Source organism: Megascapheus bottae, chromosome 8, assembly GCF_031878675.1.
Source record: "Megascapheus bottae isolate mThoBot1 chromosome 8, mThoBot2.hap1, whole genome shotgun sequence".
In the NCBI taxonomy this organism is placed as follows: domain Eukaryota; kingdom Metazoa; phylum Chordata; class Mammalia; order Rodentia; family Geomyidae; genus Megascapheus; species Megascapheus bottae.
In genome coordinates this window covers 68,288,814-68,428,975 of record NC_143516.1, presented here as the reverse complement: position 1 = coordinate 68,428,975, position 140,162 = coordinate 68,288,814, and the positions used below count along the sequence as shown (strand labels likewise).

Sequence of the window (140,162 nt, the reverse complement as noted above, 5' to 3'; positions counted from 1 at the left end):
ATAAACCAGATAAGAGGGTTGGTGAGGCCCCAGGGAAGCCGGGGCCAGGGTCTTAGGTACGGACGACGAGGGGACGATTTCTGAAAGCATCCACAGCTTCCTGCTCAGTTGATGCAATGCAGTTTGTCAAATTAAGATCGAAAAATTTAGATCTGTTCGGGGACACATTGGCCATTCTTGCCAGCTGAGTGGGACATAATAACCCAGTGGATCTTTTTCTTTTAAGTTTTTATTAAAGAATTTATTAACATGGATTTTTACATCATATTTCAATGGTCATGTTTAACAAACAAGTGTTCAAGAAGGGAATCTCTATATACAATAACTAACCCAGTGGATCTTTTTAAAATAAAGGTGACGTCTCAGCGGGCCTGGTGCTGTGGTTAACTTTCTGCCTAAATATTTGGGGCTGAGGTTTACCCTTAATTCAGTAAAGCCCACCATAGTGTGGGCTTGTCTCAATTAGTTGAAGGCATAGAACAAAGCCTCTTTATCCTCCCTTTCCCACCAAACCGGGAAATCCTCCCATTTCATTTGCACTGTCATCCCCTTAGGGTCTGCACCAACAGTCTCTTGGGTATGGCATCTGCTGACTTACATCAGAATGCTGAGGCAATAATTTGTTTTTATTCTCTACTCCATCACCTCCCACCCTCTTTCTCTTTTCTCTGTCCCTACTGACATAATAAATTGAAATAAAGAGTCCAGTTGTTCTGAAAGATTTCAAGCTGGAGACAGTCGTAATTATTTTTTCTTGTGTTTGTACTGAATCTTTAATTCAGGACCTGGTCAAGGATAGCACTCTACTCCTTGAGCCATAGCTTCCACTTCTGACTTTTTGCTGGTTAATTGGAGGGAAGAGTTATGAGGATTTTCTTGCCCAGGTTGACTTTTGTAAGGGTTGAAGAAAGAAGACCTCCACGTGGTTGTTCAGGCAGAAGAGAGTATTAGGAGAAATAAAAAACCAGACAGCTGACCTGTGTAAGATGGAGGTGTGCAGAGCCTGAACCAGATGAAGGTTGAGGGGCAGGAGGGCGAGTTTATGGAGGGGAGAGAGATTATATAGGGGAGAGCCATTAGGATGTGTGGGCCAGCAGATTTGGAGGTGACCTCAGGGCCTGGGGGGACTTCACACTGTTCTCAGGTGGATCAGTCCCCTGGATTACAAGTGCTAGGCAGGAGCTTGTTGGGAGTGCCACATGCAAAGAGAGAGAACAAAGTGAGGGGTCATCTTTCCTGAGCAGACCTAACAGCTTTCAACTTTGAGCCTCAAATCTCAGCCCCCTGAGTAGTTAGGACTATAGTCATGAGCCTGGCACAGGTGCCTGGGATCAGAATTTTTCTTTCCTTTTTGCCAGTCCTGGGGCCTGGGAGCTGTCCCTGAGCCTCTCTGTGTACAAGGCACTCTAGCACTTGAGCTGCAGCGACACTTTCAGCCTTTTCTATTTATGTGGTACTGAGGAATCCAATCCAGGGCTTCATGCATGCTAGTCAAGCACTCTACCACGAAGCTACATTTCCAGCCCCTGTTGTTGTTGTTATTATTATTACTATTATTGTGGGTCATGGGGCTTGAACTCAGCCTGAGCACTCTCCCTGCACTCTTCAGCTCAAGACTACAACCCTACCCTTGAGCCAAGCCCCACTTCCCATTTTCTAGAGATTAATTGGAGATAAGAATCTCAGGTCCATTTGTGCCCGGGCTGGCTTTGAACCTTGATCCTCTGCCTCCTGAGTAGCTAGGATGACAGGTGTGAGCCACAGCACCAGGCTTTATATTATTTATTTTATTTTTGTTGTTGGTGGTGTAGGTAACTCCTTCCTTTACCAACTAAACCAGTACTGTTGAACACATATGTAATTTACAAATTTCTAGTAACCACATTGCAAAATATTAAGAAAAAACAGCTGGCGCTGGTGGTTTTCACCTGTAATCCTGAGATCTGAGGATCATGGTTCAAAGTCAGCCTGGGCACTAAAGAACATGAAGCTCTTATCTCTAACCTCTAGAAAACAAGAACTGGAGTTCCGACTCAAGGATAGGGTAGTAGCCTTGAGCTGAAGAGTTCAGGGACAATACCCAGGCCCAGAGGTAGGGCAGTAACCTTGAGATGAAGAGCTCAGGGACAGCCCCAGGCCCAGAGTTCCAGCCCCATGACCCACCAAAAAAACTAAAGAAATCCATGAGACTCTAATTAACCACCAGAAAACTGGAAGTAATGCTGTGGCTCAAAGGATATGGTGGAAGCCTTATGCTGAAGAGCTCAGAGACAGTCCCCAGGCCCAGAGTTCAAGTCCCACAACTGACAGAAAAACAAACCAATAAAAGATGTAATTTTTTTTTTTTTTTTGCCAGTCCTGGGCTTGAGCTCAGGGCCTGAACACTGTCCTTGGACTTTCTCAAGGCTAGAGCTCTACCACTTGAGCCTCAGCACCACTTCTGGCTTTTTTCTATGTATGTGGTACTGAGGAATGGAACCTGGGTCTTTGTGCATGCTAGGCCAAATTCTACTACTAGGCCAAATTCTTGACCCCAAGATGTAATTATTTTTTAAATAATATACCCTATTTAATCCAGTGGATCAAAATGTTCAGTTCCACATCTATTCACTATGAGAATATTCAGGTATAGTTTTTGTATTAAAGTACAGCTCCATTCTGGCCAGCCACTTTCCAAGATGACCACAGCCACCCTATGTCTCAGGATGCCATGCTGGACAACATAGCTATGTGTCACTTTACTCTTTGCACATTCCCCTTTGCCTTCAAATTCAAATCCTGCTTTTGATGGGGAAAGATAGATTTGTGGCACTGTCCTTTACCCATTTCTGGAATAATTGAAATCATTTGGGAAAAAGCACTTTCTCTAACCCCCTCTCTCTGTCTCTCCCTGTCTCTGCCTACCCCCCCTCCCCCCCGTGCTGGTACTGGGGCTTGAAAACTCAGAATCTCAAAGTTGATTCAGTTTTTCCTCTATTATGCCGCTAGTTCTGCCTTTTTTTCTTCTTTTCTGGCCAATTGGAGTCTCTTAGACTTTCTTAGCCCAACTGCCTGTGAATCTCGTTGCTCAGGCTCTTGAGTAGCTAGGTGTGAGATTCTGGCACCTGGCTACCCTTCAAGTAGCACCAAGCCTCTAACCCTTTGTGTGTGTGTGTGTGTGTGTGTGTGTGTGTGTGTGTGTGTGTGTGTGTGTGTGTGTGTGTGTGTGTGTGTCTTGGAGGACCTAGTTGGTATTCTACCATTTGAAACACAGCTCCACTGCCAGCTTTTTGGTAGTTAATTGGGTATGAGTCTTCTGGACTTCCATGCTCAATCTGAGTTTGAACAAGCCTCTTGAGTAACTAGGGTTTTAGATGTGACCACAGTTTTGCTTAATCTTGGGAGTCATTTTTAATGATAAATGTGTAGTATAATGAGATTGTTAATTTCTTCTTACAAATTATATGATACTTTATCAGTTTTCCTTTTATTTACTTGATATAGGGAAGCTGAAAAGTAGCCAGGCTAAAAACAACATCAAAATGATATAACTAACATGCTTCTTTGAAAAGCCTAGCAGAGATTGATGTGGAACATTTAAATACACTGGAAAATTTATGAAGACATATAGTGTATCTTTTCAGTGTCAGAGAAGTTTACATGAGCCATGTTTAGCAGCTGCAGGGAGTCAGGAAACCCAAATTATATCAGATAGGAGACTTACCCAGGTGCCTGGAAGCCTGGTGACCTTCACAAGTCAGCTGAAAGTGCACACAGAGCAACAGGGAGATTAGAAGATCAAGGCTCCAAGCTGTTCTAAGCAGCATGTGATACTAAAGTGAAGCTGAGTCAGCCCTTCCTCACAGTCCTTTTTCATCAGAATTCTTTCCACAAGATAGATGCATATTTTCTGATTCTGGAAAGGCTTAGTGACTTAGAAACTACTAATCATTTTGTAACAGAGAAACAGGAAGGATATTCACACACACACACACACACACACACACACACATACATTTTTGTGCCGCTACTGGGCTTGAACTCAAGGAATGGGTGTGGTCGCTTTTTTTTTTTTGGTCTGTTTTTGTTTTTTAAAGCCTCCCATTGTAACCATGACATGTGAAAGGGTATCAATGTGTGGGAATTAAGGCACCATTTATCTGGCAAATATCATGTAACCCTTCTATTAATTACAATAAAAAGTATATTTAAAAAAAAGCCTCCCATTGTATTTTTTTAAATTTTATTTTTTATTGTAAAGGTGATGTGTATAGTCAGGTAGTGAGTACATTTCTTTTTGAACAGTATCATCCCCTTCCTCATTTTCTCCCACTCCCATTGCATTCTGCAAGAAGAAAACGCTCGCAGGCTTTCTCTCGCCCCCTTCCCTCCCCCTGCACTGTGAACAACCGTGCCATGAGAAACACAGAGAAGGAGACTGGACTCTGGAGATAGTTTTTTGGGGCACCAGGAGGCTGAAGCCTTCCTCCAGCTTCCTGCTTTGTTTTTTTATGGTGAAAAAATTAAAGATTAGAGTCTTACACTGTGCACATCACCTTGACAATAAAATAAAATAAAAAAAAAAGTCTTACAGGCTTTCCTGCCTGCGATCCTCAGGTCTCAGCCTTCCGAATAGCTAGGTTTAGTCACAGGCACCTAGATTAGCCTTTTTTTTTTTTTTTGTATCCCTATATGTTTTAGATGTGATTTTCTTTTTCTATAGTTTTACTGGTTTTCTGTCAAGTGATGCGTTAGAAAAGTCTCTAATGTAAAGTTAAAGCAATCTTTAAGATCTGTTCAAAAATGTCTGTTTCTAGGACTATTAGGTGCATATTAAAACATTTTGAAATTTTATTTTTTATTTTTATTTTTGCTGGTGTGGGGCTTGAACTAAGGTCCAGGGCACTGTCTCAAGACTAGCATTCTACCACCATTTGAACCACAGCTGCACTTCTGGATTGTTGGGATTAATTGGAGATAAGAGTCTCACAGACTTTCCTGCCTAGAGTGACTTTGAACCATGATACTCAGATGTCAGCTTCTTGAGTAGCTAGGATTACAGGGTGGACTTGGCTGAAAATACAATTATATGACTTTTTTTTTCAGGTAGCTTCAAAGGATTTCTATCAGGAGATTCTAGTTTACAGTTGATGTCTTAGTCATATCTGTCTGTGGTTTATGCCTATAATCCTAGTTATTCAGGAGGTGGAGACCTGAGGATTGCAGGCAGGAAAGTCTGTAAGACTTTTATCTTCAATTTTCTACCATGAAAAACAAACCAGAAGTAGACTATGGCTCCAGTGATAAGTGCCAGCTGTGAGCAAAAAAACTAAGGGACAAAAATGTGCCGGTGTGTGTGTGTGTATGTATATGTGTGTGTCCTTTCTGTTATTCTGTTATAAAATGACTAATAGGTTCTAAACCACTAAGCCTTTCCTGAGTCACATATGATTCCTATCCCTCAAGTTAACAATTTTTCTTGGCAAACAGATTTAAAAAAAAAACAAAAAAGGAAAAAGCCTGCAGGCCTCAGTGCAGTTTTAACCCATTTTTTGAATACCATTCACTTTAAAGGCTGTGCCTTTACAATTTGTCTTCATATTCCATTAGAAAATAATAGATATATAGTATTCATGAATGAACAATGTTAGATGCATTTGGATTATAATATTGTAGCATTGATTAAAACAAGAACTAAAGAACAAAAACAAAGAAAAACAAAAAAGAACATGAGACGCATTTGGATTATAATATTGTAGCATTGATTAAAACAAGAACTAAAGAACAAAAACAAAGAAAAACAAAAAAGAACGTGAGGATTTACTATCCCTGACTCAGTAATTTTTGTGTAGGGGGCCTGTCCTGGGGCTTGCCTCAGAGCTTTTGTTCTCAAGACTAGCACTGTACCATTTGAACCACAGCTCTACTTTCAGTTTTTTTGGTGTTTACTTGGAGGTAAGAGTTTCATGAACTTTCCTTCCCGGGCTGACTCTGAACCTAGATTCTGAGATCTCAGCTTCCTCCTCTTGAGTAGCTAGGATTACAGGAATGAGCCACTAGCATCCAGCTTCATTTTAAACTGTGTTTTTTTTTTTTTGAACTTAGGGTTTGTATGCTGTACTGGAGCTCTTTTTGCTCTAGGCTAGCACTCTACAACTTTGAGCCATAGCTCTATTTCTGGGTCTCTGGTGGTAAATGGAGATGAGTTTTACAGAGTTTTCTGCCAGGGCTAGATTCAAACCATGATCCTCAGATCTCAGCCTGCCAAGTAGATAGGATTACAAGTGTAAAAATTAAAGCAGTTTTATTTAGATATAGGATTACAAGTGTAAAAATTAAAGCAGTTTTATTTAGATATAATTCATATACTATATGGCCATGATATATTTTTTTCAGGTTTTTTTTTTTTTTTTTTGCCAGTCTTAGGCCTTGAACTCAGGGCCTGAACACTATCCTTGAGCTTTCTCAAGGCTAGAGCTCTACCACTTGAGCCACAGCAACACTTATGGCTTTTTTCTACTTGTTTCTGAGTATGTGGTACTAAAAAATTGCACCCAGGTCTTTGTGCATGCTAGGCAAGTGCTCTACCACTAGGCCAAACTCCCAGCCCCCCCCCCATTTTTTTTTCCAATTTTTTAAATTGTTTTTATAAAGATGATATACCGAGTAATTTCTGTGGGCTGGGAATGTGGTCTAGTGGTAGAGTTCTTGCCTAGCATGTATGAACTCTGGGTTTGATTCCTTACTACCACATAAACAGAAAAAGCTAGAAAGTGGCGCTGTGGCTCAAATGGTTGAGTGTTAGCCTTGAGCAAAGGAAGCTCAAGAATAATGTCAGTCCCTGAGTTCAAACCCTAGGACTGGCAAAAAAAAAAAAAAGAAAAAAGAAAGAAAAAAGAACAAGAAAAAGGTAAAAGCAGATAATTTCAGAGTTTTAAGTGTCAATGTGAGAATAATTGCCAGTGTTACTGGCAATCTAAGAACCCATGTATGTATTAGATTGAACATTGAGTTAAGAAGCACATGATTTTTTTTTTTTTGCCAGCCTTAGGCTTGAGTTCAGGGCCTGAGCACTGTCCTAGGACTTTCTCAAGGCTAGAGCTCTATCACTTGAGCCTCAGCACCATTTCCAGCTTTTTTCTATGTATGTGGTACCAAGGAATCAAACCCGGGTCTTTGTGCATGCTAGGCAAGCACTCTACCACTAGGCCAAACTCCCAGCCAAAAAGCACATGATTTTTGTATTAAAAAAAAAATCAATTATTTAAAAAAATGTACAGGGCTAGGAATATAGCCTAGTGGTGCTGTGGTTCAAGTGGTAGAACACTAGCCTTTAAAATGCTCAAGGACAGTAGTTTGAGAGTTTAAGCCCCAGGATAGGGCTTGAAAAAAAAAATAGCCAGGCACTTGTGGCTCACACCTGTAATCCTAGCTACTTAGGAGGCTGAGATCTGAAAATCACAGTTCAAAGCTAGCTGGGCATGAAAGTCTGTGACTCTTATCTGTATATTAAGCCAGTATACATAAAAATAATTCCAAGAAAATGAATTTGGGTCTCCAGAAACTAGATTTTAGAAGTTCTAAAATGCATTTCATTTCCTTGAATCAAGCAGTTATGAAAGTTGTTCAGATGACTAAGAAATACACAAAGAAGTGTAAACTATATATTTATAAGGAAAATGCTGATTAAAATCTTATTCCAGTTAGAATGGCTATCATTAGGAAAGCTGTAAAAACAAATGCTGGCAAGGATGTGGGGTGGGGCAGGGAAGGAGCCATATCACTGTTGGTAGGAGTGTAAATTAGTGCAGCCTGTATGGAAGTCAATATGGAGGGTTTTTTAAAAATCTAAAAGTAGAACTGCCATAGTGATTCTGCCATACAGCTTCGGTGCATACATCTGAAAGGATATAAATCAATATATAGTTGTGATAGATACCTGAATATCTATTTTTATAGCAGCACTAATCACAATAGCCAAGCTAGCCACGCTATACTAAGTACAAAGTATGGAATCAGAATGGTGAAAGGAAATGTGGAATGTGTGTGTGTGTGTGTTTATACATACACAGACACACACACACACACACACACATATACACCATACACATCACACACATATCTACATCCATATATATACATATATATATATATATCACAGATTCTCTCTCATATGTGGAATCTAGCCCTAAAAAGTGAAGGACAAAAACATATAACAGGGTGCTGGGAGTTTGGCCTAGTGGTAGAGTGCTTGCCTAGTGTGCATGAGACTGGGGTTCCATTCCTCAGTACCATATACATAGAAAAAGCTTTGGCTCAAGTGGTAGAGCTCTAGCCTTGAGAAAGCCCAAGGATAGTTCCCAGGCCCTAAATTCAAAGCCCAGGACTGGCAAAAATAAAATAAACAAACAAAAAAATATATAACAGGTTCTTTTGGTAAGATGGAGGGGCAAAACAAGAGGATCTAGGGAGATAAATATGGTAGAAGTATTTTTTAATTTTTATTTGCCAGTCCTGGGGTTTGAACTCTTGACACTGTCCTTGAGCTTTCTCAGGGCTAGCACTCTGTCACTTGAGCACCAAGAAATCAAAACCAGAATTTCATGCATGCTAGGCAAGCATTTTACTAGTAGGCCACATTCCTGGCCCCCACAGTGGAAGTATTTTATGTACACATATACATCTAGGACAACACTTGGCTTAGCAGAGCTTCAGCTCTGCTTTTTGATGGTAATTTGGAGATGGAGTCTGCATCTTCCTGGGTTGGCCTTGAACTACAGATCTCAGGATTTCAGCCTTCTGCATAGCTAGGATAACAGATGTGAGCCAGTGATGCCTGCTTTGATGTTATGGTTTCCAGACATGGCTCTGACTACTCCTTTTTTTTTTTTGGCCAGTTCCGGGCTTGAGCTCAGGACCTGAGCACTGTCCTTGTACTTTCTCAAGGTTAGAGCTCTACCACTTGAGCCTCAGCACCACTTCCGGCTTTTTTCTATGTATGTGGTACCGAGAAATCAAACCCGGGTCTTCGTTCATGCTAGGCAAGCACTTTACCACTAGGCCAAACTCCCGGGCCCTATTCGTCTTTTTTAAGTGGTAATATTTTAAAATTTAATAGTAATGGGGCCGGGAGTATAGCTTAATGGTAGAGTGCTCACCTAGCATATAAATAGCCCTGGGTTTGCTTCTTTGGTACCACATACACAGAAAAAGCCAGAAGTGGCACTGTGACTCAACTGGCAAAGCTCTTGCCTTGAGCAAAAAGTATCTAAGGACAGTGCTCAGGCCCTGAGTTCAAGCCCAAAACTGGCAAAAAAAATAAAGAAAAATAAAAATTTAGTAGTAATATCTATCATCCGTAAACTAGGATCAATGTTTAGTTTTCATTTAATTTTTTTATTGTTATTATAAAGATCATGTCCAGAGGGGTTACAGTCACGTAAGTCAGATATGATTTGAGTTTAAAAACTTCCCCATGTATTTGGGGCCTTTTTTTTTTTTAACCAGTCCTGGCTTGAACTCAGGTCCTAAGCACTATCCTTGGGCTTTCTCAAGGCTAGAGCTCTACCATGTGAGTCACAGAACCACTTCCAGCTTTTTTCTGTGTATGCAGTATGGAGGAATCGAACCTGGGTCTTTGTGCATGCTGGGAAGGCACTCTACCACTTAGGCCAAACTCCCGGCCGTTTTTTTTTTTTGCCAGTCCTGGACCTTGAACTCAGGGCCTGGCCACTGTCCTTGGGCTTTCTCAAGGCTAGGGTTCTACCACTTGACACAGCACCATTTCTGGCTCTTTTTCTATGTATGTGGTACTGAGGAATCGAACTCTAGTCTTCATGCAAGCTAGGCAAACACTCTACCACTAGGCCAAACTCCCGGCCTCTTTTTGGGCCTCTTTATGCCAGGCTGGTTATTTCATTTAGTCTACATGGTTCCCTCATTCAGACAAGGACCTTGAGAGTATTCACTTAACAACATAAATGGGAAGTGGTAGGATCTTATTTAAGGGCATAAATTGGAATGTTTAAGTAATGTATGTTAGTTCACTGCCTGGAGCACTAGAGTGTTCCATGAACCATCTTCTCCTACACTCTGGGGAAGGAAGAACTTCTCCATGTGGATTCTCCCTCCCCTCCCTCTTGTCCTTGAACATGCAGGAGCAGTTTGGTCATGAACATTATCTTGCAGTAAATCTATATTAATATATGATTTCTGCTTAAATCTGAAACAAACAAAACCTCCCATATAGCGAGCTCGGTGCTGATGGCTCACATCTGTAATTCTGGCCACTCAGGAGGCTGAGATCTGATGATTGTGGTTTGGAGCCACTCCGGGCAGGAAAATCACTGAGACAATGTTCCAACAAACAACAAAAAGCCAGATAAGAAGATGTGGCTAAGTGGTAGGACAGTAGTCTAGAGTGAAAAAGCTAAGCGATAGCGCCTAGGCCCTAGGTTCAAGCCCTAGTACTGACACAAATAAAACCAAACAAAATGAATGAGAACCAGTACAATTTGAGCACAGCAGCAAATATGCAAATCGGAGATTAACATCATCATGTGGTTAGGGATTTGTGATGCCTTTTAGTGTCCTGAACAAGAGGTAAGGATATGACAGATCCCTAAATAATCCCTTCAATGGATGGCTTTTCATATACAGCTCTCCAAATGTACAGCTTGGTCCTGACATTGCTTCTTGGTATCATCATTGGAGTCTGGGGCCTGGAGGCTTCCACAGATGCTGCCTAGGAGACATCTTAAGTTAAGAGATTATTCATTTCTACCCTGAGAATTTTTCTCTTTTTTGCCAATCCTGGGGCTTGAACTCAGGGCCTTGGCACTATCATTGGACACATTTTTTTCTCAAGGCTAGTGCTCTGTTTCTTGAGCCACAGTGCCACTTCCAGCCTTTTCTGTGTATGTGGTACCAAGGAATTGAACCTGGGGCATTGTGCATGCTAGGCAAGAACTCTACCACTAGGCCATGCTCCCAGCCCCTAATGGAGACATTTAAAAAAATTTAACTAGTTTATTTTGTGCTTGCATTGGGGCTTGAAATCAGGCCGTCTGCTCTTGCTTGGCTTTTTCACTCAATGCTAGTGCTCTGCCACTTAAGCCACAACCCCATTTCCAGTTTTTCCCTGCTTAATTAGAGATCAGAATCTCACAAACTTCTTTTGCCTAGGCTGGCTTCACCTCCACCCTCCAATCTCAGCCTCCTCAGTAGCTAGGATTACAAGTTTGAGCCACTGATGCTCAATTCATCTTTATGTTTTATGTTTGATTTTTTTAAAATTATTATTATAAAGTTAATATACAGAAGGGCTACAGTTGCATTAGTCAGATAATTAGGATATTTCTTTTTGGAAAACTGTCACCCTTTTCTCATTCTCTCCCAGTTTTTCCATCCTGTCCTCACCACACACTGTATACTTTCCTTCCTTCCTTCCTTCCTTCCTTCCTTCCTTCCTTCCTTCCTTTCTTTCTCTTTCTCTCTTTCTCTCTCCTCCCTCTCTCCCTCCCTCCCTGCCTTCCATCCTTCCTTCCTTCCCTTCTTTCTTTCTTTCTTTCTTGGTTGTGGGGCTTGAACTCTGGGCCTGGGAGCTGTCCCTGAGCTCTTCAGCTCAAGGCTAGCACTCTACCACTTTGAGCCACAATGCCATTTACAGTTTTCTGGTGGTTAATTAGAGATAAAAGTCTCATTTTTGTGCCCTGGTTGGCTTTGAATTGTGATTCTCAGATCTTAGATTCCTGAGTAGCTGGGATTACAGGCGTAGGCCACCAGTGCCTGGCTGTAGAGTTCATTTTCAACATAGTGTCTAGTGAGAACCATTGCTGCATTTGTTTACCCTTTGTCTGCTCATCTTCATGGCAATAGCTACATGATAAATATAAGACTGCTTATGATCAGGTGGTAATTCTAAAATCCCTATGTGCACACACACACACACACACACACACACACACACACACACACACACTCTCTCTCTCTCTCTCTCTCTCTCTCTCTCTGTCTCTCTCCCTTTCTCTCTCTCTCTGTCTCTCTGGTGTCATCCTAGCTAGCTAGGATGAGCTAGTTGACTATGAAACTGGGTATTAGGCACCACATCCTGGGGCTTAAACTCAGTGCTGTGATTATAGATGGATCATTGATGGACTGTTTTAGTGACTGAAAAATATATAGTTATTACTTTTAGGTATTGTACAAAAGGATTACAATTCAACTTGTTAGCTTATGAATACAAAGCATCTTGATCAGTGTCATCCCTTTCATCATTCTCCCATATTCCTATGAGTGCTATATAGGCGTTTTATCACTGGGCTAATCACCCAGCCACATCACTGACATTTAAGCAAGGGAAATAACAGTGAAAGCAGATGGACTCCTAAATACATAATAAACACAGAAATTGCATTTCTTTATCATGAGGATATGTTCTGGGAAGGAGAATCTTGAAATAACTTTGATCAATACCTGAATTACCGCTGTCACATTGTGCCCTGTTCTGCAGGCCTGTGTCCCCACATGTGATGGAGTTTGGAGGTGACTGAGATTAAGTTACAAGGACAGAGCTCTCATGAACGCTGTTTGTTCACACTTGTAACTGAGGCTCCAGAGAGATGCCTAAGGAGTCTTTACCAGAAACAGCATGTGCTAAAGCCTTGATCTTGGACTTCTGATGCCCCTGAACCAACTGAGAGAAATTAATTCTGTGTTCATAAGACACCCAGGCCATGACAGTAATTTCAATGAATGGACTACATCTAAATACATTGTTGCAGAAATGTATTTCTCTTGCTAACACAGTGCATCACCACCCATGACCATTAGGTGGCAGGCTGGTACAGATGGCAGCTGTGGGAGAAAATGGGCACTATTCAGATAATAGATTTTAAGCTGCCATCATCTTATGGAACTGAAATCCCAGTTACTGTTCCTTTTCATGTCTATTTTTAGACCCTCAAACTAACCTTCTTTCAGATATTGAACTATTAAGGGTTATTCCAGTGGCCTCTAGACAGACATTAAGAACTTGGGCCACAATATAAAATTTCAAATACTTTCTGAAAGTTCATGTACTCATGTAATAAAGATTCAAAAACACACTGAAGAGTGCAGATGTAGTAACAGGAATTATAAAGAAGAATTTATCAGCCAGGTGCTGGTGGCTCACATCTGTAATCCTAGCTAGTCAGGAGGCTGAGATCTATCTGAAGATCGCAGTTTGAGGCCAGCCTGGGCAGGAAAGTCCCCAAAACTCTTATCTCCAATTAACCAGAAAAAAAGGCCGACCTGGAGCATGGCTTAAGTGGTAGAGCACCAGCTTGAGTGAAAAAGTCAAGTGAGAACTCAAGTCTCTGAGTTCAAACGCCAGTACCAGGAGAAAGCTCAGATGGAGTAAAAAAGGAAACTTTGATGAAAATATAGGAATGTATGTCTGACTCTGTAATTGGAAGAGGTTTTCTTTTTAAAACATAGCAGAATTCATTCAAATTTTGATATAACTGGGCACTGATGACTCATATTGTAATCCCAGCTATTCAGGAGGTAGAGACCTGAGGATTGTGGTTCAAAACCAGCCTGCACAAAAAAATCCATGAGGCTTTTATCTCCACTTAACTACCAAAAAAGCTTGAATAGAGCTGTGGCTCAAGTGGTAGAGCACTAGCCTTGAGCAAAAAAAGCTAGGGAAAATGCCCAGGTCCTGAGTTTAAGCCCCACAATTGGCGCGCACGGGCACACATGCACACACACACACACACACACACACACACACACACACACACAAAGTTTGCTACATTTTCTTGTCATAATTAGAAACTGTAGCACAGAGGATAGAATAAACAAAACCAAGAAACAGAGGAAGACCAACATATGTTAACATATGTTAAGATAACACTTGAGAATCTAGAATGCATACATTTCCTACAAATGCATAAGGAAAAAGAGAACTGAAAGAGGGGAAAAAGATCTCATGAATTGATTGATGGGTGATGAAAATCAAATGACAGTTAGATAGACATGACCTTACTAGTGAAAGTATTGACTGTAAGGACAGCAGTCCCAGGCACACTATTCCAAGCATCTAGTGAGAGCAAAGAGTGAGAATGAAGGAATCAAGAAAGAGGAGTTCAACTTGTTACCTAACTCCTAGTCTTTTGGTTAAAAAAATAACCGAAGGAACAAACCCAAACATAAAAGCTTCTCAGAATCTGCATATCAGTAGCTTTCACTTGTAATACTAGCTATGGAGGAGGTTGAGATCTGAGGATTGAGGTTTGAAGCCAGCCTGGGTAGGAAAGTCTGTGAAACTGTCATGTCCACTTAACCAGCAAAAAGAGCCAAAGTAGGGCTGTGGAGCAAGTGGTAGAGTGCCTTCTTTGCTCCAGACTCTTCAAGCCTCAGTCCTGGCACCCCCAAACCAAAAATCTCTCCATAAGACTTTCCTCAAAGCTGCTCGCATTGTTTTAGATGGGTCACTGGTGTCACCCCATCCCTAAGCCCAAGGGTGGAAGTGATGGAGTTCCTGGTGCCCCAGGGATGTCACCAGGGCCCCTCCTGAGAAAGGTGTGGCTCAGGGCTCTTGCCCAAGGATAGCCCCCTGGCTGGAGTTTTTCTGACCTTCACGGGGCAAGGGACCCTGTGCTGTCACTTCTGAACAGGATTTCTGTTAATTCCCTGACCTCACTCAGAGCTTCTACTACTCTTTGGCTCCTACAGGCATACCAGTTACCTGGCTCCATTCCTTCTTTCTTGACAAGATGGAACTGGAATTTGGAACCAAGGTCCTGGTAATCCCAGCATCCACGGGTTGGCAGCATACAACAGCGACAACTTCAGTAAGTGAAGGAAACATCTGAACAATGTGCTTCTGATTCCTTTCTTTCCCTTCTTCTTTCCTTCTCTTTCTCTTTGTTCCCTGAGCACTCTCTCTCCCTCCCTATCCCTCTCTCAATACTGGAGTTTGAACTCAAGGCCTGGGTGCTGTCCATTAGCTTTTTCACTCAATATTGATGCACTTGAGCCACAGCTCCACTTTGGCTTCTAGCTGTTAATTGAAGATAAGAGACTCCTGGACTTTCCTGTCTGAGCTGGCTTTGAATGGCAATCCTCAGATCTCAGCCTCCTAAGTAGCTAGGATTACAGGTGCCAGCCACCAGAGCCTGGATATGACAAGTTTTTTTTTTTTTGTTGTTGTTGTTATTGTTTTTTAAGGATTTAAAATAAAAAGATTTTCTAGGGGTTAGGAGTCTGGTGGTGGTAGAGTGCTTGCCTAGCATACATGAAGACCTGGGTTTGATTCCTCAGTACCATATACATAGAAAAAACCAGAAGTGATGCTGTGGCTCAAGTGGTAGAGCTCTAGCTTTGAGAAAACCCAAGGACAGTGCTCAGGCTCTGAGCCCAAGCTTAGGACTGGCAAAAAAAAAAAGATTTTCCTTATAACAGATCATTATATCTGCACAGCAAATGTAACTACCTTTCTAATTTGAATGTCTTTAATTTCTTTTTCTTGACTAATTGCACTGGCTAGTACTATCAGTATTATATGGAACTAAAATGGTAAAACTGAAATTTTTGTTTTTTTGGTTTCTTTCTTTTGGGGGGGTGGGTTATGGAGCTTGAACTCTGGGTCAGGGCGCTGTCCCTGAGCTCTTCAGCTCAAGGCTACCACCCTACCCCTTGAGCCACAGCCCCACTTTCAGTGTTCTAGTGGTTAATTGGAGATAAGAGTCTCAGAGTCTTTAGTGCCCAGGTTGGCTTTGAACCACCATCCTCAGATCTCACCCTCCTGCGTAACTAGATTACAGGTGTGAGCCGCCACTCTGGGTTCTTACTCTTGTTCTTGGAGGAAGAATTTTCAGTTTTTCATCACTGAACATGATGTTAGATATGGGTTATTTATATACAACCTTTATTAGAGTGTGGTATATTGCTTCTGTACTTACTTTTGTCAGAATTTTTGTTTTTGGCCAGTCCTGGGGCTTGAACTCAGGGCCTGAGCACTGTCCTTGGGCTTTTTCAAGGCTAGAACTCTACCACTTGAGCCACGGTACCGTTTCTGGCTTTTTCTATGTATGTATTACCAAGGAATTGAACCCCGGTCTTTGTGCATGCTAGGCGAGCACTTTTAAAACCTTAGGCCAAACTCCTGGCCCAAGAATTTTTTTAAATCATAAGATGTTGAAATTAAAGAAGATACTTATTGGCTGGGTGCTGGTGGCTCAGGTCTGTAATCCTAGCTCCTCAGGAGGCTGAGATCTAAGGATCCAAGGAGGTTGGAAAGCAGCTGGAGCAGAAAGTCAGCGAGATTCTTATCTCCAATTAAGTGTCAAAACAAGCTGTAAGCTTGGGTTGGGAGAGGGGCCTAGTGGCAGAATGCCTAGTATGCACGGAGCCCTGGTAACACATATGCAGAAAAAGCCAGAAGCGGTACTGAGGTAGAGCACTTTGAGCAAAAAGTGTCTAAGGACAGTGCCTAGGCCCTGTCTCTCTTTTTTTTTAGTGTGGTCCTGGGACTTAAACTCAGGGACTGGGTGCTATCCCTGAGTTTTTTGCTCAAGGCTAGTGGTCTACCACTTGAGCCATAGCTCCACTTAAAAACTTTCAGGTTGGGCTGGGAGTTTGGCCTAGTGGTAGAGAGCTTGCCTGGCATGCACGAAGACCCGGGTTCGATTCCTCGGTACCACATACATAGAAAAAAGCTGGAAATGGTGCTGAGGCTCAAGTGGTAGAGCTCTGGCCTTGAGAAAGTCCAAGGACAGTGCTCAGGCCCTGAGCTCAAGCCCAGGACTGGAAAAAAAAAAGTTTTCAGGTTAATTGGAGACAAGAGTCTCTTGGACTTTCTTGCCTAGGGTGGTTTTGTATTGTGATCCTCAGATTTCAGCCTCCTGAGTAGCTAGAATTACAGTCATGAGTCACCAGAGCCTGGCTATATTTAATTATTTGTTATTATTCATTATTTTCTGAATGAAACCTGAGTCATCTTTGGAAAGCCCTGCATTTGGGATGGCAGGTTGGACCTTGTCTTGAAGTCTTCTGGTGCCAGCCTAATCTTGAGGTGTATGGATGGGCTTGTTGGAGTGAGGCTGAACTGTAGGTGTCTGTATGGGGCAAGTGTGAAGCCTGGGGCTTGGGAACAGCCTGAAACTGGGTTTACTGGCATAGGTGTGGTGCCAAGCATGGTGGCAAAGACAAGTTCTCATTCCTTCCCCTCCCTGCATTTAGGCCTCTGTCTATCCTTGGCTGAGAAGAGTGTGTTCGGGGAGGGATAATTTGGGTAGTGTGAGACTGTGTTTCTCTTTTCTTTCAATATGTGATTTTTCCCCCACAGATGTTTAAAGTGTATGTAAGTACTAGGGCATGAGCAGAGGGTCTCAAACTGGAAACTCCTATCCTATCTTGTTAATATTCTTTTTCTCTTCCCTTCCTCCTCCTCCTCTTCTTCTTTCTTCTTTCTTCTTTCTTTTTCTTCTTCCTTCTTCTCCTTTTCCTTCTCCTTCCCCTCCCCCTTCCCCTTCCCCTTCCCCTTCTTCTTCTTCTTCTTCTTCTTCTTCTTCTTCTTCTTCTTCTTCTTCTTCTTCTTCTTCTCCTCCTCCTCCTCCTCCTCCTCCTCCTCCTCCTCCTCCTCCTCTTCCTCCTCCTCCTCCTCTTCCTCTTTCTTCTTCTTCTTCCTCTTTCTTCTTCTTCTTCTTCTTCTTCTTCTTCTTCTTCTTCTTCTTCTTCTTCTTCTTTCTTTATTGAGATTGAATAATTAGATATATTTCACAATACTGTGACATAGTTATACTTAGGTACAGTCACACACTATAACATTCACACTGATAAGGATCCTTGTTCAGATCTACAAAACTTATGAATAATGAAAACTACAATGAACTCGTTTTTAAATTGCATCTAATTTATTTACTGTTAATCAGTAGAAGTGTATGCATTTCTAAAATGCATTACAAATCTTTAAGAATAGGTGGAGTAAATATTTTTCCCCAAAGTCAATGCAATAGATATTCAGGTCATCTTTTGAAGAATTTTTTCTGTAATCTCACTTTTTTTGGGGGGGGGTCAGTCATGGGACTTGAACTCTGGACTTGGGCCCTGTCCCTAAGCTCTTTAGCTCAAGGCTATTGCCCTATACCTGGAGCTACAGTGCCACTTCCAGTTTTCTAGTGGTTAATTGGATATGAGTCTCACAGTCTTTAGTGCTCAGGCTGGCATTGAACCTCAAACCTCAGATCGCAGCCTCCTGAGTAGCTAATATTACAGGCATGAGCCATTGTGCCCTGCCACTTGATTTTATTTTTTTTATTGAGACAAATTATCCTTTGGTCTTTATTTAAAGTGATCACCTTTTTAATGAAAGGAAGTAATTTTTACCATTTATTTATTTTACAGTAGAGCAGGAAATTCATAGCCTGTGGGTAAAATCTGCTCTATTCAGTTTTCAATTGCTTATTTATTTATTTATTTATTTGTCAGTCCTGGCCTTGAACTCAGGGACTGAGCGCTGTCCTTGGACTTTCTAAGGCTAGAGCTCTAGCACTTGAGCCTCAGCACCACTTCCGGCTTTTTTCTACGTATGCGGTACTGAGGAATAGAGCCTGGGTCTTTGTGCATGCTAGGCAAGCACTCTACCACTAGGCCAAACTCCCGGCCCTAATTATATATTTATTTTTGTCGATTGTGGTTCTTGAACTCAGCCTGAGCACTGTCCCTAAGATCTTCAGCTCAAGGCTACCACTCTACCACTTGAGCCACAGTGCCACTTTCAGTTTTCTGGTGGTTATAGGAGATAAGAGTTGGAGCAGGGCGAGGTGGCTCACATCTGTAATCCTAGCTACTCAGGAAGCTGAGATCTGAGGATCATGGTTCAAAGCCAGCCTGGGCGCTAAAGACTGTGAGACTCTTATCTCCAATTAACCACTAGAAAACTGGAAATGGATCTGTGGCTCAAGGGGTAGGGCAGTAGTCTTGAGCTGAAGAGCTCAGGTACAACGTCCAGGCCCAGAGTTCAAGCTTTATGACCCACAAAAACAAGCAATAAATAAACCAAAAACAACAAAAAGAGTGTCTTGGATATGGTGCTCCAGCTGGCTTTGAGCTGGTGATGATCAGTTATCAGCCTTCTGGTTGCTATGATAACAGGAATGAGCCACGGGTGCCTGGCTGCTTATTTATTTTTATTTCATTTTAAAAAATTTCTTTATTGAGATTGAGTAATTACATGTATTTCTTTCTTTCCTCCTCCTCCTCCTCCTCCTCCTCCTCCTCCTCCTCCTCCTCCTCCTCCTCCTCCTTTTCCTCCTCTTCTCCTTCTCTTCCTCCTCCTCCTTCCCAGGCCTGGTGCCTGAACTCAGGCCCTGGGCACTGTCCTTACGCTTTTTTGAGGCTAACACTCTACCACCTGAGCCACAGCACCACTTCTGACACTTTCTGTGTATGTGGTACCAAGGAATCAAACCCAGGGCTTTGTGCATGCTGGGTAAGCATTCTACCACTAGACCAAACTCCCGGTCCCAATTACGTACATTTCACAGTACGGTGGCATAGTTATACTTAGGTAGCATCACATAATCATTTTTTCCTTCACACGGATAAGGATCAACATTCTGATACACAAAGTGCATGAATAATGAAAAATACAAAAACCTCAAGTTTTACATAAGAAAAAAAGTTTTAACTCTTCACACTTTAATGATAAAATGATTTCTTCCTGGTCAGGTGATATGTGCATTTCCTTCCTCTTGCTTTGTATCAGCTGTTCCCTCTTTCTCTCCCATTTCTGGTTATGTGTGTTTTTTGGTCCTGTAAGTGGATATTCACAGCATTCCCAATCATTGGGACATGCTCTTCTCTAATTGGTTTTCTATACCTTCAGAGTGTAGCTCAGCTCCACAGATACTTTTGGTTTTTACCTTTTATTTTTAAATTCTTATTTATTTATGTGGTACTGAGAAATCAAACCCAGGGCCTCATGCATGCTAGGTAAGCACTCTACCACTAAACCACATTTCCAGCCCCTAAGTTTGGCTTTTGAAATCGTAGTTCAGAGTTCTTGACAGTTGCTCCTTTCTTGCCTGCCTGCCTGCCTGCCTTCTTCTTCCCTCCCTCCCTTCTTCCTCCTTCCCTCCTTTCCTTCGTTCATTTTTAAAAATATATTTTTATTGTAATGAATAGAAGTCACATTATATTTGCCAGAGAGAAGGTGCATTACTTAACAAACATTGCTTCCCCTTCTCATGTTTTTGTCCCCATTTCCTTGCCCCCCCCTTCATTTTTTTTTTTTTTTGCTAGTCCTGGGGCTTGAACACTGGCCTTGGGCTTCCTCAAGGCTTGGGCTCTACCACTTGAGCCACAGCACTGCTTCTGGCTTTTTCTATGTATGTGTATAGAGGAATTGAACCCCGGTCTTTGGTGCATGCTAGGCAAGCACTTTACCATTAGGCCAAATTCCAGGGGGCCCCTTCCTTCCTTCTTCCTCCTCCTCCTCCTCCTCTTCCTCCTCCTCCTCTGCTGCTGCTGCCACCTCTTCTTCTTCTCTTCTTCTTTCCTTCCCCCTTCCTCCTCCTTTTTTTTTTTTTTTTTTTTTTTTTTTGCTTAAGGGTAACACTTTGCCACTTATGCCATAGCTCTGCTTCCAGCTGATTTATTTACTTTTTTTTTCCACAGTGCCATAGTGTTGGTTTTAAATTCTTATAGTTTGTGGAAGGCAAAGTTTTTTTTTTATTATTCATTCCATTTCTGATTTAAAAAAATCCTCTCTCTCTCTCTCTCTCTCTCTCTCCACACACACACACACACACACACACACACACACACACACACACACACACACACACACATTCACATAGAGAGAGACAGAGAAAGGGGGGGAGAGAATATCCTATCTTTACATTGCGGTGATTGAACTCAGTGCCCTGGGCTCTGTCCCTAAGCTTTTTTTTTTTTTTTTTTTTTTTTTTTATTGTTGCAGGGTTTGAAATCAGGGGCAAAGCCTAGTTGTTGTCCTTGAGCTTTTCTTCTCAAGGCTAACACTCTACCACTTTAAACCACAGTTCCACTTCTGGTTTTCTAGTGCTTAAGTAGAGAGAAGAGCCTCACAGACTTTCCTGCCTGGGCTGGCTTTGAACCACCATCCTCAGATCTCAGCCTTCTGAGTAGCTAGGATTACAGGCGTGAACCACTGGCATCCAGCTTACGCCAGTTTTTTTTTCCTCAAAGCTGGCATTGGCTATTTGAACCATATCTCCATTTCTAGCCTTTGCTGTTTACTTGGAGATAAGAGTCTCTTAGATTTATCTTCCCAGGATGGCTTCAAACCTAAAATCCTCAGATCTCAGCTTACTGACGAGCCACCAATGCCTGGCGATTAGACCATTTGACTGGCAAGGGATTGCCAGTATATGATGGAGATAGGAGTACTTCTGGAACAAGGGGGTGACACTGGGGCGTTCCTTAGCATTTGATTAAAGCCAGTAGAAAACAACAATAGAAAGAGAATTGCAAATGGCCCAGCCTCTTGGGAATGTGGATATAGACCATCAATCATGCAAAAAACCATGAGCAGCCTAGGTCCTTAATGAGGTCCTTCCAGATCACAGAGGTAGTTTATGACTAATAGCAGAAAGAAGAATTGTATGGTGATCTGCATTTTCTTATTTTAATATAAACAAATTGGTGTATGTGCTGTCTTTTTTTCCTTTTCCCTTTCTTTCCCTTTTCATCTACTATGAACTTTTAGTTGTTAACGTTAATATTTGAGAAGTCCTAGAATATGATTCAACTAGAAAAGGAACACCCACATTCCAGATGGATAAAAGGGTGTTGTGAACTCCTTTGGCAAGGATGAAGGTTATCTGTTCATAGGATAGTTGTGTCATGTTAGGTGAAAGCAACCCTGCAAATACAAATGCCTAATTTTACCTTTTTTCACCAGCCTGGACTTAGTGGCTCATGCCTGGAAATCCTGACTGTTTAGGAAGCTAAGATCTGAGGATCAAAGTGTTGAAGGCAGCCCCTGCAGACAAAATGGTGACTGTCATAAGAGATTCATAACTCCAATTAACAGCCAAAAAGCTAAAAATGGAGGTTTGGCTCAAGTGCTAGTGTTATCAATTTGAGCAAAAAAGCGAAGACAGTGCTTGAGGTCCTGAATTTTCAAGCCCTGATTCTGACACATACACCAAAAAAACCCCAAACCAAACCAAACCAACAACAACAAACCTCAAGGAAAAGGAAAGCTTAAACAGGGAGGTTTTATCAACTTAAAATCTACACAGATTTCATCTTTTTTAAGAAACAAAGTTGTCAGCCTTTTTGGAATGCAACATTATCAATTCATCTCTGTATTTTTTTTCTCTCTTTGGTAACTCAGGGCCTGGGTAGTATTCGTGTGTGTGTGTGTGTGTGTGTGTGTGTGTGTGTGTGTGTGTTGCCAGTCCTGGGGCTTGAACTCAGAGCCTGAACACTGTCCTTGGGCTTTTTCAAGGCTAGGGGCTCTACCACTTGAGCCACAACACCACTTCTGTTTTTTTCTATGTATGTGGTATTGACCAATCAAACCCAGGTCTTCCTGCATTCTAGGCAAGTACTCTATCACTAGGCCAAACTCCTAGCCTGACTTTGTGTTCAAGGTTAGCAGTCTATCACTTGAGCCACTGCTCTCCTTTAGCTTTTTTGGGTGGATAACTGGAGATAAAAGTCTTACAAACTTGCCTGCCCAATCTGGCTTCAAACTGTGATCCTCACATTTCTGCCTCTCTTATAGCTGTGAGCCACGGGCACCTGGGTATTACTTTCTTTTTAAAAATTTTTTTTATTACTTTCTTTTTAATTTGTCCATGTGAATCATCCTTTTTAATTTACCTGTTTGAAACTGTCCACTGCTATGAATGAAAAGCTGAAAATTATTTCAGGGATCATAGCTTTCTTTTCTTTTCTTTGTTGATCTATGGTCCACTGTCTGCAGAACGTCATTCTCAGCCACTTCTCCCCCCCCCCCCCCATTGCTGAGTGAGTGTGATTCTCACAATACACCACAGTGTGAGAAGCACCTGATTTGGATCTTGGCACTTTGCCCACCCTTGAACCTTATCTTCTTCTCTGAACAGCAATGGTGAGGAAGAGCAGCCCTTTAGTAACAGCTGTGCCAGGAACTGACTCCACCCAGGGCCCACTGACGCTTGTCACCAAACCCAAGTCCTGGATGCACAGGAAGATGGTCACTAAACATAGGCTGCGCCTAAGACCCAAAACTTCTCTGCAGGCTTTTCAGCTGGAGCAAGAGGGTGGGGCAGGAAAGGGAGGAAAGCAAGTTTCTGGATTCCAGAAACCACAGTTCATCTAGGTGCTACTTTTCCCCTAATTTATCCCCAAGCTGTGCCATGAAGCATCTCTTTACCGTCCTCTCCTCCCTTCTGCCTTCTATTAAAAGAAAATGCCACCATCTCAAACATCTCCAGGAATTAATCGTTTTAAGGCATTGCACGCGCTCGTTTTCCAGTCGTGTCTGGCTGTTCCCTGTTCTCTGCTGTAGTCATGATGAAACCTGCCTGACTCATCTGAAACGCTGGTGGTGCCAGAGAGGGTGGTGGGAAGGGCCCGGCTGGCCGGGCGAGCAGCCCGGAGAATAGCGGGCGATGGCTGGGCACAAACATTGCCCGCAGCGCCCGTACCCACCGAGGGACCCCAGGACTCTTCTCATTGCTTAGGGCAATGATTGGAAACTTGGCAGTCCTAAAGATCACGTTCTGCTTCAGATGTGTTTAAGGGCAGCTCCAGGTTCACAAGCATGTTTCTAAGTTCTAACCTGTGCGCCCTTGGGGAGCGTCTGCTTTCCCCCTCTTCATTGCTCCTCCCCTTTCTGGGTCTCCCGGGACAGGCAGGCAATTTATTTCGTAAGCTTTAAATTTGGGGGGGGGGGTTAGCTTTTTCTCCTAATCTCTGCTCCCATTCACATACAGTACATAGGTAACCCCCACTCGGTTCGGGGTGTGCTTATCATTTCTGTAAATTCTGACTAATCGTCTGGAGGACCATGATTGATTTTTTCCACTCCTCTTCACATATCCGCTGAGCTTCTCCCCACGCGGGGCCTGCGTCTTCCCGGGTCGGGGCGCTGGCTGTGTGAGCGGCCGGGGGGCGCAGTGGGCCCGGCGTGGAGGGACGCGGAGGGCCCGGGTCTCCTCCGCGGGGCCCAGCGGCTCGGAGCCCGGGGCCCTCTCACTGCCCCCGGATCCCCGAAGACGGTCGGAGGAGCGAAAAGCGCCATTGTGATGCGGGTGGGAGGGGGTGGAGCCAGCGAGCCCGGGCTCAATTTAGATCCCTTGGCTTCGGGGCGCGCCCATTTCACATCGCCGAACCCAGGCGGAGGCGCCGGGCCACACCCGCAGGGTCCGCGAGCGTGCCCCGCCGCGAGCCGCCGTCGGGGAGATGGCACGCGCGTGGCTCCTGCCCGCTGCCCACTTTCTCTGCGTGTGCGCGATCGCAGGGGCGGCCGCCGCCGCCAGGTAGGGGAGCGTGCGGGGCGGGGGCGCGCGGGGCGGGCGCACGCGGGGCGGCTGGGCCCCCGGACGCTGTCCCCGCCCGGGCTCGGCAGCTCGGAGACTGGGAAGCCGTGGAACTGCGGTCCCGGCCTGCAGGTTTCACCGAAAGAGGCGGCTGTTCGTAGGACGATGACTGTGTCCTCCGAAACGTTGTTTGACGTTTTTTATTTGTATTATTATTATTATTTTACTGCCTGTAACTTTCTAAAGCAAATCAATTTATTTACTTATGGCCAGTCCTGCTCTTGAGCTCAGGGTCTGAGCGCTGACCCTGGGCTTTCTCAAGGCTAGAGCTCTACTACTTGAGCCTCAGCACCACTTCTAGGTTTTGTTTTTTTTTTTTTCTGTGGATGTGGCACGGAGGAATCAAACCCGGGTCTTCATGCATGCTAGGAGAGCAACTCTACCATTAGGCCAAACTCCCGTCCCTATTTTATTTGATATTTTTAAGGTTCGCATTGCCTCTGCCTTTTCTTTCTGCACTTTTAGTTTCTTCTTCTAAATGAAGCGCCTTCTTCTCTGCCTTCTCCCCTCCAAGGCACGCTACAAACTTTCTGCTAAACAGGATGTGTCAACTTGGCATCACCCGAGGGTCATTTGAAGTATGGGTTCCAGCGCGGATGCTGCAGAGAGATAACCTAACAAGCACGCCCCGGTCTTAGAAAGTGCTCCGTTTGGCAAAGTTTTTGCTTGATGAGTTCTAACCTCCAGTTTCTGCAGGGAAAGTGGGCCCAGATCCTGCCCTTGGCAGCTTTTCTCACTCAAGGCTGGCACTCTACCACTTGAACCATACTTTCACTTCTGGCTTTTTGCTCCTTAGTTGGAGACAAAAGTCCCATGGGCTTTTCTACCTGTGCTGGCTTTGAACTTAACATCTCAGCCTCTTGAATAGCTGGGATTCCAGACATTAGCTACCAGCACCTGGTCAATGTGCTTTAAAAAAAAATTAACTTTTTTTGTGGTCTGTTATATCTGAAAATTTGTTTTAAGACTATATAGTGATATATTTCAATTGATAGAATCAGGTAATGTCCCCTCCTCAAATCCTAGTCTCTCTCTGTCTCTCTTTCTCTCTCTGTGTCTGTCTCTCTCTTTCCCTGGGTGCTGTCCTTGAGCTTCTCCCCACCCCCTCCTTTTTGAGCCATAGCTCCACTTTTGGTTTTCTAGTGGTTAACTGGAGGTAAGAGTCTGGTGGACTTTCCTGTCCAGGATGGCTTTGAATCATAATCCTCAGATCTCAGCCTCCTTAGAAGTTAGGATTTTAGGTGTGAGCCACTAACATACCGCTGAAACTACTTTTTTAAAAATGGTTTTTTTTTAAAATTTTTTTTTTTTTGCCAGTCCTGGGCTTGAGCTCAGGGCCTGAGCCCTGTCCTTGGACTTTCTCAAAGCTAGAGCTCTACCACTTGAGCCTCAGCACCACTTCCGGCTTTTTTCTATGTATGTGGTACCGAGGAATCGAACCTGGGTCTTCATGCATGCTAGGCAAGCACGTTAACCACTAGGCCAAACTCCTGGCCCCTAAAAATGGCTTTTTTAAAAAAAATTATTCCTTATACTGGAACATGGACTCAAACTCAGTGTCTTGCTCTTGTTTTTGTTTTTGTTTTTTCCCTATCAAGGCTGGTGCTCTACCTCTTGAACCACATCTTCACTTCTGGCTTTTTTTTTTTTTTGCCAGTTCTGGGCCTTGAACTCGGGGACTGAGCACTATGCTTGGGATTTTCCTCAAGGCTAGCATTCTACCACTTGAGCCACAGCACCACTTCTAGCATTTTTCTATGTATGTGGTACTGAGGAATCAAACCCGGGTCTTCATGCATGCTAGGCAAGCACTCTACCACTAGGCCAAACTCCCAGCCCACTTCTGGCTTTTTGCTGGTTAATTGTAGAACAGAGTCTCCTGGTTCTTCTGCCTGAGCTTACTTTGAACTGTAGTCTTCAGATCTCAATCCTCCGAGTACCTATGATTACAGAAGTGAGTCACTGGATCCCAAATAGCAAGTCTCTTTTCTCCTTATTGTGGACTGCTAGGCCCCGCTTTCTGCTGACCGCCCCAGGGGTCATCAGGCCCGGAGGACCTGTGACGGTTGGGGTGGAGCTCCTGGAACACAGCCCTGCACTGGTCACTGTGAAGGCGGAGGTGTTGAAGACATCATCGAATCTGACAGTCTCTGTCCTGGAAGCAGAAGGAGTCTTTGAAAAACGTAAGACACTCTGCCTAGCTTTACCCTTTCCTAGTATGACTGGAACCCGTGGGAGTCATGCATTAGGTGTGTAACAGAGGACCCCTTACCAGTACACATGTAATTTACACTGTATGAATCGGGCACAGGATTTCCAGTGTGTCTTTCAAATGGAGAGTCTGGCTTCATCACCATCCACCACACACATGATGGACCTAAGGGCAAGAGCATGGAGGTTTCATAGTCAAGGCTAGAAATGGTTCCAGCACTACAGCTCACATGCAAGAAGCTAGGAAAGCTGCTAACCAGGGCTCAGGGGAGGAACTGAGTGGACCTAAAACCCTCTGATACAAAACCATGTTTATTAGATGAAAGTAAGTTACTTGACTAAACTAGACTGTAAGAAGAGCTGCACAGTAGTTAAAAGTCAGTTTTACAATATCTAGAATATTTGTGAAAGTTTAAAGCAATAGAGAAAACTCCCATGAAAGCCATTTGTAAAAAGAGCCACCATTTCTTTTCTTTTTTTTGGGGCGGGGGGAGTCATGGAACTTGAACTCTGGGCCTCGGCACTGCCCCTGAACTCTTCAGCTCAAGGCTACTGCCCTACCCCTGGATCCTCATCCCGGTTTCCTGTTTTCTAGTGGTTAATTGGAGATAAGAGTATGGCGTTCTTTAGTGCTCTGGCTGGGGCTTTGAAACTTGACCAGGTTGCAAAAATGAATTTCTGAAAATACTGCTTTTCTCATTGGGTGGTTTTCAATTCTGGACACATGGGGCCCCTGGGAATGGGCCATTGTCTCCAGTACCCTGCCTCTTTAAAGGAGAATGTTACTGTCTTATCAGAGGCTATATTGTTTCTAGAGCAGATGCTTCCTGTGCTTTAGTACTCTCCTCTTGGTGTCTTGTATCCTTTATCTGACTTCTCCAGTTGTGACAGATGAATGAAAGACTTCTGAATTGGGGAGGGTATAGAGCTCCATAGAATTCCCTGTTTTGGTTTGTGTTTCTTTCCCATCATGCAAAATACATTTTAGATCTGATTGCTTCATTAATTGCTCATGAGGAACCCCCCCAAAAGTCCAGATTTCAATAAAGATTGATCTTGTAGCAGAACTGGAAGGGACTTGCTTAAATTTTTTTAAACCTATTTCAACATAATTTATTCAAAAATATATTTTTTCATCTTGTCAAATATCACTTATGTACATATACTGAATGTACATATCTGTTTCAAAATGTATTGTTTCTATGAATGTCACTGCTTTTTCAAATGTAGCCTTAATAGAGCATCATTATTTGGTATGAATTTAAATTATATATTTTAAACATTGTTTTTTTTCTTTTCAAGAAAATGTGATATATATGCATATATATGTGTATATATGCATATGTACACACACACATACAACATATACATCAGAACGAATGATATTACCCCATTCATAAGGAAATAGACTTGAAAAAAATCTTATTAAGTGATATAAGCCAGACCCAAAGAAACATAGGCTCAATGATTTCCCTCATTTGTAATAGTTAGTATATATGTCTAGGATAGTCCTAGCAGGGGATCACAATAACTCACTACTGTATACATATAACCATATAAAATGATGTTAATTGAAATGAAATCCAAGAAATGGAATTTAGTTTTTTTTTTTTTTAAATGTACTGTGTAAACCTCCCTTTGGTTTATCCCCTATTGTCACTGTGTTTGATTTTGGTACCCTGTATATATGTTTATCTGATGTGGGGAAGGGAAGTGGGATAACAAAATGATAAGACAAGGGACAAGGATGAATCAATGCAGCAGGCATACTCACAAGATACCATGTTGGAAATTTACAACTTGAAGGGGAGGGGTGTTGAGGGTGGAGAGGGAAAGTGGGAGAAAGTGAGGGGGGTAACAATATTCGACAAGAAATACACTCATTTCCAGGGCCGGGACTGTGGCCTAGTGCTAGAGTGCTTGTAAGCAGCACAAAGCCCTGGGTTTGATTCCTCAGTACCACATACACAGAAAAAGCTAGAAGTGGTATTGTGGCTCAAGTAGAGCACTAATCTTGAGCCCAGGCTCAGGGACAGTGCTCAGGCCCTGAGTTCAAGCCCCAAGACTGGGAAAAAAAAAGAAAAGAAAAAAAAGAAAAGAAATATACTCATTTCCTGGCTAGGAATATGGCCTACTGGTAGAGTGCTTTCCTAGCATGCAGGAAGCCCTGGGTTTGATTCCCTGGTACTACATACACAGAAAAAGCTGGAAGTGGTGCTGTAGCTCAAGTGGTAGAGCCTTAACCTCGAGAAAGCCCAAGGATAGTGCCCAGGCCCTGAGTTCAAGCCCCAGGACTGGCAAAACATCAACAACCCCCCCCCCCATTTCCTTACTTATGTAACTGTAAGCCATCTGTAATCAGCTTTAAAATAAAATAAGACAAAATATTACATATATATTTTTTGCCAGTCCTGGGGCTTGAACTCAGGGCCTGGGCAGTGTCTGAACTTCTTTTGCTCAAGGCTAGCACTCTGCCACTTAAGCCACAGTGCCACTTCTGGCTTTTTCTGTTTATGTGGCACTAAGGAATCAAACCCAGTGCTTCACACATGGTAGGCAAGCACTCTACCACTAAGTCCCATTCCCAGCTGGAAAGTAATGTGGAGGTCATGATGTCAACTCTATTTGGAGCTTAATGAAGAGCTAAAGAGTGTAGATTGCAGAATGCACTATAATAAAGGTAGAAAAGTCTGGCTTTCTGCTAGGAAGTAGTTCATTTATTTGTTTGTCAGATAGGGAGAAATTTTATTAATAGTTCCATGCTGGAGGCCTGGGCATTAGTTGCATGATGATTATTACAGTGCATGAATTTGGCCAGGTGTAGTGTTGTGCTCAGGAAGGGGAGACAAGGATCACAGGTTCGAGGCCAGCCTGAGGAACACAGAGTTTAAAGCTGGCTTGGGCTACATACTGAGAGGCTATCTCAAACATCAACCCATCAGCCCAGCGTGGTAGCTCACACCTGTGATCCTAGGTGCTACAGAGGCTGAAATGTAAGGATTGCTATTAGAAACCAGTCATGGCAGAGTTCATGAGACTCTTATCTCCAGTTAATCAACAGAAAGTTGGAATTGGAGGTGTGTAGTGCTTGCCTGGAGTGAAAGTGCCAAGCAAGAGAACAGGGTTTTGAGTTCAGGCTCCAGTCAAGGCATAACGCAAAACTATAACAACAAACCCCAAACTAACCAACCGATCAACCAAGCAACTGCCAACCAACTGCCACCACTACCACCAAAAAACAAAGACCCCAAACAAGAAAACCAGCAAGCAAACAAACAAACAAACCCAAACCAGAAAACATTAATCTTGTGTTTGTTTGTTTTTGTTGGTCATGGGACTTGAACTCTGGGTTTGGGCACTGTCTCTGAGTCAAGGCCACCCTACCCCTGGAGCCTCATCCCCATTTCCCATTTTCTAGAGGTTAATTGAAGTCTCAGGACTTAGAACTTTAGGATTTTATTGCTGGGGCTGGCTTTCAACAGTGATTCTCAGATCTCAGACTCCTGAGTAGCTAGGATTATAGGTATAAGCCACACACTTGGCTTAATCCTCTTTATTGAGGATTGGTTTTGTGTGTGTGTGTGTGTGTGTATGTGTGTGTGTGTGTGTGTGTGTGTGTGTGTATAAGAGAGAGGGACAGAAGGGACACAGCCAGAGACAAAGAGACAGAGAGACAGCCCCTTAGAGAAAGCATTTCTACTAAAATGAGTCCTGTATAGTCCTTTTTGTTTGTTTGTTTGTTTGTTTGTTCTTTTGACAGTCCTGGGGCTTGAACTCATGGCCTGAGCACTGTTTTTGAGCTTTCTCAAGGATAGCGCTCTACCACTTGAGCCACAACGCCACTTCCTGCGTTTTCTATGTATGTGGTACCAAGGAATCAAACCTGGGTCTTTCTGCATGCTAGGCAAGCACTCTTCCACTAGGCCAAACTCCTAGCTGGAGTCCTGTGCAGTTCTATCAGTAGTTTAAAAAAAATTCTTCCCCCCAATTGTGGGGCTTGAATCAGGGCCTGGGCACTGTCCTTGGATCCTTTTTGCTCAAGTCTAACACTCTGTCACTTGAGCCACAGTGCCACTTCTGCCTTTTTCTCTGTATGTGGTGCTGAGGAATTGAACCCAGGGCCTAGGCCATGCTCCTAGCCCCTAAACAATAATTTATTAGCATCAATTAGCTGTATAAAGGGTTTCTGTGCAATACCTTGACATACCCCTCCCTCCCCCATCTCACAAATCAATCTCAGCAAGCTTCATTGTTCTGCTTTCACTTATACTGGGATTCTGACCATGTGGCCTATTGTTCTCCCCCACCCCCTCAGCCTAGACAGGACATGTTTTGTCTTCCTGTCATTCTTTTTTTTTTTTGAAAGTGTATATTAATTGTCCAAAAGGACTTTAGCTGGTGTCAAGTGGCTCACACGTACATATACTACACCTTAATCAATCCTTCTTGCTTTCCCCAGTCCCCACCCCTGGACACTTCTTCACTGGGGAGTTTCCTGTTCTCAGGTGTATTTGTTATCACCTGGTTAGCATATCATCTCTTCTCTATGGCCAATCCAGTAGTTCATAGCTTAATCTTCCTATATAGGAGTATACAAGTGTAACAGACATCATTGAGTTGGTAACTGGTAGCTTATGCCTGTAATCCCAGCTACTCAGGAGGCTGGGAACTGAGGATTATAGTTCAAAGCTAGTCTGGGCAGGCATGTCTGTGAGACTCTTACCTTTAGTTAACCACTAAAAAACTAGAAGTGGAGCTGTGGCTCACGTCGTAGAAGCACTAGGTTTGAGAGAAAAATCCAAGTGAGGAGAGATCTTCAGCCCCAGAACAGGCATTATGTGAGCGTGCACGTGTGCATGCGAGCACATGCACACACATGTGTACACACATATGCATACATGCAATATAACTGGAAAAATACTGTGGAAGTTGGACTGGTAATAAATACAGAGGAAGAAAGGTGGGGTAGCCTTTTGCTTGTAATCCAACTACAGAGGGATGTTGTCCCTTCTCTCCTCCCACCTTAGTAGCCACCTCTTTTCTGTTTTGTCTCAGAGTCCTAAGCCAAGTCAAGAAAGGAAGTGAAAGAATGGAACCCCTAGGTTTAAGTGAGAGCAGTCTTTTCCTCTATGAAGACATGGGAAAGATTTGAAATATTTTGTGTCTTTGCAGTCAGGATCTCTGTTTTGTTTTTCTGTTTGTCTCTTGTTTTTTTTTTTTTTTTTTTTTTGCCAGTCCTGGGCTTGAGCTCAGGGTCTGAGCACTGTCCTTGGACTTTCTCAAGGCTAGAGCTCTACCACTTGAGCCTCAGCACCACTTCTGGCTTTTTTTCTATATATGGGTACCTGGAAATTGAACCCCGGTCTTCGTGCATGCTAGGCAAGCACTCTACCACTAGGCCAAACTCCGGGCCCCTGTTTGTCTCTTGTTATGTAGAACTTTCACTATTGTTTCTGACCAAGATTAATGCTGAGCTGGGTTGGTGGCTCAGAGCTGTAATCCTAGCTACTCAGGAGGCTGAGATCTGAGGATCACAATTTGAAGTCAGTGCAAGCAGGAAAGTCTGTGAAACTTTTATCTCAGTAAACTCTGGAAAAGCTGGAAGTGGCACTGTGGCTCAAATGGTAGAGCACTAGCCTTGATCACAAAGAGGCTCAGGGACAGTGCCCAGGCCCTGAGTTGAAGCCCCAGGACCAGAAAAAGGAAAAAAAAAAAAAAAAAAAGGAAGACAGAAAGAAAGAAAAAAGAAAGAAAGAACCAGGCTAACTTTTTCCTCCTCCTCCTCCTCCTCCTCCTTCTCCTCCTCCTCCACCTCCTCCTCCTCCTCCTCTTCCTTTTCTTCTCCTTTTTTGTTTGTAGTGAGACTTGAACTCTGGGCCTGAGCATTGTCCCTGTGCTCTTCAAGGCTACCTACCACCCTATATCTCTTGAGCAACAGCAGCACTTCCAATTTTCCCCCTTTCCCTTCCCCTTTCTCTTTCCCTCCTTCTTCCTCTTTCTCTCCCTCTCCTTTCCTCTTCTCCTTCTCCTTGTTCTTCTTTTTCTTTGGTCCTCAAGTCCCAGAGAGTTAATAGAGCCAGCCCTTTCAGCTTTTTGCAAGAAACAGTGCTCCTTAACATGCCTTCTATGCTGCCTAGATTAAAATCAGTGCTATGGTTTTTATAAAGGTAGATAAATTAGTGTAGTGTGGGCAGGTCTGCTGGGGCAGGTTCCACAGGCAGCTTTGCTCATGGAACTCTGTCTGAACTTGTAGTTAGGTAAGAATTATTTTTAGAGGGTATGGACTCTTCATTCACAGGGCTATGCTACTGTGTGGGATATATGTTAATAAGTAGGTGGAGACTAAGGATAAAGAACCCAGTGTAGTAGATGTGATTAGCTTAAGAGTCAGGTTACTCAGGTACAGGAGCTAAGGAAAGTTATGATCTCACCAAGTTCCAGCGTATCTTTTCTTCTTGTTTGTGCTGGGCCTGAAGCTTGAACTCAGGACCTAGGCACTGATGCTTAGGTTTTTGTTCTAACACTTGAGCCAAAGCCCTACTTCTGGCTTTTTGGTGGTTAATTGAAGATAAGAGTCTCATGAACTTTTCTACATGTGGTTGGCTTCAGACTATGACCCTCAGATCTCAGCTAGGAGGACAGACATGCGTCCACCAGCTCCTGGCTCACTATTTTTTTTTTTTTGTGGGTCATGGGGCTTGAACTCTGGGCTTGGGCACTGAACCTGAGCTCTTCAGCTCAAGGCTACCACCTTACCTTTGAGCCTTAGCCCCACTTCCCATTTTCTAGTGGTTAATTGGAGATAAGAATCTCATGGTCTTTAGTGCCCAGGCTGGCCTTGAACCAGCCTCCTGAGTAGCTAGGATTATAGGAGTGAGCCATTGTACCCGTCTATCACTGACTATTTTTTAAGATTTGATTGCACTTTTTGCCTGAGCTTTGATTTGCCTCCTTTGGGCTTCTTGTTTGTATGGATGGGAGCACAGGCATAGGCCAGCACATCTAACTTCCATTCTCAGCAGATGAAGTATCCTGGACTGGTCTAACACCATGATCCTCTGGAACTCAGTTTCCCATGTGACCTGGAATGACATGTGCACTGCTGTCCCCATTTATGAATGGAGAAGTGAATACTTTGAGCTTTTATGCCCGGTCTGGTCCCAAACTGTGATCTTCCGATCTTAGCCTTCCAAGTAGCTAGGATTTAAAGCAAAGTATAGGACTTGTTTGAGAAAATGGTAACTGTGTTTATTGGAATAAGATAGCAATAATTTATGCCAAAGGACAGGTACTAGTGGGTCACACCTCCTAGCTACTCAGGAGGCTGAGATATGAGGATCATAGTTCAAAGCGAACCCAGGCAGGAAAGTCTGTGAGACTCTTTTTAAAAAAAATTGTATTTCATTGTCGGGGTAACATATAGAGGGGTTACAGATAGTGGGTACATTACTTCTTGAACATTTTATACCCCTTCTCACGTTTTTGTCCCACTTTCCCTCCCCCCCACCCTGTGAGACTCTTATCACCAAGTAACCACCAGAAAATCTAAAGTGGCACAGTAGCTCAAGTGGTTGAGTGCTAGCTTAGAGCAAAAGAGCTCAGGGATAGCATCCAGACCCTGAGTTTGAGCCCCACAACTCCCCCTTCTCCCCCATCCCCCCAAAAAGCCAGCTTGGGCAGAAAAGTAGGTGGGACTTTTAGCTTCAATTATTGTGTGTGGCTCAAATGGTAGGATGCCAACCTTAAGCAGAAAAAGCCAAACATGAGCACAAGGCACTGAGTTCATGTTTTAATACTAGTGCACGCGTGCGCGCGCGCGCACACACACACACACACACACACACACACACACACACAGCAATTATAAATCATTTATTGGAATGATTTTGAACTGGGAATGCTACAAAGGTCTATCATTAAGAGGGAATGGGAAGGGATTTACTACATTACATACTTAATTTCCTTGTAGCACTGGGAACATTAGTGTGCAATGTTTAATTTCTAGGACCCTAGGAAGTTAGCACAATTATCTCCATTTTGGGAATGAGGAAACTGAAGCTAAGAGAGAACAATTAATGTTCCCTAGCTAAACAAGTTAGTAAAGGTTGAAGCCTGAACTTGAAGTTAGTTGCCTGAGATCCAGAGACTTTGAAAGACATGCCTTGAAGAGAGTGAACTATTTTTGTATGCTTTATTTTGGGATATTGGTGCAATGCTATTTAGGCATCTTTCTCTGAAAGCATTTTCACATTTATTTGCAGTAGCTTAGATTTGAATCTGATGAAATCCAATTTGGATCTAAAAAAACTGCAAAGGTTTCTGGGTGGGGTACTGCATGTAGAGCCTGACTGAAAAGAGCAGCTACCTGCTAGGGCCTCACAAGTTGAATGTTGACGCAGTATTGGAAAGCCTGGGAGTGAATTTTGGGCCCTAGCCAGTGTGTGGTGACTGTTGGGAGATGTTAGAAAGGCCCTTCCCCAGCCTCCGTGCTTGCCTTCCCAGCACTCATTAATTGTCAGCGGTGGAAAACTTTGTCTTGGGGTTTGCTTGTGAATCAGTGATTGAGCACAGTTGTAAGTAAACATGCTAATTCTTCAAACTCCAAGTTAAATGTGCACTGTGCTTCTTCTAAGGCTGGCTGAGTCACTGGCCTCATGACTCATGGAAGAGCTGTGGTGGAAACAAATCAGATGCCATCCTGGAAGAATTTGGGCTGGGTTACTGGTGATCTTTCAGGTCTTGTGAAGATGACTTTCTAATGCTGAAATAAGTTGCTTCACCTTCTTTAATTGATGACCCCTTGATTGATTTCGTTCTTTCTTTCTTTTTTTGTATGTGAAAACATGAGTAAATAGGTGTTGGGAATAAGAGGAAGCATATATTGGAGCTTCTGATCTATATATTAACATGTATAATATAACGTATTTATGTTAATTATCATATTTATAATTACATATTTTATGTTAAGTATTATATGTGTTAATTATATACTAATACTATATATATTAATGTTAATAACAGGCGGTTGCGATCTGAGGGTTATAGTTCAAAGCCAGCCTAGGTAGAAAAGCCAGTGAGAATCTTATCTTCAATTAACCACCAAAAGACAGAAGTGGTAGTGTGGCATAAGTGATAGAACACGAGCCATGAGGGCCGGGAGTTTGGCCTAGTGGTTAAAGTGCTTGCCTAGCATGCATGAAGACCCAGGTTCTCTTCCTTGGTACCACATATAGAAAAAAGCTGGAAGTGGTGCTGATGCTCAAGTGGTAGAGCTCTAGCCTTAGAAAGTCCAAGGACAGTGCTCAGGCCCTGAGCTCAAGCCCAGGACTGGCAAAAAAGAAAAAAGAAAAAAAAGAAGAACACCAGCCATGAATGGAAAAAGCTAAGCCAGATTGGAAGGCCTTGAGTTCAAACCCTTCTATCAGCACACAAACATGCACACGTACACAAATGTGTATCTGTTATTTGTTGCTTAATGTGCTATGACTCAGATAACATAATGATATATTAGATAACTCTTTAGGCAATGTATTAAATAATGTAATACATAAAAAATCTTGAAAGGACATTGAAAGATTGTGTGTGTGTGTGTGTGCATACGTGTGTGTGTGTGTGCATGCATGTGCGTGTGCGTGAGACAGTACTGAAGCTTGAACTCAGAACCTGGGTACTGTTTCTTAGCTTTTTCTTTTTTTTTCTTTTTTTTTTGTGTGTGTGTGTTGAACATGGGGCTTGAACTCTGGGCCTGGGCGTTGTCCCTGAGCTCCTCAGCTCAAGGCTCCTGCCCTACCCCAGCACCATTTACTGTTTTCTAGTGGTTAATTGGAGATAAGAGTCTCATGGACCTTTAGTGCCTGGGCTGGCTCTGAACAGTGATCCTCAGACCTCAACCTACTGAGTAGCCAGGATTACAAGCAGGAGCCAACACAACTGGCTTATCTCTTAGCTTTTTCATTGAAGGGTGGCACTCTACCACTTGAGTCATACCTCTACTCTGGCTTTTTACTGGTTAAGTGCCGATAAGACTTTCACAGATTTCTAGCTCCAGGCTTGCTTTGCATGTGGAGCCTCAGATTTCATCCTCCTGAGTAGCTAGGATTGTGGGTGTGAGTCACCAGCACTGCTCAATTATGTTTAGCCAATGTGCACATTTTTTTTTTTTGCCAGTCCTGGGCTTAAGCTCAGGGCCTGAGGACTGTGCTTGGATTTTTCTCAAGGCTAGAGCTCTACTACTTGAGCCTCAGCACCACTTCTGGCTTTTTCTAAGTATGTGGTACCAAGGAATTGAACCCGGGTCTTCGTGCATGTAAGAAAGCACTCTACCAGTAGGCCAAACCCCTGGCCCAATGTGCACAATTTTTTTACATGAAGATTGTTATGAACTATTGGATTCACCATGGAGATGAAGTGATATGCTGCTAGAATTATGGCATGAACCACCATTGGCCAACTAGATTTTGAAAGTTTTATCATGAAGAAATGATATTGTTTGAATAGACAGATATGTCAAGCCATATTTCAGAATGATCATAGTGTATCCCAGATATATATTATTTTATGTTTTAGGTTAAAGTATAAAAGATAATAAAATAAAAAAATGATTTCAGGCTTGAAAGATTGGGTGAACACACACAAACACACACAGTGGAAGGGTGGAAGAGTTTTTTTTTTCTTCTTCGTGTTTGTAGGTGTATAAAAACTTCAATGTGGTTTGCAAAGAGTATGTCCTGTGTCTGATTTTGTGTCTGCTACTGTTACCTTTTTCTTCCAGAGAGACATAGGTATCCATTCAAACAGTTCCCTCTGTGGACATAGTTGGCAGTTGTTGGGACTCCGGTATTTCACACTCTGGAGAAGGGGAGGCTTGTGCCGGAGGTGAGGGTTGGTGTCAGGGCCATGGCAGTCATAAGAAAACATTGCTTTTTTTCTTTTTCTGGTACTGGGGCTTGAACTCAGGACCTGGACTCTATCACTGAATATTTGTGCTCAAGGCTAGCACTCTATCAATTGAGCCACAGTTCCACTTTCAGCTTTTTTGGTAGTTAAATGGAGATAAGAGTCTCATGGGCTTTTCTGCCTGGGCTGGCTTTGAACTGTGATCCTCTCTCAGATCTCAGCCTCCTGAGTAGTTAGGATAACAGGTGTGAGCCACTAGTACCTGGCAAACATTATGTTTATTACTGTGCGTTACTGAGTAGCACCGGGATACTGTACTTGTTAGGTGCACACACACAAATGTGGGCTTGCACATACACACTTGCATCAGAAAAATCCATTTTTTCCCTGAGTGTTTCTGGATCTAGTTGCATTTTCAGTTATACACCGCTTTTCCTCTTCAACCAGTCTCTGGAGCCATTGGTGGGAACAGATGTCAGAAGAGGCAGCATATGGTTTTTTACAGAGTGTATTGAAAAGTTAAGAAAAGGTTAGTTTTTTTAATATATTTTTTATTGTAATTAATAGAAGGGTTACATGATATTTGCCAGATAAATGGTGCATTAATTCCCATACATTGATACCCTTTCACATGTCTTGGTCCCCATTTCCCTTCCCCCCTCAAGAAAAGGTTAGTTTTTATGTGTGCTTATTACAGAACTTAAAAATAGCACGGACTGTATTTGTAAATCAAATGACTAGTTGTCAGGCTGTGCCAAGTGTGAAGCCTTAAAACAAGGTTCTTTTGAGTTCCTTGGGTAGCCTGCGTTAGGGCACAGCCTTGGAAGGCTGGTGTGGCAGGCTTGTTCTGGTGTCCCGTGAAAATGTGATCGCAGTTTAGCAACGTTATCTGGAATAGCATGGGGAAGAGCTTTTGATAACAAGGTACATCCTTGGTTAGTGATTTAAAAGAATGTCACAGAGATTTGCAAGAAATGATGCTCCTCTGCCATATCTGACAGGGAGGGCTTGTTGATAGAGAGAAATATGGTCTCAAGGCTTTGCAAATACTAAAATACTCTCCATTTAATGCTCTGCCTAGCAACAGTAGAGAAAGAGCTTATTATGCCTGTTCTCCCCTGACCCCTCCATCTCTAGTTTTATGTTTCAGTGGCGTAGACTATTGCTCAAGTAGTAGAACTGTCAACTAAGTCCTATACTAGGAGTTAATAAGTGCTGGGGAAATTCCAAACTGTATTCATAAATTTAGAGAGGAGATATGAGGACTGTGATTCAAAGTGAGTCTAAGCAGGAAAAGCCATGGGATCTAATGTCCAATTAACCACCAGAAAACCCGAAGTAGAGGTGTGGCTCCAATGCTAGAATATTAGCCCTGAGCAAAGAGGTCAGGAACAGTGCCTAGCCCTATGACTTACAAAAAAGTTAAATATTTGAAGATGACTTATTGGGATAGGAATGTGGCTCAGTGGTAGAGTGCATTCATGAAGCCCTGGGTTCGATTTCTCAGTACCACACACACAGAAAAAGCTGGAAATGGTGGTAGAGTACTAGTCTTGAGGAAAAGAATCTCAGAGACAGTGCCCAGGCCCTGAGTTCCAGCCCTAGGACTGGCAAAAAAAAAAAAAAAAAGATGACTTTTTTTTTTGTGAATTCAGGACTTCATGCTTATGTAGGCTGGCTTCACTATTATCATTATTATTACTATTAATTTTGTTTTGTGCTGGCATTGGGCTTAAACTCAAGGACTCTCATTCTCTGTCAGGTTTTCCATTCTACCACCTGAACTGCATTTCCACTTCTGCTTTTTTGGCTTGGCTTGTCTTGGCTAGCTTTGAATCATGATCCTCACATCTCAGCTTCCTGGTTAGCTTGGATTACAGGTGTGAGCCACTGGCATCCAGCAAAAGCTAGCTTTTGATTCATGAGTAGAGCTCACACTGGATCTCTCTACACATCTGCAAAGAACTGGGATTGCATGAGACGTCTGTCTCTGCCCTTACACTCTCTTCTGGGTGGAGTGCTTAATTTTGGCTTGGTATTGTTCCTGGCTCAGTGACCCATTGTTATGTGTCTGCAATTGGACCCAGACATGCAATCATGAAACCCTTCCAACTTCTCTCTAGTGACAAAACTTATTGAAGGTCTCATCTGACTAACAGTTACATTTAAAGCAAGTTCTCCTATGAAATGAGATTTCCTGCACTTCAGATCTTGTGAGCTTGTTTGAATTGCCAAGACATTTGTCCTTCAATTAATCAACCTAGGAGATTTATTTGGATTGTAAACTCCCATCTGTTTGCTCCTTTCGCCTTGCTTGAGGTTACTTGGATAAAAATAAATCTCCAGTCCCTGAACATTCCTCAGTCTTTATAAATTTGCTGGTCACAGGAGGTGGATTGTGTTGGATCAGGCTGGAAAGGAAGTACATTGTTTCCTCCATTAACTGAGCTGATGAATTAGTCAACCTCATGATTTATCTTTGTGGTGTGTGTGCGTGTGTGTGCGTGTGTGTGCGTGCGTGCGAGCGTGTGTGTGTGTGTGTGTGTGTGTGTGTGTGTGTGTGTGTGTTTGTGTGCACGTGCACCAGCCCTGGGGTTTGAATTCAGGACCTGGATGCTGTTCCTTAGCTTTTGTACTCAAGGTTATCACTTGAGCCACAGCTCCACTTCTGGCTTTTTGGTAGTTAATTGGAGAAAAGTGTCTCATAGATTTTCTTTCCTGGATTGGCTTTGAACTATAATCCCACATCTCAGCCTCTTAAGTCACTAGGATTACAGGAGTCAGACTGGCTACTTCTGGCTTTCTTGTTAACTGGAAATAAGAATCTTTTGCGTTTCTCTGCCTAGGATTCTTATTACTATGGTCTATTTTCATGTCTGTCTTGGTTTTCACTTTGTAGACACTTTTCGGTCATGTTCATTGCAAGCCCAGCAATAAATACTAAACATTAAAATAAGCCAGGGCTTATATTTGTAATCCTAGGGCCTCAGGAGGCTGAGATTTGAGAGTTATGGTTGGAAGCCCATCTGGGTAGAAAAAGTATGTGAGATTCTTTTTTTTTTTTTTTTTTTTTTGCCAGTCCTGGGCTTAAGCTCAGGGCCTGAGCACTGCCCTTGGATTTTTCTCAAGGCTAGAACTCTACCACTTGAGCCTCAGCACCACTGCTGGCTTTTTCTAAATATGTGGTACCAAGGAATCGAACCCTGGTCTTCATGCATGCTAGGCAAGCACTCTACCACTAGGCCAAACTCGCGGCCCCGGGTGTGAGATTCTTATCTTTCAATTAACCACCAAAAAGCCAGATGTGGAGATATGACTCAAGTGGTAGAGTACCAACTTTGGGCAGGGAAAAAAAACCTCTAAAGATGGGGATGCCCTGAATTCAAGCCCCAGTACTGGCCTCCAAACAGAAGCAAAACAAAATGAAAACTCCCAATAAGGGCTGGGAGTGTTGCCTAGTTGTAGAGTGCTTGTCTAGCATGCATGAAGCCCTGGGTTCCATTCCTTGGTACCATATACACAGAAAATGCTGGAAGTGGTGCTGTGGCTCAAGTGGTAGAGTACTAGCCTTGAACAAAAAAAGCTCAAAGTAGGCGTGAGCCAGTGAGCCTGGCTTTCTGAGTATTTTATTGGCAATTAGAATCTCACAGATTTTCTTGCCTGGGCAGACTTCACACATCAGTCCTCTGATCTCAGCCTCCTGAGTAGTTAGGGTCACAGGCATGGGCCACTGGTATCTGGCCTATTATTATTATTTTGGTGGTACTAAGGTTTGAAATCAGACTCTTAGGTTTGTCAGGTCAGTGTTCTACCACTTGACCCATGCCCCTGACCCTTTTTGCTCTAATTACTTTTTGAGTAGGGGCTTGCATTTATGCTGGCCTGAACCATGTGATTGATCTTCTTATTTATGTTTCCTGCATGGCTAGGATCACAGGGGATACCAACACACTTAGCTTTGTTTTTTGAGAGGGGCAGGGGAGGGTGTCTTTGAAGTTTTTGCCAAGACTAGTCGTAAACCATAACCATCCTGATCTCAGGCTCCTGAGTAGTTGAGGTGATGGACCTGAGCCACTAGACTCTGTTTAGTATTTTTTTTCCTAAAAAATTGCATATATGAGCAGGGCATTGGTGGCTCACACCTGTAGCCCTAGGTACTCAGGAGGCTGAGATTTGAGGATCACAGTTCTAAGCTAGCCCCAACACCAAAGTACAAGAGACTCTTGTCTCCAATGAACCACCAGAAAACCAGAAGTGGGCCGGGAGTTTGGCCTAGTGGTTGAGTGCTTGTCTAGCATGCACAAAGACCTGGTTCAATTCCTCGGTACCACATACATAGAAAAAAAAAGCCAGAAATGGTGCTGTGGCACAAGTGGTAGAGCTCTAGCCTTGAGAAAGCCCAAGGTCAGTGTTCAGGCCCTGAGCCCAAGCCCAGGACTGGCAAAAAACAAAACAAAACAAAACAGAAGTGGTGTTGTCCCTCAAGTGGTAGAGCCTTGAGCTGAAGAGTTCAGGCACAATGTCCAGACCCAGAGTTCAAGTCACATAACTGACAAAAAATTGCATATATGTAAATTATACAATATATTGTTATGAATTGTATATAAATAGAAAATTCTTAGAGTAAGTGAAACAGTTTTTATATACATCATAGGACATATGACATAGCTATCCATTCTTTGTGTGTGTGTGTGTGTGTGTGTGTGTGTGTGTGTGTGTGTCCGCGCGTGCCGGTACTAGTACTTTTACTCAGGGCCTACAGCTCTTGGCTTTTTAGCACAAGGCTGATGCTGATGGTTAACTGAAGATATGAGTCTTGAGGACTTTTCTGCTTGGCTGGGTTTGAACTGTGATTCTAATATCTCAGCTAGGAGTACAGGAATGAGCTACTGGCGTTTGCCTACTTCTAAGTTGGGAAGTTCCAACTTCCTGAAAAGTATTTCTCTGACTGGATGTGGTGTTTTATGTCCACAATTTAAGCACCAGAAGGGAGAGCTAGGGGGATCACCATTAGAGGTCAGCTCAGGAAAAAAATAACAGCAAACAACCTGAGAATGAGGTTCAGCTGTAGAATTCAGCTCTTCCTTCTTTGGTGCAAGAATATGTAAACATTTCTAGAGTATTCTGGGCATTCACCAATTTGTTTGTGTTTGACCAAGTAAGTTTATGATTCTATCTTCATCTTAAAGAGTATTTTGTGAGTTTTGTTTTGTGGTAGTCAGTCTATTCAAATTATAAAAAATGTTTTCCTCTGTTTGTCTTTTAGGTTCCTTTAAGACATTGACTCTTCCTTCAGTAAGTATTCATTTGAAGAATTTGGGTTCATTGTAGGTCAACAGCTGGAGTGAACTAAGCCAGATGTTGTCTGTGTTTGCTCCTACGTAGAATCTAGACTTCATAAATAATATGACATGATAGCAAAGTGGGGAAATTTTGGGGTAAGAAGTGAACAAGTGAGAGGGAGAGGAGAAAAAGGGAATGATGGAGGTGAATCTCACTGAAGTAATATAATAAATTATATATTATGTATACTATATTAATTATATATGAGTTATATTCAATTATATGAACATTACCTTTATAATAACAATAAAAATTTAAATATTTTAAAATGGCATAATGATATATAACATTTATTGAGGAGAGGGGAGGGTTAAGAAATGGATCTAACTACATTTTATGCATATTTGTAAATACTACATAGACACCTTTGTACAGTTAATTTATGATAATAAAAACATAAAAAAATCCACAAACCCATTATGCCAGGCTCTGGTAGCTCACACCTGTAATACTAGCTACTTCAAGAGACAGAGCTGAGGATTATAGTTTGAAGTCATCCCAGGCAGAAAAGTCTATGAGATTTTTATTTCTAATTAACCACCAAAAAGCTGGAAGTAGAGGTGTGGCTCAAGTGGTAAGGCCATATAGCCTTGAGCAGAAGAGGCCAAGAAATAGTGCCAGACTCTGAGTTCAAGCTCCAGTACTGTCACAAAAAAGAAAAAAAAGAAGAAAGAAAAAAGAAAAGAGAGAAAAGAAAAGGAAATTGGTATCAGAAATTAATCAGTGAATGAAATAGGTTAATTGGTATTTGACTCTTATGTCTGTGTATTTATTAGTTTGGTTGAGTTCAATCAAACTTCAGATTATTTAACACTTATTTGAGAACATTAAGAATTATTTAAGAATGTCGCTTCTAGGAGAATGGCTGATAGTTTCTTGAAACTTGAAGCTGGGATTTTTCCTCTTGTAAAGTAGAGCCTGTCATTGCATTTGGTCTCATTTCAGACTTAATGAGGTTGGAAGTGTTGAATGGGTAATAAACTCTGTTCATAGTTTCCTTGGCTTTGAAAAGGACAGTGTTGTGCTCAGCCTGCTGCAACTTGAGGCAGAAGGACCAAAAACTTCTGTGTTTAGTGAAAGTTTTGACTTTTGAGGGCTATATAATGTTTAGCCTTAATTTTAGTATTAAAAATATACTGTGCTAAGCGGTTAGAGGAATGGCTCAGATGGTAAAGCCAATGAGCAAAACCATCAGATACTGAGTTCTGGTCTCAGACAAAAAAATATTACTGTGTTAAAATATAACTTTTTCATCATTGCATTTGCAATCTCTAGAATTTTACTCTTGATCCAAGAGCCTCACTCATTCTATTCTACCCTAGGTACTTGTCCTTCCCTCCCTCCCTCCCTCCTTCCCTCCATCCCTCCCTCCCTCCCTCCCTCTCCCCTCTCTTCTCTCCTTCCTTCTTTCCTTCCTTCCCTTCCCCCATCCCCTCTCCTCTCCTCTCTTCTCCTCTCCTTCCTTCCTTCCTTTCCTTTCTTTCTGTGTGTTTGTGTTTTTCTGTCTCTGTTGATCTGTCTCCAGCCTTTCTCTCTGTCTCTGCCCATCTTTGTCTGTCTTTGTCTCTTGTCTTTCTTTCTATGCCTCTTTCTATCTCTCTGTGTCACTATTTATCTGTTTCTCCCTGTCACTGTCTGTTTATCTCTGCTTTTCTGCCTGTCTGTCTCTCTTAATGTATCTCTTTCTTGAGTGTCCTGGAGTAAAATAAGATGTTAGAGGATTATATGATTTATTAGAGAAATGGGAAGGGGTTATTATTTTACTGAGAGTTATTAAACCCAATTACCAAAAGTTGCTTGTGCACTAATGTTATTTTCCATGGCTTTGACTTGGAAATTTGTACTTTTATTACTGTGCTTTGTTTCAGAGTTTCTTTCACCCAATGTATAACAGAGTAGCGCCCATTAAGAGATACTTTTGGAATGATTTTTAAAAACCAGGTGGCACAGGACCTTGGCCCTATCATATTACAGACTTCAGTAGGATCACATTATTATCTCATGAATCAGGTTCATGTATCACTTCTTGAAGATTCCATGTTAAGCACATTCAGAATCTGCATTCATCTTTGGGACAGGGGACCACACAATATACTACTGCTAAAAATGGAAAAAGGGAGAGAGGGGACAAGGAGGGAGAGAGAGAGAGAGAGAGAGAGAGAGAGAGAGAGAGAGAGAGAGAGAGAGAGAGAGAGAGAGAGAGAGAGAGAGGAAAAAGTCAAAGTCATAGAAGGGTAGATGTGGAGAAAAAATCTTTACAACCTCTGTGACTATAAAAATTTTTATTGTGCCAGTCACTGTGGCTCATACCTAGCTGCTAAAGAGGCTGAGATTTGAGGATCATGGTTTGAAACCAGCCTGGGAAGAAAAGGCTGTGGTACTCTTGTCTCCAATTAAGCAGAAAAGGGCCCGAGTAGAGTTGTGACTTAAGTGGTGAAATGCCAGACTAGTGAAAAAGCTAAAGGACACTGTCCAGGCCCTGAGTTCAAGCTCCAGTACTGGTACTATTTGGGAGGCTAAGATCTGAGAATCAGGGTTTGAAGCCCCAGTAGAGAAATTGGTGAGATCCTTAACTCTAAATAACCAGCAAAAATCAAGGAGTGGTGGTGTGGATCAAATGGTAGCAAGCTCTGAACAAAAAAAAAGCTGAGGGACAATACCCAGTTCAAGTCTCAGTACTGGAATAAGCACACACACATTAAAGACATTTTTGAGGTCAGAGAGACTTTGCTTATGTCTGACTTTATTTTCCTTTTGCTCTTTTTCTTCCAGCTCCCTCTGAACAGTGCAGATGAGATGTATGAGCTACGTGTAACTGGACATTCCCAGGATGAGGTTTTATTCTCTAATAGCACACGCTTAGCATTTGAGACCAAGAGAATGTCTGTCTTCATTCAGACAGATAAGGCTTTCTACAAGCCCAAGGAAGAAGTGAAGTTCCGGGTTGTTACCCTCTTATCAGACTTCAAGCCTTATAAAACATCACTGAATATTTTAATTAAGGTAAGTAGGCCTGTGTTCACTGGTCAGATGTGTACATATAACCTCAAGCCAAGACATATTTACATTTGTAGCAAATATCCCATTGATTGGTTTGATGCTCCAATGAGTCTTCCTTGCCTCCTGTTCCCTTCTGTCCCTTCCCCTCTTCTTCTTTTGCCCCAGGACTTGGCCTAGAACTCAGGGCCTCGGCACTGTCCTTTGTTCTTTATTTGCACTTTGCCTCTTGAACCACACCTCTACTTCTTGGGTCAAATTTCTAAAAACAAAAGGCGAGTTGGCAAAACATTCCCTGTGCTTAAACTCTGAGTCCAGCACCATCTGCAGGCTAATGTGGGCAAGTGCATCTGGGAGCCAGCAGGCCAACCTTTTTGGAACTCAATTTGCACAGCCCATAAGGACTGTGGACTCTAGCTAAGAAACTGACCATCACAGAATGCTCAAGGAGAGTCAGTGTTTGTAGTGGGGATTACTGCCTTCCCCAGTCATTGGTCTTTTCAGGAAGGAAAGAGGTGTCAGTAGTGGAAAAGCAGGTCCAATATCCACCCTGACCCTGATTTCCTGCAGGAAGTTTGGCCCACTGTTATGGAAGGAAGTGTCCCTGTTTCTGAGATAGCAGCTGCCTCTGGCTTCTTCTCTGGCTTTTCTTCTTTAAGAAGTTTTGCCTTCAAGAGGGAGATTCTGGTTAAAGAAAAAGAATGAGAACTACTTTGGGACAAATGATAAGGCTTTTGTATCCTTTGTTGAAGCAGAAACGAATGACATTGAATGTTATGTGAGGTGGATTTTTGGATACATTTATGGCAAATAAAGCATAAGACATCAATGTATATATGTACATTTTGTCAATAGCTACCTCTGGTGAGGAATCAAGAAAAAAGGTGATTATCACCATCAATTCTGTATATTCCTTTTTTCCATGTATTTTTTTATTGTAATTAATAGAAGGGTTACATTATATTCACCAGATAGAAGGTGCATTACTTCACATACATTGATACCATTTCTCATGTCTTGGTCCCCATTTCCTTCTCCCACCCTGCCTCTCATCTTGTTTTCCCCCCTTCCCTATCCTATTTCAAATAACCAAATAAGCATATATCCAATATATCAGATAATGAGGTAAAATACTGTAACAATATGAGATAACCAAGGGACAGCAAAAGAGATGAGAGATAACATAGTACATTAAGGACAACAATTGCTCATTATATGGCTTTTGTTTCTATATCTTGGCGGTCCTTTCATTTAGTGTCATACTATATGACTTTATGTATCTAGATTTTGTTCTATTGTAAATCTCTGCTAGGAGAGTCCAAGGTTTCCACTGATCATGACAAATGAGGGAGACTATTGGGCCTATGTATAATAACAATGAAGCAAATTAATTTATAAAATCTATGAGACTTCTATTACCTCCAGTTAATCGGCAATAGGCTGGAAATGGACATGGGGCTCAAGTGATAGAGTTTTGAGGTAAAAAGCTACAGAGCAGCACTCAGGCCTCGGGTTCACACCTCAATATGGCGTGTGTGCTTGCACACACACTCACACTCACACAAAACCAAATAAAGCCAGAAATAGAATTGGAGGTATATTTTCTAGCTAAAATTTACTGGCATGGAGAGCAGGTCTTGCGAGGTGCTTTTGACAGGTACAGAGCTATCAGGGGGTTCTCAGGGGCACCCCAGGGATGCATGGGGCCCCTACTCCCGTGGCTCTGGTGCCAGCTATTCTGGCTGTGGTGGCTTCTTGTGTGCCTCTCAGCAGATGACCTTGTGCCAATTCTGAGCTTTGGTGTAGCCATATGTGGTAAACACTTCTGTTGTTTCTCCATCCTCTGTGTGCTTAGATGGGCTTTCGGGGCCAGGGTGACCCTCCCACCACTCTCTTCTACCTCTCCCAGTGCAGCAGCATCCTACACTGCCCTTCAGATTTGCTGCATGAGCCTGGCACTGTTGGGGAGAAAAAGTGTTCTCATCACCAGAGCCCATCAGCAGAAACTGCCCCTCCCCCCATGCAACTTAGGCAACACTGAGAACCCCCTCCTCCCCTTCCTTTCTTTCCCCTCTCCCCCTCCTCCCTGTCCCCCTGCTCCTCCTCTTTCTCTTCTTCCCCCTCTTCCTTCTTTCATTTCTCCACCTCCTCCCCCTTCCTCCTTCCCTCATTTTCTTGCTTCTCCTGGTCCTTCTCCTCCATCTCTGTGGTCTTTGGGTTTGAATTCAGGGACTTGCTCTCTCCTTGTGGAGGTGCTCTACCACTTGAGCCACTATCCCAGCCCTATTTTAAACATCTTTGTCAGTCCAACAGGAGGAAAAAAACAAAACAGGACTGTATTGTTTTCGTTTTCGTTTTAGTTACCAGACAGCAGGTATTCTAGCTGTTTAGATGTCTCTTTCTGCTTTTTGGCTCCATAGCCTCCCCTCTATCACGTGGTGGCAGGCCTGGCACAGTCAATGGCCAGTCTCAATGCCTGACTGGGGAACTGGCTCGGGGACAGTGACCTGCTTGTTCTGGACTCACTTTTGATCTCTGGTTTGACAATTTGTTTCTGGCTTTTGCTGTCCGTGCTTCCTTCTCAGTTCTCAGCGTTGTGCTCACCTGGAGCTTTCACATTTTTGATATGGGAGGCCTGTCTGTTGGCTTGTGAGTCCATTCACCCCTCCAAACAAAGGAGAAAGGATAAGAGAAGTATTTAATTTGGGTTCTCACGAGTTTACAGTGCAGATAAAAAACCAGATTCCTGGAGCTGGGAGTTTGGCCTAGTGGTAGAGAGCTTGCCTAGCATGCATAAATACCCAGGTTTGATTCCTCGGTACCCCATATATAGAAAAAAAAAAAAGCCAGAAGTGGTGCTGAGGCTCAAGTGGTAGAGCTCTAGCCTCGAGAAAGTCCAAGGACAGTGCTCAGGCCCTGAGCTCAAGCCCACAACTGGCAACGCCCCCCCCAAACAAAAACCAAAACAGGTTCCTGTTTCTGTATCATCCACATGTGTATGTATATCAACTATATCTATAGTCATAAAATAAAATACTCCAAACATAATTGACCTTTATTTTACTGTGTGTGCCAGTCCAGGGATTTGAAGTTAGGGCCCGTGTACTGTCCCTGAGCTTTTGTGCTCAAGGCTAGTACTCTGCTGCTTGACCTTCAGCTCCATTTCTGGCTTTTTTGAGTGGTTAGAGATAAAGTGGCTCATGGGCTTTCTGGCCTGGGCTGGGTTCGAAGCACAGTCCTCAGACCTCAGCCTCCTGAGGAGCTAGGATGGCAGCTGTGAGCCACCAACTCCCTTTTCTAAGCAACACAGTTTATCTTCGCACTCCACAGCTGATGGGAAATCCCATCTGAAAGGCAGCCCTAATGATGTCCTCACTTATGGCCTGCAACCAGTGAGCACTGGTGAAGCATCCTTAGAACGAGGTGAGCATCCTATACCTGGGGTGCCTATTGTGCACCCCCTTGGGTTGAGTTAAAAGGCAGACCTGAGTTTGCCTCTTGAATTCCATCACATGGTGGTGACGTCATTTGGCGTCATATCAGTCACTCGAGTGTTTCCCTAACCTCTTCAACACCAGTTTTCTCAATGAGCCAAGGATAATCAAGCAGGATTCTAGAAGGACACTTGTGATGTGTAGAGGCATATGTTGACACACAGTGGGGCTGTTGTCTTCCCAGTGGGAGTTGTTTTTTTCCCTTCTTCTTCCCCCCCACCCCCAACACCAGCATCACCACTGACAGGGGTTTCTGGTAGAAGGAAGTATGGTGGCAAGAACTAAAACTTGGAGCAGAGCCAGGTAAGGGTGGTTCATGCCTGTCATCCTAGCTAATCAAGAGGCTGAGATCTGAAGATTGCAATTCAAATCCAGCTTGGACTAGAAAGTCTGTGAGACTCTTATCTCCAGTTAACCATCAGAAAGCTGGAAAGTGGAGCTGTGGCTCAAGTCGTGGCATGCTAGTCTTTAGCAACAACAACCAAAAAACCCCCCAGAGACAGTGCCCTGAGTTCAAGCCCCAGCTTGCACACGCATGCACACACACACGCACACACACACACACACTCACACAAAGATAGAGCAGAATCAAGATGACTTTAGTGGAAATATGAGGAAAGAAGAAATGCCATTGTGTCTTCTTAGTCATGTAGACCTCATGTATTCCTAATGCTCTCTTAGGGTTCATATGTTGGGGAACGTTGTGGCAGCTCCAGGGCACCATGCCTCAGAGCTGGGGCACCACGCAGCTCTGCTGCTTTGACATAGCTGACCTATGTGGTTTGTATTTTAGGACCCCAAGTCCAACTTGATCCAGCAGTGGCTGTCACAGCAAAACGAGCTCGGAGTCATTTCCAAAACTCTTCAGCTATCTTCCCACCCTGTCCTGGGCGACTGGTCCATCCATGTTCAAGTGAACGTGAGTACAAATAGATTTGGGAGAGGATTATAAGATAATGGAAGCAATGAATGTGGGGAAATATTCTACAATTTATACAATGAACAGAAAAAATGAACAAAAACATCTGGATAGTGGGAATAGGTTTTGTAAGAGGGATAATAATGACTTTAAAAAAATTTAGTTGTAGAGAGGGGTTTCAATTCCACAATGCATATGAGTACCAAACATCTTGATTAACAACAACCCTTCCATCATTCTCCCCAGTCTCTCTCTCTCCTCCCTCTCAACCTGCCCTCAAGTTATATAGCTTCAAGGCGTTTGGATTCTGATGGATAAAATAACTAAAGCTATGTGGCTGACTGATGAATAAGTGTTCCATTCTCCTCCTTATTCTTCTCTCTCTCTCTCTCTCTCTTTTTTGGCCAGTCCTGGGGCTTAAACTCAGGGCCTGGGAACTGTCCTTGAGCTTTCTCAAGGCTAGCAGTGTACCACTTGAACCACGGCACTACTTGCAGCTTTTTATGTGTATGTGGTACCAAGGAATCAAACCCAGGGCTTCATGCATGCTAGGCCACACTGCCAGCCCTTCCCCTCCTCCTCCTCCTCCTCCTCCTCCTCCTCCTCCTCCTCCTCCTCCTCCTCTTCCTCTTCCTCCTCCACTTCCTCCTCCTCCTCCTCTTCCTTCTCCTCCTCCTCCTCTTCCTCCTTCTCTTTTCTCCTCCTTCCTCCTTCTCCTCCTCTTCCTCCTTCTTCTCTTTGTTCTCCATCTTTCCCCTAGTCCTCCTCCTCATCCTCCTCCTTGTCCTCCTTCTCCTCCTGCTCCCCTTCCTCCTCTTCCTCCCCCTCCCCTCCCCCTTCTCCTCCCCCTTCCCTTCCTCCTGTTCCTCCCCCTCCCCCTTCTCCTCCCACTCCCCTTCCTTCTCCTCCCCCTCCCTCTCCCCTTCCCCTCCTCCTCCTGCCCCTCCCCCTCCTCTTCCTTTTCTTCCTCTCCCTCCTCCCCCTCCCCCCTCTTCCCCCTCCATCTTTTTCTTTTTGATATCTCCTTCCTGGACTAGCTTCCAAATGCAATCATCAGATCTCAGCTTCTTGAGTAGCTAGAATGACAGGCCTGTACCATCAACACTCGCAGGATGTTATTATTTTTTTTAATCCACTTACATTTTCCTTGTTTATCCTTCCTTCCTTCCTTTTTTCTTCCCTCCCTCCCTTCTTCCCTTCTTTCTTTCTCTCTTCCTCCCTCTGCCCCAATAGTTTCTTACTTTTAGTTACTCTAGCCTCAAATTCATGATCTTCCTTCCTCAACCTCTGAAGGGCTGGCATTACAGGTATCCACCACTCACTCCTGGCTTCTTTCCTTTTCTGAAACTCATTCAGAGCTTTTCTCCACGCTGTTCTCTGCCTGGAATGTTGGTTCACTGGAGATAAGAGTCAATGGATTTTCCTGCCCTGGATAGCTTTGAATGGTGAGCCTTAGACCTCAGCCTCCTTAGTTGTGAAGATTACAGGTGTGAGCCACTGATGCCTTGTACAATTAGGTAATTATTGTTTAGGTAGTGGTCAAGTTGAGGCCCACACTAAGAAAAAAATAAGCCCTTCCATAAAGAATGCTGCACTTAGCTGAAACTGGACTCAGCCTCAATCTTATTTTTTTCTTCTGGCTCCTCCCCAGCAGTGAAGTACTATGCATGCACTGCTTCTTAAGATCTTTTGTTTTAGCAGTGAATAAAGACTAGGAAGAAAATATATTTATTATAAATATATTTGAACAGTCCACCATTTAAATACATACATGCATTTTATGTGTTGGCTTTGGGACTTGAACTTGATTTATGTTTCACTCAAGACTAGAACACTACCATTTGAGCCACAACTCCGTTTCTAGCTTTTTGTTGGTTAATTGGATACAAGAATCTCTCAGATATATCTGTCTGGCTTGTCTTTGAATTACATGCCTTGTATCTCTGCCTTTTGCATAGACCAGGATCACAGGAATGAACAAGTGAACCTGACTATAATGTATATTTTAATTTTTCTGAGGCAGTGACCATTCTTGGAATAAAACTGAGGGAGGGAAAAACTATATTCAGGAAAGTATTCTGAAGTTTCATTTGTCTGTTTCTATATGTATGGAGTGATACTTGTACCCTACAGAAAGACAAAGTATTAGAAATGCAGGACTTGTCAGAGCTGTGACTTCTAGTATTTGTAGAGAATCAGAAAGACATGAGGTAAGAGAAGGACATTTTAGTCAAATTTAGGTTTCTTGATGGGCCTCCTTTATGACTTCCCTATTTGAAACAGGTTTGTAGGGTCAGGGATTTTTTTTTTAAACCATTAACCCTTATGGACTAAGGAAAATAGCTATCCCTCCTTCATACCAGGGCTTGAACTCAGGGCCTGGAGATTGGAACTGAAATCATCCCTCTGGGAAATTCTGTTTGCTTTTTTTTTTTTTTTGCCAGTTCAGGGGCTTAAACTCAGGGACTGAGCACTGCCCTTGGGCTTTCCCCAAGGACACTTCTGGCTTTTCTATGTATGTGGTACCAAGGAATCGAACCTGGGTCTTCATGCATGCTAGGCAAGCACTCTACCACTAGGCCAAACTCCCAGCCTATTTGTTGTTTTTGCACCATGCTTTGAAGACTATGGATACAGGTTCATAGCTAGGTGCTTGTGGTATTTATCTCTTCCACGGAGGGGCGCTGTTGGATAGGGGAACAGGCTATCTACTTTTTTTTTTTTTTTTTTTTTCTTCTTGAATTCCTTAGTGATGTTCCTGTCAGCTGTTGGACCTCTGTGCCATCTAGGGTTTAGACATTTGGAATCTTATGGACAATTTTTGTTGCGTCAGCTTGGAACACTGATCTCAACAGGCTTACAGTGTTTCCTAGCTGGCCTTGACTGCCATCCCTCAGCCTTTATTTTGTGCTGGTTCTGGGGCTTGAACTCGGGGCCTGGGGTGCTATCTCTTACTTTTTCCTAACACTTGAGGCAAAGCTAGTTGCAGCCTTTGGGTAGTTAGTTGGAGATAAGAGTACCATAGACTTTTCTGCATGGGCACTAAAATCCATGAGGCTCCTATTTCCAATTAACCACTAGAAAACCAAAAGTGGTGCTGTGGCTCAGGGGGTAGGGTGGTAGCCTTGAGCTGAAGAGCTCAGGGACAGTGCCCAGGCCCAGAGTTCAACCCATTGGTGACAAAAAAAAAATTAGGGCTGGGAGTGTGGCCTAGTGATAGAGTGCTTGACTAGTGTGCATTAAGCACTGGGTTCGAATCTTCATTACCACATTTTCAGTAAAATCTGGAAGTGGTGAGGTGGTTCAAGTGGTAGAGTACCAGCTTTGAGCAAAGAAGCTCGGGGGACAGTGCCTAGGCCCTGAGTTCAAGCCCCAGGATTGGCAAAAAAAAAAGAAAAAGAAAAAGAAAGAAAGAGAGAATGCTTTGTATTTATATTTGTGTTTGCTTCGATAAAGAGAAGATCAGATTTAGAATACAAATTTTACTAGTGAAATGAACTATTTTGTAAGTGTGTGTGACTTTTTATTTAGAATGAATAGTTAGAAATATGAATTAGAGGGGAAGATTATGGTTTGGCATCAGCCTGAACAAATTTTTTTTTTGCCAGTCCTGGGGCTTGAACTCAGGGCCTGGGCACTGTCTTTGGGCTTTTTCCAGGCTATCACTCTACCACTTGAGCCGCACCACCTCTTCGGGTTCTCCTGTGTATGTGGTAACAAGGAATTGAACTCAGGACTCTGTACATGCTAGGCAAGAACTTTACAATTAGGCCAAACTCCAGGCCTCTGAGCAAAAATTGAACTAGCCCTATCTCATCCAATAAGCTAGATACTGCATTATATGCTTATTGTCTGTGTGGGAGACGGTAGGAAGGAGGTCTGAGACCAGCCCTGGGTAAAAAAGATGAGACCTTATTTGGACAATAACTAAAGCCAACAGGGCCAGGAGTCTGGGTCAAGTGGCAGTGTTCCTGTGTAGTAAGATTGAGGCTCTGAGCTCATATCCAGTGTCACCAATGTCCTGCTCTTCTTATTTATTTTTGATGCTGGTACTGGGTATCATTTGCATTCTTGTTCACTGCTGGTGCTCTACCACTTGATCCATACTTCTACCTGTTGGATAATTAGAGATAGGAGTCTTGGGGATTTGCCTATTTGGGCCAAATTTGAACATTTATTCTAAGATGTCAGCTTCCTGAGTAGCTAGGATTACAGGCATGAGCCACCAGTGCCCAGTTTAGGTTATCTTTTTATGTAAGAAAATTCTGAAGTCTTGGGGTTGGAGGTGTAGCTCAGGGGAACAGAACCCACCTAGGAGGCTCAAGGCTGTGAGTCAAAGCTATATACCACCAAAAATAAATTTAAAAACCTGAAGCTTTAAAAGCTTAGTATTATACTTAACAAAAAGTAAATTTCCAGCAAAGCATTGGTGGCTCACATCTGTAATTCTAGCTACTTAGGAGGCTGGGATCTGAGGATCCTAGCTCAAAGCCAGCTTGGGAAGGAAAGTCCATGAAACTCTTCTCTCCAATTAACTTTCAAGAAGTGGGGGCTGGGGAAGTAGTGCTTGCCTAGAATGCATGAAGACCCTGGTTGGATTCCTTGGTAGCACATGGTACTGTTGCCATATTGGTAGAGTTCAGGCCTTGAGAAAGCTCAAAGGCAGCACTCAGGCCCTGAGGCTTGCCCCAAGACTGGCACAAAAAATCTGGAAGTGGAACTGTGGCTTAAATGGTACAGCACCAGCCTTGCCTTGAGCCAAGAAAATAAAAAAAAAAGAAAGAAAAAAAGCTTAGAGACAGAGGAGTTCAAGTCCCAGGGCTGGCATAAGAAAAAAAATCCATAAATTAGAGTAGATTGTTTTATTCATTAAATCATTATAAATAGAATTCAAAACTAAGTTTTGAAATCTTTTTATGCAGGTGAGAAGGCAAAATAATTAAGAACTCACACATTTTATTATCCTTTTTTTTGTTTCTTTCTCTCCACAGGACCAGACATATTATCAGTCATTTCAGGTCTCAGAATATGGTAAGAGTTCCTCAATTTGTTTTGAAGAAAGAAAGTAACAATGATTACTCTTGACAGAGATAAGGGTTATAACATTTAAAGAATCTCTTGGAAAATAGTGGTTCATGCCTGTAATCTTAGCTACTCAAGAGGCTGAGATTTGAGGATTCTGATTGAAAGCCAGCTTGTCCAGGAAAATCTAGAGACTCTTATCTCCAATTAATCACAGAAAACTGAAGTGGAGCTGTGGCTTAAAGTGGTAGAGCACTAGTTTTGAGCATAAAAAGTTCAGGGACAATGCCCATGCCCCTTTTCAAGCACCAACACACATACACACAATCCCTCAGTGGAGATGATGTCACTGATAACCTTAAATGCATGTTTTCTTTCAGGAAAATTCTAAAATCTCATCATTAAGACAAAAGTAGGAAAATATTTCTCTTTTGCTTTTTTGTCTAAGATCAGGACTGGAATCAGTACCTGACATTTTATGCTTATCGAGAAACACCTTACCACCTGTGCCACACATCCAACCCCCTAGGAAAATCTGTCATTATGCCAAATTTTTTCTCCTGCACAGTTTTTCTTTTCTCTATTTTGTTGTGGTTATAAAATATTTTAAAAATTTATTTTTGAGCCAGGAGTATAGCTTAGTGGTAGAGTGCTTGCCTAGCATGCACAAAGTCCTGGGTTTGATTCCTTGGGACCACATACACAGAAAAAGCCAGAGTTGGTGCTGTGGCTCAAGTGGTAGAGCACTAGTCTTGAGAAAGCTCAAGAACAGTGCCCAAGCCCAGAGTTCAAGCTCCAGGGACTGGCAAAAGAGAAATTGACTTTTAAAATGCGTTTTCGGCCTGGAGATACATACAAAGCCTTGGGTTTCAATTCTAGTACCACACAAAAAAGGAAACAGCAAAAAAAAAATAAGGTAATATAAAAATTTTCTATGTGTTTATTTGAGTAACATTGATAACGACAGTCTGGGCAACTCAGATTAAGTCCTCTTCTTGAAGATGCTATGCTTAAAATGTGTTACAAACCAAGACGGAGGGGTGGGTGGTGGGTACCAAGACATGTGAAAGGGTATCAATGTATGTGAATTAATGCACCTTATATCTGGCAAATATCATGTAACCCTTTTATTAATTACAATAAAAAATTATAAATTAAAAAAAATGTGTTCCAAACCAGCTCCGAGGCTGGATGAGGTGGCTCAGAACTATAATCCTAGTTACTCAGGAGGCTGAAGTCAGAAGCACTGGAGTTGGAGACCAGCCTGTACAGAAGTTCCCAAGAATCCACTTCAGCCAATGAAAAGCTGCATGTGGTATTTGCCTGTTATCTCATTTATATAGGAAACCTAAACAGGATTGTGGTATAGATGGCCTGGGCAAAAGTGTGAAAACCCATTTGAAAAATAAGCAAAGCGGGCCGGGAGTTTGGCCGAGTGGTAAAGTGCTTGCCTAGCATGCACGAAGACCTGGTACCACATACATACATAGAAAAAAGCCAGAAGTGGTGCTGAGGCTCAAGTGGTAGAGCTCTAGCCTTGAGAAAGTCCAAGGACAGTGCTCAGGCCCTGAGCTCAAGCCCAGGACTGGCAAAAAAAAAAAAAAAGAAAATAAGTAAAGCAAAAAAGGACTGGAGGGTATCATGTTAAGTGGGTAGCTAGGATTACAGGCACGAGAGGATAATTGAAGATAAGAGTCTTAGGTTCTTTTCTACCTGGGCTGGATTTGAACCTTGATCCTCAGATCTCAGCCTCCTGAGTAGCTAGGATTACAGACGTAAGCCACTGAGCCAAGCAGGAACAATATATATATTTTTTTGGCCAGTTGTGGGGCTTGAACTCAGGGCCTGATCACCGTCCTTGGACTTTTCTCAAGGCTAGAGCGCTACCACTTGAGCCACAGCACCACTTCCAGCTTTTTTCTATGTATTTGGTGCTGAGGAATCAAACTTGGGTCTTCGTGCATGCTAGGCGAGCACTCTACCACTAGGCCAAACTCCTGGCCCAGGAACATTTTTTTTTTAAAATATTTTTTATTGTAATTGATAAAAGGGTTACATGATATTTGCCAGATAGAAGGTGCATTAATTCACATATACTGATACCCTTTCACATGTCTTGGTACCCATTACCCTTCCCCCCACCCCCCCATCTTGGTTTTCCCCTTCCCTATCCAATTTCAAATAACCAAATATGCATATATCCAATATATCAGATAACAAAGTGAAATACTGTAACAAGTGAGATAACCAAGGAACAGCAAAAGAGATGAGAGATAACATAGTACATTAAGGACAACAATCATTCATTATATGACTTTTGTTTCAATATCCTGGAGGTCCTTTCAATTAGCTTCATACTATATGGCCTTATGTATCAAGGTTTTGCTCTATTGCAAATCTCTGCTAGTAGAGCCCAAGGTTTCTACTGATTATGACAAATGAGGGAAACCATTGAGCCTAAGTTCCTTTGAGTCTGGCTTACTTCACTTAATATGATTTTTTCTAAGTCTTTCCATTTCCTAACAAATGGGGTGATGTCGTTTTTTCTGACAGCAGCATAGAATTCCATTGTGTACAAATACCATATTTTGTTGATCCACTCATCAACTGAGGGACATCTAGGCTGGTTCCATATCTTTGCTATGGTGAATAATGCTACAATGAACATTGATGTGCTAGTGGATTTAGTATGCCCTAGTTTCTGGATGGTTGGATAAATGCCAAGTAGTGGAATTGCTGGGTCATAGGGGAGCTCTATGTTTAGCCTTTTGAGGCACTGCCACACTGCTTTCCATAGTGGTTGAACGAGTTTGCACTCCCACCAACAGTGTAGTAGTGATCCCTCCTGGCCACATCCCCTCCAGCATCTGTTGTTATTAGTTTTCCTGATCCTGGCCATTCTAATTGGAGTGAGGTGGAATCTTAGAGTTGTTTTGATTTGCATTTCTTTTATGACCAGAGATGTGGAGCATTTCTTCATGTGTCTATAGGCCATTTTTGTTTCTTCTTCAGAGAAGACTCTCTTTAAGTCTTTGGCCCATTTTTTAATGGGATAGTTGTTACTTTGGAGATTAGTTTTGGAGTGATTCAATTTTTTGAGTTCTTGATATATTTTAGATATGAGGCCTTTGTCTGTTGTATGGTTGGTGAAGATCTTCTCCCACTCTGTAGGCTTCCTAATTAATTTACTAGCTATGTCCTTTGCCATACAAAAGCTCTGCAGTTTAATGCAGTCCCACTTATCCAGCCTTTCTCTGATTTATTGTGATTCTTGGTCCTTATTAAGAAAGTTTCGACCTGTGCCAAGGAGGCCTAGTGTATCTCCTATTCCTTCTTGTAAAGTTTTCAGTGTGTCAGCTTTTACCTGCAGGTCTTTGATCCATTTGGAGTTAATTCTAGTGCAGGGTGACAAAGAAGGAATCCAACTTTAGTTTTCTGCAGGTGCTTAACCAGTTCTGCCAGCACCACTGTTGAAGAGGCTGTCTTTCTTCCATTCTATTTTTTTGGCTCCCTTGTCAAAGATTAGGTGGCCATAGGTCTGTGGTTTAATATCTGGGTCCTCAGTTCTATTCCATTGGTCTTCAGGCCTGTTCTTGTGCCAGTACCAAGCTGTTTTGATCATTATAGCTCTGTAATAGAGTCTAAAGTTTGGTATTGAAATTCCTCCTGCACTGTTCTTTCTGCTAAGAAGTGTTTTTGCTATACGGGGTCTTTTATTATTCCATATGAAATTTTGGATTGCCTCTTCTATTTCTTTAAAGAATGACATTGGGATATTGATGGGTATTGCATTGAATTTGTAGATAGCCCTTGGCAAGATTGTCATTTTCATGATGTTGTTTCTTCCAATCCAGGAGCATGGGAGGTTTTTCCATTTCCTTAGTTCTGCTTTAATTTCCTTTTTTTAGGGTTTTAAAGTTTTCATCAAAAAGGTCCTTTACATTCTTAGTTAAGCTGATTCCTAGGTACTTTATTTTCTTTGAGGCTTGTGCGAAAGCTGTTGCTTTCCTGATTGTTGCCTCGTTCCTCTCACTGCTGGCGTAGAGGAAGGCAGTTGATTTTTGTGGGTTAATTTTATGCTCTGCTACCCTTCCAAAGTTTTGAATCAGCTCAAGGAGCTTGGGAGTAGAGTCTATAGGTTTCTTTAAATACAGAATCATGTCATCTGCCTAGAGGGATAGTTTTACTTCCTCTTTCCCTACTTGGGTCCCATTTATGCTTGCTTCTTGCCTTATTGCACTGGCTAGGAATTCTAATACTATGTTAAAGAGGAGTGGAGAGAGTAGGCATCCTTGTCTGGTTCCTGATTTTAGAGGGAATGGCTTTAGATTTTCACCATTAAGTGTAATACTAGCAGTAGGTTTCTCATACACAGCCTTTATTACATTGAGGAATGTTCCATGGATTCCTAGTTTCTCCAGAGCTTTTAACATAAAGGGGTGTTGGATCTTGTCAAATGCCTTTTCCGCATCTATTGAGACAATCATGTGATTTTTGTCCTTGCTCCTGTTGATGTGTTGAATTATATTAATTGATTTGCATATGTTGAACCAGCTTTGCCTCCCTGTGATGAATCCTGTTTGATCATAGTGTATAATTTTTTTGATAACTTGTTGTAGACGGTTGGCCAGTATTTTGTTGAGAAGTTTTGCATCGATGTTCATCAAAGAAATAGGTCTATAACGTTCTCTTTTTTTGATGAATCTCTGTCTGGTTTGGGGATGAGGGTTATACTGGCTTCGTAGAATGAGTTTGGTAAAGAATCTTCATTTTCAATTTCGTTGAAGAGCTTGAGGAGTATTGGTGTGATCTCTGCTTTGAAGACCTTATAGAATTCAGCTGTGAATCCATCTGGCCCTGGGCTTTTCTTAGGTGGAAGGTCTCTTATTGCCATTTCTATTTCAGTGCTTGAAATAGGCCTGTTTAGTTGGATTAGTTCTTCTTGGTTCAGTGTGGGTGTGTTAATATTGGCTAGGAATTCATCTATTTCATCTAGATTCTCAAATTTGTTGGCGTAAAGGTTTGAGAAGTATTCTGTCATGATATTCTGAATCTTGGTAATTTCTGTCGTGACATTACCATTTTCGTCTGCGATTTTGTTTATTTCGATATGCTCTTTTCTTTTTTTGGTAATATTTGCTAAGGGTTTGTCAATTTTGTTAATTCTTTCAAAGAATCAACTCCTTGTTTTGTTGATTCTTTCTATAGTTTTTTTGGATTCCAAATCATTTAATTCTGCTTTGATTTTAATAATTTGCTTCCTTCTAGTGGGATTAGGGTTGGTTTGTTGCTCTTTTTCCAGGAGCTTAAGGTGTGACATTACATTTTTGGCACTCAGAGCTATAAATTTTCCTCTGAGTACTGCCTTTGCCATGTCCCAAAGGAGCTGGTATTTTGTGTGCTCCTTATTAAATTTCATAAAGTGTTGGATTTCTATTCTGATCTCTTTGATGACCCATCGAAGAGATAGTGATTCAACAATGTGTTTTTTAATCTCCATGAGTTACAGGGTTTTTGTTAGTGGAGATGTGTGTTCAGTTCCAATTTGATGCCTTTGTGGTCTGAGAGCGAGGAACAACATTTTTATAGGCAATTTTCACCTCATACTATGGTGGTGCTAGATGGACATGTGTTTAGTGGGTTCTGTGTTAGGAGGAGATTGGTGCTAACCCATAATATCTGAGGAGCGGATATTTGGATTTTCGTGTGTGTGTGTGTGTGTGTGTGTGTGTGTGTGTGTGTGCATGTATGATTGAGAGGGGTTAGAGCTGACACATGTGCCTTTTCTTGCCCTTCTGTTTTAGACTCCTTTAGGGTCTAAGAGTGTGTTGACACACTAAGTAGACCTTTATCTTTATTCAAAGCTGAATGTCTGTCCTATATTGTCTATCCCTGGTCTTTTTGCTTTCTTTCTTTCTTTCTTTCTTTCTTTCTTTCTTTCTTTCTTTCTTTCTTTCTTTCTTTTCTTGGTGGCAATGGGAGATTTGAACTCAGAGCTTTTCATTTACTGGGCTGGTGTGCTACTGTAGAGCTGCTTTTAGGATGGGGTCTCTCTTCTCCTTTGTTGCACAGCTGAGCTGGGATTACAGGCAAACCTTCCTACCATGTCCAGCTTCCATCTCATGGAGAATGTATTGCTGCGACTTTTCTTCTCAGTCTGGCCTTGCACAGCAACCCAGCTTCTTGCATAGCTTGGGGTACAGTCAGGAATGGGTTGAGAAGGAGTCTCACTCATGTTTCTGTTGTAGATTAGCTTCTCAAGTAGCTGGATTATAGGTGTGAGCTGCTGGTGCATCTTTTTGATATTTGTAGGTTACCTGAGACTTATAATGAGACTAATCTACTTCTTTGGCCAGTGAAGTTACAGAAAAAACCATTTTGTACGCTGGCTGAAAGAAAAATTATTCTGGAGTGCTTTCTTTCAAATGAGATTAATTCCTGAAGTGTTCTTTTTTTTGAGGCGTGAGGCTGGAACTTTGGACCTGGGCACTGTCCCTGAGCTCTTCATTTCATTTTTTTGCCTGGGCTGGCTTTGAACCATGATCCTCAGATCTCAGCCTCCTGAGTAGCTAGGATTACAGGTGTGAGCCACCATGCCCGGTTGAAGTTGTTTGTTTTTAGCTTCCTAAAACTGACCTAAGGAAAGACTTCTTTTTATCAATGTTAATGTGTTTTGGATTCCAATAAATCTCAAAGTCAAGCAGCGGCATTGAAAAATTCTTCTAGAACAATTTTTTTTTCTCAGTTGGGGGCTTGAACTCAGGGCCTGGGCATTTCCCTGATCTCTTTTTGTTCAAGGCTAGTGCTCTACCACTTTGAACCACAGTGCCACTTCTGTTTTTTGAGTCGTTAATTGGAGTAAGAGTCTCATGTGGCTTTTTCTGCCAGGGCTGTCTTTGATCAGTGATCTTCATATCTCAGCCTGCTGAGTGGCCAAGATTACAGGTGAGAGCTGGGAGCTACTAGCACCTGAGTATAGTAGATTCTCTTCCTCTCTCGCTTTTTTTTTTTTTTTTTTTTTGCCAGTCCTGGGCTTGAGCTCAGGGCTTGAACACTGTCCTTGGACTTTCTCAAGGCTAGAGCTCTACCACTTGAGCCTCAGCACCACTTCTGGTTTTTGTCTATGTATGTGGTACCGAGGAATCGAACCCGGGTCTTCATGCATGCTAGGCAAGCACTTTAACCACTAGGCCAAACTCCTGGCCCCCCTCTCTCGCTTTTTCTTTGTTTGTTTTTGTTGTTGCTTTTTAATTGGCTGTGGGGCTTGAGCTCTGGGTCTGGGCCCTGTCTGGGCCTCAGCTCTTCAGTTCAAGGCTAGTGCTCTACCACTTCGAACACAGCACCACTTCCAGTTTTCTGGTGGTTAATTGGAGATAAGAGTCTCATGGACTTTCCTGCCCTGGCTGGCTTTGGACTATGATCCCCAGATCTCAGCCTCCTGTGTAGCTAGGATTATATAATAGATTCTTTAAGAAGTTGTTTTTCTTTTCCAGTATTACCAAAATTTGAAGTTACTCTGCAGACACCATTGTATTGTTCTTTGAATTCTAAGAATTTAAGTGGTACCATCACAGCAAAGTAAGTATTGGCCTCCCCCACTTCTCTCTCTCCTCTTCTGCTATGACCTCAAAGCATTACAAAACTGGACTACTAAAGTCTTCTTGTCGGGGGGGTGCGGGACAATGGATCAGTCGCTTCCTGGTGTCATTCATTCCAGCAGGCTCTCTGGTGCTGTGTGCTCTAGGCCCGTGCAGATCTTTCCTGTGACTTCAGAAGCATGAGCACCGGTGTGGCCTGGAAGTCTGTGAATGAATGACAGGCCCCTCCCTCTCCACCCAGCTCTTGCATAGTTCAGGAGAACCTGCTTTTGTTGTTAGAGAAAGACTGAAGGTATAACTCACACCTGAAATTCTAGCTACTCAGAACACTGAGATCTGGGGATTGTGGTTGGAAGTTAGCCTGGACAGGAAAGTTCTTGAAACTCTTATCTTCAATAAATTACCTAAAAGTCTGTATTTCAAGTGGTGGAGTGCTAGCCTTGAGCCAAAAAGCTCAAGGAGAGTGCCCAGATCCTGAGTTTAAGCCTAGGCCTGGCTGACACTTATACATCAAAAATTGATATAGAATTATTCTATAAATACTATGCTTCCTTTTTCTCTTCACATCCCCCTGCTATAGCACTCAACTGTATTTCTCCTCCCATCAAAGACTGATCCCCCTCACTTAGCCTCCACATACTACCAGAGACCTCCTATCAGCAGTTAGACTGGGGTTTTCCATTGGGCCCCTTTAACCCTTTGCTCTCCAGTGGCAACCTCACTGCTTCTCATTCTCTGGTTAATAAAAGCCCCCTTCCTTGACCCAAGCTGTTCTCCAGCCTCGGATGACCTTGCCACCCTCAGTCATCATTGTATTTGTCACTTCACATTTGTCTCTTCTTCAGCTACCTGCACTTTGTCTGTCACTCTTCCCATGCAGTTTTTGTGCATATAGGGGGAGGGTACTAGTTTTTGGCTTGAACTCAGGACCTATAGAGCTGACCCTTAGCTTTTTCAGCAGGAGCTTTATTGTTGGAGCCACAGATCCAAAGTCTTAGGACTTTGAAACTTGATCCTCAGATCTCAGCCTCCTAGAAAGCTAGGATTATGGGTGTGAGTTACCTATAAGATATTTTCTGGACTTGTATCTCTGGCATGCAATGGGTTTGCTTACTTGTTTAACTTCTGCTATGTTCTGGGCAATAGGGAAGTGGTTGTAAAGCTAATAGACATATAAACAAATTTTTAAGAGGCCCATGAGACTCTGTCTCCAGTTAACCAGCAAAAAACTAGAACTGGAATTGTGGATCAGTGCTAATGTTAAGGATAAAAGCTAAGGAAGGGTGCCAGGCCCTGAGTTCAAGACCTAGTACTTGGACAAAAAAAGCCCACAAATAAAAAACATACAACGACAATAACAAATAAAGCAAATTTTGGAAATTGTATTGGAAAATCAGCAGAGCTTTGTGTGCTAAAGTATGGATAAATGGCCCTCTGAAACATGGTTCTCAATAAGTCAGTGATTCTCATGAATTTAATAACAACATTCTACATTCTAAATAACAAGACTAGAAAAAAGTATGTTTTATGATATTAATGTATAAATCATGTGATGCTTATTATGCTAATGTGTTTTATATTATGTATTATTATATTATATTAATATATATGATATCAATTGTTTATATTAATATAGTATATTATATTATTTTTATAATCACAATAGACAATCATATATATTATTAAATTCTTCTAATCAAATTCTTATTAATTTAATGTATTTATTTTTGTATTATATGCTATGATGTTTTTCTCTGACATGAATACATGTATAAATTCTTTTTTTATATATATTTTTATTGTAATTAATAAAAAGGTTACATGATATTTGCCATATAGAAGGTGCATTAATTCACATACATTGATACCCTTTCACATGTCTTGGTACCCTTTACCCCCCCCCTCCCCGTACATGTATAAATTCTTATCTGTGAGGCTGGCAATGTGGCTTAATGGTAGAATGCTTCCCTAGCATGCATGACGCGCTGGGCTTAATTCCTCTGTACTGCATAAACAGAAAAAGCCAGAAGTGGCACTGTGGCTCAAATGGTAGAGTGCTAGCCTTGAGCAAAAGAAGCTCAGGGACAGTGCCAAGGCCCTGAGTTAAAGTCCCATGACTGGCAAAAAAAAATTCTGTCCACCTTCAACCAACTCTGTTCATTGTTTTTTAGGTATACATATGGAAAGCCAGTGAAAGGAGACGTATTGCTTACATTTTTACCACTATCTTTTTGGGGAGAGAAGAAAAATATTACAAAACAATTTAAGGTAACTTGCAGGTGTGTGTGTGTGTGTGTGTGTGTGTGTGTGTGTATGTGTGTGTGTGTGTGTGTGTGTGTTAGTACTAGGGCTTGAACTTTGCTTGGGTGCTGTTCCTTAGCTTTTTTTCTCAAGGCTGGCATTTTACCACTAGAACCACAGTTCAACTTCCAGTCTTCCAGCATTTTTTTTTTTTTTGCCAGTCCTGGGCCATGAACTCAGGGCCTGAGCACTGTCCTTGGACTTTCTCAAGGCAAGAGCTCTACCACTTGAGCCTCAGCACCACTTCTGGCTTTTTTTCTATGTATGTGGTACCAAGGAATTGAACCCGGGTCTTCGTGCATGCTAGGCAAGCACTCTACCACTAGGCCAAACTCCAAGCCCTCTCCCAGCATTTTTTGCCTGGGCTGGCTTTGAACTGAGATCCTCAGATCTCAGTTTCCTGAGTAGCTAGGATTATAGGTGTGAGCAATTGGTACATGACAACTTTTTTGCAGATATTTTATAACTGATCACAGGGAAATTTTTTTTCATATATTTTTATTGTAATTAATAGAAGGGTTACATGATATTTGCCAGATAGATGGTGCATTAATTCCAATACATTGATACCCTTTCACATGTCACAGGAAAAATTTAAACATAGTTTCTTTTTTTCTTCCTGAAAAAAAACAAACCAAAACAGATCATGTTCCAAATTAACCAATGTGGACTATAAAAAAAAAGCAAAAAATAAGATATTTTCAGCATTGTAAAATTGGGACTTTATCTCTTTATACTGATTCAACTGGAGCCAAACTGCTATCTTGTTGTAACTTAGCTTATTTCCTGAGCTTAAATGAATCCATAACGTGAAAAACTAAAATCAAACTTTTGCACAAAACAGATACACGGAGCTGCCAACTTCTCTTTTAATGATGAAGAGATGGGAAAGGTCATGGATTTTTCCAACAAGCATCTGGGGCACATGGATTCATTGGCCCCTGGACCAGTAGAAATTCTTGCCACAGTGACAGAGTCACTGACAGGTTTGTAGACTTGGAAATGAATGTAACACTGTTTTCTGCGCTGTTTCTCTAATTAGCACTTTCTTTCTTTCTTTCTTTTTTTTTTTTTTTTTTTTTTTGCCAATCCTGGGCTTGAGCTCAGGGCCTGAGCACTGTCCTTGGACTTTCTCAAGGCTAGAGCTCTGCCACTTGAGCCTCAGCACCACTTCATGCATGTTAGGCAAGCGCTCTACCAGTAGAGCTTTTTTTTTTAAAAAAAATTGTATTTTATTGTTGGGATAATGTATAGAGGGGTTTCATTTATATTCATCAGGTAGTGGGTACATTACTTCTCGAACATTGATACCCCTTTTCATGTTTTTGTCTCCCTTTCCTTCTCCCCCCCAATCATCTTATTTATTTATTTATTTTGTTTTCAATAAATACATCATTTTATTATTGGGGCAGTTTACTTTTAAGAGTGAATTGAGGGAAACTTTGATAATACTGTATTTTTATATTATTTATGGATACAATATAGTCTTTTTTATTTTTTATTATAATTAATAGAAGGGTTACATGATATTTGCCAGATAAATGGTGCCTTAATTCCCACACATTTATACCGTTTCACATGTCATGGTCCCCATTTCCCTTCCCCCCCTATTTATTTATTTATTTATTTAATTATTTATTTTTGTGGATCATGGGGCTTGAACTCAGCCTGGGTGCTGTCCTTGAGCTCTTCAGCTTAAGGCTACCCCCCTACCTGGGCCTCACCCAGCTCCAGTCATCTTATTTTCCCCCTTCTTTTCCCTATTTCAAATAAACAAATAAGTGTATATACAGTATACCAGGCAACAAAGTCAGATGCAGTGACTACATGAGATTTAGCGTAAGTGGAAAGAAAAAGAGAAAAGAAATAACTTCACCTGGTACATTAAGAACAACAAAAATCACTTAGTCTGAGTGCTGCTGGCTCAACTCTGGAGACTGAGATCTGAGGATTGTAATTCAAAGCTAACCCAGACAGACATACCCAAGAGATTCTGAACCAATTAACCAGAACAAAACCAGAAGTGGCCCGTGTGGTGGCTCATGCCTGTAATCCTAGCTACTCAGGAGGCTGGATCTGAGGATCAAGGTTCAAAGCCAGCCTGGGCACAAAAGGACTGAGACTCTTATCTCCAGTTAAACTCTAGAAACTGGGAAGTGGGGCTTGGCTCCAATGTAGGGTGATAGCTTTGAGCTGAAGAGCTCGGGGACAATACCCAGACCCAGGGGTAGGGTGGTAGCCTTGAGCTGAAGAGCCTAGGGACATTGCCCAGGTCCAGAGTTCAAGAAAACCAGAAGTGAAGGTGTGGCTCAAATGGTAGCGCTCCAGTCTTGAATGAAAAATAGCCAAGCAACAGTGAAAGGCCCTGAGTTCAAGCCTTAGTACAATCATGAGCATACATGCAGACACACACACACACACACACACACACACACATTCCCAAAGAAATAGTCTAAAACTGTATTTCTTTCTATATGGTTCCTTTTTAAAGTAAGAACAAAGGGCTGGGTGCTGGTAGTTCATACCTCTAATCCTAGCTGAGATCTGTAGAGCAGGAAAGTTGTGAGACTTTTTCTCCACTCACTACTTAAAAAGCTGTAAGTGGCTTTGTGGCTCAATAGAAGAGTGCTAGCCTTGAGCAAAAGAAGCTCAGAGACGATGCCCAGGCCCTGAGTTCAAGCCCCAGGACCAGCAAAATACCAAAACCCAAAAAGTGAACAACAATAATCAAAAACACAACAACAACAGCAAAGGCCTTGGGGTGTGGCTGAAGTGATTATCTGTCTAGGAAGTTCAAGTTCCTGAGTTCAAAACCTACCACTATTGAAAAAAGACTTTCTTGAACCTGTTACTATTTCAGTGTAGAGAGCACTGGCTCTCACGGCATTGGCTGTGTTCTGCTGAGTCTCTGGTACTAAGAGGGTGTGTGAAGGGCGTGGTATTGAGGCCTAGGAGTGGGTAGAGAGCGTGATGGGTTATGTGGTGTCATTGTATCAAAGCCAATGTGGATACCCAGCTTTGGTGCCCTGGCAGCGTGGTCTCTTTGCCCACTTCTGGGAGTAACTTGGGATCAGGTGGGAGGAAGGCACTGGTGAGGAAATCCTCCCTTGAATTCTACACTGTGTGATTTCCCCAAGGTGTATCAAGAAATGCCAGCGCCAATGTGTTCTTCAAGCAGCATGATCACATCCTGGAATTTTTTGACTATGCCACTGTCTTGAAGCCATCTCTCAATTTCACGGCCACTGTAAGTTGGTGGATTTATTACTGGTCCATAGCATTAACTTTGACAGAATGGAAAAGACACTGTATATTCAGTATTTCTTCCAAAATTTGTGCCCAGTTATCTGTCATTAGATAAAGCAATCATACGGGTCAATGTAAATTGAATTACAGAATTGAATTATTAAAAGGATGATGTCCTGAACTCGGCAATTGCTTTTTTTCTTTACATATGTGATATAGATAAAATTGTTTCCAAATGAATTTTGTTTAATTTTTCTCTAAAAAGTATTAGTAACAACTTTATGTATATGTGTATCTGTTTATCTGTATCTCTGTGTGTGTGTGTGTGTGTATACCATTGCTGAGGCTTGAACTTAGGGTCTGGACTCTGACCCTGAACTTTTCTGTGCTCAAGTACTACCTGAGCCACAGCTCCATGTCTAGTAGTTTTCTGAGTTCTTTATTTGAGCTGAGTCTTACCAACTTTCCTGCCCAGGCTGGCTTTGAACTGCGATCCTCAACCTCCTGTGTAGCTAGGATTACAGGTGTAAGCTACCACGCCCAGCTTGCTTTCCTTTTCTTAATACACATTTTGAAAAATCTCTTGTTTTCACAACTAGGTGAAGGTCACTCGCTCTGACGGCCATCAGCTGACCCTCGAGGAAAGGAGAAATCCAGTGCTGATAGCAGTGACGCAGAGAAACAGCAGCAGTCTTTGGAGCAGGTGGAGCAGTGGGGAGGAGGAGCTGGCCACGGTGCAGCTCAGGAATTACACTCTCCCCCCAGATGGAATCCTTAAGCTCGAATTCCCCATCCTGGAAGACTCCAGCGAGCTCCAATTAAAGGTGCCACGTGTGTCCGTCAAAGAGTGGGAGGAAAGTGCTCGGAGGAATTCAGTGAATGGACATGTTTTTCTGTAATCGGAGTTTGAGGAGCAGAGAAAAATTCAGAAATACAACAAAAGATACAATGGAGGAGGTCCTAAAAAACTCATCTGGGATGATTTTTTTCAGTAATTTGAAATTATATTTTGGCAGGCTATGAAATAAAAGAGGAAAATGACCAGGCGCCGGTGGCTCATGCCTGTAACCCCAGCTACTCTCTTCAGGAGACTGAGATCTGAGGATTGAGGTTCCAAGGCAGCAGGGGCATGAAAGTCCTTGAAACTCTTATCTCCAATTAACCACCAGAAAACCAGAGGTGCCACTGAGGCTTTATGTGGTAGAGTGCTAGCCTTGAGCTGAAGAGCTTAGGAACAGTGCCCCGGCCCAGAATTCAAGCTCCATGGCCACCCCCCCCCAAAAAAAAGGGAAAATAAATAAATCAGACCTTTATATGGTATATATAGTGTATATACAACTATATATATTGTATATGCACTATACAGATATATATATATATATATATTCTACAGTATATATACATTTTTTTTGCCAGTCCTGGGCCTTGAACTCAGGGCCTGAGCATTGTCCTTGGGCTTTCTCAAGGTTAGAGCTCTACCACCTGAGCCACAATGCCACTTCCAGCTTTTTTCTATGTATGTGGTACTGAGGAATCAAACCCAGGTCTTCGTGCATGCTAGGCAAGCACTCTACCACTAGGGCAAACTCCTGGCCCCTGCTCTTGTTATTTTTGAGATAGCTTTCCTTGTTTTGTTCGGATGGGGCTGGACTGTGATACTCGTATTTGTGTTTCCCCCTGCAGCTAGGCTAACAGGTACATGTCCCCCATGTCTACATATTACTTGAGATGGAGTCTTGTGCAGGTTTTGCTTGAGCTAGCATGCAACTGCCATCCTCTGAATCTCAGCCTCCCGAGTAGCTAGGATTACATACATGAGCCAGCAGCACCCAACTGTTGCTTTCATTTTTTTTTTTTTCTGGTCATGGAGGAGCTTGAACTCAGGGCCTGGGTGCTGTCCCTAAGTTGTTTTACTCAAGGCTAGCACTCCACTTTGAGCCACAGTGCCACATCTGGTTTTCTGGTGGTTAATTGAAGAGTCTTACCGCCTTTCCTCCCTGGACAGGTTTTGAACTGGGATCCTCAGATCTCAACCTCCTAAGTTGCTAGGATTACAGGCATGAGCTACCAGCACCTGGTTGTGGTTTTTTAACACTGGTGAATTGAGTGAGATGGCAAGGTTTCTTGCTTGAATATGTGTTGTAGAGAGAAAGAATTGTATTTTATTCTAGTCTCTCCTGATAAAATATTTTTGTTTGTGAATTGTTAGGACTATGCTTTTTTCCTCCAGAGTATTGAAAAACTACCCCCCCCCCATATTTAAAACCTATCAGATTCACTGGATGCTATGGCTTATGCCTGTAATCTTAGCTACTCTGGGGGCTGAGATTTGAGGATCGCAGTTCAAAAGCCAGCTCGGGCACTAAAGTCCATGAGATTCTTATCTCCATTTAACCACTAGAAAATCAGAAGTGTCGCTGTGGCTTAAGGGGTAGGGCAATAGCCTTGAGCTGAAGAGCTCAGGGACAGCGCCCAGTCCCAGAGTTCATTAGTTCACATACATTGATGCTCTTTTTCATGTCTTGGTCCCCACGACTGACACACACACACACACACACACACACACACACACACACACACACACACACACACAACCCCCCCCCAAAACAACTATCAGATTCTTTTTTTCTGTAGGATTGAGAGTTGGACTCAAAGCATCTGTCTTGTTGGGCAAATACTCCACCATTTAAACCATGCCCCAACCCTCTTTAGCTTTAATTATTTTGTGTTTTTGCTTGGGGTCTAGCTTGGTTGACAAGCATACACTGCCATGCCTGCCTTATTGGTTGAAATGAGGTCTCATGAACTTTTTACCGAGACTGGCATCAATCCCTATTTCTGCTTCAGGAAGAGCTGGGGTTATAGAGGCGTGCTACTATATTTGGCCTAAAATAATCAGATTCTTTATAGCATACAGGAAAATGACGAAGAGCCAATGTCTGGTGAATTAAAAGAAAAAGTTAAGTTGACCTGGGTTTCAGTAATTATTTAGCAGGTAACATCTTTTCTTGAGATAAAAGTTTAAAGCTTTCTTTGTTTGCAGGCTTATTTTCTAGATAGTGTTGGTCACATGGCCGTTCAGAGTGTGTTTACTTCTCCTAGTAAGACATACATTCAGCTGAAAACGAGAGATGAAAACATAAAGGTAATGTTTATGAATCACTTGCAAACTATAATAGAATTATACTCATTTCCACTGATGTGTACATATTAATTAAATTTTATTTTCCTAGGTGGGATCACCTTTTGAGTTGGTGGTGAGCGGCAACAAACCAGTGAAGGAATTTAGCTATATGGTAATCACTCCCAGAGCTGAAACCCAGAGCTGTCAAAGAATCCCTAACCTCAAGCCATTTTATATCTGCACTAAACTCTCTGTTTTTTAATACTAACTCTGCCATGCTCCCTCCCTCCCTCCTCCCCTCCTCCCACCCCCTTTCCTCTTCCTCTCTTTTGGTCTTTCTTTTTTTCCTCTTTTCTTTCCTTTCTTTCTCTCTTTCTCTCTTTCTTTCTTTCTTTCTTTTTCTTTCTTTCTTTCTTTCTTTCTTGTCCTGGGTCTTGGACTCAAGGCCTGAGTGTTATCCCTGAGAGTTTTGGCTCAAGTTAGTCTGTTATTGTTATACCATAAGAATATATATATATAATTTTTTGGGGGGAGAGTCAGTCGTGGGGCTTGAACTCTGGGCCTGGGTGCTGTCTTCAGCTGAAGGCTACCATCCTACTCCTGGAGCCACAGCCCCACTTCTCATTTTCTAGTGATTAATTGGAGATAAGAGTCTCATGTTCTTTAATGCCTGGGCTGGATCGAACCTGAATCCTCAGAATTTCAATTTAAAATAAACACTACATTATGTGGAAAATTTAAATTGCTGTGAAATAAGCAACATGCATGTATTGTAGAAAGTTCTAACATACAGAAACAGAGAAGCTAAAATGGCCCTCTCTGCCTTCTCATTTTGCTTATTCCTCCTCATCAAAACCTGATTTTTAGACCCAGTCACTGGTTCTCTGACTATAATCTTAGCTACTCAGGGGGTTAAGACCTAAGGATCATTGTTCGTAGCCATCCTTGGCAGAAAAAGATGTGAGATTCTTTTTTTTTTTTTTTTTTTTAGATGTGAGATTCTTATCTCCAATTAAGTACTCAAAGCCTGGAAGTAGAACTATGGATAGGCTATGGAAGAAGCATACCAGCTATGAATGAAAAAACTAAGAAGTGTGCAAGGTTCTGAGTATTGTCCCGCAAACCAAACCAAACCAAACTAAAACACCATATTCTTTCCCAATACAAAGACATTGTGAGGATTGTAGGGAATGGATATGTCAGTTGCCCTAATCTGATCACTACACTTGAAATGTCTCATTGTATTCCATAAATGCATGCAAACATCATCTATCAGTTGAGAATTACAAACATAAAACAGAAGATAAAATTGAGGATTAAAAATATTGATTTGTTTGGGGGGGGGAGGGGGCCAGTTCTGGGGCTTGAACTCAGGGCCTGGGTGGTGTCCTTGAGTGTTTTTGCTCAAGGCTAGTACTCTAGCACAGCTCCACTTCGGCTTGCTTATTTATTTATTTATTTTTCCGGTTAATTGGAAACAAGAGTCATGGACTTTCCTGCCAGAACTGGCTTTGAACTGTAATTCTCAGACCATGGCCTCCTGAGTAGCTAGGATTATAGGTGTGATCCACTGTCTCCTAGCAAAAACAATTTTTTTTTTGTGGGTCATGGGGCTTGAATTCAGCCTGGGCATTGCCCCTGAGCTCTTCAGCTCAAGGCTACCCTTGAGCCAAGCCTCACTTCCCGTTTTCTAGAGGTTAATTGGAGATAAGAGTCTCAGGTCCTTTTGTGCCTGGGCTGGCTTTGAACCTAGATCCTCAGATATCAGCCTCCTGAGTAGATAGGATTACAGGCATGAGCCACCGTGCCTGACTTTTTTTTTTTCCAGTCCTGGGGCTTGAACTCAGCACTGTCCTTGGGCTTTCTCAAGGCTAGTGCTCTACCACTTGAGCCACAGCACCACTTCTGGCTTTCTCTATGTATGTGGTACCAAGGAATGGTATCACTAGGCCAAACTTTCAGCCAGGATACTGATTTTTTTCCCTTAAAAGTATTTGTTTATTTAATAGCAAGAGATTCTCGTGTTTCTAATCAAAATTTTAGTGTGAATTTTGCAAACTGATTCAAAAGATAGAGCATTATTGATTTTGGTGATTGGAAGATGCAGGTATAAACAAAACTCCAAATCATTCATTAGCCTTATACCTAAAGAGTATTATGTCTAAAGTTGAACATTGTGAAACAAGGAAGTAGTATAATATGTGATACTGGGAGAAAATCTTTACATAAGAACACCCTCATTTGTAATAATTAGAATGAGCCTACAAATCTACAAATAAACCCAGCGGATAGTAAAAGACAAAAAAATTACATTTGAACATGATAAATTAAACAGAACTCTAAGCATTCACACAGTGAGACCAAAGTGGGATATCCTTAGGAGAGAATCACCAAGGGCTCAATAGCTATATGTATATGAAGATACTGATTTTTTAAAACTATGAAGCTACTGTTATTTCAGTCAGAATTTTATTGATTTTATAATGAAATCTTTATACACTCCATCTGGTATGATCTCTGGTATTGGAAAAAGCTTTGAAGCAAGTTTAAGAATTTATGTTTATTCTGAAATTACATGCAAAACAAATGTCACTTCAATTGAGACCCTACTAACTTTACTGCAAAGGTCACCTAATCTACTGTTTTTCAGATTGTATCCAGGGGACAGTTGGTGGCTGTAGGCAAACAAAACTCAACAACCTTCTCTCTAACACCAGAACATTCTTGGGCTCCAAAGGCCTGTATCATAGTATATTATGTTGAAGATGGTGGGGAAATTATAAATGATGTTTTGAAAATTCCTGTCCAGCTTGTTTTTAAAAATAAGGTAAGATTTAAGGACAATGTGTCTGAAAAGAAAACTATATTAGTGAGGTCTGAGAGGATATATTTCTTCACAAAACTATCATAAATCATCCTGTAGAACTGTGGTTAAACCATTTCATATTTAGTTATTATTTGTGCATTTTCATGTGTTAGAGGAGACTTTCATTCCATTTTTTTTTATAAGACGGAGACTTGAAGTCAGTACCTGATACATTGCTCATTGGCTGGTGCTTTACCAATTGAGCCATATCTCCAATCCCATTAAATCACATTTTTTTTTGTTGTTGTTGTCTTAGGGCTCCAACTCAGGGCCAGAATACTGTCCCTGAGCTCTTTCACTTAAGGCTAGTGCTGTACTACTTTGAGCCACAGCTCACTTCTAGTTTTCTGGGGGTTAATTGGAGACAAGAGTCTCACAGATTTTCCTGCCCAGGCTGGGTTTGAACTGTGATTGTCAGATCTCAGCCTCCTGAGTAGCTAGGATTACAGACATGAGCCACCAGTGCTCAGCTTACATTATTATTATTATTATTATTATTATTATTTTTGTTAGCTTTAAAATGCTTGTACAGGGCTGGGACTGTGGCCTAGTGGTAGAGTGTTTGTCTATCATGCACAAAGCCCTGGGTTTGATTCTGTGGCTCAACTGGTAGAGTGCTAGCCTTGAGAAAGCTCAAGAGAGTGCCTAGGCCCTGAGTTCAGTCCCTAGGACTTGCAAAAAAAAAATGCTGTACAAAAGTTTGTTTTTGTTTTTCCAGTCCTTGAGCTTAAACTCAGGGCCCAGGCACTGTCCTTGAGCTTCTTTTGCTCAAAGCTAGCGCTCTATTACTTCCAGCTTTTTCTGAATATGTGGTACAGAGGAATTGAACTCAGGGCTTCATGCATGCTAGGTAAGCACTCTCCCAGCCCACAAATAATTTTAAATTTAACATATCAATTTATGAGTACAATTTATATTGGTTGATTCTATGAATCATTTTTGGTTTTTTATCTTAATTATAAATTTTGCATTGGTATTGGGGCTTGAACTCAGGGCTATCATGGTTTTTTTTTTTTTTGGTGGTTAGTTGGAGATAAGAATCTCATGGACTTTTCTGCCTAGATTGCCTTTGAACCGCAATCCTTAGATGTCAGCCTCCTGAGTGGCTAGGATTACAGGTGTGAGCTGCTGACACCTGGTTGGTTTTAAGATTTTAACGTAAATCTATTTCAGGGTTTTCACATAGTCGAGTTATTTTCTCTCTGGCCTAGAATTTGCTGCAGCCACACTGATAATGGCATGAAAGTGAAATGGAGTGGACAGGTGGTATATTGGTGAGAGAGCCTTCCATTGGTGTGCCTATTTCATCAGCTAGAAAATACCAGAAACTAGGGCCACGAGTGTGGCCTAGTGGTAGGGTGCTTGCCTAGCATTCATGAAGTTCAATTCCTCAGTAACATATACACAGAAAAGGCTCAAGTGATACAACACTAGCTTTGAATTCGGGCCCAGGTCCTGAATTCAAGCCCCAGGACTTGCATACAAACAAACTATCAGAGATGAATTTTCACTAAATTGAATGTTTTCTGAATAACAGAGTGGAATTCATTATAAAGCTGGAACGATGTGTACAAATGTTGACACAGAAGAAGCAGAGAATACTAGCATATTTTTCAAGTAATCTTTAATTATTTTATTTTTTGTGGGTGAGAGCTAGGCTGGGTCCCTATTGTTTTGGTGCCATCTTGCTTCACCACCTAGTTATTTTATTTTTTATTGTTATTACAAAGGTGGTGTACAAAGGGGTTATAATAGCTTTAAAGTGCTTGATAAAAAGTATATTTCAGATAAAGTGTATATTTCTTTTTGGGTAACACTGTTACCCCTTTCCTTGCTCTTTCAAATTTTTTTTCTAGTCCTGGGGCTTGAACTCAGCACTGTCCTTGGGTTTTCTTAAGGATATAGCTCTACTACTTGAGCCATAGCACCACTTCTGGCCTTTTCTATGTATGTGGTATCAAGGAATCGAACCTGGGTTTTTGTGCATTCTAGGCAAGCACTCTACCACCAAGGAATTTTTTGAATAAGTGGGATAGAAATTAATTTTGGTAGGTGCTGGTGTCTTAAATCTGTAATCCTAGCTACTTAGGAAGCTGAGAGCTGAGGATTGGGGTTCAAAACCAGCAGAGGCAGAAAAGTTCTCGAGTCTTATCTCTGATTAATCACCAAAAAGCTGGAAGTGGCTCAGAGAGAGTCAGCCTTGAGTAAAAAAGTGAAGGGAGAGCAATGGGTTCAAGTCTAGCACCAAAAAATAAATTTTTTTTTGAAATAAGCCCTACTTTTTTCTCTTCTTAGATAAAATTATTTTGGAGTAAGGCAAATGCTGAGCCATCTGAGAAAGTCTCTCTTAGAATCTCCGTGACACAGCCTGACTCTCTAGTTGGGATTGTAGCTGTTGACAAAAGTGTGAATCTGATGAATTCCTCAAATGATATTACAATGGAAAATGTGAGTTGACATTTTTTAATGCTATGAATATATGTTAAAGGAGAAAAAACAATACCCTAGTACTCTCTCTCTCTTCCTTTCTCTCTCTCTGTCTCTGTCTCTGTCTCTCTGTCTCTCTCTCTGTCTCTCTCTCTGTCTCTCTCTCTCTCTCTCTCTCTCTTTCTTTCACCAGCCCAGCTGTGTTTGTGATACCAAGGAAGGGAATAGAACCAGGGTCTTCGTGCATGGTAGGCAAGCATTCTACCACTACCTGGCCTTGGTACTTTCACTTTCAACATTGTATTTATAATCATGAATCCTTTGCATGTATACATGAATACACAAGAAAGCTTCCATTGGTTCAATTAGGGAGAAGTTTGTTAGGTTTCTCTGTCTTACATAGAAGTGCTACTTAATATTAGGAAGAAAGAATATGTTCTGGATGTATATAATTTAACATGGAGAGTGCAGTCAGTTGTAATGAATTATATATTCAAAAAATTGCTAAAAGACAACCTACCCAGTGACTCCTAGCCACTCAGGAGGTTGAGATCTGAGGATTGTGGTTCAAAGTCCATGCGTCTCTTATCTCCAATTAGCTCGGAAAAGCTGGAAGTGGAGTTCCTGATTCCAGTGATAGAGAACTAGCCTTGAGCAAAAAAACTCAGGGACATATATTTTTTTATTGTAATTAATAGAAGGGTTACATTATATTCACTACATAGAAGGTGCATTACTTCATAAACATTGATGTCCTTTCTCATGTCTTGGTCCCCATTTCCCTCCCCCCACCCCCACCCCTCATCTTGTTTTCCTCCCTTCCCTATCTGATTTCAAATAACCAAATAAGCATATATACAATATATCAGATAACAAGGCAAAATACTATAGCAATATGAGATAACCAAGGACAACAAAAGAGATGAGAGATAACATAGTACATTTAAAAAAAAAAGAAGTTACCATGGTTTGGATATGACCCCTAGAGAGCAGGTACTGGAACCTAACCCCCCAGTGCAATACAGGGAGAGATCATGAGACCTCCACCCCCACCAATGGACTAAGGTCGGTATTAAAGGGCTTGGAGCTAGAGCCCCATTTCCCTATTTCCCGTGGTATGCTACAGCAATAAGGCCTTCAGAAGACATGGCCTTCACCATGGGCTTTCCAACTCCAGAACCATAACCAAATAAATTTTATTTTCTTAATAATTTCCAAAGTCTAAAAAAAAAAAAAGTCCAGGGACAGTGCATAGGTTCTGAGTTCAAGATCCAGGACTGGTATACACACTAAAAATTGGGTAAAAGAATATATTTAAATGGTCTTAACAAAATGGTTAAAATGTAAGATGATGGATATGTTAAACTTATCATTCCATAATGTATTTAGGTTTCAAAACATTATATTCTACTCTCCAAATATATACATAATAAAAAAGATATGCTAGCCGGGATACATCTATAATCCTAGCTACTCAGAAGGCTGAGATATAGGGTTTGTGGTTTAAAGTCAGATTGAGCAGAAGGTCCATGAGACTCTTATCTCCAGTTAAGCGATACAAAAAGCCAGAAGTGGAGCTATGGCTAAGGACACAGTACCTAGGCCCTGAGTTCAAACCCCAGGACCAGGCGCACCCACCAAAAGGAAATACTGACCAGAGTTCATACCCATTTTTACACTGTATTTTAATCTTTGCTACTCAAGGGTGTACTAAGAAATTATACTCCATAAGACTTCAAACAGTTGAAGATAGCTACTGTTGGCAAAGATTTGGAGAAAAGGAAACCCTTTTGGCGTGAATGTAAATTAATGCTACTGTTATGGAAATAGTATGGAGACTGTTCAGAACTTAAGACAGGAATTACTGTGTGCTCCAGCTTCCTGTCTGTATCAAAAGTAAACGAAACTAGTATGTTGGTTACCTATAAACACGGTAGGGTGACTATAGATAATACACTGCCTAGGTCAAAATGTTTAAGGAGATAAATGTTTAACCCCATTTAGGCTTTGCATAATACATTTATGGAAACACTACATTGATACCTGAAACTAGGTAATTTTTTTTGTCCAAGGCTAGGACTTCATGTGGCTTCTGATGCTTTCACTCACCAACTGGCACTATACTACCTGAGCCATGGCTCCAACCCCAACAAATTTTTTGCCAGCCCTGGAGCTTAACACTTGACCACTGTCCTTGGGCTTTCTCAAGGCTAGCACTCTACCACTTGAGCTACAGCACCATGTCTTGCTTTTTCTGTGTATGTGATGCTGAGGAATCAAACCTGGGTCTTCATGCATCCTAGGCAAGCACTCTACCACTAGGCCAAACTCCTCTGTGCCCCCCCCAACAATTTTTTTTTTTGTTGGTAGGTAGGCTTGAACTCTGGGACTGGGCACTGTCGCTGAGCTCTTCAGCTCAAGGCTACCACCCTACCCCTTGATCTACAGCACCACTTCTGGTTTTTCTAGTGCTTAATTGGAGATAAGAGTCTCATGGTCTTTGGTGCCTGGGCTGACTTTGAACCGCAATCCTCAGATCTCAGCCTCCTGAGTAGCAACAGGCTATTGGGCCCAGCTAGCCAACAATTTTTTTTTTTGCCAGTCCTGGGCTTGGGCTCAGGGCCTGAGCACTGTCCCTGGATTTTCTCAAGGCTAGGTCTCTACCACTTGAGCCACAGCACCACTTCTGGCTTTTTTTGGCTACGTATGTGGTACCGAGGAATCGAACCCATGTCTCCATGCATGCTAGGGAAGCGCTCTACCACTAGAACAAACTCCCAGCCCCAAACAATTTTTTTAAATGTGTTAATTACAAATAACATTTAGCCAGGTGCTGGTGTCTTATGTCTGTAATTCTAGCTACTAAGAGGATAGATCTGAGGACTGTGGTTTGAAGCCTGTCAGGGCAGGAAAGTGCTTGAGACTTGAGACTCCTATCTCTAATTAACTACCAGAAAACTGGAAGTGAGGCTATGGCTCAAAGTGGTACAATGCTAGCCTTGAGCAGAAAAAGCTCACTGACAAATACACTCCCCTCAAACTTCTTAAAATACTGGGGCTGATCTTGCTCTACCACGTCCCTCTGCCTGTGCCCGAGTGAGAGTGGAAGCTGACCTTCATGCATCCGGAGCTGGTGTTGAGGCATGGAAGCTGGAAACTTTTTCCCTTACATTGGGTTCTGGCATTGTTTGTTATGGGCATACTTACTTTGCTAGCTTATAAGCATTACAAGAATTTTCTGTCTGGTCCTTCTAGTCTTTCTCTCTCTCTCTCTCTCTCTCTCTCTCTCTCTCTCTCTCTCTCTCTCTCTCTCTCTCTCTCTCTCTGATGGTCCTTGGGCTTTAACTTTGTGCCTGGACACTGTTTCTGAGCTTTTGTGCTCAAAGCTAGTGCTCTACGACTTGAGCCACAGCTCTACTTCTGGCTTTTTGTAGATAATTGGAGATTAGAGCCTCAAGGACGTTGCTGCAAAGGCTAGCTTTGAACTGTGATCATCAGATCTCAGCTTCCTGAGTAGCTAGGATTATAGGTATGAGTCACCAGCACTTAGCCCTTTCTATTATTTTCTTTTAGTGTCTCTTCTAGCATCATGTTTATATACTTTGGATATTTTTGGCATAGCCGAAACAATGGTTGGAGGTATATATATTTATGCTAGAAAGGCCCATTTTTTAAAAGTATTTTTTATTGTGATTAATAGAAAGGTTACATTATATTCACCAGATAGAAGGTGCATAACTTCACAAACATTGATACCCTTTCTCATGACATGGTTCCCATTTCCCTCCCACCCTCCCCCCACTTACCTTGATTTCCCCCCTTCCCTATCCAATTTCAAATAATCAATTAAGCACATATAAAATATATCAGATACCAAGGTGAAATATTGTAACAATATGAGATAACCAAGGGATGGCAAAAGAGATGAGAGATAACATAGTACATTAAGGACAACAATCACTCATTATATGGCTTTTGTTTCCTTATCCTGGAGGTCCTTACATTTAGTGTCATACTATTTGGCCTAATGTCTCTAGATTTTGTTCTATTGTAAATCTCTGCTAGGAGAGCCCAAGGTTTCTACTGATTATAACAAATGAGGGAAACCATTGAGCCTATGTTCCTTTGAGTCTGACTTACTTCACTTAATGTGATTTTTTTCTCACTCTTTCCATTTCCTTACAAATGGGGTGATGTCGTTCTTTCTGACAGCAGCATAGAATTCCATTGTGTACAAATACCACATCTTGTTGATCCACTCATCAACTGAGGGACATCTGGGTTGGTTCCATATCTTTGCTATGGTAAATAGTGCTGCAATGAACATCATTGTGCTAGTGGATTTAGTATGCTAGAAAGGCCCATTTCAACTTCTACATAGCTACTTTCATGATTTTATTTTATTTTTTGCTTTTCTTTTTGTGCCAGTATCAGAGCTTGAACTCAGAGCCTTACACTTACTGAATTAGATCTGGAGCTCTACCACATCTACCAAAGATGCCTCTGGTCTGGCTTTTTAGCTGGAGTGAGAGTTTCAAGGATTTGCTTGTCTGGGCTGGCTTCCATCCTGGATTTTCAGCTCTCAGCCTCCAGAGTAGCAAGGATTGTAGGTGTGAGCCCTCAACACCTGGCTTCTTCCAAGGTTTTAAATCCTGCCTTTGTCTCATTATCTGGCTAATGATAAAGTAAAAAGGAAGATGTATCAGTGTCTGCCTATGGCATTGTGATAGCTTAGTTTATTCCAGAAATACATATAAACCATAAAATTTACTACCTCATCATTTTTAATCTGTCATTCAGTTACATTAATTACCTCACGAGATGCTATATGACCAAGATCACTATTTCCAAAACACTTTCATTACCCAAAATAGAGACAATTCCCTGACTCAACTGTAGTAAGCTCTTAACTATTTCTTATATTTTGTCTATTCTAGATATGTGATATAAGTGGCATTTTGTATCTGGTTGATTTCACTTAACACAGTATGTTTTCAAGGCTTGTCCAGGTTGTATTGGGATATCATTTCTTTTTTTAATGGCTGAACAGTATTCTATTGTGTATATATGTGTGTGTGTACACACGCACACACACACACACACACACACACACACACACACCCCATATTTTGCTTGTCTCATCATCTGGTGATGGTCAGGCATTTAACATCACACAGAGCTATCTGTGAGTCTTTTCTCCTGTTTCAGGAAATATGAGGAAAGACAAAAATATGTGTCATCTCATTCTGTGTGTTTCGCCTTCTTTGTAGATCATCCATGAGTTGGAGCTTTATAACACCGGATATTATTTAGGCATGTTCATGAATTCTTTTGCTGTCTTTCAGGTATGCTTACTTTGCTAGGTAATTGGAAAGGTATGCCTTTTACTATTACAAATGCTTTTGTGAGTTTAGTCATTGGGGAACTGAAATAAGAGCAAAGTAGTTTTAAAAGCAAGTGGAACAATGCAACATTGTAGAGGTGAAAGAATTGCCACTAAATGCTTCATTTTCTTCATATTGCTTTCTCTGATCTTGGAATGACTGTTTATATGGGCATGCAAAAGGGAAAGAGAACAGAGAAAAGGAAGAAGGGAAGAGAGACAGAATGAGCAAGAGCCAGTCTAGACTGAGAGATTTGTATGATTACAGAATGTTTAAACTTTGATTCTTGCTTTTAAACAATGTTTTATTGTTTTTAAACTTTGACTTTAAAAATACATTTCCCCCCCCCCCAGGAATGTGGTCTCTGGGTATTGACAGATGCGAATCTTGTGAAAGATAATATTGATGGTGTTTGTAAGTAAAATTGTCAAATATTCTTGTAAAATATTTACATTGTATGATTAATACTGTATATAAGTATGGATACATTTCCCTCCCATACTTCCCTTCCTGAATCTGTTTCCCTTTTCCTTTCTTTTTTGTCTGTCATGAGACTTGAACTGTGGGCCTGGATGTTGTCCCTGAGCTCTTCAGCTCAAGACTATGGCCCTACCCCTTGAGCCACAGTGCCACTTCCAGTTTTCTGGTGATTAATTGGAGATAAGAGCCTCACAGACTTTTTAGTGCCTGGGCTGGCTTTGAAGTGTGATCTTTAGATCTCAGCCTCCTGAGTAGCTAGGATTATAGGTGTGAGCCACTGTGCCTGGCTCCTTCTTTTGTAAGTTGTGGGGCTTGAACTTGGGGCCTGCATGCTGTCCCTGTACTCTTTTGCTCAAGGCTAGGACTCTATCACTTTGAGCCACAGTTCTACTTCCAGTTTTCTGGTGGTTAATTGGAGATAAGGGTCACAAGGGACTTTTCTGATTAGGCTCGTTTTGAGCTGTGGTCCTCAGATCTCTGCCTTCTGAGTAGCTAGCAATGCAGGTGTGAGTCACCAAAGCCTGACTCTTTCTTTCCTTTTTCTTTTTTTTTCTTTTTGCTAGTCCCATGGTTTGAGCTCAGGGCCTAAGCACTGTCTTTGGGCTTTTCCTCAAGGCCAGTGCTCTGCCACTTCAGCCACAGCACCACTTTGTACTTTTCTATGTAGTACTGAGAAATAGAACCCAGGACTTTGTGCATGCTAGGCAAGCAATCTACTACTAGGCCAAACTCCTGGTCTTCTTTCTTTTCTTTTCTTTTTCTTTGGGGGGGGGTATGGTTTCATTATGTATCCCAGGCTGGCCTTGAACTCACTATGTAGCAGGCTATGTTGTGATCCTTCCATAGCACACATCTGTTACAGATCTGTGCCTCCTAGCTCTATTTTATTTGTATTTGTAGTGCTGCGGATTGACTTAGGATCTAATTCATGCTAGGCAAACACTGTATCATTGAGCTATGGATACTTTCTTGTAGAACATGAATACTATGTCCTAAATGTTTGGAATTGAATGCATGTGGAAAGCACACCTGGGCACCTATCTACATCTTTGAAATCAATGCTTTTCATTTGTTTCCTGTGATTCCAAGTTGGTTATATCTTTTGGGACGTATGGGAAGATCTTGTGGTTCCAATTTGGAATTAGTTGAAAGTAGCAACATATCTTTTGAAATATTTATGTTCATTAGCGTTTTGATGTTCACTTAGAAAACAGCCCCCATTGAACAAAGTAGGCTCCCCCACCTCTCTCTCTCTCTCTCTCTCTCTCTCTCTCTCTCTCTCTCTCTCTCTCTCTCTCTCTCTCTTTCTCTCTCTCTCTCTCTCTGTCTCACACACACACACACACACACACACACACACACACACACACACAGACCTCATCAATTTTAGTGTTTCCTGGAGAGTCCTCTTGGTATTTACTTCCTTAGTTCCATGTATTGCAAAGTATAGTTATCTACACTTTTATTCCTAGGTAAGATTATAGTAATATTACCACAACATTTCAGAATTCTCATCATTTAGCTCCCTAGATTTTCTGTTTCTGTGAGGCATCCTCAGTTTCTGCACACACAACCCCAGGACATGTGCATGGTGCTATTTCATGTCACCACAGCACCCCTTGGGACTCTGTCCTGAAGTTTAGAAGACAATTTCAGAGTTATGGAGATTTGTGAAGTTATTATGATTGATTGCATTAAAATGTGGAACAGGACCCAGGAGTATGGCCTAATGGTAGACTTCTTGCCTAGCACATACGAAGCCCAGAGTTTGAGTCCTTGGTACCACATACACAGAAAAAGCTGAAAGTGGTGCCATGGCTCAAGTGGTAGAACACTAGCCTTGAGAAAGCTCAGGGATAATGCCCAGGCTCTGAGTTCAAGCCCCAGAACTGGCAATAAATAAATAAATAAATAAAATGTGGTACATGTGTCTTTCCTCATGTAATTCCCTAGTTATCACAGTCTTTTATGCCTCCACCTTAATTAATCATTCTGTCTCAGTTTTTTTTTTTTGTTGTTGTTGTTTTTTTTTTTTTTTTGGTCAGTCACAGGGCTTGAACTCTGGGTCTGGGTGCTGTCCCTGAACTCTTCAGGTCAAGGCTAGCACTCTACCACATTGAGCCACAGAGCCACTTCTGGTTTTCTGGTGGTTGACTGGAGATATGAGTCTCACAGACTTTTGTGCCCTGGATGGCTTTGAACTGTAATAGCCGGGATTACAGGTGTTAGCCACTGGTGCTTACTTCTGTCTCATTTTTTCTCCATCTTTGTTTACCTCTACCTGTCAAGTTCTATCAGCACTTACTACAATTTGTTGTTTATTATTTGTGTTGGTACTGGGGCTTGAACTCAGGGTCTTGGAGCTGTCCCTTAACTCTTTCATTCAAGGCTTTCACTCAAGACTTGAACCACGGATATCCACATACAGCTTTTTGGTAGTTGACTGGAGATAAAAGACTCATGGACCTTGCTGCTTGGGCTGGCTTGCAACCTCAATTCTCTTACCTTAGTCTCCTAACTAGTTAGGATTATAGGCATGAGCCATTGGTGCCTGACTGTAATCCCTATTTTAATAGATCCCTGGGCTCCAAATTGAAGGAGTCAACCAACTTTAGGTCAAAAATATTTAAAAAGTCATTTCTCTCTCTCTCTCTCTCTCTCTCTCTCTCTCTCTCTCTCTCTCTCTCTCTCTCTCTGTGTGTGTGTGTGTGTGTGTGTGTGTGTGTGTGTGTGTGTGTGTGTGTGTGTGTGCTGGTACTAGGGCTTAAACTCAGGGCCTGGGTATTGTCCTTAGTTTTTTCACTCAGGGCTGACGCTCTACACTTGAGCCACAGCTTTTCCAGCTTTTTGGGGCATAATTGCAGGTAAGAGACTTTCTTCCTTGGCTGATTTCAATCTGTGATTCTCAGATCTCAGGTTGCTGAGTAGTTAGAATTATAGGGGTGTGCCATCAGCACCCATTATATTGACCCCTTTATTTATTGAGGTGGTACTAGAATTTGAATTCTTGGCCTTGTGCTTGGTAGTCAGGCTTTATCACCTTAGTCCTGCCCCAAACCCCTAGTATACAATTTTGTAGCGATTTCCGTGGTATCTCCATTAGATGAATTATTATAAGTAATCTAGAGATGATTTGAGGGATGTGGAGGGTTTGTACCATTTTTAGAAGGGGCTTAAGTATCAAGAGGGTTTGATATGCACCAGGATCCTAGGACAAATCCCCATGGATGCTAAGGGTTAATTTACTGATTGTGCCGTGTGTGTGTGTGTGTGTGTGTGTGTGTGCATGTGCATGCTTGTGTTCTCTCTTGGCTTTTTTTTTTATTTGCTCCAGGCTGGTCTTCTACCACTTGAGCCACAGCTCCATTCTCCAATGGGAGGTTACACTTCAGATCTTGTTCAACAGCCTTCCATTGAATTCCTCTATTACTTAAAATGCCAAACTCTCAATTGGAGCTTCTTCCACCTTCATGTCACCTGCTTCCTTTCTGTCAGTCAGTACATGGATGGCTCTCAGGAGAGATGGGAAATGGGAATTGCACTGGTGTTGTTATTCTGGGATCTTGAAGGCTCATGGGACTGGTCCTTCTCCACCTGCCATCGTCTGACAAGGCTAGTGTTTGTTCCTACACCTTGATGCCTCATAAACAACACCTCACCCAGCTAGCTTGCAAATCAAGTCAATAACTTTCTCCTCCTCCCTCCTTTCATCCCTCCCTCCCTTCCTGCTTTCCTTGCCTCTCCTGAGTTCCTTGAATCCATATGATTTATCTGTGGTAGTGAAATCTACCCAGATTTCCCTCTAGATCTTGACCTTACTTCTTTCGTCTTTTTCTCTTGATAGGTGACATAATGTAGTGGCTAAGAAAGGAATTTGCTATCATATTTGATTATTTGTTTTCTCTATGAGATGCTCTTTTTGGGGGTGTGTCTCTCTGTGTGTGTACAGGGGCTCAAACTGAGGATCTGAATGCTCTTGCCTCTGGAGTTTTTCAGACACAGGTGGTGCTCTACCACTTGAGCCATCATATATTAGTTTTTTTATACATTATGACATACTACTTGTCCTCTCCATAGACTGTAAATAGAACTCTTTATGTTCATGTTTGTATCTTTGGCTCTTATTACAGTGCAATTTTCATTACAGTTTATTTTGAAATAATTTTAGGCCTATAGAAATGTTGGAAAAATGACAATAGATGATCTGAAGTCTGTATGGCCATATGGTTTCCTTTTCTTAAAATTAAATAAACTGGGGGCCAGGAGTTTGGCCTAGTGGTAGAGTGCTTGCCTAGCATGCATGAAAGCCTGGGTTCAATTCCTCAGTGTCACATACATAGAAAAAAGCTGGGAGTGGTGCTGTGGCTCAAGTGGTAGAGCTCTAGCCTTGAGAAAGCCTAAGGATAGTCCTCAGGCCTGAGTTCAAGCCCCAGGCCTGGCAAAAAAAGAAAGAAAAAATGAAAGAAAGAAAGAATCTGTGTCTGGTATAGCCAATGGCAACCAGTATGAACAAGCTAAAAAGAAGAGAGTTGAAAAATTATAGGTAGCGTGTAATACCAGTTACTTGGGATGTAGAGACTGGGGGATTGTGGTTCGAGACTAGCCCAGGCATAGAAGTCTTTGAGATTGTATGTTGAGTAACAGCAAGGGCAGTGGATATACCTGTCTTCCAGTGGTGGGAGATCCTGAGGAGGACTGTGATATAGTGAGAGCAGTCAGCTCAGGCATAAAGCAAGCTTTTACCTCAAAAATAACCAATGCACAAAGGGGATGGAGATGTGGATTAAATGGTGGAGCACTCAGCAAGCATAGAGTCCTGAGTTCAATCCCCATGGGAGAGAAAAAAAATTATAGGAGGATTATATAATGTGATTTTGTCATCATCATCATCATCATCATCATCATCATCATCATCATCATCATTATTGTGCCAGTATTAGGGCTTGAATTCAGAACCTCATGCTCTCAATTGGCTTTTTGCTCTAACACTCAGTCACAGGACTAGTATTGCCTTTTTGCTGGCTCATAGGAGATAAGGTAATCTCATAGGTTTTCCTGCGCTGGTTGGCTTTGAACTGTGATCCTCAGGTCTCAGCCTCTTGATTTAGCTAGGCTGATGGACTAGAGCCACCAGCACCTGACTATGATTATCTTTCAAAGTTCTAGTTAAAGCTACTGGACTACAAGCAGGCGTTCAGTTTTTGGTCATAGGGACAGGAAACATTAAGCCTTATATATGACTTGAAGGTCACTGTCCATAGGGTTTTGGAAAATCACTGAGTACTCTGCCTCTCAGGCCTCTCCTATGTAAACTGAGAGGGTAGGACAAGACAAACGCTCCAATCCCTTTGGCCCAAGATATGCTAGGACTCATTGGCTTCGAGTATTGTTTTCATAACCATTGTCGTCGTTGTTGTTTAGATGACACGGTAGAGTATGCGGAGAGGTTTTTGGAGGAGACTGACTCTTACCCGGATATGCATGATTTCTCTTCTGTGAGCAATCCTCGTGTCAGAAAGCATTTCCCAGAGACTTGGATTTGGCTAGACACCAAAATGGGGTAAAAGTTTTTTTGTTTGGCTCTGTGTATTTTTTCCGTGTGTGTCTGTGTGTCTGTGTGTGTGTGTGTGTGTGTACTTATGCCAGTCCTAGAGCCTCAACTCAGCTTGGGCACTGTCCCTGACTATTTTTTTGCTCAAGGTTGGTGCTGTACCACTTGAGCTATAGCTCACTTCTGGCTGTTCGGGATTTAATTTAATTGGAAATACGAGTCTCATGGACTTTTCTGCATGGGATAGCTTTGAACCAGATGTCAACTGCCTCTTGAGTAGCTAGGATTACAGGCATGAGGTGCTGGCATTGGCACATTGTGAAGACAGAAGTTTTTGGTTTTTCTTTTTTAAGAAAAGAAGGTGGTATTAACTTTCTTGAAGTCTGTTTTTTTCCCCTAGTCCTGGGGCTTGAACTCAGGCCTGTGCACTGTTCCTTAGCCACACCTCCACTTCCTGCTTTTTGCTAGTTCATAAGACTATTTTGGATTTTTTTTTTCTGCCCAGGCTAGATTTGAACAGTGATCCTTAGATCTCAGCCTCTGGAGTAGCTAGGATTCTGAAAGTGAGCTACTTGCTCCCGGCTCATGGCTTTTGCTAGAAGAAAATTGCTGCTGTGGAGTGGGGACCACCTGTGGAATACCTGTAGTCTCCTAGAGTAGATTGCCAGGAACACCCTACCTCTCATGCACTGGAGAGGGGCTACACTGGCACAGGGTACAAAGATGCTCCTTTGTCACTGGATAATTGAGCAGATAAATCGTGAAATCTATACTGTATCTCATAGTCAGCTCCTTAGCAATAAATGAACAAGATACATCAAATTTTATATTTTATAATTGTTGCTGTTGTTATTATTTTTTCCATCTATTTTTATTGTAATTAATAGAAGGGTTACATTATATTCACCAGATAGAAGGTGCATTACTTCATGAACATTGATACCCTTTTTCATGTCATGGTCCCCATTTCCCTCCCCCTTTCCCCCGCTCATCTTGATTTCCCCCCTTCCCTATCCAATTTCAAATAACCAATTAAGCATATATAAACTATATTGTTATGATTATTTATAATTAGTTAATTTATTTTGTGTGTGTATCCCAGTCCTGAGGCTTGCATTCTGAGTCTGGGTGATATCTCTGACTTTTTTTTTTTTTTTCCCTCAAGGCTAGGACTCTACCAATTGAGCCACAGCTCCATTTCTGGCTTAAAAGTTATCATTATTTTTGTAGCTATTTAGAGATAGGACTCTTATGATTGCCTGAGCTGGTTTCAAACTGCAATCCTCAGATCTCAGCCTTGAGAGTAGCTAAGTTTACAGATGTGAGATTCTGGTGCCAATTAGCAAGTACTGAACTCAGCGCCTTGGTGCCTTGTCTTTTTACTTAGATTGCTTGCTTGGCTGTGCTCTTCCGTTTGAGCTATAACTCTAGCTCTTTTATTTTTCCTGGTTATTCTGGAGATAGAGTCTCTCAGACTTTTCAGCCTGGGCTGGCTTTGAACCTCTATTCTTCAGATCTCAGCTTCCTGAATCACTACGCTTATAGACATAAGCCATTAGGATCCTGCTGCTAAATGGTTTTAAATTTTGATATGTGGTATATAAAAATTAAACATTTTTCCCTAGTAAGTTTTGATTCTGTTGATTTACTTTGGAATACAAGTGCTTGGCTTTGTAATTGTGATGTTTATCTTGACTTCAGGTCCAAGATTTTCCGGGATTTTGAAGTTACCGTACCAGATTCTATCACTTCGTGGGTAGCCACGGCCTTCGTGATCTCTGAAGACTTAGGTCTTGGACTCACAACAACTCCAGTGGAGGTATCAGAGTGTCAGGAAACTACTAATGCTTTTAGCCACTCAACAGGCTTTTTTTTTTTTTTTCAGTCAAGCCCGGGGCTTGAACTCAGGGTCTGGGCATTGTCTCTGAACTTTTATGCAAGGCTAGTGCTTTAGCACTTAGGGCCACAACTCCACTTCCAGTTTTCAGGTGGTTAGTTGGAGATAAGAGTTTGAAGAGTTTCATGGACTTTCCTGCTGAGCTGGTTTTGAACTATAATCCTCAGACCTCAGCCTCCTACGTAGCTAGGATTAGAGGTCTGGGCACCCAGCACCCAGCACTGAACAGATTTAAAAAAAAATGATTACGTAGGCTGTTTATCATAGTTCAGAGAATATTTGCCTATGATTATTTTTTGCCAGTCCTGGGGCTTGAACTCAGGGCCTGGGCAGTGTCCTTAGACAATTTTTGTTCAAGGCTAGTATTCTACCACTTGAGACACAGAACCACTTCCAGCTTTTTCTGTGTATGACGTACCAAGGAATTGAACCTGGGTCTTTGTGCATGCTACATGAGCCCTCTACCACTAGGTCATACTGCTGGTCCCTGCCTATGATAATTAACCTTTTAAATTTTAGAATGAAATTTGCATTAAATTGCTAAATGGATTAGGTCCATATTAATATTTGGGTAGGAAGAAAAGTTCTGGTGGCTCACTAGCTATGGGGAGGCTGAGGTCATGGTTTGAAGTCAGCCCAGGCAAGAAACTCTGTGAGATTCTTAGCTCTAATGAACCACCAAAAAGCCAGCAATGGAGCTGTGGCTCAAATGGTAAGAGTGCTAGTCTTGAGCACGAAAATGTTCAGGAACAGTGCTCAGGACCTGAGTTCAAGCCCCAGGTGTACATGAGCGCACACACACACACTCACACACTCACACATGCACACATACAGACACCCAGACACAGATTCCCCCCTCCCCCAATAGAGATTTGGATTGAATTTTTTTTTTTAATTTTTATTTTGGGGCTGGGAGTTTGGCCTAGTGGTAGAGTGCTTGCCTAGTATGCGTGAAGACCCGGGTTCAATTCCTCAGTACCACATACATAGCAAAGATCCGGAACTGGTGCTGAGGCTCAAGTGGTAGAGCTCTAGCCTGGAGAAAGTCCAAGGACAGTGCTCAGGCCCTGAGCTCAAGCTCAGGACTGGCAAAAAAATTTTATTGTAAAGGTGATGTTTAGAGGGGTTAAATTTACATAAGTAAGGTTATGAGTACATTTCTTTTTGAATAGTTACCCTCCTCCTCATTTTCCCCCAACTGGCTCCCCTCCCTTCCAAGTTGTAAAACGTTCATTTACAACATCGTGTCTAGTGAGTATTGTGGTTTAATTGGTTCACCCTTTGTCCCACTATTTCTGTGATTCCTCATTCCCTCCCCAAATCAGATGAACGTATATACAAGACAAAAGGTACAGGAATAGAAACAATGACAACAGGGAATAAACTAAAGGAACAAGACAAAGAAAGAACTGTAAACAGTACACACACACACACACACACACACACACACACACACACAACATAAGGAAAAAAAACCTTCTTGTTTCCATCTCTTGGAGTTCATATCAATGAACATCATTTTATATAGTCATATGCACATAGTTATTGAGCTATTGTGATGCTCTATTGAGAATATCTTAAACATATTGTAGTTATTATAAATTAGGGAAACCATGCAGCCTATGTTTCTTTGGGTCTGGATTGCTTTGATTATATATGTATATATATATTTATTTATGTAATTTTTTCCAAGTCTTTCCATTAAAATGGGGCAATGTCATTCTTTCTGATGGAAGCATAGAATTCCTTAGTGTATATATACGTCATTTTCCTGATCCATTTGCCTACTGAGGGGCAGCTGGATTAATTCCATATCGTAACTATGGTAAATAATGCTGCAATGAACGTGGTTGTACAGGTAGCTTTAGTGTGGTCTGTTTGTGGACTTTTGGGTAAATGTTGGAGTGGGATTTCTGGGTCATAGGAGAGCTCTATGTTTAGTCTTTTGAGGAGCCTCCATACTGCTTTCCAGAGTGATTGAACAAGTTTACACTCCTACCAGCAGTGTAACAGCATTCCCTTTTGGCCACATCCCCATCAGTTATTAGATCTATTTTATTAGATTTCTTGATAATTGACACTAACTGGGGTGAATTGGAATCTCAAAGTTATTTTGATTTCCATTTCTTTTATGGCCAGAGATATTGGCATTTCTTCATATGTTTATTCTTATGTCCTCTTCAGAGAAGTCTCTCTTTAAGTATTTTTTTTTTGCCAGTCCTGGGCTTGGGCTTAGGGCCTAAGCACGATCCTTGGGCTTTCTCAAGGTTAAGCTCTACCACTTGAGCCTCAGCACCACTTCCGTGTTTTTGCTATGTATGTGGTACCGGGGAATCAAACCCGGGTCTTTGTGCATGCTAGGCAAGCACTCTACCACTAGGCCAAACTCCTAGCCCTCTCTTTAAGACTTTAGCCTACTTATTAATGGGATTGTTGGATATTTTTTGAGGATTTGTTTTGGGGGGTTTAATTTTTTATTAAAAGATTTTATTAAACTGATTTTTTTTACATCATATTTCAAATGTCATGTTTAGCAAACAAGTATTCTAGAAGGGAATTTGTTTGCAATAACTGGCACATAAATTTTAGAACATAATTAAAATTAAGCTGAGAGTTTGTATGTCAGATATATATCGATCTATATGTCATAGAGTATATATCCCATCATAGCTTTTTATGTCTAGGTAGTTATATTTATATCTCCAAGATCATGTCAATGAGGGGGTTTAGTTTTTTGAACTCTAAGTATATTTTAGATATGAGACCCTTGTCTGTTGTGTAGTTGGTGAAGATCTTCTTCCAACCTGTGGGCTTTCTATTTATCTTGCTGGCTAGTCCTTTGCCATGCAGAAACTCTGCAGGAGGATTTCTTACTAAGCTGATGACAACACTTCCAAAGGTCAAAGATAGAAAGAAGTACTCCTATGTGCCCTAGCAGATTTAGCTTCACATCTGTTCCAAATGCATCAAATCTTGTTTCCAGTTACTAAAAGAAGTAGGATATCATGAGAACACTTAGACTTCTGTCATACCTGGAGTTCCTTGGTCATAATAGATACTTTGTGCTCCTTTTTCACCACCCTAAAATGAATATAACATATCCACATATCCAATCTTCAAAAGTTAATATAATCCCCAGGCGTGGTGACTCAGGCCTGTAATCCTAGCTAGTCAGGAGGCTGAGATATGAGGATTAAGGTTCAAAGCCATTCAAAGCCAGCCTGGGCACAAAAGAACCTGAGACTCTTATCTCCAATTAACCTCTAGAAAAGTGGGAAGTGGGGCTTGGTTCAAGGGTAAGGTGGTAGCCTTGGGCTGAAGAGCTCAGGGACAGTGCCCAGGCCCTATGACTCACACCCCAAAAGTTAATATAATCATCTAAGTGAAATTCTAGATGGAGCATAAAGAAAGTAATATATAGTAGCATTATATGTATTTTAGTAAAAGCCATCAGGCATTGTTGCTCTAGAAAGGTGTAGGTGACATATTTAAATGTAGATAAAGTATATAGAATCATCTGTGTGCAGCAGCTGCAATTTCAGTTTAATATATATTAATTGCTTCAGCAACTTAGGTGATGCCGCCTGCCGGGATGGCAATTTCTTAAGTGGTGAATACCTTTTAGTACAGTTATAATCCAGACACGGTGCCATCTTCTCTTGATTCACAACTGATTGTGTTTGGGAAAAACTCAGGATGCATCAAAAAAAAATTCTTTCACTTTCAGTCATAGCTCCATTTCTGTTCGTGTGTGTGTGTATGTGTGTGTGTGTGTGTGGTTAATTGAAGATAAAAAGTCTCACAGACTTTCCTGCAGGGCTTATGTCAAACCGTGGTCCTCACGGCCCAGCCTCCTGAGTAGCTAGGTTACAGGCGTGGGCTACCAGTGCCTAGCTCAGATAATGATTATTTGTGACAATCCCGAATGCTGCAGACCTTTCCTCACTAATGCCATTGGTAATTAGTAGCCTCCAGTCAGTCCTGGTGATCAGTAAGATGTCCAATTTGCAAATCTTCATGTCATCCTCTAGAGGGCAGTACTGCTACCATGGACCTCAACAAATGCAGGTTCAGCTTCAGAGATGGAGGAAGGATTCTGCCTCTCCTACAGGTCCTGCCCAAGAATTTCAGAGTTGGAGCACCCATGAGGAGGCACATGTGTATGCATGGATGTGTGTGTGTGTGTGTGTACATATAAAAGGCAAGATTAGTTTCTGAGCCTGGTTCCTGGTTGACATTTCCTGTGGTGCTTTGATCATTACGTAAACAAAACAATTTGCATTATTCATTATAAGTCCCTAAATGGAATTATAAGCTTCATAGACTTTTAACTGTATTTAATGTGAAACATTATTATTTGAATAAACATGTACTTACTGTGTTCCTTCCAGCTACAAGCCTTCCAACCATTTTTTATTTCCTTGAATCTTCCCTACTCTGTCATCAGAGGTGAAGATTTTGCTTTGGAAGTAACCATATTCAATTATTTGAAAGAGGCCACTCAGGTAATGTATTCAATGTTTTGTTATTTTGTTGTTTCTTTTCTTTTCGCAGGCCTTCCTGCCCATTGTCCTCTCTCTTTTTTCTTGTAATGTAGGGGGGATTGCTTTCAGTACCTTATTCTTTTTTTAAAATATTTTTTATTGTAATTAATAAAAGGGTTACATGATATTTGCCAGATAGAAGGTGCATTAATTCACATACATTGATACCCTTTCACATGTCTTGGTACCCATTACCCTCCCCCCACCCCCACAGTACCTTATTCTTTCCAGGCAAGTATTCCGGGACTTGAACCACAATCTAGTCCTTTTGCTGTCAGTTTGTTTTTCAGACAGAGTTTTATGCTTTTGCCCAGTCAAATGACTCTGGTGAACTCCATCTTTTGACCTGCTATTTTAGTTTTTAAAATTTTTTTGATGAGAGATAATACTGGGGTAAGAGCCTAACTTTTTTGGGGGGGGTCTTGGGGCTTGTACTTGGCCTGGGCGCTGTCCCTGAGCTCTTCAGCTCAAGGCTACCACCCTACCCTTGAGTCAAGCCCCACTTCCCATTTGTTTTCTAGAGATTAATTGGAGATAAGAGTCTCATATTCTTTTGTGTCCAGGCTGGCTTTGAACCTTAATCCTCAGATCTCAGCCTCCTGAGTAGCTAGGATTATAGGCATGAGCCACCGCACCTGGCTCTAACTTTTTTTTTGCCAGTCCTGGGCCTTGAACTCAGGGTCTGGGCACTGTCCTTAGGCTTTCTCAAAGGTAGATCTCTACCAGTTGAGCCACAGCACCATTTCCGGCTTTTTCTATATATGTGGTACCAAGGAATTGAACCCAGGTCTTCATGCATGCTAGGCAAGCACTCTACCAGGCTAAATTCCCGGCCCCAACTTTTTTTTTAGTTTTAATTGCAGCTACCACTCTACTAATTGAGCTGTAGGTACACTTCTGGCTTTTTAGTGGTTAATTGGAGACAGATGTCTAATGGGCTTTCCTGTCTGGACTGGCTTCAAATTGTGACCCTCATATCTCAGCCTCCTGAATAGCTAGTATTGTATGCATGAGTTCCCAACCCCCAGCTTTAATTTTATTTTTAAAATGTAGTTAACATGGCTGGACATGGTTGGGTGGGGGTTTCATGCCTGTAATCCTACCTACTTAGGAAGCTGAGCTCTGAAGATCATAGTTTGAAGCTCTCCCAGTCAGGAAAGTCTGTGAGACTATTATGTCCAGTTAATCAGAAAACAACAAGAAGTGGAGCTGCGGCTCAAGTAGTCAGCCTTGAATGGAAAAAACTAAAAAACGAAAGGCACTCAATTCCTGAGTTTAAGCCTTGGTACACACACACACACACACACACACACACACACACACACACACACTTTGAGAGTCATAAAATAATTGGAAATACTATACTTGATGAGACTAGCAATTTTGGCATGTTATAATAGTTTAAAAACATGATAGGCTTTAGGATTAATGTTTGAGTTCCATTTTTCTTAGAATACTTTTTTTTTTTTTTTTGCCAGTCCCGGGGCTTGAACTCAGGGCCTGGACAATGTCCTTATACTTTCTCAACGCTAAAACTCCACCAATTCTACCACTTGTGCGACAGCACCACTTCTGGTTTTTTCTATGTATATGGTATTGAGAAATCAAATCCAAATCAAATCCAGGGCTTGTGCATTCGAGACAGGCACCCTATCACTAGGCCACAGTCCTGGCCCTTGGAATACATTCCTTAGAATATATCCACTGAGAGTGGATATATTTCGTACTTTTTCCTAATGTGACCAGTAGATTGACACAGTTAAGAGATTTGGAGTGAATTTGTGTGTGCACAGTCTTACCATTCAGTGAGTACATAATGAGAGGATTTGATGTTAGTGAACAGAGTAGAAATGAAGCCAAAAAGTGATTTCTGAAATGGTACATGGTGGCACACTCTTGTAATACAAGCACTTGGGAGGTCAAGGCAGGTGGACAACCAGTTTCAGTCCAGCCTGGGATATGGAGAAAATCCTTGGTCATATACACTTTCTCTAAGTATCCTGAGGTAGGAGAGAGTATTTAAAGGAAATGTTTTTTCTCAATACCTCTTTCTCCCTCCCCCCTCCTCCTACCCCCCTCCTCCCCCTCTCCTCCCTTGCCCACTCCTCCTCCTCCTCCTCCTCCACCACTTCTTCTTCTTCTTCTTCTTCTTCTTCTTCTTCTTCTTCTTCTTCTTCTTCTTCTTCTTCTTCTTCTTCTTCTTCTTCTCCTCCTCCTCCTCCTCCTCCTCCTCCTCCTCCTCCTCCTCCTCCTCCTCCTCCTCCTCCTTCTTCCTCTTCTTCCTCTTCTGTTCCTCTTTGCCTGTCTTGAATCTTACAGACTCAACAGACAATACTTGACTGAAGAACATTTATTATATAAAAATCTTTTGATTTTTCTTTCAGGTTCTGGTAATCATTGAGAAAAGCGATCAATTTGACATTCTGATGACTTCTGATAAAGTCAATGGCACAGCCTATCAGCAGGCGGCTGTGGTTCCCAGTGAGGACGGGGTGTCTCTGCTTTTTCCTGTCAGGCCCATGGAGCTGGGGGAAATTCCCATCACAGTGAAAGCCATGTCACCCACTGCTTCTGATGCTATCACCCAGAGGATATTAGTAAAGGTACACATTTGGAATTTCAAATAAATAACATGGAAATACATGCAAAGCACACAGAAGAGTGTGTGTGAACTCAGGGCCAGGGTGCTGTGCTGAGTGTTTCTCCTCAAAACTGGTGATCTACTACTTGAGCTAGGCCTCTGATGCCCCCCCTCCCCGCCCCGAAGGGTTTTTCTTATCACATGTTCATCTTCTTTGTTATGTCTATTACCCGTCCATAGTTTTCTCTAAGTAGAAAGCAGACATTAAACAGAAATGGTAGGTACTTACTACGTTGTACACAAACTACTACAGTCACAACAGGCTGGATAGTTCTTGTACCTGCATACAATTCTTATAAATAGACAAGCGGAGATCTTGTTAATTGTGCTCTCATTTACACACAGGCTGAAGGAATTGAAAAATCATATTCACAAGCCATCTTGTTAGACATGACTGACAGCAAACTACAAACTAACCAGAAAACTTTGAGCTTCTCATTTCCTCCGGACACAGTCCATGGCAGTGAGAGAGTTCAGATCACCGCAGTGGGTAAGGACAGTGTGTGGCAAATGTATTTGTATATGATGATGTGTATCCTTCATCGATTATAGGTGTAGTTTCTGATTCAGACCAATGAGATCATCATATAATTCAAGTACTCCTGCCTCTCCTCCTCCTCCTCCTCCTCCTCCTCTTCCTCCTCCTTCTCCTGTTCCTTCTTCTTTTTGGTGGTACTTTGGTCAGAACGGAGGGATTTGTAGTTGCTTGGATTGTTTCATTGGTTGTCACTCTACCACTTAAGCCATGCCTTCAGCCCTGCTTTTTGCTGGTTATTTTGGAGATAAGAGTCTATGGGCTTTTTAGCTTGGGCTGGCCTCATACCACCATTCTCCAAATTTCAGCCTCTCAAGTAGCCAGGATTATAGGTGTGATTCACAGATGTACATTTTGTACATGTACCTTGATCAAAGTTTCTGTCCTTTTCCAGCTGCTTCACAGACAGTATGCCTCTTGATTAGAGGAAGATTCTCCACCAGCAGAAAATAACCATCTGTTACGTATGCATATTTACTCAATCAGTGGAATATTTTGTGTTTTCAGGAGATATTCTTGGTCCTTCCATCAATGGCCTAGCGTCCTTGATTCGGATGCCATATGGTTGTGGTGAACAGAACATGATAAATTTTGCTCCAAATATTTATATTTTGGATTATCTGACTAAAAAGAGACTCCTGACTGATAGCCTAAAAGAGAAAGCTCTTTCATTTATGAGGCAAGGTAAGCATTTTTAAAGTATTTATTTTAAAGTTTATTTTTGTTTTCAGCAGCATTTTTTAAAATACTTTTTTGTTGTTCTTATTGGTTGTGGGTCTTGAACTCAGGGCCTGAGCACTGTCTCTGAGCCTTTTTGTTCAATGCTAGCACTCTAGCACTTGAACCACAGCTCAACTTCTGGTTTTCTGGGGGTTAACTGAAGATGAATCTCATACTTTTCTGCCCTGGCTGGCTTTGAAACATGATTCTCAGATCTCAGCGTCCCACAGCTAGGATTATAAGGGTGAACCTCCAGAGCCTGGCTCTTGAGGTCGTATTCCCCAATGGATGGATTTTGTTCGTGTATGGGGTAGTGGTACTGGGTGTTGGAGAGGAGGTTTTACAACACACTTGTTAGTGTCTGAAGATGTCTGCAGCCCTGTAAAGGAATGAGTGCTGGTGTGATCGATGCACATTGACTTCATATCTTCTGGGCCAGGTAGTCTTGGTGCTGAGTAAAAGTTTTTCTTTTCAGTGGGTTCGCTGTCCATGAAGACAGTGGTGGGCAGTGCTTCTCCATGTTCACACGGCCAGCAGGCTGGGATATGACAGAAAAGTTTGCCTGGAGAGGATCTGTGTGCCAGATGGGCCAGGTTCCAGTGGCTCATTCTTGTCATTTTAGCTACTCCAGCAGCAGAGAGCTGAAGATCTTGGTTCAAAGTCAGCCTGGATAAGTCAGTCTGTAAGGCTCTTATCTCCAATTAACTACCAAAAAGCCAGAAGTGGGGCTGTGGCTCAAGTGGTATAGCGCTAGCTTTGAGCAGTGTTCAGGCCCGGAGTTTAATACCTAGTACTGGCATGATGAAGAAGAAGAAAGAGAAAAGGAAGGGGAAAGGAAAAAAGAAGAGGAAGTGGAGAAAGAGGAGGAGGAAGAAGAGGAGGAAAGCCGCAGAGCTTAAGATTATTCCGACTCTGATTAGAAACCATGCCTTAGCTTCTCTCTGAGAGCTGACATAAATTGAACACTCAATCTGAGACAGGCAGTGTTCTACGCTTTTTGAGAGAGCTTGTTTGGAGATTCTAGCAGGGGAGCGCAGCTACTCGTATACCCTTGACCGAAGACCGGACCTCCTCTATCGGGGACGGTCGTCCTCGTCAACCTAGCGCACATGGAGCGGTGAGGGAGGAAGGGGACACCCGCCTAGCCAGCCAGATCAGCTGAATCAACCCTGGCAATCAATGGGGTGACAGATGTCGCAGCCAGATGGCCCTCACATCCTGTTCTTTTTTTTTTGTTTGTTTGTTTTTGTTTTGTTTTTGCCAGTCCTGGGCTTGGGCTCAGGGCCTGAGCACCGTCCTTGGACTTTCTCAAGGCTAGAGCTCTACCACTTGAGCCTCAGCACCACTTCTGGCTTTTTTCTATGTATGTGGTACCGAGGAATCGAACCTGGGTCTTTGTGCATGCTAGGCAAGCACTCTACCACTAGACCAAACTCCCAGCCCCTGTTCTAAGTTTTTTTTAATATCTGGAATCGATTTAAGTGCTCACAACAAGTACTTACATCATGCAGTTTTTACAAGTGACGAAGCTGAGGCATACAACAAGTAACTGACTTGCCCAGGGTCAAAGCTGGGACCGAGTGTGCACCTCTTAAATCCACACAGGAGGCCTTGTGGAGCTGTGAGTCACTGTCAGTAGTCATAAAGGCAGGTGGGGTTTTCTGGACTATTCCAGAGTCAAGGCAGAATGATAGTCTAACAGGGGACCTCCAGCAAGATTCTCTGTGCAACTAAGATTTTTCTGTATTTGTGATATATATTTTTATTTTTGTGCTGGTACTAGCATTCTTCAGAGCCTAGCTATGCGTCCTTAGTGTTTTCATTAAAAGTTGGGGCTCTACCATTTGAGCCACAGCTCCACTCCTGGCTTTGTAATTGGAGATAGGAGTCTCACAGACTTTCTTACCTGGACTTTGCAATGGGGTCCTCGGGTCTTAGCCTCTGAGGTAGCTAGGATTAATGTCCAGCTACAATTTATACTCCTAAATATATTAAGTACATATACTCATATGTATACCAAACTCATAAAAATTTGAATGCTTTATATAAAATAGTTGTATACTGTAATTTTTAAGTATATGCTAAGAAAAGTATAGTTTAGTGCTTTCCAGTTCCCAAGGATTTTTTTTTGTAGTAAGATTTGCATTTACTAGGCAGGTGCCATTTTCATTCGATTTTTAATATAATGGACCATTGCACCTATAATTCTAACTACTCAGAAGGCTGAGATCTGAGGATAGACTGTGAAGCCAAGCCAAGAAGACAAACCCAAGAGACTCTTACCTCTAATTAATCAGCAAAAAGTTGGATGTGGGGGTGAGGCTCAAGTGGTAGAGCACAAGCCACTAGCAAAAAGTGAGGCTTGAGAGCTAAAGACCCTGAGTTCAAGCCTCAGTATTCGCACACACCACACACACACACACACACACACACACACGAAACTCAAGCAAACAAAAGAAAACAAAATGTCCTGCTATAATTAGATGTAAGATGGGATGTCAAGTACTGACATGGTACTGACATACTGGTATAGTAGGTGGCATGCAATTTTCACACATTGGTATAAAAGTATTTAGGAGCCAGGATTTTGGCCTAGTGGTAGAGTGCTTGCCTAACATACATGAAGACTGGGTTTGATTCCTCAGTATCACCTGCATAGAAAAAGCTGGAAATGGTGCTGTGGCTCAAGTGGTAGAGCTCTAGCCTTGAGAAAGCTCAAGTACAGCACTCAGGCTCTGAGTTCAAGCCCCAGGACTAGGAAAAAAGTATTTGACATTGTCAGTGTTTACGTGTGTGTGTGTGTGTGTGTGTGTGTGTGTGTGTGCGCGCGCGAGCATTGAACTTGAACTCAAGACATTCAACTCTCAAGATTTTTGCTTACAGCTGGTACTCTACCACTTGAGCCGTGGCCTTTGTCAACTAATTACAGATAAGATTCTCCTGGATTTGTTGGTCATAGCTGTCTCCAAACCCTGATCCTCAAATGTCAGCCTTTTGAGCAGCTAGGATTATAGATGTAAGCCACCAGCAACTGCCTGGCTTATCTTTGAAGATAAGACTTCAGTATACATTCAAGATTTAGTTTCTCTGGCTACAAGTAGAAAGTGCATAGGAATTACAGAAATAGAGATGCTTTACAATTTGATGTGCATCCATTGTGGTATAAGAAAATAAAATATTCTAGAAGATAACACAAAATTACCTATTTATGGAAATAAGTCAGGGAGCAAATTGTTTTATTCAGTGAAATCCAGTGCTAATTGTTTCATTCATGGCATCAGTGCTCACCTGGACTATTCTAGGAGCTTTCTATGTATGTTCAGGTCTCTACAATCATTATACGTTGTAATAGACATCTATGTGTGTATGTGTTTGTATGTGCACATGCACCAGTACAAGTGCTTTTGTACTCAAAATTAGTGCTCTATGCTTTGAGTCATAGCTCCCCTTCCAGCTTTTTTTTTCTTTCAGTCCTGGGGCTTGAACTCAGGGCCTGAGCAATTTCCTATGGTTTTCTCAAGGCTAGTGATCTACCACTTGAGCCACAGCACCATCTCTGGCTTTTTCTTTTTTTTTGATATATTTTTATTGTAATTAATAAAAGGGTTACATGATATTTGCCAGATAGAAGATGCATTAATTCACATACATTGATACCCTTTCACATGTCTAGGTCCCCATTATTCTCCCCCCACCCCCCCATCTTGTTTTCCCCCCTTCCCTATCCAATTTCAAATAACCAAATACAAATATATCCAACTCTGGCTTTTTCTGTATATGTGGTACCGAGGAATTGAACCTGGGTCTTTGTGCATGCTAGGTGAGCACTCTACCACTAGGCCAAACTCCCAGTCCCCCTTCCAGATTTTTGCTGGTTAATTGAAGATAAGAATCTCATGAACCATGATGTTCAGGACTCAGTGTCCTAAGTACCTAGGATTATAAGTTTGGGCCACTTGTGCTGGCTGAAAGAGATCTTCAGAAAACATCAAAACACCATGTGGGCGGGAGTATGGCCTAGTGGTAATGTGCTTGCCTAGCATGCATGAAGCCCTAGGTTCGATTCCTCAGAATCACATACACAGAAAAAGCTGGAAGTGGTGCTGTGGCTCAAGTGGCAGAGTGCTAGCCTTGAGCAAAAAGTGTGCAAGAACAGTACTCAGCCCCTGAGTTTAAGTCCCAGGACTGGCAAAATAACCAACAAAACAAACAACCCCCCTAACCCCCCAAAACACCATGTCATTTGTCTTCAGTAGATTTCCGGTGCTACCAGGTTCTGAATGGTCTGACTTAGTCTCCTTCTTTAGCATCTTCTGGAGCCACTCCAGGTTCTGTTTCTGGCTGCATCTGGAACCCTTCCAGCAGCATGGCACTTCAAGCTGTGAGCCTTCTCTTCCCTCACCTGGGATACTGCTCCCCTAGGTTGCTCAGGGCTGGCTTCTCCCGTGGATTCTCCTGAACACCTAGTGGATCTTGCTTATAGCTCTCCACTTTATTTTTGTCACTTATTATTTATAGATATTATGCATTATAATTACCTATATCCTCTGCCTACTGTACTTTGAGGGTGATCATTCCTTCATTATTTCACTATACAGACAGCAAAATAAGTGCCAAATGGATGAATACATGTTCAATATTAAAGTCCTAGAATTTAAGGTTCATTGAGTCAGTATGAAGGTTGGGCCTAGAGGAGTTGTGAAGGGCTTTCCTGTAGTGCTTTTCTGTAGACACTGAACGTTCTGTTTGGCCTTGTCAGGAATGTGACCAGTAGTTTCAAAGTGTCACCCTTCCAGCTTGTGAAAGAAAGCAAATCAAACTCCTGAACATGTATTATCTCTGCTGGGAGCTGGTTGTGCATGGCTGTAATCATAGCTATGCAGTTGGCTGAGATCTGAGGATTGCAGTTCAAAGTACATTCGGATGGGAATGTCTGTGAAACTCTTCTTTCTAGTTAACTAGCAAAAACCCAGAAGTGGAGATGTGGCTCCAGTGGTAGAGGGCTAGCTTTTAGCATAAAAGCTCAGGAACAATGTCCAGGCCTTGAGTTCAAGCCCTAGGACCAGCACACACAAAATAATGACATCATCTCATATGCTGAATCATATCATATTTCCAAATAGTGAGTAGCATTTTCCTGGTCCAGTCTTCTTTTCATTATGAAATCCATGTCTCCTTTCATCTTTTGCCAATACAGTTGCCAAAGTCCTTTAAATATAGTGTAGTTGTTTTTTTGTTTTCAGCAATTAAAGTAGCTTTGGTATGAGTCATGATGATATTATTTAAATGCCATTTGCAAACAGCACATTGTTTTACTTAAATCATACTTGGCCATGGAGTCCTGTAACCTAATCTTGTTTCCTTTTTGTCAAAACAATGGCTATGTCATTGACTAAAACTATGTTTTGCTATCAGGAAAGGAAGTAAAATTATAAATGAAATAATTTCTGAGAAGGACTAGAAAGCCCCAAACCATTGGTAGAAGAATGAAAGCATTTACTTTCCTTAGGTTTTGAAATCATGGTGCATGCAGTTCAAGTTTTTGGAAGAGAGATTCAGATAATATCTAGATGAGCACTTGATAGGTTTTCTCTACTGAAATAAAAACAGCAGGCTTTAGAACCCCTCATGCAGTTACAGTTCAGTTCAACTGGAGGCAATAGCAGAGAAGCCAAAGACAAGAAAATCTGTGAGGTCCTCACTTCCCATAGCTTGTCTTAAGTGTGTGGGAAGTTTATCATGTAGTTTATCGTGTGTGTGTGTGTGTGTGTGTGTGTGTGTGTGTGTGTGTGTTGGTACTGGGTCTTGAACTCAGGACCTCATACTCTCACTTGGCTTTTCCCCTTCAAGGATGGTACTCTACCACCTGAGCCACACCTGCTTCCAGCTTTTTATTGGCTATTTGGAGACAAGGATCTCATGGACTTTGCTTCCTGGGATGGCTTGAAACAGTGATCCTTAGATCTCAGCCTCCTGAGCAGCTGAGATTACAAGTGAGAGCCTGGTCAATGACTACTTTTCTTTTGGTATAGATAAGAATGCCTTAAAAAAAATCAGATTTGCTTTATATAGTCTCAGAGAGCTGATTTTACTACTCTTGTTTACATGTGATCTTGATACAAGTCAATTTGTCCAGACTTTGTTGTTATTGCAGTTCTGGAACTGAACCGAAGGCCTCACACAAGCTAAGCAAATGCTCAATCACTGAGTGTTTTATGTATTTCTCATCCCAGAGTGTTTTATGTATTTCTGTAGACAGTACTGTTCATCTTCAATATGATCGATTCTGAGACCTTTATATTCCTAGTTGGGCCTAAGAAAATTCACTAACCCAGAGAAGTATGTCCAAACCTTTACAAACAGGGGTCATTATTCTCACCTCTTTTTTTTTTTATTGTAATTAGTAAAAGGGTTACATGATATTTGCCAGATAGAAGGTGCATTAATTCACATACATTGATACCCTTTCACATGTCTTGGTACCCGTTTCCCTCCCCCCCACACACCTAACTTCCTCTTAATTTCATCTGATAATTACAATTATACTATTACTTCCTAAACTCAATAGCTAGTGATAACACTTAAATTTCCTATTTTTATTACTCTGTGAACTTTTGGAGAAAATCATGTTTTTGACTTGCTTGCCTATTTGGAGAAAAAGTCTCTAACTTAGGTAGCCAAACTGGATTGTTGACTTGTTTGATTTTCTTTATAAAATTAAAAATGAAATTGTTATTCAGCCGGGAGTGCAGCCTAGTGGTAGAATGCTTGCCTAGCATGCACAAAGCCCTGGGTTCTATTCCTCGGTACCACATACACAGAAAAAGCCAGAAGTGATGTTGTGGCTCAATTGGTAAAGAGCTAGCCTTGAGAAAGCTCAAGGACAGTGCCCAGGTCCTGAGTTTGTTGTACCCGAATTCCTAGAACCCCGAAAAGACCACCAGAGGCCACAGTCAAAGCTAAAAAGCAAGGGTTGTTTATTTATGAGTCTAGACTCAGGCCTCCACGTACCCGTAGCTGGCAATGCTGAAAGGCCCTGAGCAAGGATTTTACACAGCTTTTATAGGGGAATTACAATTACCTGATTGGCTATTTGATAACTCAAACCACTGGTCGAATCAGAGCTCAGGTATCTAACCACTGAGCACCAAGCTGTTGCTACCTGGGGTTCAAGTACATGGGCCCTGAGCAAGGGGGGAGGGGGTCATTCCCAGAACATGGGACAATCTTGGCACAACAAGTTCAAAATCTCAGACTGGCAAAAAAATTGTTATTAAAAAAGGTTGCCAGGTGTGGTGGCTCATGCCTGTAATCCTATCTACTCGGAGGCCGAGATCTGAGAATCAAGGTTCAAAGCCAGCCTGGGCATTAACGTCTGTGACATTCTTATGTCCAATTAACCACTAGAAAACTGGAAGTGGTGCTGTGGCTCAAGGGGTAGGGTGGTAGCCTTGAGCTGAAGAGCTCAGGGACAGCACCCAGGCCTAGAGTTCAAGCCTCATGACTGTCTCCCCCCCAAAAAAAATGATGTACAAAGTGGTTACAGTTACATAAATGAAATAATAAGTTCCTTTTTGGACAGTATCACTCCTTTTGTCATTTTCTCCCAGTTTTCCTCTGCTGTCCCTATCCACAAGCTGTACAGTTCATTTTCAACTTTATGTCTAGTGAATACCACTGCTACATTTGTTCACTCTGAGTTGTTTTCTTCTTTCTTTTTTATTTTCTTATTCCCAGTCCTGGGGCTTGAACTCAGAGCCTGGGCACTGTTCCTGAGATTCTTTTTTGCTCAAGTTTAGCACTCTACCACTTGAGCTGCAGTGCCACTCTTGGCTATTTCTGTTTTTATGTGGTATTGAGGAATTGAACCCAGGGCTTCATGCTCGGTAAGCACTCTGCCACTAAGCCACATTCCTGGCCCTGAGTTGTTTAATGACAAGCTCTGTGGCTTTGTCAACAGTGTCCTTTCCTGTTTCTGGGGTGTAAATTAGGCCTGATTGCTGGTATGGTTTGGAAAATTCCCTTCCTTGCATGGCTGCTGTGGCACGAGGAGGGCTACCACACAGGAGGCTCCACAAAGAGATCGTACAAGTTCTCTTCCCTCAATTTTGCTTCCCCTACCATGCACGCATGTATATATATATATATATATATATATATATATATATATATATATATATATATACATATCCATCTGTCCATCTGTCTGTCCATCCTTTTGCCAGTGCTGGAGCTTCACCTCAGGTCATATTCTTGCTTAGCTTTTTTCCCTCAGAGCTAGCACTCTACCACTTGAGCCACAGCTTCATTTCCAGCTTTTTGGTGGAGTGTCTCTCAGACTTTGCACAGGCTGGTTTTTGAACCATGATCCTCAGATCTCAGCTTCCCATGGAGCTAAGATTAAAAACATGAGCCGCTGGCACTCAGCTTCTTTTCCCTTACTTTCTATGGGAGTAGAGCTGGAAGTATGGGTTTTGAGTTGTGTCTAGACTGGGTCAAGAAATGCACTCCATAGCTAGAGATTCTTAGTGGCCTTCTGTTCTTCTGGCTGGCTGCCCCTTGTGGAAGAATGGAGCCAGTTATGGATACTAATGGGAGATGTTGAAGGTCATTTCCATGAGCTCTGATCTCATTTCCATGATCTCAGCTTTCTGTCTGGTTTTACAATGTCTCATACTTGGAATGACAGCTGTAGCAGGGTTGTGGGGGGCCTGGAGGCCATGGTTTTCTCATGGTTGGTCTCTTACTGAAGCGCCCCCCCTCACACCCCCAAGGTAACAGAGGATCCCAAGATGTCCTTTGCTGCTTCTTTCCTTACTTTTCCTTCAACAGTGCCGGGGCCTACCGGCAGCAAATTGGGGTTCCTGAAATAGGGGGCAGGGACTGGAAAAAATAGAAGAGAGACAAACACATCGGGTCAGGGAGGTCTGCAGCCCAGACAAAAACTGCAGCCCCGTTTATTTTCAACTCAAAGCTTATATCCCTTCTTGAGACCAGGGTTCTGCCAGGTGTTACATCCAAATGGTTAATCAGGGAACTGTTGGGGGTTACATTCATATGGTAAATCTCAGATCAATTGAACAGGAGAAGGCCAAAAAACAATAAGACAATCAAGCAATTATCTGATGCAAATCAAAGTACAGTTTGATTCCACTCCGGCTCCCAACACAACAGTCTCTCCACTTTCCTGTTTTGACTTCCCAATTAAACCTCTGGCTATCTGATGGATTTCATCCTCCAGGGAAAGTTCAGGGAGAATATCTTAGATGCTTCTGCCAGTTTTGTTTGTGGCTCTTATTTTTTCTGCTTTACTGCAATCCCTTGATTGTGTCTGAGAAATGACAAATTTGAGCTATTTTCTGTAAGTCTGTCTTTGTATCTGTGTTTTCATTTGAGCTATTTTCCTGTATGTGTATGTTTTGCATTCTTTAATTTCTCTTATTTCTTTTGAGATACATATTGTCTTAGTCTGTGATGAATCAGATTCTTACATGTTGGGCTTCTAGGAGAATAGTTTGGGACTTAAAGGCAAAAACAGATTGTATTTAGCCTATGGTTTCTGACATTGAGAATGGTATGCATTACTTTCCAGATATGAAACAAATGCCTTTTATTTGAAATCATTCTGTTTTTACTAAAGAAGATACATGAGCTTTAACCCTTTCCTTGATCTACCTTTCTAGTAATAATTTCCAACACTGAATACTTTTTAATTTGGAAAAGTGAAATGGGAATGGTAGGTACATAGGTTAGAGTCTTGATTTGCCTATGTTGATTATGACTAAAAAATGTAAGAGACACTATCTCAGATTATTTAGCATTTCCCTCTTCTTCACTGATGGCCTAAGAATAAAAGTACTTTCTTCTCTCCTTTTCCCTCCCTCTCTCCTCCCCTACCAGTACTGGGGTTTAAATTCAGGGCTTCATCCTTTTCTTCTCAACATTGTCACTCTACCACTTAAACCACAACTTTACTTCTGTCATTTTGCTAGTCAATTGGAGAAAAGCTTTTGTTGATATTTATCTACCAAGGCTGACTTTAAACCAGACTCTGTGTGTGTGTGTGTGTGTGTGTGTGTGTGTGTGTGTGTGTGTGTGTGCCTCTTCTGGGTTTGAACTCAGGGCCTTGGCACTCTTCTTTATCTGTTACTCTCTTACTTGAGTCACACCTCCACTTCTAGCCTTTTGCTGGTTCATTCGAGTTAAGAATCTATGGACTTTTCTTCCTGGGTTGGTTTTGATCTGGGATCCTTTAGCTCTCAGGATCTTGAGTAGCTAGGATTACAATATCATGTGTATCTTTCTTAAGAAGCAGACAACTTTAGATGCAAAGTACTGTGACGGCTGTGAATAGCAGTGAGCTAAATTAAATACCATCTATACTGTGCTTGTCTTTTGGGTTTTTGGTGCCCGTCCTAGAGCTTGGAGTCAGACTTTTGTGCTCAACACTAGTGCTCTACCACCTGAGACACAGTTTCACTTCCATCTTTTTGGTAATTAACTGGAGATAAGAGTCGCTAGGATTTTCCTGCCAGGGCTGGCTTTAAACTGTAATTCCTGAGAAGCTAGGATTAAAGGCTCAAGCCTTTAATCCCATAACTGGGTTTTGCTTGTTTCCCTACATTCTGCTTGAAATTCTTTGGCATTTAAAATTTCCTACAGTACTTAACATAGAAAGTACTTAATTTAAACATACACTTAAAACAAGAAATGAACCAGGAGCTAGGAGCTTAAGCTTGTAATCTTAGCTATCAGGAGGTTGAGATCTGAGGATCATGATTTGAATCCACCCCAGGCAGTAAAGTGTGAGAATCTTCCCACCAGTTAGCCATACAACTAACAAATAAAACTAACACCAAACTATGTTTTCTCTCATCTCTTTTGCTGTCCCTTGCTTATCTCATATGGTTACAGTATTTTACCTTGTTATTTGATATATTATATATATGCTTATTTGGTTATTTGAAATAGGATAGGGAACGGGGGAAAAACAAGATGCGAGGCAGGGGTGGGGGGAGGGAAATGGGGACCAAGACATGAGAAAGGGTATCAATGTTTATGAAATAATGCACCTTCTATCTGGTGCATATACTGTAACCTTTCTATTAATTATAATAAAAATATATAAAAAAACTAAAACCAAAAACAGATAAAGGAACCAGCTGGGCACTGGTGGCTCACAGTTGTAATCCTAGCTCTTCAGGAGGCTGAGGTCTGAGGATTGAAGCCAGTCCTGGCAGCAAAGTCCATGAAACTTTAATCACCAAAAAACTGGAAGTGGACCCATGGCTCAAAGCGGTAGACAACCATCCTTGAGCAATAAAGCTCAGGTCAGTACCCAGGCACTGAGTTCAAGCCCCATGACTGATAAAACAACAACAACAAATACTTTGGAGCCATGACTCAAATGAGAGAAAATGATCCTTGAGTGTAAAGCTCTGGGACAGTGGTGCCCAGGGCTCAAGTTGAAGGCTTAGTGCTCGTACAAAAAAAATAAAAGAAAGCAAAAAAAGAAAGAAAGAAATGAAACAACATAAGATAGGAATATCAAACAGGTCCTGTTCTGGTACTAGAGAAAGGAGGGGGCCAACAGAAAGGATGAAGTAGGGCAGATATGGTTCAGATACTTCATATACATTTGCGAAAATGGAACAATGAAGGCTACATATAAGATTGGTTTGGGACGGGAAAGTGAGAGTATGTAGTGCACACACATGGACATAGCAGAATAAAATCTTTTTTTGCCAGTCCTGGGCTTGGGCTCAGGGCCTGAGCACTGTCCTTGGACTTTCTCAAGGCTAGAGCTCTACCACTTGAGCCTCAGCACCACTTCCAGCTTTTTTCTATGTGGTACTGAAGAATCGAACCCGGGTCTTTGTGCATACTAGGCAAGCACTCGACCACTAGGCCAAACTCCTGGCCCCAGAACAAAATCTTGTACAAGTAATTGTAAAGCAAATTCAGTATTTGATGTGGACATGGTGTTTTCTTCTTTCTCTTTCTTTGCCCAAATCTTTTTTTTTTTTTTTTTTTTTTTTTTGCGAATCCTTAGTTTTATGTCATTATTAGCTACTCTTCATGGCAAGTTAACTTTGTTGACAACTGTATCTTCAGGTTACCAAAGAGAACTTCTCTACCAGAGGGATGATGGCTCTTTCAGCGCTTTTGGGAACCAGGACCCTTCTGGGAGCACTTGGTAACTGTTTCTACCATTTGAACAAATCTGGGTCATGGAATGGGCTTTCACTAAGTCACAGTGACTGTGAACTTGACAGACATATCTCTCTGTGTAGACCTGGCAGCTGCTTTTCCCAGTCTGCTATTGAAAGACATTATCTTTTCAAAATACGATTTGTTAAACAAATCAAATGCCTTCTATTTTGAAAGGATAAATCAATCTTCCTCTTTCTTATGGGAAAAGCAGCAATAAATAATACTTTATTTTGATGATATAGTCAATAAGGTAAATTTGTTATTATACTATTATTCTTTCCACAATCTGACATTTGACTGCAAGTATTTTATTAGGCACTGTCCCTGAGCTTTTTTTTTTTTCTAGCACTTGAGCCAGAACTCCATTTCCAGCTTTTTTTTGTAGTTAATGGGAGGTAAGAGCCTCATGGCCTTTCCTGCTCAGGCTGGCTTCTAACCACAATCTGTAAATATCAGCCTCCTGTCTAGTGAAGATTCCAGGTGTGAACCACCTTTGGTTGTTTTTGATGTAAAGTTGCACCTCGAGCCTGAGTGCTGATCCACTGGAGGTGGCAGTCCAGCCATCCTGCTGCTCCTGAGCTGGGATGCCAAGCAGGTACCACTGCAGCCAGCCATTGAGTGACATGGAATCTCACCCACCTCTTTTTCCCAGGCTGGCCTTAAGCTGTGATCCCATTTCTGCGATCCACTGGCTTTCCAAGAAACAAGATTATAGGCTAAAGCCCTTGCACCACCTTAAGATACTTTCAAAATCTGAACAATTGTGAAATTAAATAGAGTTTCCTCATGGAATCTCCACCTGGTTGATTTGTTGATTTTTGAACACTGAATTTCTCCCCTTGCATAATGTGCAGTTTAATATTTCAGAATCACTTTGAGATTTGGAGATGTGGCTCAGTAGAGTGCTAGCCAGTGAGTTAAAGTGCCGGATATGGAGTTTAAATGCCATTCTTGGGGGGAAAAAAATCAATTCGAACAACTATGTTAGTCAGCTTCCAGTCAGTAACCTTGAATAGTTAGGGTAATAAATTTATAGAGAAAAAAATACTTTGGCTCATAGTTTGGGAAGTTTCATCTATAGTTGGTAGGCTCTGTAGCTTTGGGCTTATGGTAAGTCCACATATTATGGTGGGAGCCAAGTTAGAGTGAGATCATGCACTTTATGGCTGGGAAGTGGAGAAAGAAGGCTGAGGTCCTGTAATCCTTTTGTGGGTGGAGTACAGTGTCAATGACTTCCTCCAAAACTCCACTTCTCAGTTGTTCCAAGATAGAGCAATTGTTCCATCCTGGCAACTGAACCATTAGTGCACAAGATTTGGAGAACATTCAAGAGCCAGTGAATGGTAACACTTAAGATATCAGTCAGTTTAGATGAGACATGTTCTGGTAACAAGCAATGTCTACAACCCCAATAATGTTGCTTAATGCTTCATTGGGTCAGTAGAAATTCTGAAGTCTATGTGCCTCTGGACCCCCTTGTACAATCTTATCCTAGCTACGACTTGAAAAAGAAGGCCAGAGTATGCAGTGGTGACTCTTAGATGCGTTAGCCTGAGAATTACATTACTTGGAGATGCTGTAAGGAAGTGAATTCCTCTAAATACTCAGTTTTCAGTATTGGGTCTGAGTAAGGTTTACTTCTTAACCTCCTAGAAGATGAGACAGATATACTTCTGATTTTCTCCTCAGGAGTCAGAATAGCGACCCATGAATTGAAAGCTTTATTTTGTGGCTTGACGTTCCTTTCATGTTCATATAGTGTTCTAGAGCTAGGCATGATAGGGTATGCTTCTAATCATGCAGAAAGCTGAGGCAGGAAAGACTGCATTTGAGGCCAGCCTGGGCTACGAAGTGAGACACTACCTCAACAATTCCTCTCCTCTCTGCCAAAAATATAGTGTTTCATATTAATTGGAAAATACTTTCTGCAAAGGGTCCAGCAGTCATCTTTTACATGTTTTAGACCACAGAAGGTCTCTGTTGGATAATACTTCCTTCCCCCTTCCCCCTTCCTTTTTCCCTCTCTTCCTTCCTTTTTCCCTCCCTCCCTCCCTCCCTCCCTCCCTCCCTCCCTCCCTCCCTCCCTCCCTCCCTCCCTCCCTCCCTTCCTTCCTTCCTTCCTTCCTTCCTTCCTTCCTTCCTTCCTTCCTTCCTTCCTTCCTTCCTTCCTCTTTCCCTTTTGTCTTCCCCCTCTCTCCCCTTCTCCTTTCTTTCGCTGCTCTGCATTCCTGTTTGCTTTCTGCCTTTAGGGAGTCAAGCACAGAGGTGGTGGTGGTGGCCTGGCGGGAGGTGGTGCGCATGCGCACGTGTCACCTGCGGGGCCTCCCTCTCCTGAAGACCACCCGAGCCTTGTGAGCCGGGTGTGGCCGGCCAGGCCCAGGAGAGACTGGGTGGGGGTGACTGGGACAGTGCGCTTGCCTTTCAGAAGGCAGCTCTGAGCGCGTGCAGGGCGAGGCGCCACGCTGGGCGCACGCTGGCCCCGGCCTGCTGGGGCGGAGAGCCCGGGGGGCGTGGGCGCCGTCCGCCCCTCCCCGCCTCCCTGGCCGGGCACCGACCCGCGGGCAGCCCGGGGCGGGGGCACCGCCGGGGCTCAGGCCCGCTCTCCTCTCCGTGGCCCCTGCCCCAGGCTGTCCGCTTTCGTCCTGCGATGCTTCCTGGAAGCCGACGCCTACATCGACGTGGACGAGAACGTGCTGCACAGGACCTTCGTCTGGCTGCGGGGACACCGCAGGTCCGAGGGCGCCTTCTGGGAGCCCGGGCGGGTGATCCACCGCGAGCTGCAGGGGGGCGGCGCCAGCCCCGCCACGCTCACGGCCTACATCGTCACCTCCCTCCTGGCCTACCGGAAGTACCAGGTACTGAGGCCCTCCCCCTGCCCTCCCCCCTGCCCTCCCCTCCCCCCTTCCCCTCCCCCTGCCCTGCCCTCCCCCCTCTCCTCCCCCCTCCCCTCCCCCTCCCCTCCCTCCTCCCCTCCCTCCTCCCCTCCTCCTCTTCTCCCCTCCTCCCCTCCTTCCTCTTTTCTTCTTCCCTTCTTTCCCCCCCCTTGTCATCTTCCTCTCCTGTGGTCCTCCCTTCCTCTCTCTGCCCCAGCTCTTCCCGGTTCTCTTAACTCCTCCCTGCCCTTGGATTCCTTCTCCTTTCCCTTCCCTCTCCTGTCCTCCCTCTTTTCTCTCCTGCACTCTTTCCTTTGCACTGAAGTTGGTTCTACCACTCCAGCCACACCCCTGGCTGGGGTCTCCATGAGTCAGCTGTGCGTCTTGCCGCTGGGCTGGCTGGAAAGGTCGCCTTTGCTTCCCACCTGTGGCCACATTCCAAGTCTGAGGATAGGATGGTTACTCTTCAGAGTAACTTTCAGAGTGCTCGCTCTTAGCTGTTTTCCTCAAGATTGGCGCTCTACTACTTGAGGCACATCTCCACTCCTTTTTTTTTTGCCAGTCCTGGGGCTAGCCCACTTGGGCCACAGCATCACTTCTGGCTTTTCTACTCCATGTGGTACTGAGGAATCAAACCCGGGTCTTCATGCATGCACTCTCCCCCTAGGCCAAGCCCCAGCCTCACTTCCGGCGTTTTTGATGCTTTCTTGAAGGGAAGAGTCTCAAGGACTTTTTTGCCCAGGCTTAGAACTACTGTGATCCTCATATCTCAGCCTCTTAAGTAGCTGAGGTTACAGGTGTGAGCCACTGGTGCTGGCTCCATGTACTTTTTGTCTGTCGTATATGTGATCACAGGGAATTGTGAGTAGTAGGTGAGTCTTTTTTTTTGTTTCTTTTTCTTCTTTCCAGCCCAATATTGATATACAAGACTCCATCAAGTTTTTGGAGTCTGAGTTCAATAGGGGAATCTCCGACAACTACACCCTGGCTCTAGTAACTCACGCTCTGTCATCGGTGGGGAGCGCTGTGGCCAAGGACGCTTTGGGCGAGCTCACTCGTCGTGCAGATCAAGAAGGTAATGCGTGTGTGGCCTGGCACAGGTTGTTTGGTTGCCTGGCATTGTCACAGGTGAGGAAAGTTTGTAGGCCTGGTATGGATGAGATGGCAAATGAAATGAGGAAGGAAGCCGGGGTGGGCCTGGCATGGTTACAGTGCCTGTGGTCTCCCTAGGAGCCTTCAATAGAATTTTGGAGCTCAGGTGTCCCGTTTTATGTGTCCTAGTCTGCACGGGTGGCACTTAGAACTTGTGATACCATTTCTGATTTGATGGCCTGGAGTATTCCTTAAGACGTTGGGTTCGGAACTTGATGGGATGGGAGGTGAGAAAGATGGGGTGACAAGGCATTGCACTCACAAACAGATATGTTGAGTTGAAACTCCTTGGTGCAACTACTTAAAATTAAGTAAATAAAAGGAAATCCTGCATTTTATAGAATCACCTGTTGATTCTACAACCTATCTTTATTAGTTTTAGTCTTTCTCATTGAAAAGTGGGAAGAATTCCAGTTAGAAGAATTAGATGAGATAGGGTGCAGAACTCACCTCAAAAATGGGATTGGGATGCAAATATCAAAATGTTCTGCTAGTAAGTGGGGTGCATGTGTTGATGTCTTCCTCCTCCTCTTCCTCCCCCTCCCCTCCCCCTCCCCCTCCTCCTCTTCTTCCTTTTCCTCCTTCTTCTCCTTCTCCTTCCTTCTCCTCTGTTTTCTACCCTCTTCTTCCTCTTCTTTTTCTTCCTTCTCTAGTACCAGAGGGCCTGGGCATTATTCCTTAGATTTTTCACTCCAGTCTAGTGCTCTGCCACTTGAGCCGTAGTTCCACTTCTGGAGTTGGTGGTTAATGGGAGATAAGAGTCCTATGGACTTTTTTTCTTCCCTGGGCTGGTTTCAAACCATAATCCTCAGATCTCAACCTCATCAGTAGCTAGGATTCCAGGTATGAGCCACTAGCACCAGCTAACTTTTTTTTTTTGTCAGTCATGGGGTTTGAACTCTGGACCTGAGTGCTGTCCCTGAGCTGTTCACGTCAAGGCTACCACCTTACCCCTTGAGTATTTTGGAGATGACCTGGTCAAGATTAGTTATATACATTATTTTGGGGGGGGGAGTATATTGTGTCCTTTCTCGGATTTATACCTGTTTAGTTTTGAGCCAAACATATGGATTTTTCTCTTGGAAAGTCTATTTCAAGGAAAACATTCTCAAATATAGGCAGTAGGAAGAGAGTGAAAATTTATTAAGTTATGATAGTTTAAAAGTAATGACTGTACCTTGTGTGTGTGCCGATATACATAAATCGTAGTGTAGTATAGATGTATACTTGTACTGTGCTGGTATCGGAATTTTATTGGTAGCACATGTCATTTAACCATGACTGCCTTTCACTTTCAGGAGATTTGCAGTTTTGGATGTCATCTGCATCCACACTCTCTGAGTCCTGGCAGCCCCGCTCCCTGGATATTGAAGTTTCAGCCTATGCACTCCTTTCATATTTCCTGCAGTCTCAGGTTTCTGATGGAATCCCAGTCATGAAGTGGCTGAGCAGGCAAAGAAATAGCCTGGGGGGTTTTGTGTCTACCCAGGTGAGGCTGGGTAGCTTTTCCCTGTAGAATAGAGAATTCATAATACTAATGTGTAGATTAAATATATAGATGAATATATAACATTCTACATTATATTTTATATAAGATATTTTATCTCTATTGTATGAATGTTTATATTATTGATAAATATAAATTATCTAAAATACAAGGTATAAAAGTATATAATACATATTTATATATTTGTGGGTACTATATACTTGTCTGCATATTTTTGTGACTTCATGAAAATATTTCATCTAAAAGTTCAGTACTAGTGTGTGTGTGCATTTGTGGTAACCGATTTGAGATCTTCACGTGGCAAATGTGCCCTGAGCCTCATCTGTACTCTGCAATGAGTTGGGAAGCCTTGTCTCAAAGAGGGACAGGGGGATGGGTGGATGCACAGGAGGTCTCTTACACATAACTAACTGTATTTTTCAGAGACTTTGAGATGTACTTTTATGCACCATTGTTGTTTTTTTTTTCTCCCCTCTCAACAGGATACCATTGTGGCCTTAAAAGCTCTGTCTGAATTCGCAGCCCTAACGAATATCGAAACGACCAATATCCAAGTGTCTGTGACTGGGCCTGGCTTGCCCAACCCAGTGACATTCCCCATCAGCCCTCACAGCCGCTTCCTCCTGCAGACAGCAGAGGTGGGAACCAGAGTGCTTATGCCCCATTTGGTCTCGATGCTTCTTTATATCTGAATTCTGCTTGGTTTCTGCTCTTTGAAAGCCAGGAAAGACTTGTCCCTGGATTCCTGAGGACAGACAGGAGAGACTGGTGGCAAAGGAAAAAACGGGGGTGCTTTCACGTGGAGAAAGCTCTTCCTGGGGTCCCTTTTAGGGAGTTTTTTTATATGTGCTTGCATTTACCTCTCAGCCAGCTCTAGATAAGCACCTTTATCACCATTGTTCATGCAAGAAAACAGGCCATTACTATTCATGTTAACGATACACTGTTACTAACAATATGGAGTCATGTTCTCTTGGATAAACTTAGAGGATCTTCATCCTTCCCCCCCTCTTTCCCTTCCCTTCCCTCCTCCCTTTCTTCTTCCTCTCTCTTTCCCTATCTCCCTCCTCTCTTACCCCCTTTCTTCCTTGTTTTCTCTGTTCCCCCTTTCCTCTCTCCCTCCTTTTTTTTTTTTTTGTTTGTTTTCCGGCCAGTCCTGAGGTTTGAACTCAGGGCCTGAGCACTGTCCTTAGAGCTCTACCACTTGAGCCACAGCATCACTTCTGGCTTATTCTATATATGTGGTACCAAGGAATTGAACCCACTTTGTTCATGCTAGGCAAGTGTAGTCTACCACTAGGCAAAACTGCCAACCCCCTTCCTTTCCTTTCTCACTCCCTCTCCTTTTTCTCTCTCCCTCCCTTCCTCTTTCCTTTCTTCTGTCAAGTGCCACAGGTGGCTTCCCTTTTTCTTCTACCTTGGGCTACCTAGAAAGCTCTAGATATGGGCTATGAGCCTCATCTATTTCCTTTTTCTCCCACCTGTTTGCAGCTTGATGTGGTACAGCCAACTACAGTCAATATTTCTGCAAATGGTTTTGGATTTGCTGTTTGTCAGGTATGTAATGACTTTTTTTCAGTTAAATATTATTTAATATTTCTTTGTTTTGGGGCATTGCTGAATCTTCAACTTAGATAATATATATGCAATTTTGATGATTTATGCCTGGAAATCAGATAAGTTATACTTCCATTCTTTTTTATAAAAGTTTGGGAAAAGTATAGAAAATGTTATCAGCTTGTGAGTAGGCAGGAATTATGTATGTTCAAAGAGGATTGATTAATTGTGATATTTCTTTTTTTGATTATTCTTTTGTATTGTATTTTATTATTGGGATAATATATAGAGGGGTTACAGTTACATTCATCAGGTGGTGGGTACATTATTTCTCCAATCTTGATATCCCTGTTATTTTCATTTTATTTTATTGTCAGGATAATGTATAGAGGGATTACAGGTACATTCATCAGATAGTAGGTGCATTGCTTCTCACACGTTGATACCCCTTCTCATGTTTTTGTCCCTGTTTCCCTCCCCCACCCCCTAATTGTGATATTTCTATACAATCACATAATGCACTTTGATCATATTTATCTCCTTTATAACTCTTTTCTTCCATCCTCTTTCCTTTTTCTCCTTTTTCTTTTCTTTCTTTCTTTCTTTCTTTCTTTCTTTCTTCTTCTTCTTCTTCTTCTTCTTCTTCTTCTTCTTCTTCTTCTTCTTCTTTTTTTTTTTTTTTTTGGTGTTCCGGTACTATGGCTTGAACTGAAGACCTTGTGCTCTTAGTGTTTTTTGCTCAAGACTGATGTTCTTCCTCTTGAGCCACACCTCAACTTCTGCCTTTCTGTTGGCTAAGTGGAGATAAAATCCCTTGGATTTGTCTGCTTGGCTGGCTTTGACCCCCGATCCTCAGATCTCAGTCTCCTGAGTAGCTAGAATTATAGGTATGATTCACTAGCACTCAATTCCATTATTCTTTGCTCAACAACTCTAATAAGTTGTATTATTTTGTTTTAATACATCTGTATGAACTAGCAGTTAAAATATTCCAGTATGATTAAGTGAATAGTTAAGAATTACCATCCTTTTGTGTGTGATGTAATTCTGTAATGTTGATAGAGTTTATACTATCACCTGGTTTAAAAAGATCCTACATCCTTTATTATAAATTCTTCATATGCACTTAAAAAGGTAAGAGTCAGCATGGTGCCATAAGTTATTGTCTTAAAGAGAGGAAATATGTTCTTTTAATGTAAAAAAGTTCATAATAGTATATAATAACAGTTAAAAAGTACATAATAGTAAACAGATCGACTGGAATATGATTATTTCAATGATCTGGTACAGGAAGAAATACAAAAAACTTACCTTTTAAAGCACAGTAGGAACTACAGCAAAATGTAAAAAGAAAAATGCTAACTGGAATAATTACTATACAGAATGCCATAAATATAGTGGATACTTTAAAATCATTACTGTAAATAATGCATGATAAGGCCAACAATGATTATGTGCTTGGGTGGGAAACCCTGAAAATTTACTGAGAAAGTATTAAAATGGCTAGAAGAGACAAAAGGCACTTAAAAAAGATTGTGTGTGTGTGTGTGTGTGTGTGTGTGTGTGTGTGTGTGGTACAATATTATAGAGCAATATAGATACAATATTATAGAACAGTATTAAGCTTTATGAGCCTTGTTTCCAAATTTGTGGATGAGGTGAGGCAAGATTCAATTCCATGTTGGGATGAAGCCAGCCTAAGACATTTGAATCCATTCCTAAGCTTCTGATTTAGGATCCCTTTAAGAAACCTCCTGGCTCTCATGCTACCCCAGATTCCCACAGCACCTGGTATGCTGCAAAATAATGCTCTGTAGGTAGACAGGTAAAGCTTTATAGTCCTTACCTCTGCTTCTAGGAATGAGTGAAAGTCTGATCGTGAGTAGCCGCTGTACCAGGATGAAGAACTTAGAAATGAGGGATTAGTGTGTGTTCCCTGGAGCTGGCATTCATCTTGCACAATTTCTTCAAGAGTTTATTTCCTGTCCGTTGAGGGTAGAGTATTCTATGGGTGTCCTTCACAGCCTTTTGTCATATTCTAGAACATTACCTAGTATTTTCTTCCAGTTAACATTATTTCTAAATTAATCTTTAGAAGAGCATCAGTTAATAAAGACTCTTTGGTAGTCTTCCTAGTTTGAAGAATTTATTATTATTATTATTATTACTATTATTATTATTATGTACTGGGCTGTGAGCTACTCATGGCCTCAGTACTGTCCCAAAGCTTTTTTTGCTTGAGGCTACTGCTTTACCACTTTGAGCCACAGTGCTAATTCTAGCTTTTGATAGTTAATTGGAGATAAGAGACTTTTCTACCTGTGCCGATTTTGAATCCTGATCCTCAGATCTCAGCCTCCGGAGTAGCTAGGATTACAGATGTGAACCACTGACATCTGGCTTGAGGAATACAAATCTAATTGAGTTTGCCATGAGAACAATCTTTACCTAACCTGCAGCTTTTATTTGTTTGTTTATTTCTTAATTTTGGGGTCATGGGGCTGTCTCTGAGCTCTTCAGCTCAAGGCTACTGCCTGATTAATTTGAGATAAGAGTCTCATGGTCCTTAGTGCTCAGGCTGGCTTTGAACTGTGATCCTCAGGTCTCAGCCTCCTGAGTAGCTAGGATTACAGGTGTGAGCCATCGTGCCTGGCTGCAGCTTTTATTTTTATTTTTTTTTACTTTATTTATTTTTTTTGCCAGTCCTGGGCTTGAGCCCTGTCCTTGGACTTTCTCAAGGCTAGAGCTCTACCACTTGAGCCTCAGCACCATTTCTGGCTTTTTTCTATGTATGTGGTACAGAGGAATTGAACCGGGTCTTTGTGCATGCTAGGCAAGCACTTTAACCACTAGGCCAAACTCCCGGCCTATTTTTTAAAATTTTTATTTTTAAAAATATTTTGTTACTAGGGTATTGTACAGATGGATTATCATTTCATTTTTTTATTTCTAAATTAATTTTAAGCTGAAACTGAGTCTTGAACTCAAGGCCTGGGCACTCTCCCTTAACTATTTTCCTTGAGGCTGGTGCTCTACAACTTGAGCCTAACTTCCACTTTCAGTTTTTTATTGTTTATTGGAGATAAGAGACTCAGACTTTTCTTCCTAGGCTGGTTTCCAGTGGTAATATTGAGATTTCAGCTTCCTGAGTAACTGGGGTTACAGGTGTGGGCTACCAGCACCCAATTTTACTTAGCTTTTAGAATGCACAATGATGACAAGTTCTTGCTAATGTTGTACCCAAAGTTCCCAATCCCCCCGAAAGACCACCAGAGTCCACAACCAATGCAAGCAGCAAAGAGCCGTTTATTAGCAAGCTGGAGCTTGGTCCTCTGCACCTTAGAAACCAGTGACGCTTGGAGGCCCCGAGTACAGAATTAACACAGCTTTTATAGTAAAGAATAAACAAGTTTTAGTTTTCATTCTCACAGCCTCATGTTTTAGTTAACTTTTACACAGAGACATTTCACAATTTCTTACATTATGGTTTCCCACAGAAGTTTAATCTTAGGTGTCCTTGCAGCTGGGACACAGCTGCAGTCCTGGAGATGACTTTTGAACGTCCTTGCTAGCTGTCTGAGTAAACCACTGATGGAGCATCTTACAGTTCTGCCGAGAAGAGGCAGTTAGGGGATTTCTCAGAACTTTACAAAATGGAGACTGCTTAGAAATAACTTTTTACTGAAGTTCATCAAACTTCAAAATTAATTTAGGCCTCACACTAATAACTTATAACTTAAGCTACTTTTGTATTTTCTGCAGCTCAATGTTATGTACAATGTGAAAGATTCTGAATCTTTTAGAAGTCGGAGATCTGTTCAAAATCAAGAAGCCTTTTATTTAGATGTGGCTGTAAAAGATAATCAAGATATCAATCATGTAGATTTGAAAGTGTGCACAAGGTAAGTATTTGCTTACATCTCTCCTCTTCCTTCCTTTTATCTTTTTTTCCCCTAACGTTTATAAATTAACTTTAAATAGTTGTAGTAAGGTGTTTCAATTCAACAGCTTGTGTGTGTGTGTGTGTGTGTGTGTGTGTGTGTGTGTGTGTGTGTGTGTGATAAATTTAGGGCCTGGGTGCTGTTTCTGACAGATTATTTTGCTCAAGGCAAGTGCTCTACCATTGGAGCCAGAGTTCCACTTCCAGTTTTTTGGTGGTTGATTGGAGATAAGAGCCTCAAGGACTTTCATGCTGGGTTGGGTTTGAATCTTGATCCTCACATCTCAGGCTTCTGAGTGCTAGCATTATGGGCAGGAGTCCCTAGCATGTGGCTCTTTTTATCTTAAAAAAATAAATTTAAAGTTTTAATAGTGTGTAGTTATCAAATTATATTAATAAATTGATATTCTTTAAATAATTATATCTAACAAAGGATTCAATTATCATTCCACTGTAAATTACAAGCTAGAAATATTATATTATAGTACTTTTTAGACATGCTGAAAAATTAAGTTTCCTTAGTGCTTGTATTTGGATAGAGAAATAAATAAATAAGATTCAAGTTGAATTTGTGAAAACTTTATCCACTAATGTTTAATATTCAAAAATACTTTTTTTTTTTGGTGGGTCATGGGGCTTGAACTCTGGGCCTGAGTGCCATGTCTGAGCTCTTCAGCTCAAGGGTACCGCCCTACCCTTTGAGCCACAGCACCACTTCTGGTTTTCTGGTGGTTAATTGGAGATAAGAGCCTCACAGATTTTCATGCCCTGGCTGACTTTGAACTGAGATCTTCAGATCTCAGCCTCCTGAGTAGCCAGGATTACAGGCATGAACTACTGCTGCCTGGCTTAACCTTCACTTCATTCTTTTTCTTTCTTCTTTTCTTTTCTTTTTTTTTTGTCATGGGAGTTGAACTCTTGGCCTGCACACTGTCCCTGAGCTTTTCAGCTCAAGGTTAGTGTTCTACCACTTTGAGCCAGGCCAGCACCACTACAAATTTTATACTTTTGAACCCCAAAATTTGTAAGAGTGCACAAATCCAATAAAGAGAATAGCTGCTGTGGATACACTGGAAAGATTCCAATTTAGAAGATTCCCTTCTTAGGTAAATATGCCTTAGTAATAGAAACTTCTGGAAGTAATTGGTCTGTATCCAAAGCCTTGGATCGTTTTGCTAAGTCAGGAGAAAAAAAAAAGTGCTACTGTAGATCTGCTGATTTCAGAGTACAGTAACGTTTTAACGTTTTCCCTTTCACTCCTTGGTCATCTGGTATGCATTCCAGTCTGAAAGCAACTCTTTGCAGTTTCTTCCCCTATTAATCTACTGTCTTGCACTTGCATCATGGGATGTTGAGCTGGGAGTTACTATAGGAGGCACTGCTGTCTTCTCTTTTCAAAAGTTCTATAGCCTTGGGGTTGAACTTAGCTTGTGGGCTGGAAGTCCTTGACTGACATGGACCAGGGTTACCAGATGTTTCTCAAGGTCACTCAGATGGTCAACTTTCTTAACTATGGATGGATCCCAGTCTTTTGTCCATTATTGCTATGATTTCTAGTAGCTTTGGATGGCTTTTGCTTTTTCGGCCCCTGGTTTTGAGATAAATTATCATTACACTCTTCACTTCCTTGAGTATTTTGGACTAGAAGCTGAGCTTTATCAACATGCTTGCAGTGGTGTTCTCTGTAGCTGAGATAAGGAAATAGGACATCCATTACTCTTTACTAAGTGGGGATTGGTCTCTGTTCTAGAATAAGAGGACCAGTAATGGTTATTACTATCAACAGAAACTTACTGTATCCATCATAAACTTACATTTCCTAACATGGCTCAAAGTATATTTCCATGTATGTCATTTGGACTTTAAAATAGCTCTGTTTCGTCAGTGCTTTCTTTTTTTATTTATCCTTTCATCCATTCAGTGTACACTGGTTGACTGTACTCTGTCTGCTGTGGTCAGTGTGATAGTGAGGCGAAATAAAACCCTATCATCATGGGGGGGACACAGAAATCAATACTAAGAACTCCTGTAAGCAAGCTGGGCACTGATGGCTCATGTCTGTAATCGTAGCTACTTAAGAGGCTGACATCTGAGGATCCTGGTTAGAAGCCAGTCTAGAGGAGGAAAGTTTATAAGATTCTTCTCAGCAATGAACCACCAAATAGCCAAAGTGGAGCTATGTCACAATGAAGAACTACCACCTTTGAGCAAAAAAGCTCTAAGGGAGGTTGCAAGGCCCCAAGTTCAAGCCTCAGGACTGGTACCCCACCCCCCACCCCTGCACACACACTTTAAGCTAGCTTAAAATTTGATTTTGGAAATATTAAAGAAGCTGGGAGCCAGTGTTTCACTTCTATATGCCTAGATACTCAGGGGACTGAGCTCTAAGGATCCTGATTTGAAGCCAATCCAGGCAAGTTTTTCTGAGACTCATTTTCAGTTAACCACTAACCTTCTCCCTTATCTACCAGTGGTGGAACTGTGGCTCAAGTGGAAGTAACTTAACAATCCCATGACCCTTTGTGTGTGTGCTGGTATTGCATTTCAAACTCAAAATGCTGAGCTGTATTCCTTAGATTTATTGTTCAAGGCTGGTACTCTGTCACTTGAGCTACACTCTGTGTGTGTGTGTGTGTGTGTGTGTGTGTGTGTGTGTGTGTGTGTGTAATTGGAGATCTTACCCACAGGGGCTGGCTTCAAACTGCAGTCCTCAGCACTCAGCCTACTGGGTAGTTGGGATTACAGGTGTGAGCCAGTGATACCTGGCCCTGTGGTCTTTGTCCATAACCACACTGGGCTCTTTCTGCTTCCAAATGAAAAGCTTCTGTCACCTATTCCTTTCAGAAAAACATTTATTCTCAAGGAGATAAGATGGTAGCCTCCAGATCCTTTGCTTCTCTTGTGTGTACAAGATGAAGGAAGGAGATACTACTGTGTGATTCTTCCCAACATGGTCAAAGAAAATGTGGTCTGCCTTCATGAGAACAAAATTGGTCATCTTTTTCTAAAATTAGATGAAAAAGAGATTATTTGCACAGGGTACAAGGGCAGAAATGGATAACTTGTCTTACAGTATTTTACAATGAATGTTATTGAACCAAAAGCAATGTTTGGAATACTATTTGGTAGTTATTTTATTTTATTTTTGTTGCTGCTCAAGGCCTGCGTTGTCCCTGAGCTTCTTTTGCTCAAGGCTAGCACTCTACCACCTGAGCCACAGCTCCACTTTCGGCCGTTTCTGTGTATGTGGTCCTGAGGAATTGAAACACCAATCCATATTTCAAGTCTCAATTCTGGGTTTTCTAAGGGGATTTCTTCCTTCCTCTTGGATTTGATGTAGGTTTCTGGGTCCAGGGAGCAGTGGCATGGCGCTCATGGCAGTCGACCTGCTCAGTGGCTTTGCTGTGCCTTTAGAAGCCATTCCTCTGAGCGACACGGTGAAGAAAGTGGAGCATGATCACGGGAGGCTCAACCTTTACTTGGACTCGGTAAGTAGTGGAGCCAATGTTTCCTAAAGGGTATTACTGGTAAAGCTGCCCCATTGTGGTTTTTTTTTTTTGGTCAGTTGTGGGGCTTGAACTCTAGGCCTGGGCACTGTCCCTGAGCTCTTCAGCTCAATATTACCACCCTACCCCTGGAGCCACAGCACCACTTCTGGTTTTCTAGTGTTTAATGGGAGATAAGAGTCTCTGGGCTGGCTTTGAACCCTGGTCCTCAGATCTCAGCCTCCTGAGTAGCTAGGATTACAGGCATGAGCCACTGTGCCTGGTTAGCCCAGTTTTGTTTAAAAGTCTACATTTGCTTGAAGTCTTTTTCATTTCAGACTTCTTTGCTCCTAAAGTTACTATTAATAATGAGTCTTAGGAAGGCCCTAGTAACTAAATTTATTTCTCCCTCCCTCACCTCCTCCCTTCCCTTTCTTCCTCTCACCCTCTTTTTTACCCTCTCCCTTCTTTCTTTTCCGTCCCTCTCTCCCTCCCTTCTTCCCGCCCTCCCTTGTCTTCCTTCTTTCTTTTTCTCCTTTTTTTTTTTCTACTCAAGGCCTGGGTGCTGTCCCTTTGCCCTTCCTTTTCCTCTCCCCAATCTTTCCTCCCTAACTTTCTCCCTCCTCCCTTCCTCACTCCCTCTCTTGCCCCTCCCTCTTTTTTTCTTCTATACTAAACATAGGACCCAAAGCTTCATGAATGCTTGGCCTCTAGCTAACCCCTTTACTCTAGTCCTTTTTGTTTTGGAGGTAGGACCTTGCTTACTTACTTTACTTGAGGTGGCCTTGAACTTGTGATCTTCATGTTTGTGCCTCATGAGTCACTGGAATGATGGGCATATACCCCTGTCACCTCATTTTAAAGATGAAAGCTTTAATTAGTTGTTTCAGAATGCTCCATAAAGCTATTTAGCAAATCTCCAAATAGTTAATATACTTGATTTGGAAAGTAGGGTGCCTAATTTACAGAATATTCTCAGAATATACCCATGCACCCTTCCTGTTGCTATATGAATACTATAAATACAAGAAAAAAATATACAAAATATGTCAGGGAATGGGTAATTCTAGGCTCTACTTGTTCTGTCTGAAAACTGCTGGTCTGTACGTTTATTCTCTTCTAGCATCTACAATTCATAGGTTGAATTGTAATGAAATTTTCTTATATTAATTACTGCTTAAATGGGGCTCTGGTAGTTCACTCCTATAATCCTAGCTATTCAGGAGGCTGGGATCTAAGGATTCTGGTTCAAAGCCAGCCTGGGCAGGAAAATCTGTGAGACTCTTCTCTCCAATTAACCACTAGAAAACTGGAAGTGATGCTGTGACTCAAGTGGCAGAGTGCTAGCCTTGGATGAAATTGGTCAGGGACAGTACCCAGGCTCTGAGTTCAAGCCCCACGGCTAACAAAAAAAAATAATACTGCTTTAAAGCCATGAGCCTGCTAGAAACTTGAAAAACAGATTTAAGCTTTTATTTAATGGTCTGATTGATTTTGGAGTTTGTCTTGTATTTGAAGTTAATTGTTCTCTGAATGTGAGTGTCCAATGATTTCTGATTACCTTTTCATAAACTGTTATTGATAATAAATTATTTCTTCATTGGAAGTGCTTGTTAAATTGGTGCCTGAAGGCGTGGAGGCTGGCCTTGTATACTCTCTATCTGTCGGTCACTGGTTGTGATGCCTGGCTCTGTCACCCATGGCTACAATCAGTAGCCTCCCGCCCCCCAGTAAAATGGAGTTGGAAACAACACCTATCCTGCCAAGGTTGTTTCATTAGTGAAACCAGATCATTCAGATGAATTTTTTTTTTTTTTTTTTTTTTACTGCAGTACCAGGCACACAGAATCCTACTAGTTTGTGTTTCCTGTTTTCCCCAGGGGAAACCAAAAGAAAAGCAATGTCTCCTATTTTATCATGCCAACCCCTGAAGTCTTCTGTATTTTTCTCAAGGTGAATGAAAGCCAATTTTGTGTTGATATTCCTTCTGTGAGAGACTTTAAAGTTTCAAATACCCAAGATGCTTCTGTATCCATCATGGATTACTATGAACCGAGTAAGTGGGGCCTGGAGTTCTTGGCATTTTAGAAATTAAGCTGGGGATGTCTTCATTTAACATGCAATTAAAATAGCCACTGATTCGATTAGGTTTGTAGGAGACTTGGGGGGGAATATAGGAGGTAGGATGCAGGCAGTGAGCTTTTCATGTAAATGAAGTCTTGATCATTTATCAGGGCCACATAATAATATTTGGCACCTGAATGCTAACAAATGTTATTTTTGCCTTTGTAGGTCAACCCTCCTCCTCCCCTCCCCGCCAGTCCTGGAGCTTGAATTCAGGGCCTGGGCACTGTTCTTGAGCTTTCTGAAGGCTAGAGCTCTACTGTTTTAGCCACATACTACCACTTCTGACTTTTTCTGTATATGTAATACCAAGGACTTGAACCCAGGTCTTTGTGCATGCTAGGCAAGCACTACCACTAGCCATACTCCCAGGCATATTGTAGGTTTTAAAACTCATATTTATAAGGTCTACAGAAAAAATGGGCAGAGAGAATACAGTTGTGTTTACTAAGAATTTGGTTCTTTCCAAATGCCCATCTGGCTTGTGATGTAAAGGAGTTCTTCAAGTATTATAAAAGCTTTGTTCTGGGGCCCAGAGCATGGCCTAGTGGCATTGCCCAGCATGCATGAAACCCTGGGTTTGATTCTTCCATATCACATACACAGAAAAAGCCAGAAGTGGTGCTGTGGCTCAAGTGGTAGAGCTCTAGCCTTGAAAAAGCCCAAGGACAGTGCCCAGGCTCTGAGTTCAAGCCCAAGGACTGGCAAAAAGAAGAAGCTTTGTTTAGCGTGATGAGGTCTCTCACCTGTAATCCTAGCTACCCGGGATTCTGAGAGCAGAGGAACACAAGTTCAAAGCCAGCATGGGCAGAGAAATTGTGAGACTCTTATTTTCAATTAACCACCTAAAAGTCAGTAATGAAGCTGGGGCTGAAGTTGTAGACTGCTAGCCTGGTGCATAGAGCTCAGAGACAGAACCCAGACCCTGAGTTCAAGCCCTGCACTGATACATACACACACATGCAGACATACAGACATGCAGACACACACAGAGTCCATGATATATCTCTTTTGACTAATTGCAATGATGAGACTTTTATTTGAATGCACAGAAAATGTCATCCTAAAATAAACTTTTGAGGAGGTAAACAATCCTCAATTTAAAAATGATCCTGTTCTAGTAAGAGATTAGAGTTCATGGGCAGAGAGCAACTGTAGTGTAGTTGCTCACTTTTAATGCTGGCCAACCATGGGTGGGAGATACATTGGGCTGACTGCACTGTTTTTCCTTGGAATTGATTTGACATGCTCAGAAGCATGTCAGTTGTTTCTTATAAAGCAAGAATAAGTAAGTAAATAAATAAATAAAATTATGCAAAGGAAAACTCAAGAATGTATGGAATTGCACTTGTGTTTTGGCAAAACTATTGTTCCTGAATGTAGGATGCAAACTGATGTCTTCCCTTTTGAACAGAGAGGCAGGCGGTGAGAAGTTATAACTCCAACATGAAGCTGGCTTACTGTGACATTTGTGGAGATTCTGAGGGCTGTGCTGGCTGTGTGAAGACTTCAGGTTGCCCTGGTCACCCTCGGGTCCTCTTCCTTTTCTCCTCCATACTTCTCTGCTCTTTACATCATTGGCTGTGACTTACTGTCTAAGAACTCTGTGTAAAACTTAACCTTTCCAGACATCATATGGGATTGTTTGGGCTTGCATAATTGAATCCTGCTTCAGATTGTTTTGAAAAACACTTGCTTTTTCCATAGGATGGGGTGGCCTTACGAGAAATCCTCATTTGTAGTATTTCATAGATTTTTTTTGTCATCTAATCATTGTATAGAAGGAAATCAGAATGATTGGCGTTGCATATTTTTATTTCTCCCTCTTCAAATCTTTTAGGATTATTTTTTCGAGGGAAGGGCTGGGAAATGTTTTCTTCAGAATAAAATTATTTTAGATTCTTTTCTTCATTTTGTAAAAGACATGACATAGATGCTTTGCCTTAGTATGAAAGCTGGATTTCCCCCAGGGACCTATGGGAGGAACTTGTTCTGTCCCTGTCCCCTTCAACCTCCCCTGCTACCTCTCTCTCCCCATAGTCTCAGTGATTCTTCTTAAATGGACACTGCTTCTTTCTTTTTAGAGAATGTAGATAGTCAATTGGTTTAAAGTTACATGGTCTTTTTCCCCCACTCCACATCTGACCACATTCCTAGCTTTTACCCTCCTCTTTTCTGCTCTGGAGAGAACTGTCCTAGCTCAGAAAGTGAGGACACACTGAAAACTGTCCTCATGGAAACTGGGCATTCTCTCCCTCTCAGGTCCTCAGCTTTCCAGCACCAGCTGTGTTTCAGGGCTGAGGTTGGAGATCAGTGAAAGATGTGCCTTATGTGACTGGGACCAGGAGCCCTCAAGCCAGGATTCACAGGAGATCCTTGCAAACTCAGCAGCTTCACCTCCCTGTGGTCTGGCAAGGAAGTGGAGGCTGTCTGGGCACCAAGGGCCTTGTCCATGTCTGTGGACTGAAGTATTGTGCTGTAGGCTCCAGGATCTGGCACCAAACAGTTGTCTAGTGATACTTAGTGCCTGCTGTGAATCTTTAACAAGATTCCTGAAATCTAAGCACCTGGATCATTGGTTGCTCCTATTCTGAAGAGTCACTGTCACTTATTTGGGTGAGAATTTTAAAGAAAAATCATTTCCTATTCTTTCCATTCTTTTTTCTCCTTTTTTTTTTGTGGGTTGTGGGGCTTGAACTCGGCCTGGGCATTATCTCTGACAAGGCTACTGCCCTACCCTTGAGCCAAGCCCCACTGCCTGTTTTCTAGCGATTAATTGGAGATAAGAGTCTCAGGTCCTTTTGTGCTGGGCTGGCTTTGAACCTTGATCCTCAGATCTCAGCATCCTGAGTAGCTAGGATTCCAGGTGTGAGCCACTGCACCCAGCATTCCTTTGTTTATGCCTTTATCCCTTTCTTTGTACTCTTCAGAATATACATACATACATATATATATATATATATATATATATATGGAGAGAGAGAGAGAGAGAGAGAGAGAGAGAGAGAGAGAGAGAGAGAGAGAGAGAGAGAGAGAGAGGTGTGTGTGTGTGTGTGTGTGTGTGTGTGTGTGTGTGTGTTAGGGGCTTGAGCTCAGGGCCAGGGAGCTCTCCCTGAGCTTTTCTACTCCAGGCTGTCACTTGCTTGAGCCACCCCTCCACTTCTGATATTTTGCTGATTCATTGGTGATGAGAGTCTCACAGCTTTGGCTGCCTGGGCTGGCTTTGAATTTTGATCCTCAGATCTCAGCCTCCTAAGTAGCTAGGATTTTAAGTGTGAGCCACAGCACCAGGCTGATATATTTTTGATGTATAGAAATATTAAGGATCTTGGACTTGGAGTGTGGCCTAGTGGTTAAGTGCTTGCCTAGCATGCATGAAGCCCTGGGCTTCATTCCTTGGTATCATAGATCCAGAGAAGGCCAGCACTGGTGCAGTGGCTCAAGTGGTAGAGTGCTAGCCTTGAGAAAGCCCAATGACATTGCCCAGGCCCTGAGTTCAAGGCCCAAGAATGGCAAAAAAAATATTAAAGATTTTTAAAAGCTAAGAAATGGCTTACTTTTGCCCCTAACTCTGTTTTTTTCTTCTAAATGGACATGGAAAAATAATTGCCATGGGCTTTTAAAGAGATGGCTTTATGTTATTTTTCAGCAATATAAAAATAACTATTAAAGTAATATATAAAATTAATTTAAAAAAGAATGCTGTTATTTTAAGAGTTAGAAAACGTTATAGTGGAGGGGATGGGAGTTTGGCCTGGTGGTAAGAGTGCTTGCCTAGCATGCACAAAGACCCCGGTTCAATTCTTTGGTACCACCTACATAGAAAAAACTGAAAGTGGTGGCTCAAGTATCTATATATCTATATCTGGTGTGTATATATATATATATATATATACATATATGTAAGTGGTATACACACACACACACACACACACACACACACACTGGAATGGATATTTATGTACCACTTATGGATATTTTGGTTGCCCAGGGCGGAGAGAATAAATCATTATTTTTTGTGCTGATTTTGGGGCTTGGATTTAGGGCCTATGTGCTTTTTTTTTTTTTTTTTGCTCAAGGATACTGCTGTCCCATTGAACCAGAGCTCCATTTCTCATTTTTTGGTGATAATTGGAGCTAAGAATCTCATAACTTTCCTACCCAGGGCTGTCTTCGAACTGTGATTCTCAGATTTCAACCTCTTGCGTAGCTAGGATTGCAGGCAGAAGTCAGTAGCACCCAGCTTCAAGTCGTTATTTTACTGCTTGTATCCTGTCAAGCAGAAAACAGACTCTCAGAGGTGATCTATGAAGAGTGGTTAGATAGCAAAGAATGATTTCAAATTTCTATTTTCAAGTGAAGAAACATTCTCGATTCTTATACATTGGGGATATTTGGGCCTCCCAGTAATGTCTTAGCCTTTGTTTTTGTTTTCATTTTGTTTTGGTCTGTCTTGGGGCTTGAACTCAGGGCCTGGGTAGGGTCCCTGAGCTCTTTTTTGCTCAAGGCTAGTAGTACTCCACCACTTTGAGCCACAGCGTCACTTCCAGTTTTCTGGTAGCTGATTGGGGATGAGTCTCATGAACTTTCCTTCCCAGGCTGGGTTTGAACTGGGACATTCAGATCTCAGTCTTCTGATTAGCTAGGATTAGAGGTTTAAGCCACCAGCCACCCACTCTTTGCTTTTTTTTCTTCCCTTCTCAACCTATCCCTCTTTTCTTTCTCTGCCTCCCTCTCCTTCCCTCCGATTCTTCCTTTCTCCCTCTCCTTCCCAACTTTTCTCCTTCCCTCCCATCTTCCCTCCCTCCCACCTTCCCTCCCTCCCACCTTCCCTCCCTTCCTTCCTTTCTTTCTTTCTTTTTTCCTTCCTTCCTTCCTTCCTTCCTTCCTTCCTTCCTTCCTTCCTTCCTTCTTTCTTTCTTTCTTCCTCTCTGTCTCTTTCTCTCTTTCTGTCTCTTGTAGTAATATCATCATTGACTTAGAAACTTGTTAAACTGTACTAAAAGAAAAAAGGAACGGTAAAAACAGCATGCAAAATGCCATTCTCCAAAGGAATATATAATTAACACTACATATCGATTGTTGCTACATCTGTGGATTTTCTTTTCTTTTTTATTTTTTTATTAAAGAAACCTCTAAGATTTCTTTCAGAAGTGAACTTATAATGAAATTAGGGAAGCATCTTGACATCATAGCCTAGAGAGACTTGGACTGACTCCAAACATCTTACATTCTGCATGAAATAAACTGGTTTGGAAGGAAAGGCCACTAGAAGATAGTCTCTATGTTAGATCATAACTCCTTAAAAATTAAATTTTATGGTCAAGCATGGGAGGGGGTAACAATGTTTGACAAGAAATGTATTCACTACTTTCTGTAACTTAACCCCTCTGTACATCACCATAACTCATTTAATAAGCTGGGTGCTGGTGGCTCACACCTGCAATCCTAGAGACATAGGAGGTTGAGATGTGGGCATCACAAGCCAGCCTGGGCATGAAAGTCCCTGAGACTCTTAATCACCAATGAACCAGAAAAAAATGCCCAAAATAGAGCTATGACTCAGGTGGTACAGAGGTAGACTTGAGCAAAACAGGTCTGGGACAGTTCAAGTCCCAGGACTGGGGCTAAAAAGTAAAAGTAGAAGTTTAAAGGTGGAAATTTGCCAGGCATGTTCAGGGAGGCCCTGGATTTGTTCTCTGATCCTCAAAACCACACACACAACAAACAGATTTTTACATACACGTTTACTTCTTTGTCAAGTTCTTTAGATTTTCAGGTTAAATATTAGGTAGTGACTCAGTTCTGTTGACTATAAATCTGTTAGCAGTTGGGCGGCAGCAGTGGAAGAGAAAGGCTTTGTGACATTGTTGAAGTGCACAGGAAGTTGTGTTAGTCTCTTCCTGCCTCATGACTCAGAGGCTTTATTCTGCCCTAAGCAGGGGTTTGTATTAGAAGTGATTAAACGACTATGGAAAGAAGAACATGTAGTAATGCTGAACTAGGTCCATAGTTGTACATATTGCCATGAACTAATTTAATGACCTTTCTTCTTCAATGCCTGGGAATTGTTAAGAAACCAGTACCTTCTAGTTCTGTTTTTTTGACTGTCTGATGATTCCATAGACTGACTATTGGAAATAATTAGTTCTTTTGTGTGGTGTGCTGGTAGTTCATACCTGTAATCCTATCTACTCAGGAAGCTGAGCTCTGAGGATTGTGGTTGGTAGCCAGCCCAGACAGAAAACTCTATGAGACTTTGTCAATAGAAAATCAGAAAAAGCTGGAAGTAGCTCTGTGGTTCAAGTGGTAGAGCGCTAGCCTTGAGCGACAGAAGCTTAGGAATAATGCCAAGTCCCTGAGTTCAAGGCCCAGGACACACACACACACACCCCAGATTACCCCGCAACTTTATTACAAATGATACTTTTATATTTGGACTCACCATTTTATTACCATAGTTATGATTCTGATAAAAAAATAAAGCTTATTAATGTATTTCCTTCTATTATTTGTCCCATAGCACTGTGCTTTTCATGTATTTGGTTTAGAATTTTAATTATGCTGTAATAGGACCATTGTATTGAACAAAGTATAGATGTATGATTATTACATAGGAAATTGTTACTTATATATGCATTCTGTAACTTTCCATACTCCTAAACTTTTGAGTAATTTTTGTTTCTTTTTGTCAGTTCTGAGGCTTAAAATTTTGAATGATTTCTGTTTGTGGGCTCTGTACCTAATCTTTTTCCACTCAGGCTGATGTTTTACCACTTGAGAAACAGCTCTACTTCCAGCTTTTTGGTAGTTATTAGAAATAAGAGTCTCATGGACTTTTTTGTCCAGGCTGGCTTTGAACCCTGATCCTCAGATTTCAGCCTTTTGGATAGCTAGGATTACAGCCTTTTGGATAGCTAGGATTACATTTGTGAGCCACCAGTACCTGGCATAAGTATTTTCGTTTTTTTTTTGTTGTTGTTGTTTTGTTTTTTTTGGTGTGTGTCATGGGGGCTTGAACTCAGCCTGAGCACTGTCCCTGAGCTCTTCAACTCAAGGCCACTGCCCTACATTTGAGCCACAGCCCCACTTCCCGTTTTTTAGTTAAGAGTCTCAGGTCCTTTTGTGCCCGGGCTGGCTTTGAATCTTGCTCCTCAGATCTCAGCCCCCCGAGTAGCTAGGATTATAGGCGTGAGCCACCGTGCCTGGCTGAGTATTTTCTTAAAAGCCTAACCTACTTTATGTTTACACTTATGCTAAATATAGTTATAAACAGCCTGCCAATATAATGCTAATTATCTTTTTTTGAAATAGTTCATTTATTTCATTTGACATTTCTGACTGATTCATAACATTTAAAAGAGCCATTTTCTTTTTTTTTTCCTTTTTAAACAAGAGCCCTTTGATTAACTGTTGACATACAATTTGGAGTTCTTTGTAACATCCCTTTTTCTAATTTGTTTTGTTGAGCTATTGAATACTCATTTCCATAAATATGTTATAAATACTTCCTTGGCAAGACTTCTCACCTTAAGGAAGGTAATTATGTTAAGTATGCCAAGTGAACACCATGAGTCAAAGTGCCATTATATATTCCTGGACCTTCTAGTTCTTACATATTGTGTTTTTTGTGCTGGTACTGTGACTTGAACTCAGAGCCTGGGTGTAGTCCCTTAGCTTGTTTTTGCTCGAGACTGGTGCTCTGACACTTGAACCACAGGTCTACTTCTGGCTTTTTGGTGGTTGGCACATTTTCCTGCCTAAGCTGGATATGAATCTCGATCCTCAGATCTCTGCCTCTTGAGTAGTTTCAACTATAGGCTTGAGTCACCAGTGCTCAGGCATACATTGTAAATTTAAGACGCAGCAAGTCGACACACCGTTGGGTAGAGTTTAGGGCCTTTTACATTTTTATTAGAAATTGTTAATGGACAGATGGTGTGCTTCTCATTTTCCTTTGTTTTCAAAGTCCAGTAAGGTAAGGCACTTTGAAGAACACATACTTTTCTTATCATCTCCAAATGACATTTATGTTAATATTAAGTAGCTTATACTACATATGGGAGCATTTTGAAGTATACAGTGAAGACAGTGCCATAATGTATCATTATACAAAATGCATGGCCATTTTCACTTCCATTGTAATACAGCAGAACAAATACTGGCTTGATGATTTTGTAGGTTTCCTACTTCGGAGGATATTTACACATGGGAATGCCTGGCTCTGAAGTGGAGTGATACTTTATATGCATTTATGAATCTTCCATCTTCTGTTGTGAGGCTAAGGTTTTCTGCCCAGTATATTGAATTATTGGTAGAGGATAGTTCAGGTATCATTTTTAATTTTTAAGCGTTTTCATTGTTAGTTTCAATAAATATGACTTGATTTTGATCTTTCAAACCTCTGTTTGACTTTCAGTGGGTATGATGAGGCAGATCTCTTATATACAGGAAGTTTTACAAAATTATCTATATATCCTCTATTTCTAAGAAGTTTTTATATTGTACAGCAGGAGAATTCCATCAAAATCAAATATTCTTTCAGGAACCAAAGCTTTAATATATTAATCAAGCTAATTCTGGATGCTTTTATTTTAAATGTTGGAATTTTATATTATTGTTAATCCATTATGTAACTCAATAGGAAACTATGATTTACCAATAAAAATTAAAGTTCTACTTATTATCTGTGTACTTTTCATTTTGGGCTGTAAAATATCTGTGTATATATGATCTGTGTACCTTCTATAAAAGGTTCATTTGTACCTGTCCTTTACGTAAGAGAAATGGGATGTCTGAGGCTAGGCCAGAACAGGCATTATTTTGGTACAGGGGTTGAAAAGTAAGACTACAGATATTAGATCATCAAAACCTTTCCTTTTTTTTTTTTGTTGATTCTGGGGCTTGAACTCAGGGCTTGGTTGCTGTCCCTGAGCCTCTTTGCACTCAGGCTAGTGCTTGAGCCACACCACTTTCATTTTTGAGTGGTTAGTTGGAGATTAAGAGTCTCAGGGAAACTTTTCTTCCCTGGCTGGCCTCAAATTGCAATTCTCAGATCTCAGCCTTCTGAGTAGCTAGGATGACAGGCATCAGCCGTAGGCACCCGTTTTCTCTTTGAACTTTCTCCCTTTTTCTATTCGGCTAGGTCGAATCTCTAGGGTGGAGGAAGGATGAAAGAATGTTGGATGATAGGTAGTTGACTTCTCTTCCCTTTTAGGTGAACCCAGTTGTCTAAACAATCAGATAACTGTATGAGCTCGGATGAGGGAGTGGGCAGTACATTACTGGACAGATGTGACAGTGAAGTGAACTCTGAGTCACTGAGGAGCACGAACGCTTCCAACCTCTAGACAAGATCTAGTAGCGCCTGCAAGTTTCAGGCCGTTAGGCCTGGTGAGCAATGTCACAGTGAAGACCAGTGTGAGGGGCCCCCTCAGAATGGCCATACTCAACCCAACGCTGGTTGACAGATGGCAGGGTAGACAATGTTTAGCTGATGAATACAATGTGGCCATAAGCAAGCTCAACACAGAATCCTGCAGAGGGTAGATTTTTGGGGGAACCAAAGAGCAGGAAGTAGTTTTAGAAGGTGATGGTCCTGTGGTCCACTGATGACAATTGTGTGACCAACTTTTTTTTTGTGGGTCATGGAGCTGGAACTCGGCCTGAGTGCTGTCCCTGAGCTCTTCAGCTGAAGGTTACTGCCCTACCCTTGAGCTAAACCCCACTTCCCATTTTCTAGAGGTTAATTGGAGATGAGAGTCTCAGGTTCGTTTGTGCCCAGGCTGGCTTTGAACATTTATCCTCAGATCTCAGCCTCCTAGTAGACAGGATTACGGGTGTGAGTCACTGCACCCCGGTGTGTGACCAACTTTTAAAAACACTTACCATAGCCATGACTTGTTTTTGCATTGAATCATGAAAATGAATGCAGGATACTCAGAGCAGAGGATTGCAGGGATGAGTTAGGGGTCCCAGCTTAATTATTTTTTTGTTTGATTAAAGTGGACATTGTTGATTATTTTAGGTCTATTGCTAGATTTACTCCACCACCTCGGATAATTTGTTCACACTAAATTGAAGGAAGAACATTGTATTACAGTCATGCTCTGTCACTCACAGCTCCTTTAACAGTATGCAACTTTACAAATGTGAAGCTGAATAATATAATTTGAGATGCCAGCAGTTAATATCTTCGCCACATGAATAAATCAAAGGCCTAGGAGTATAGATAGAAGAAATGAAAGGGAATGCAGTGGAAAGAAAAAAAATTCAAGTGAGAGTGAAATAAGGCACAGTTTTAAGCATGGCCAAGAGGTCATTTCTAAAATTGTTAAATTTCAGGTTCAGAGATCAGTGGAGCATTTCAATAATTCCCTAACACTAAAATACGACAGTTCTATATTTTAAGTAACCAATAAAAAGTTAAACCTAATTTATAGTTATAGACAAAGGCTACTCGGTGTGTTTCTGAATTCTCAGATTTGTGCTGTCTTTGCCCCAATCTGCAGAAACAAAGTTTAAATTCTTTGTTTTAATTATTTTTGGTAATTAATATAGTAGTGCTAATTACTAAATTTACTTTAGGATGATTGTAATAATTATGAAATAATGGATAGTATTAAAGAGTAGTCTTTTTGACTTCTTACTAGCAGAATTTAAAAAACAAAGCAAAACAAAACAAAACAACCCAGAGCTGGGAGTGTGGCCGACTGGTAGAATGCTCGCTTAACGCGCATGAAGCCCTAGGTTCAATTCCTTGGTACCACATACACAGAAAAACCAGAAGTGGTGCTGTGGCACAAGTAGTAGAGCACTAGCCTTGAGAAAGCTCAAAGAGAGTGCTCAGCTCTGAGTCCAAGACCCAGGACCAGCAAAAACAAAACAACAACAACAACAAAAGAATGGCCAATAGACACATGAAGAAATGCTCAACATCTCTGGTCATAAAAGAAATGCAAATCAAAACAACTCAAGATTCCACCTCACTCCAGTTAGAATGGCCAGGATCAAGAAAATAATAACAGATGCTGGTGGGGATGTGGCCAAAAGGGAACACTACTACACTGTTGGTAGGAGTGTATATTTGTTCACCCACTCTGGAAAGCAGTATGGAGGCTCCCCAAAAGACTAAACATAGAGCTCCTCGATGACCCAGCATTTATCCAAATGACCACAAATAAGGCCATACTAAAGCTACCGGCACAACGATGTTCATTGCACCATTATTTACCATAGCTAAGATAAGGAATCAATCCAGATGCCCCTCAGTAGATGAATGGATCAAGAGGGTGTGGTAACTTACACAATGGAATTCTTTGCCATCAGAAAGAATGACATTGTCCCAGTTATAAAGAAATGGAAAGACTTAGAAATAAATTGTATTAAGTGAAGTAAGTCAGACCCAAGAAACATAGGCTGGGTGGTTTCCCTCATTTGTAATAACTAAATATGTTTAGGTTATTCTTAATAGAGGATCACACCAACTCAATCACTATGTGCATATACAATATAGAATGATGCTTATTGAAATGAGAGTTGTTTTTTTTTTAATGGGCATGTGGCTTGAACCCAGGGCCTGGGCACTGTCATGGAGCCTCTTGTGCCCAAGGCTAGTGCCCTACCAATTGCACAATAGCGCCATTTCCAGGTTTTGAGTAGTTATTCAGTTACTGTTAATATGAGAATACCTACCATGAACTTTAAGGGAAGGATAAACGTTTCACACTTTCCAAATCTTTAGGCCACAACACAGTAATGTTTTGTCCAAAATTTTCTCTGGGAGTTTTCCAGGAAAAATATTTTGATAAAGTTTCTGTGAACTCATATACAACCTTTAAGTATGAAAAGACAAGAAATTTTCATGACATGTCAAAATGTGCTTATTAAAGATGATTTTAATGTTTGTAATAGGCATGAAATGCAATGGACCTTTTCTAATGGTAGAAAATCACCATCAATGTCACCCTTTTAACATTCTCACCAACCTTTCCTTTCATCCCGTCTCTTACTTTTGTAATTTTTAGGTATGCATTCATTGTTATTTTTTCCATTTAACAAAGCAGTTTATGTGTTCAATGCATCTTGATCTGTGTCATCCCTTCAACAACCTCACGCCCCACCCCCCCTACCCCAGCCTGTCCACCTACCACTCCAGTTCTGTGCTTTATATGATGATTGCTTGCCTACATCCTCCCCTCTTCCCACCTTAATTTTTCTACCCTTCTCTCCTTGTCTCCCTCTTTGCAAGTACCCATTTCTTTTTGGGGGGGGCGGGGTCATGGGGCTTGAACTCTGGCCTGGGCGCTGTCCCTGAGCTCTTCAGCTCAAGGCTACCACCCTACCCCTGAGCCACAGCCCCACTTCCCTTTTTCTAGTGATTAAATTGGAGATAAGAAATCCCGGGCTTTGAATTGCCCAGGCTGGCTTTGAACCTTGATCCTCAGATCTCAGCCTCCTGAGTAGCTAGGATGACAGGAGTGAGCCAGAGCACAAGTACCCATTTATTGGTACTCATTTTATTGGGTTTTGATTTAGTCTTTCTAAAGAATTATACTATTTGCTTTCTCC

The 140,162-nt window shown here is 41.9% G+C and overlaps 1 protein-coding gene across 1 annotated transcript; it reads left to right on the top strand.

Moving 5' to 3' along the window:
- The first annotated feature begins 24,338 nt into the window (after window positions 1-24,338).
- On the top strand, window positions 24,339-129,211 carry Cd109 (CD109 molecule). The gene is made up of 33 exons (XM_090338544.1): window positions 24,339-24,485; window positions 26,556-26,728; window positions 42,919-42,947; window positions 45,768-45,998; window positions 50,280-50,405; window positions 55,397-55,436; window positions 62,921-63,005; window positions 65,197-65,293; window positions 66,171-66,312; window positions 68,464-68,573; window positions 69,172-69,396; window positions 71,616-71,717; window positions 71,806-71,868; window positions 74,347-74,523; window positions 76,858-77,010; window positions 82,260-82,334; window positions 82,727-82,787; window positions 88,275-88,413; window positions 90,106-90,223; window positions 94,693-94,806; window positions 97,230-97,448; window positions 97,832-97,976; window positions 98,529-98,705; window positions 110,856-110,937; window positions 113,581-113,809; window positions 114,737-114,902; window positions 116,278-116,468; window positions 116,969-117,124; window positions 117,978-118,043; window positions 121,806-121,945; window positions 125,324-125,471; window positions 127,422-127,524; window positions 129,007-129,211. Exons 1-33 carry the CDS (start codon window positions 24,409-24,411, stop codon window positions 129,177-129,179), a joined length of 4,332 nt encoding a protein of 1,443 aa, XP_090194670.1. The 5' UTR covers window positions 24,339-24,408; the 3' UTR covers window positions 129,180-129,211.
- The last annotated feature ends 10,951 nt before the right edge of the window (window positions 129,212-140,162 follow it).

What these genes read in the sequence shown, in the direction of transcription:
- Cd109 (XM_090338544.1), top strand. Translation starts at nt 24,409, where the DNA reads ATGGCACGCGCGTGGCTCCTGCCCGCTGCCCACTTTCTCTGCGTGTGC. An exon ending in ATTCTTTTGCTGTCTTTCAG is followed by an intron (nt 82,335 to 82,726) that starts GTATGCTTACTT and finishes CCCCCCCCCCAG; the next exon opens with GAATGTGGTCTCTGGGTATT. An exon ending in TGGCTAGACACCAAAATGGG is followed by an intron (nt 88,414 to 90,105) that starts GTAAAAGTTTTT and finishes TCTTGACTTCAG; the next exon opens with GTCCAAGATTTTCCGGGATT.